Raw genomic sequence first — 144,179 nt, 5'->3', positions numbered from 1 at the left:
ATTGTGTATTTGGATGATATTTTGGTGTTTTCTGATGACTGGGAGTCTCATGTTCTACAGGTCAGGAAGGTGTTTCAAGTCCTGCGGGCCAATTCTCTGTTTGTGAAGGGCTCAAAATGTCTCTTCGGAGTCCAGAAGATTTCTTTTTTGGGGTACATTTTTTCTCCTTCTACTATTGAGATGGATCCCGTCAAGGTTCAGGCGATTTGTGACTGGACACAACCTACATCTGTTAAGAGTCTTCAGAAGTTCTTGGGTTTTGCTAATTTTTATCGTCGGTTCATTACTAATTTTTCCAGTGTTGTTAAACCTTTGACTGATTTGACTAAAAAGGGTGCTGATGTTGCTAATTGGTCTCCTACGGCTGTGGGGGCCTTTCAGGAACTTAAGCGCCGGTTTTCTTCTGCTCCTGTGTTATGTCAACCAGATGTTTCACTTCCTTTTCAGGTTGAGGTTGATGCTTCCGAGATTGGAGCGGGGGCGGTTTTGTCACAGAGAAGTTCCGATGGCTCGGTGATGAAGCCATGTGCGTTCTTTTCTAGAAAATTCTCGCCCGCCGAGCGCAATTATGATGTGGGTAATCGGGAGCTTTTGGCCATGAAGTGGGCATTTGAGGAGTGGCGTCATTGGCTTGAGGGTGCTAGACATCGTGTGGTGGTCTTGACTGATCACAAAAATCTGATTTACCTTGAGTCTGCCAGGCGTCTGAATCCTAGACAGGCTCGTTGGTCGTTGTTTTTTTCTCGTTTCAATTTTGTGGTTTCATACCTGCCAGGTTCAAAGAATGTGAAGGCAGATGCTCTTTCCAGGAGTTTTGTGCCTGACTCTCCTGGAGACTCTGGGCCTACTGGTATCCTTAGGGATGGGGTAATATTGTCCGCCGTCTCCCCAGACTTGCGACGTGCATTGCAGGAGTTTCAGGCGGATAAACCTGATCGTTGTCCACCAGAAAGACTGTTTGTTCCGGATGATTGGTAGAGTCATCTCCGAGGTCCATTCTTCTGTGTTGGCTGGTCATCCTGGAATATTTGGTACTAGAGACTTGGTGGCCAGGTCTTTTTGGTGGCCTTCCTTGTCAAGGGATGTGCGCACCTTTGTGCAGTCTTGTGAAGTGTGTGCTCGGGCTAAGCCTTGCTGTTCTCGGGCCAGTGGGTTGCTGTTATCCTTGCCTATCCCGAAGAGGCCTTGGACGCACATTTCCATGGATTTTATTTCAGATCTCCCTGTCTCACAGAAAATGTCCGTTATCTGGGTTGTGTGTGACGGCTTTTCTAAGATGGTTCATTTGGTACCCTTGCCTAAGTTGCCTTCCTCCTCTGAGTTGATCCCTTTATTTTTTCAGAACGTGGTTCGTTTGCATGGGATTCCGGAGAATATCGTTTCTGACAGGGGATCCCAGTTTGTGTCTAGATTTTGGCGGACGTTTTGTGCTAAGATGGGCATTGATTTGTCTTTCTCGTCTGCATTCCATCCTCAGACGAATGGCCAGACGGAGCGAACTAATCAGACCTTGGAAACTTATTTAAGGTGTTTTGTTTCTGCTGATCAAGATGACTGGGTTGCCTTTTTGCCACTGGCCGAATTTGCCCTTAATAATCGGGCTAGTTCTGCTACTTTGGTTTCTCCTTTCTTTTGTAATTCGGGGTTTCATCCTCGTTTTTCCTCTGGTCAGGTGGAGCCTTCGGATTGTCCTGGAGTGGACGTGGTGGTGGACAGGCTACATCAGATTTGGAATCAGGTGGTGGACAATTTGAAGTTGTCTCAGGAGAAGACTCAGCAGTTTGCTAATCGCCGTCGCCGCGTGGGTCCCCGACTTCTTGTTGGGGACTTGGTGTGGTTGTCTTCTCGTTTTGTCCCTATGAAGGTCTCTTCTCCTAAGTTCAAGCCTCGGTTCATCGGTCCTTATAAGATCTTGGAGATTCTTAACCCTGTATCTTTTCGTTTGGATCTCCCAGCATCGTTTGCTATTCATAATGTGTTCCATCGGTCGTTATTGCGGAGGTATGAGGTGCCCGTTGTTCCTTCGGTTGAGCCTCCTGCTCCGGTGCTGGTGGAGGGAGAATTGGAGTATGTTGTTGAGAAGATCTTGGATTCTCGTGTTTCCAGACGTAAACTCCAGTATTTGGTTAAGTGGAAGGGTTATGGTCAGGAGGATAATTCCTGGGTGGTCGCCTCTGATGTTCATGCGACTGATTTGGTCCGCGCCTTCCATAGAGCTCATCCTGATCGCCCTGGGGGTTCTCGTGAGGGTTCGGTGACCCCTCCTCAAGGGGGGGGTACTGTTGTGGATTCTGTTTTTGGGCTCCCTCTGGTGGTTACAGCTGGTACTGGGTGACTTTGGTGGGTTGCGGTCTCTGGTTTCCACCTGTCCATCAGAGGCTGGGTGTTTCCTATTTAACCTGGCTTTCCTGTCATTCCCTTGCCGGCTATCAATGTATCAGTGTGTCTCTGTTACCTTTGCTACCTGCTCCTAGGCCTTCAAGACAAGCTAAGTCTGGATTTCCCTGTTTCATGTTTGCTTTCATGTTTTTAGTCCAGCTTGCAGATATGTAATTCTCTGCTGCTGGTTGCTCTAGTGGGCTGAAATTACCACTCATGTACCATGAGTTGGCACATGAGTTCAAGTAATTTCAGGATGGTATTTTGAAGGGTTTTAAGCTGACCGCGCAGTTCACCTTTTGTATCCTCTGCTATCTAGCTTAAGCGGGCCTCATTTTGCTGAATCTGTTTTCATAACTACGTTTGTGCCTTCCTCTCATTTCACCGTCATTATATGTGGGGGGCTGCTATTTCTGTGGGAATATTTCTCTGGAGGCAAGATAGGTCTGTGATTCTTCTGATAGGGGTAGCTAGATCTCCGGCTTGCGCGAGACGTCTAGAGTCCCCCCAGGAACGTTCCCCGGCTGCTGTTAGTTGAGTGTTGAGGTTCAGGATCGCGGTCAGCTCAGGTTCCATCACCCTAGAGCTCGTCCTGTTTTTGCCCGTGTTATGTGTTTAATTCCCTGCCATTGGGAACATGACAGAAGGCCTCCAAAAGGATCTAGCCACCAAATCTCTGGTACCAAAGATTCCAGGATGACCAGCCAACACCGAACAATGAACCTCAGAGATAACTCTACTAGTCCATCTATCAGGGACAAACAGCTTCTCCGCTGGGCAACGGTCAGGTCTATCAGCCTGAAACTCCTGCAGCACCCGCCGCAAATCAGGGGAGATGGCAGACAAAATTACCCCCTCTTTGAGAATACCAGCCGGCTCAGGAACTCCCGGAGAATCAGGCACAAAACTCCTTGAAAGGGCATCAGCCTTCACATTCTTAGAACCCGGAAGGTACGAAACCACAAAATTGAAGCGGGAGAAAAACAGCGACCATCGAGCCTGTCTAGGATTCAACCGTTTGTTGGCAGACTCGAGATAAGTCAGATTCTTGTGATCCGTCAAGACCACCACGCGATGCTTGGCTCCTTCAAGCCAATGTCGCCACTCCTCAAACGCCCACTTCATAGCCAACAACTCTCGATTGCCCACATCATAATTGCGCTCAGCAGGTGAAAACTTTCTAGAAAAGAAAGCACATGGTTTCATCACAGAGCCATCAGAACCTCTTTGAGACAAAACAGCCCCTGCTCCAATCTCAGAAGCATCCACCTCGACCTGAAACGGGAGCGAAACATCTGGCTGACACAACACAGGGGCAGAAGAAAAACGATGCTTCAGCTCCTGAAAAGCCTCAACGGCCGCAGAGGACCAATTGACCACATCATGCAGATTATGCAACACCAAAAAGCGAATATCCTCCTGATGTGCAGGAGCCATGCACATGGTCAAGTGAGTCCAGTACTGAGGCTTATTCTTGGCCAAAGGTGTAGCATCAATTCCTCTCAATGGAATAGGATACTGTAAGGGCTCCAAGAAAAAACCACAGCGCCTGTCAAACTCCAAGTCCATCAAATTCAGGGCAGCGCCTGAATCCACAAATGCCATAACAGAATAGGACGACAAAGAGCAAATCAGAGTAACGGACAAAAGAAATTTTGGCTGTACCGTACCAATGGTGACAGACCTGGCGAACCGTTTAGTGCTCTTAGGACAATCAGAGATAGCATGAGTGGAGTCACCACAGTAGAAACACAGCCCATTCTGACGTCTGTACTCTTGCCGTTCAGCTCTGGTCAAGGTCCTGTCACATTGCATAGGCTCAGGCCTCTGCTCAGAAAACACCGCCAAATGGTGCACATTTTTGCGCTCACGTAAGCGTCGATCGATCTGAATGGCCAAGGACATAGACTCATTCAGACCAGCAGGCGTGGGGAATCCCACCATAACATCCTTAAGGGCTTCAGAAAGACCCTTTCTGAAAATTGCCACCAGGGCACATTCATTCCACTGAGTAAGCACAGACCACTTTCTAAACTTCTGACAATATACCTCCGCTTCATCCTGACCCTGACACAAAGCCAGCAAAATTTTCTCTGCCTGATCCACTGAATCTGGTTCATCATAAAGCAATCCAAGCGCCAGAAAAAACTCATCTACATTACGCAATGCAGGATCTCCTGGCGCAAGGGAAAATGCCCAGTCTTGAGGGTCGCCATGCAGCAAAGAAATAATGATTTTTACTTGCTGAATGGGGTCACCAGAGGAGCGGGGTTTCAAAGCAAAAAACAGTCTACAATTATTTTTGAAATTCAGGAACTTAGATCTATCCTACAGTGAGTTGATCCACACAAGAGGACAGACCTTGAATGTCCATATCTACACCTGTGTCCTGAACCACCCAGAGATTTAGGGGAAAAGAGAAACAAAACACGCTGCAGAGGAAAAAAAAAATGGTCTCAGAACTTCTCTTATCCCTCTATTGAGATGCATTAACACTTTACGGGCCAGCTGTACTGTTATGATTGAACTGGTGGTTAGGAGCACTAGAAATGACCAGATGAGCAAACTAGTAATACAGGACGAGCTCTGGGAAGTGGGAGCTCTGCTGACCGCAACCACTAATCCTATCACAACAACTAAAAATAGCCGTGGAGCGTTCCTGACTCTGCCTAGACGCCTCTTCACAGCCTAAGAGCTAACTACCCCTAAAGATAGAAAATACAGCCTACCTTGCCTCAGAGAAATTCCCCAAAGAAATAGGCAGCCCCCCACATATATTGACTGAGTTAAGATGGAAGTCACAAACACAGGAATGAAATAGGTTTCAGCAAACGAGGCCAGACTTAACTAAATAGACTGAGGATAGAAAAGGTATCTTTGTGGTCAGCATAAAAAACTAACAAAAAAACACGCAGAGTGTGCAAAAGAGAGCACCGCACCGACTCACGGCGCGGTGGTGCCACTCTGCATCCCAGAGCTTCCAGCTAACAAGACAAAATCATAATAGCAAGCTGGACAAAAACACAATGGTAACAAATAAGCTAGCAGGGACTTAGCTTTTGCTGAAGTAGACAGGTCATCTGAAAGATCCAAGAAAACTGATCCAGTACTAGGACATTGACAGCTGGCATCAGGTAACGATCTGACTGGAGTTAAATAGAGCAGCCAGCTAAGGCCTAAACGAGATCAGCTGGAGAAGGAACCTCAGAACCAGCAGCTCCACTCACAGCCACCAGAGGGAGTCCATGGACAGAACTCGCCGAAGTACCATTCATAACCACAGGAGGGAGTTCGAGAACAGAATTCACAACACAGCACCATCCCTGATGAAGGAGTCAGTGACTCTGAAACGCGTAGGATTAGTTGGTCTTGTGTGCTACTCGTAGCTCCGCAGCTCAGCAGCTTTGCAGCTGGTCACGTGTACATATCACGTGACTGTGACGTCACGCAAGGTCCTGCACCTTGTCGGCTTCAGCTCTATACACGCGGCCGCCACTGCCTGTGCACGGCAGTTACCAAGCTCTGGGAGAGTACGCTAGTCACCGGCCGGGAAAGCGTCTCCTATACTACTATTTTGCTCTGCAACATATTGGATATTTTTGGAACAGAGATTCAGAGAAGGCTTCAGATACCAACCTTTCAGCGCATGAGTGAAGGACCTTTCTGCATGTCAGCACTAGGACACAGATCTCCTTTTCTTTGATATTAAGGTAAATACATCTTGTTAATCACAGTCCTGTATGGGGAACCTTGTTTTATGACATTTCCCAGTATTTTAACTATTTATGGCTTCATATAGGTGAACTTAGCGCAAATATCACATATTGTTTTCTAATGTGTGTCCGTCTGTGTGGGTGGCTGAGGAGGACCACTGAGTAAGTCCAAAGGATGATCTGAGTGTCGTCTGCATACAGGTGGTACAAGAAGCCATGGGACTTTGATTTGTCCTAGGCCAAGGGTATAGATGGAAAAAAGTAGGGGGCCTAGGACAGAGCCTTGAGGGACTCCAACAGAGAGTGGGCGGGATGATGTAGTGTGGGAGTGGGAAACGCTAAGTGTGTGGTCGGAAAGGTATGAGGCAATCCAGGACAGGGCAAGGTCTTTGATGCCAAGGGAAGAAAGAATCTGTAGCAGTAGGCAGTGGTCGAATGCAGAGAACAGGTCGAGAAGGAGGAGGATGGAGAACTGTCTGCTAGTTTTTGCTGTAAGTCAGTAGTAATTTTGGTCAGGTCAGTTTCAGTGGAGTGGTGGGGGTGGAAGCCAGGTTGCAGGTTGTCAAGGAGAGAGTTAGATGAGAGGTGGGAGGAAGGTTGAGCATGGACTTGCTGCTCAAGGAGTTTTGAAGCAAATGGGAGTAGTGACATTGGGCGATAGCTGGGCATAGCAGTTGAGTCACGGTTAGTTTTTGTTTTTTTTAGGATGGGTGTGATGGTGGCATGTTTGTAGGCAGAGGGGAAGGTACCAGAAGATAGTGATAGGCTAAAGAGATGGGTTAGGGCTGGAATGAGCATGTTAGTAAGGTTGGGGAGCAGGTAGGAAGGGATGAGGTCAAGTGCACAGGTGGTGAATAATGATTTGGAAAGGAGGCGATTAAGCTCTCCTTCAGTGATGTTGGAGAGGGAGGTTATTAGGGGGGGCAGAAGTCTGGTATTTGGGGTGGTGGAACAGTAAAGGTTTGCCTTGTTTGGTCGATCTTGTTTTTAAAGTGGGTGGCAAAGTCCTCGGAAGAGATGAGGGGAGGTGGCAGTGGTGGGCGGAGGAGAGAGTTAAATGTGCTGAACAGTTGTTTTGGGTTGTAGGATAATGAAGATAGAAGGTTTGTGAAATAGGTCTGTTTAGCAGAGGTGAGGGCTAATTTGAAGGCAAGTGTAACTTGTTTGAAAGCAGTGAAGTAGTCTGGCAGGCATGTTTTCTTCCAACGCCGCTCCACGACCCTGGATGCTTGTCGAAGTTTTTTGGTGAGATTATGCCAGAGTTGCCTATTGATTTGTCGCACTTTGCCATGCATGAGAGTGGTGACTGAGTCTATGGCTGATGTGAGGGTGGAGTTCTAGAAAGCGGTGGCGCTGTCTGTGTCGTGGAGTGAAGATATGGAGGACAGGGGTAGAAGAGTGTCTGTGAATGTCTAGGTGTGCGAGGTTTCTGCGAGGATGTGGTAGTGGCTGGACATGGAGAGCGGGTGAAGAGGACAAGGATGAGAAGGTGAGTAGATGGTGGTCAGATAGGGGGGAGAGGTTGTGAGATTAGATAAGGAACAGGCTGGTGAAGATGAGGTCTAGTGTATGTCAGTAGTCTGTGTGGGTGGCTGTGGAGGACCACTGAGTAAGTCCAAAGGATGAAGTAAGGGCCAGGAGCTTGGAGCCTGCTGGCTAGCGGGTGTCAGTAGGGATATTAAAGTCACCCGTTGATGGTGGGGATGTCAGCAGAGAGAAAGTGAAGAAGCCAGGTGGAAAATTGGTCAATGAAGGCAGTGGCTGAGCCCGGTGGTCGGTATATGACAGCCATTTGGAGATTAGAGGGAGAGTAGATGCGGACAGAGTGAACCTCGAAAGAAGGGAGGATAAGGGAGGGTGGGGGTTAGATAGGGTTGAAGGAGCAGTTTTTAGAAAGGAAACCCACTCCTCCGCCATGTATGTTGCCAGAGCGAGGAGTGTGGGTAACGTGGAGGCCACTGTAACTCAGTGCAGCAGGGGAGTCCGTGTCAGGGGGCATGAGCCAGGTCTCAGTGAGGGTCAGGAAGGAAAGGTATGATACATGGAATTAAACTCAGGGAAAGAGCAACAGAAAGAGGAAAGGGAAAGAGATAGTTCAGACGTATTAATAAAGGAGATGGGGAAACTACAGTACCCAGGGAGATTAGCAAAATTAGGATTATTTAGTCTAGAAAAAAGATGACCGAGGGGTGATCTAATAACCATGTATAAGGGGACAATACAAATATCTCTATGAGGATCTGTTTATACCAAGGAAGGTGACGGTCACAAGGGGGCATTCTCTGCGTCTGGCGGAGAGAGAAGGTTTTTCCACCAACATAGGAGAGGATTCTTTACTGTTAGGGCAGTGAGAATCTGGAATTCCTTGCCTGAGGAGGTGGTGATGGCAAACTCAGTCGATGGGTTCAAGAAAGGCCTCAATGTCTTCCTGGAGCGTAACAATATTGAATCTTACAGTTATTAGCTTCTTTAGAAGGATATAGATCTGGGGATTTATTCTGACGGAATATAGGCTGAACTGGGTGGACAAATGTCTTTTTTCGGCCTTGCTAACTATGTTGCTAACTTGGTTACCATAAGTGCTATTCTACACAGGATCTCTGTATATAGTGTCAGTGTACAGGTAATACAGTGACTCACCTACACAGGAGCTCTGTATATATTGTCAATGTACATGTAATATAGTAATCACCAATGACATACATAGGAGTTCTGTATATAGTGTCAGTGTACCGGTAATACAGTGATCACCACTGAGAATATACACAGGAGCTAAGTATATAGTGTCACAGTGACATTATACATAAGAGCTCTGTATATAGTGTTAGTGTACAGGTAATACAGTGATCACCAGTGAAAATATACACAGCTCTGTATATAGTGTCACTGTGACATAAAAAAGGGTTCTGTATATAGTGTCAGTGTACAGGTAATAAAATAATCACCAGTGATATTATACACGAGCTCTGTATATAGTGTCTATGTACAGGTAATAGTGACATTATACACAGGAGCACGGTATACTGAACAAAGTCCTTAATCTTCCCTTTTCTTCCCTTTTCTTCCGGCCGGAAATACGTGAACCGCTGACCCCCGTCACGCGATCGGGGGTCAGCGGTGCATCGGCATGACAACCAGAGGTCACCTTGAGACCTCTATGGTTGTTGATGCAGGATTGCTGTGAGCGCCACCCTGTGGACGGTGCTCATAGAAATGTAGTAATTCTGCTACATAGGGGCAGAAGCATATGGTGAAACGGTGTCGTCGGGGTAGTGACATTTGAGCAAGTCCACTCCATTTAAGCTCCTAGGCACTTTATGTAAGTATTTACAAGGGCATTTACTTTCACTTTTATCCTATTAAGTCAGCGCAATCTCTCTGTTTTAGTATAGTTTTAGTCACAAAAGCCCTGGTATTGTTTGGCACATGCACTTTATATGGGGATCATTGGCTGTACCTACAGTTAAGTCCATATATATTTGGACAGAGACAATATTTTTCTAATTTTGGTTATAGACATTACCACAATGAATTTTAAACAAAACAATTCAGATGCAGTTGAAGTCTAGATTTTCAGCTTTCATTTGAGGGTATCCACATTAAAATTGGATGAAGGGTTTAGGAGTTTCAGCTCCTTAACATGTGCCACCCTGTTTTTAAAGGGACCAAAAGTAATTGGACAGATTAAATAATTTTAAATAAAATGTTCATTTTTAGTACTTGGTTGAAAACCCTTTGTTGGCAATGACTGCCTGAAGTCTTGAACTCATGGACATCACCAGACGCTGTGTTTCCTCCCTTTTGATGCTCGGCCAGGCCTTCACTGCAGTGGTTTTCAGTTGCTGTTTGTTTGTGGGCCTTTCTGTCTGAAGTTTAGTCTTTAACAAGTGAAATGCATGCTCAATTGGGTTGAGATCAGGTGACTGACTTGGCCATTCCAGAATATTCCACTTCTTTGCTTTAATAAACTCCTGGGTTGCTTTGGCTTTATGTTTTGGGTCATTGTCCATCTGTAGTATGAAACGACGACCAATCAGTTTGGCTGCATTTGGCTGGATCTGAGCACACAGTATGTCTCTGAATACCTCAGAATTCATTCGGCTGCTTCTGTCCTGTGTCACATCATCAATAAACACTAGTGACCCAGTGCCACTTGCAGCCATGCATGCCCAAGCCATCACACTGCCTCCGCCGTGTTTTACAGATGATGTGGTATGCTTTGGATCATGAGCTGTACCACGCCTTCGCCATACTTTTCTCTTTCCATCATTCTGGTAGAGGTTGATCTTGGTTTCATCTGTCCAAAGAATGTTCTTCAAGAACTGTGCTGGCTTTTTTAGATTTTTTTTAGCAAAGTCCAGTCTAGCCTTTTTATTCTTGATGCTTATGAGTGGCTTGCACCGTGCAGTGAACCCTCTGTATTTACTTTCATGCAGTCTTCTCTTTATGGTAGATTTGGATATTGATACGCCGACCTCCTGGAGAGTGTTGTTCACTTGGTTGGCTGTTGTGAAGGGGTTTCTCTTCACCATGGAGATAATTCTGCGATCATCCACTACTGTTGTCTTCCGTGGGCGCCAAGGTCTTTTTGCATTGATGAGTTCACCAGTGCTTTTTCTTTCTTTCTCAGGATGTACCAAACTGTAGATTTTGCCACTCCTAATATTGTAGCCATTTCTCGGGTGGGTTTTTTCTGTTTTTGCAGCTTAAGGACGGCTTGTTTCACCTGCATGGAGAGCTCCTTTGACCGCATGTTTACTTCACAGCAAAACCTTCCAAATGCAAGCACCACACCTCAAATCAACTCCAGGCATTTTAACTGCTTAAGGCCGGAGTCACACTACAGCGAGATACGGCCGAGTCTCGCAGGTTAAAAACAAGCTCTGGCATCGGCACTCCAGAGCGGAGCGTGCAGGTCCATGTATTGCTATGCGACCGCACGCTCCGCTCTGGAGTGCCGATGCCAGAGCTTGTTTTTAACCTGCGAGACTCGGCCGTATCTCGCTGTGTGTGATCCCGGCCTAATTGAGAATGACATAACGAAGGGATTGCCCACACCTGTCCATGAAATAGCCTTGGAGTCAATTGTCCAATTACTTTTGGTCCCTTTAAAAACAGGGTGGCACATGTTAAGGAGCTGAAACTCCTAAACCCTTCATCCAATTTTAATGTGGATACCTTCAAATGAAAGCTGAAAGTCTGAACTTCAACTGCATCTGAATTGTTTTGTTTAACCCCTTTCTGACATTAGACGTACTATCCCGTCGAGGTGGGGTGGGCCCCTGTGACCAGCGACGGGATAGTACGTCATGCCCTTTAATGCGACACTGCGACTTAAGTCGCGGTGATCGCATTAAAATTCCGACGCCATCTTACCTTGGGGAAGATGGCCTCGGCATCCTGAGGTATGGCGTCCCTCCCCCCGCCTCCCGATCGCTGTGATTGGCTGTTCAATTCTGAACAGCCAATCACAGCCTTTCTCATTGTTTCAGCCAATCAGCTTGGCTGAAACAGTGAGGTCCCAGGCTAGGATCGAGTACCGATGTACTCGATCCTGGGGCCGGTGCCTGGCAACCCAGGCACCGGCCAAAACCCCCCCGGATTGGCACGATTGACGATCACATCGATCGCGCCAATCGCAGGGCACAGCGGCGGTGTTACTGCGCTGTGCCCTGCCTGAAAATACCTGATCCGGAGCCTTCCTCAGCTGCCCTGCTGCTCCGGATCCTGCAGCTCTGATTGGCGCGATCGACGATCACATCGATCGTGCCAATCGCAGGAAATCTTGGAAATCCATGGAGCCTGTGCCCTGCCTCATCTCCCTGCCACCTCCATTGCCAGCTCCTGCAGCTCTGCCAATCAGGGCACAGCAGCGGTGTGCCCGCGCTGTGCCCTGATGGTGACCTGCCGGTCACCTGCTGGTGACCTGCCTATGATCGGAGCTGTGAGCTCCGATCATAGGCTGGTGCCTAGCAACACCGGCGTCACCAGGGCCTCCTCTGATTGGTGGGATCGATGTGATCATTCGATCCCACCAATGACAAGTCACAGCAGCGGTGTGACCGCTCTGTGACCTGTCTCACCTGTCCCTGACCTGTCTGACCGCTCTTCAGGAATCCTCACACTTGGTGAAGATTCCTGCAGAGCGGTCACGCTGACAGATTCCCTCCTGTGCTGAGACTTGTGGTGCCACAGTACAGTAGCCGGTGACACCACAATTCTTGCTAAAGAAAAAAGAAAGAAGACAGAAGAAAGGAGAGAGACGACAAATGTAAGTGTTCATCCCCGATCCCGGCCCGATCTTACTTCACCCCCCCCTTACCCTTACCCCCCCTTTCCCCTTCCCCCTCCACCCCCACTTTGCGCCGCGTCCGTCCGTGCCCAAATTTAGCAGCCGCCAAGCGTTGATTGGTGACGCAGTTCACCGATCAACACTCGTGCTCGCTTTTCTTTTTCACCCCCCTTAGCGCCGCCGAGCGTTGATTGGTGACGCAGTTCACCGATCAACACTCGTGCTCACTTTTCTTTCCCACATCCCCTTGCGCGCACCCAGCCGCTGCGTCTAAACCCGTGCCTTTCGTTTCTTTTTTTTTTTTTTCCACATCCCCGTCCGCGCACCCCGCCGCTGCGTCTGAACCTGTGCCTTTCGTTTCTTTTTTTTTTTTCCCACATCCCCGTCCGCGCACCCCGCCGCTGCGTCTGAATCTGTGCCTTTCGTTTCTTTTTTTTTTTCCACATCCCCTTGCGCGCACCCCGCCGCTGCGTCTGAACCCGTGCCTTTCGTTTTTTTTTTTTCCACATCCCCGTCCGCGCACCCCGCCGCTGCGTCTGAACCTGTGCCTTTCGTTTCTTTTTTTTTTTTCCACATCCCCGTCCGCGCACCCAGCCGCCGCCGAACTTTGATAAGTGACGCGGTTCACTTATCAGAGCTCTCGTGCCTGCCGCTTTTTTTCCACATCCCCGTTCACACACCCAGCAGCCGCCAAACTTTGATAAGTGATGCAGTTCATTTATCAGAGCTCGGGCCTGCTGTTTTAGACTTTTCCTTTCACAGGTTTTTTTTTTTTTCCCTATTTGCTTTTTTTTCCTTTAGCTTTTTCCTTTCAGAATAGTTTGCACCAAACACTATCCCCCCCCACACGTACACATAGTTACCATTAAATATTACACCCAAGCACCATACTCACAAAAAAAATGTCCTGTTCGTCCCAGCAGCGCTATTCATTGGAGGAGGCATATGCTTTCCTTGCCTCCGACACTGATAGCGAGGGAGAGGATCCCACATTCCTTTACTCTTCAGATTCTTCATCCTCTTCCTCCTCCTCATCTTCCTCCTCGGGTCCTGCGGAACCGCCACGCAGACGCCCCAGGAGAGAAGATCAGGCAGCGCCCACTCCTGAAGATGATCCAGCGCGACCCTCTTCGGACCCCATATGGACCTCGCCCCCCGAAAATTACGAGCCACTGATTCCTGATTTTGTGGCAGAATCAGGAATCAAGTTTGACACCACGGGCCTCACAGAAATAGACTTTTTTAAAGTCTTTTTCTCTGAGGATTTTATTAACCTCATGGTGGAGCAAACTAATTTGTATGCTCGGCAATTTTTGGAGCAAAACCCCGGTTCATCATTTTCTAACTGATCTCCTGTAGATGCAGTTGAAATGATGCAGTTTTGGGGCCTGGTCCTCCACATGGGGATCGTGAAGAAGCCAGAACTTCGGCAATATTGGAGTGTAGATATTTTATATAACACTCCAGTGTTCCGAATGGTCATGGTTCGGACGCGTTTTGAGGCCATCCATAAGTTCCTGCATTACAACGATAATGCACGGTGTCCCGCACGAGATGACCCCAATTTTGACCGTCTGTTCAAAGTTCGGCCGGTCATCGAACACTTCAGCAAAAAATTTGCTGAAGTGTACGTGCCCAAAAGGGACATCTGCGTGGATGAGTCCTTGGTTCATTTTAAGGGGCGGCTCAGATTCCGTCAATACCTGCCCAGCAAAAGGGCCAGGCACGGAATCAAACTCTACAAGCTGTGTGAGAGTACCTCAGGGTACACCTACAGCTTTAGAGTGTACGAAGGGAAGGACAGCAGGATTGAACCACCTGAGTGTCCTTCCATCCTGGGAGTGAGTGGGAAAATTGTGTGGGATTTGGTGCACCCACTGCTGGATAAAGGTTATCACCTCTACACCGATAACTTTTATTCCAGCATACCACTCTACAAATCCCTCTCTGCACGAGGTACCGCAGCCTGCGGTACTGTCCGCAAAAATCAGAGAGGCCTCCCGAAGACGCTACTTGGGCAGATGCTCAGAAAAGGTGAGAGCAAAGCCCAATGTAGCGACCACCTGCTGGTGGTCAAGTACAAGGACAAGAGGGATGTCCTTCTCTTGACCACCATACACGGTGATGGCAGTGCCCTCGGCAGTGTATGGGGTACCTCTACACAGGTCTGCAAACCGGACTATGTACTGGGGTACAACAAAAACATGGGGGGAGTTGATCTCTCCGATCAACTCCTCCAACCGTACAGTGCTTTGAGGAAGGCCAAGGTGTGGTACAAAAAGCTGTCGGTGTACATCGTACAAATGGCAATGCTTAACGCTTTCCTGCTGTCACGATGTGCACGCCACACCGATACGACGTACCTTCAGTTCCAGGAGGTAGTGGTTAAGGCCCTGATGTTGGGCACGAGGGAAGGAGCGGGCCCCAGTACTTCCGGAACTGAGGGTGCTCGTACTGTACCAGGTCAGCATTTTCCGGGGGTGGTCCCACCAACTGATAGAAAAGGTAAGCCGCAACAAAGGTGCCGAGTGTGCTACAAATGAGGAGTAAGCAAGGACACCATCTATCAATGCGACACCTGCCACGACAAACCTGGCCTGTGTATGAAGGACTGCTTCAAATTGTACCACACCTCCATGCACTACTAATTTACTTAATAGGAACCAGTAGATTAGTTCCAAAGAGGGGGCACATCTAAGTAAGTTCCATGGGGGTCTAGGTTCCAAAATGATGTCACTTGTGTCTTTTTTTTTACTGTTTAGGCACATCAGGGGCTCTGCAAACGGAACATGACGCCCTCAGAACCAGTCCATCAAAGTCTGCATTCCAAATCGTCACTACTTCCCTTCTGAGTCCCGAAGTGCCCAAACAGTTTTTTCCCACATATGGGGTACCAGCGTACTCAGAACAAATTGGACAGCAACTTTTGGGGTCCAATTTCTCTTGTTACCCTTGGGAAAATAAAAAATTGGGGACTGAAAGATCATTTTTGTGGGGAAAAAATAGAATTTTTTATTTTCACGCCGGGCGTCATAAACTTTAGTGAAGCACTTGGAGGTTCAAAATTCTCACCACACACCTAGATAAGTTCCTTAGGGGGTCATGTTTCCAAAATGGGGTCACTTGTGGGGAGTTTCTACTGTTTAGGCACATCAGGGGCTCACCAAATGGAACATGATGCCCGCACACAATTCCATCAAAGTCTGCATGCCAAAACGTCACTACTTCCCTTCCGAGCCTCGAAGTGTGCCCAAACAGTAGTTTTCTCCCACATATGGGGTACCAGTGTACTCAGGACAAATTGGACAGCAACTTTTGGGGTCCAATTTCTCTTGTTACCCTTGGGAAAATAAAAAATTGGGGACTGAAAGATCATTTTTGTGGGGAAAAAATAGAATTTTTTATTTTCACGCCGGGCGTCATAAACTTTAGTGATATAGAGAAAATAATGGTATGCACTCTGATCAAAAGTAGTGCGAGGTGCTGGTAAGACAGACCCGAGGGTCCAAAGAGTCATGTAGCCAGGAAATTACCGCACACTCTGATTGGGTATGATGCAAAAAAGTGTTCAATACGTTTATTACAGAAAAAAGATTGCCATGCAGTGAACAAAGATACAATGATATCTGATTCGACCAAACCCAACGTTTCGACCCACAAGGGTCTTATTCATGGGATTACTTGGTTTCCGAAGGTGCGCAAATAGATAAGAAAGCAGGTAGGCAATTTTTTCAGTGTAAGTCCTGTCGCTGTTAAGGCTCGGGGCAGTGGTGCTCCTGTATAGAGTTCAATGTGGTATATAGAGGGAATGGGAGAGTCCAGAATGGATGTATTGTACCTGAGTAGTCCTGGAACCATATAGTAGGTATGATAGATGGTATAGACTGACAAGGCTCCCGGAAAGCTGAATGATCTGGTGCACTAAAATGTAGGAGCGGCACTCCCGTGCCTTGCCCGAGGTGATGTGCTTTTTTCTGTAATAAACGTATTGAACACTTTTTTGCATCATACCCAATCAGAGTGTGCGGTAATTTCCTGGCTACATAAACTTTAGTGAAGCACTTGGAGGTTCAAAATTCTCACCACACACCTAGATAAGTTCCTTAGGGGGTCATGTTTCCAAAATGGGGTCACTTGTGGGGGGTTTCTACTGTTTAGGCACATCAGGGGCTCACCAAATGGAACATGATGCCCGCAGACAATTCCATCAAAGTCTGCATTCCAAAACATCACTACTTCCCTTCCGAGCCCCGAAGTGTGCCCAAACAGTAGTTTTCTCCCACATATGGGGTACCAGTGTACTCAGGACAAATTGGACAACAACTTTTGGGGTCCAATTTCTCCTGTTACCCTTGTGAAAATAAAAAATTGGGGACTGAAAGATCATTTTTGTGGGGAAAAAATAGAATTTTTTATTTTCACGCCGGGCGTCATAAACTTTAGTGAAGCACTTGGAGGTTCAAAATTCTCACCACACACCTAGATAAGTTCCTTAGGGGGTCTAGTTTCCAAAATGGGGTCACTTGTGGGCGGTTTCCACTGTTTAGGCACATCAGGGGCTCGCCAAACATGACATGGCATCCGATCTCAATTCCAGCCAATTTTAGCTTGAAAATGTCAAAGGGCGCTCCTTTCCTTCTGAGCCCTGCCATGCGCCCAAACAGTGGTTCCCCCCCACATATTGGGTGTCAGCGTACTCAGGACAAATTGGACACCAACTTTTGGGGTCCAATTTCTCCTGTTACCCTTGAGAAAATAAAAAATTGGGGACTAAACGATCATGTTTGTGGAAACAATAGGATTTTTTATTTTCACGCCCGGGCGTTATAAACTTTCGTGAAGCACTTGGGGGATAAAAGTGCTCACGACACATCTAGATAAGTTCCTTAGGGAGTCTAGTTTCCAAAATAGTGTCACTTGTAGGGGGTTTCCACTGTTTAAGCACATCAGGGGCACTCCAAACGCGACATGGCGTCCGATCTCAATTCCAGCCAATTTTAGCTTGAAAATGTCAAACGACGCTCCTTTCCTTCTGAGCCCAGCCGTACGCCCAAAAAGTGGTTCCCCCTCACATGTGGGGTATCAGCGTACTCAGGACAAATTGGACAACAACTTTTAAGGTCCATTTTCTCTTTTTACCCTTGGGAAATTAAAAAAATTATTGCTGAAAGATCATTTTTGTGACTAAAAAGTAAAATGTTACTTTTTTCCTTCCATGTTGCTTCTGCTGCTGTGAAACACCTGAAGGGTTAATAAACTTCTTGAATGTGGTTTTGACCACCTTGAGGGGTGCAGTTTTCAGAATGGTGTCACTTTTGGGTATTTTATGCCATATAGACCCCTCAAAATGACTTCAAATGTGAGGTGGTCCCTAAAAAAAATGGTTTTGTAAATTTTGTTGTAAAAATGAGAAATTGCTGTTCAAATTTTAACCCTTATAACTTCCTAGAAAAAAAATTTGTTTCCAAAATTGTGATGTAAAGTAGACATGTGGGAAATGTTACTTATTAAGTATTTTGTGTGACATATCTCTGTGATTTAAGGGCATAAAAATTCAAAGTTGGAAAATTGCGAAATTTTCAAAATTTTCGCCAAATTTCCATTTTTTTCATAAATAAACGCAAGTGATATCGAAGAAATTTTACCACTATCATGAAGTACAATATGTTACAAGAAAACAATCTCAGAATCGCTAAGATCTGTTGAAGCGTTTCGGAGTTATAACCTCATAAAGGGACAGTGGTCAGAATTGTAAAAATTGGCCCGGTCATTAACGTGCAAACCACCCTTGGGGGTGAAGGGGTTAAAATTCATTGTGGTAATGTCTATAACCAAAATTAGAAAAATGTTGTCTCTGTCCAAATATATATGGACTTAACTGTATATACATTAAAAAATGGATTATTAGTGATATATATTGAAACATTACTATACCTATGAGCTTATGTCCATTTGGATTTATTAGATGTATTGACTTGCACTTGTCACTTTTCGTTAATCCTGCTTGAATTTTTACTATTGTTTTAAACATTGGAAATAAATATTGGTTATTTTAAACTATTTAATTTGAATGGATCCTCTTTTCCCTGATTAATTGTTTTTTTGGGGAGGTGTAGACACGATAAAAAGAACGTATCTGCACCAAAATGGTATTAAAAACGTCAGCTCGGCACACAAAAAATAAGCTGTCACCCAACCCAAGATCACGAAAGCTGGAGACGCTATGGGTCTCAGAAAATGGCACAATTTTTTTTCTTTTTTTTAGCAAACTTTGGAATTTTTTTCATCACTTAGATAAAAAAGAAACTAGACATGTTTGGTGTCTATGAACTCGTAATGACCAGGAAAAACATAATGGCAGGTTAGTTTTAATGTTTAGTGAACCTAGCAAAAAAGCCAAACAAAAAACAAGTGTGGGATTGCACTTTTTTTTTTTTGCAATTTCACCGCACTTGGAATTTTTTTCCTGTTTTCGAGTACAAAGCATGCTAAAACCAAGATGTTGTTCAAAAGTACAACTCGTCCTGCAAAAAATAAGCCCTCACATGGCCATATTGATGGAAAAATAAAAAAGTTATAGCTCTGGGAAGGAGGGGAGCGAAAAACGAAAACGCAAAACCAAAAAAAGCTCTGGTCATGAAGGGGTTAATCAAGAAGCACCACTAACCAAACACCATGAAGACCAATGAGGTCTCCAAACAAATCAGGGACAAAATTGTTCAGAAGTGCAAGTCCGGGTTGGGTTATAAAAATAAAAAAATCCCAATCTGATGATTCCCAAGACCACCATCAAATCCATTATCGTCAAATGGAAAGAACATGGTACCACAACAAACCTGCCAAGAGAGGGCCGCCCACCAAAACTGTTAGCAGGGGCAAGGAGGACATTAATCAGAGAGGCAGCACAGAGACCAAAGGTAACCCTGAAGGAGATGCAGAGTTCCCAAGCAGAGACTGGAGTATCTGTCCATACGACCACAATAAGCCGTACACTCCATAGCGGTGGCCTTTATGAAAGAGTGCATGTAGAAAAGCCGCGGAGACACCATCACGTGTTTCTCAATGTTATGAAAGAGTGGGCAGAAAATAGATGGTGCGAAATACAGGGATATTCTTGAGCGAAACCTGTTTGTCTGTCAGTGATCAGAGACTGGGACAGAGATTCACCTTCCAACAAGACAATGACCAAAAGCATACTGCTAAAGCAATACTTAAGTGGTTTAAAGGGAAATGTGTAAATATTTTGGTGTGGCCTAGTCAAAGCCAAGACCTTAATCCAAATGAGAATCTGTGGTCAGACTTGAAGATTGCTGTTCACAAGAGGAAACCATCTAACCTTTATTATTATAGCGCCATTTATTCCATGGCGATTTACATGTGAGGAGGGGTATACATAATAAAAACAGGTACAATAATCTTGAACAATACAAGTCACAACTGGTACAGGAGGAGAGAAGACCCTGCCCGCCAGGGCTCAAAATCTACAAGGGATGGGTGAGGATAGAGCTGGTCGTGCAGTGGTTTGGTCGATCAGTGGTTACTGCAGGTTGTGGGCTTGCCGGAAGAGGTAAGTCTTCTGGTTCTTTTTGAAGGTTTCGATGGTAGGTGAGAGTCTGATATGCTGGGGTAAAGAGTTCCAGAGTAGGGGTGATGCGCGAGAGAAATCTTATATGCGATTGTTGGAAGAGGAGATAACAGCCGAGTAGAGAAGGAGATCTTGTGAGGATCGGAGGTTGCGTGCAGGAAAGTATCGAGAGACGAGGTCAGATGTATGGAGGAGACAAGTTGTGGATGGCTTTGTATGTCATGGTTAGGCTTTTGTACTGGAGTCTCTGGGTAATGGGGAGCCAGTGAAGGGATTGACAGAGGGGAGAGGCAAGGGAATAGCGGGGGGGACAGGTGGATTAGTCGGGCAGCTGAGTTTAGAATAGATTGGAGGGGTGCGAGAGTGTTCGAGGGGAGGCCACAGAGCAGGAGGTTATAGTAGTCGAGGCGGGAGATGATGAGGGCATGGACTAGGGTTTTTGCAGATTCTTGGTTTAGGACTGTACGGATCTGAGAAATATTTTTGCGTTGAAGGAGGCAGGAAGTGGAAAGGGTTTGCATATGCGGTTTGAAGGAGAGATCAGTGTCAAGGATTACCCCGAGACAGCGAGCTTGTGGGACTGGGGAGAGTGGGCAGCTGTTTACTGTAATGGATAGGTTCGTTGGGGGGGTCGCATGAGATGGGGGAAAGACAATGAATTCTGTTTTGTCCATGTTAAGTTTTAGAAATCTAGCGGAGAATAAGGATGAAATAGCGGATAGACATTGAGGGATTCTGGTTAGTAGGGAGGTGATATCTGGTCCAGAGATGTAGATCTGTGTGTCGTCGGCATAGAGATGATACTGAAAACTGTGAGATTCTATGAGCTGTCCCAGGCCCAAAGTGTAAATGGAGAAGAGCAGGGGCCCTAGAACTGAACCTTGCGAAGCTGGATCAGTTTTGCCTTGAGGAATGGGCAAAAATCCCAGTGACATGATGTGGAAACCTCATAGAGACTTCTCTAAAGCGACTTGCAGCTGTAATTATACAAGTATGAGTCTTTAGTATAAGACCTAAATGTAGGCTACTGTAAAAATTGGTAGCTCTTTAGTTATATGGGAAAAAAAAATACATTTAACAAACTGATATAAACAAGTGATCGTTTTCTGCCGAAATGATCCCTTTCCTACATGACCCAGTATATGTAATTTCTTATGGATGAGGTTTCCACTTCTGTGTCTCCCACTTTTTAGGAGTAAGAGGAGCAACATATGCACATAACTCACATAAATGACAGTGGAGAGATATTCAAACATCTGAGCATTTCACAATTCCCGGGCAGGACCACCTCCTCATCTTACCTGTAGTTCATTAGCTACTGGATATAGCATAAATGTCTATGTAATAAACATATGTAATGATATTCTATCTTAAAGGGACCATCTGGGTTACACCGTTGCACTGTATTATGTGTTATGACCCCAATGGCGAGGGTCTCAGAGATATCAGCAAGTCTGCGAAGTACAAAAATCCAGCTCATAGGGCAGTGGTAACTGGGTTGACCATATATCTACTCCTAACGCCAACACTAGAAGTAGCCGGGGAACATGCCTACGTTGGTCGCTAGATGTCTCGCGCCAGCCGGAGGACTAACTACCCCTAGAAGAGGAAAACAAAGACCTCTCTTGCCTCCAGAGAATAGACCCCAAAAGTTGGATACAAGCCCCCCACAAATAATAACGGTGAGGTAAGAGGAAATGACAAACACAGAGATGAACTAGGTTTAGCAAAGAGAGGCCCACTCACTAATAGCAGAATGTAGTAAGATAACTTATATGGTCAACTAAAACCCTAACAAAAATCCACACTGGAGATTCAAGAACCCCCGAACCGTCTAACGGCCCGGGGGGAGAACTCCAGCCTCCCTAGAGCTTCCAGCAAGGATAGGATACAGATTATGTACAAGCTGGACAAAAATGCAAAACAAAAACAATAGCAAAAAGCAAGAAAGCAGACTTAGCTTAATCAAGCAGGAACCAGGATCAGTAGACAAGAGCACTACAGATTAGCTCTGATATCAACGTTGCCAGGCATTGAACTGAAGGTCCAGGGAGCTAATATAGCAACACCCCTGACCTAACGACCCAGGTGAGCATACAAGGGATGAAAGACATACCCAGAGTAAAAACACTAGTAGCCACCAGAGGGAGCCAAAAGGTAAATTCACAACAGTACCCCCCCCTTAGTGAGGGGTCACCGAACCCTCACCAAGACCACCAGGGCGATCAGGATGAGCGGCGTGAAAGGCGCGAACTAAATCGGCCGCATGCACATCAGAGGCGACCACCCAGGAATTATCCTCCTGACCATAGCCCTTCCACTTGACCAGGTACTGAAGCCTCCGCCTGGAGAGACGAGAATCTAAGATCTTCTCCACCACGTACTCCAACTCGCCCTCAACCAACACCGGAGCAGGAGGCTCAGCAGAAGGAACCACAGGCACAACGTACCGCCGCAACAAGGACCTATGAAATACGTTGTGAATGGCAAACGACACCGGAAGATCCAGGCGAAAGGATACAGGATTAAGGATCTCCAATATCTTGTAAGGACCAATGAATCGAGGCTTAAATTTGGGAGAGGAGACCTTCATAGGAACAAATCGAGAAGACAGCCATACCAAATCCCCAACACGAAGTCGGGGACCCACACCGCGGCGGCGATTGGCAAAACGCTGAGCCTTCTCCTGTGACAACTTCAAGTTGTCCACCACATGATTCCAGATCCGCTGCAACCTATCCACCACAGAATCCACTCCAGGACAGTCAGAAGGCTCCACATGTCCCGAGGAAAAACGAGGATTAGTCCATGAGCCAAGAACCAAATTTGACGATATCGGTACCAAGCGGAGTGACTAATTCTCTTTGGTATTTTTAGGTAGATGCATGTCTGTAGTTTATTTTTTGATATGATAGCCCTTACATATACGTAGCTTATTAACCCCTTCAGCCCTAGGCCTATTTGTACCCAAGTGCCTAAGCCAATCTGACCTGTGCCACTTCATGGGCTAATAACTTTGGAACGCTTTCACCTATCCAAGCCATTCTGAGATTGTTTTCTCGTGACATATTGTACTTCACGTCAGTGCTAAATGGGAGTCAATATATTTTACCTTTCTATATAAAAAAATGCTAAATATTCGGAAATTTTGGAAAAATCGGCAATTTTTTAACTTTGAAATTCTCTGCTTTTTACAAAAATACTGATACCCCCCATAATAGTTATTAATTTACACTCCCCACATGTTTACTTCATATTGGCATCATTTTGAAAATGAAACCTTATTGTTTTACGACGTAATAGGGCTTATAGTTTTATGCGCAATTTTTCACATTTACAGCAAAACCCACTTTTCAAAGGACCAAGTCACTTCTGAAGTCACTTTAAGGGGCTTACATAACAGAAACCACCCATAAATTACCCCATTTTGCAAACTACACCCCTCAAGCTGTTCAAAACTCATTTTTAAAAACTGTTAACCCTTTAGGTGTTCCACAGGAATTTTAGCATGAGCCAAGAACCAAATATGACGATATCGGTACCACCCGGAGTGACTAGATGTAGTATTTGTAACAAAATTTAATCCAAGTTATGTAAATACACACTGAACATGTCATGTGCATATATATATATATATATATATATATATATATATATATATATATATATATATATATATATATATGTTACTCCATAATATCTTCAACATCGGACTCTGAATCTGACTGTTGTTCTACTGGCTCGTCTTCAGTACCCTTGTTCTGGCATGTCTGTAATCTGCACATGTCTGTGCACTTCAGGCCATTGCTGAGGCAAGTACACTGAGGAAGTTCACATGACCGCACACACTTGCAGGACAGTAGCTGTATAATAGCTTCTGGTGCTGGTGCCCCTTGCATCCACTTGACAACAAGCTTTCCGTCGTTATCTATCATCCAACCGCAGTCTGTTGGGTTTGCAACCCATGGCTGGCTCTGCAGACTTCTCCTCCAGATCGCAGCCTGGTAGTTTGCACGCAGTGCATGCATGAAAAGGCAGTCCTGGCAAGGAGGGAGTTGACTTGACTCTACCACTCCACGTCTGGCACAGAACAGCTGATAACGGAGCCTGTTTACCTCAGTTGTTTGGGTAGTTGGCAGGTACATGTGGCAGGTGATTTCCTGTAACTTCTCAAAAAGTTCGGTAGACACTTCCCATGAACGACCAACTTCCTGAAAGGCATCCTGGTATGTCTTGTTCATCTTCAACTGCTTGAGTGTCGTCATCTTCCCACGGCCAGCGAATGCACTGACGGTGTCACAGCCTGTAAATGCATGCATACCAATCAATGAATCACATACGCTGCCTCCCAATGTTCGGCTCAGAGTGGTGATATCCAGGAATCTTGTCCGGTTCTGTGTACCGCATTTCTGGAACAGGTGGGATGGGATTTTGTGGCACATGCCCAGACACAGGACCATGACATCAGTATCCTCCGAAGTGATGATGACCGACTTGTAACCAGATTCTGCTGCATGAAGAGCATGGAGAAGGAGGCGTGTGTCTGCTTCTTCTTGATTTGACTTAAGGTCAGCAGCCTCTTCCCACTGTTCTTTGGTGATCTTAAAGCAGAGCTGCTCACATGTGACATACAGCTCCTTCTCCTCAAGCTTCTCCCTGTGGTGTTTCGCCTTCCATTCTTCTACCAGAAACTTTATGAGACTTGCCTTGTTGGAGGAACTACTTAGAAGCTTTTTCCACTGCTGGATGTTGTGCCCATGTTGAATGTTCTTGAAATGGATCCCTGTGCCTTCATATCTGTTGACTCTTTCTGTATCTTTGATGGATGTCTCCTTGTAGACGTCAAAGACAATATCAATGCGCTTGCTCTTAGCACCCTCATGGATAGCGCGACTCATTGCTGTGCCTGCTAGCTGGCCAAATGTTGCATTGTTTCCCTTCAGTTTCTGAACCAGGCTCATCCCATCAATGATGGTTGCAGAGGGCTCGGGGATCACTTCTGCAGGACGAGCATTCCTCTCCAACTCCCTTGCGAGGGCAGCCTTGTTGGTCTTGCGGATAGACCCATCACCATTGGCAAGTGCCCATGGCAATGGACCCAGGGGATGAGTCAAGACATCACTCATTTGTAGCTTTCTGTTCTCAGCTACAAGTATCATCTGGCCAAATAGGTTTCTGTCAGCCTTCAAAATTACCTCCTTGCCAAGACCTTGTCTGCGTGTCTTCATTTGGATGTTAGAGAACGTTTTAAGTTTGTTCTTCGTCATCTTGTCATGAAACAATGTAGTTGGCTTATCGGTACCCAAACGCTCATCCTTGAATGTTTGATATGCATCCTCTCCTATACTGTATGCCCCTTGAAGGTCTTTGGCTACATCTGGTGGTGCTACAGTCGCTGTTGACAAACTGATAAGTTCACCATTATGCTCTTTGTTGAAGGGGTTCACCCAACCTGTCTCCAGCAGTTGAACGAAAGATTGGACATCGGCTTCATCTCTTCTAATCCTAGACACCTGTAGGTCTGAATGGCTGAAGTCAGTATATTGTTGGCCTACCAGGGCCCTCAGCTGCCTCAAGTACATACTGCGGTACTCTGATGTCAGGTAGAACCTGGAAACAGCTCCAACTTTGAGGCTGAAGCCTTTTGTGCCCCCTGGTGTCTGGGTGTCTTTGTTGATTGTCTCTTCAATGGTCTGGTCCACAGGAATTCGTCCAAAAGGATTCTTGCTACCGATCTGGACCGAAAAGCCACCTTGCATGAAGTATTCATTGACCTCTGGGTGTTCTATGGGCAGCCGAGACATTGTGGCATAGTAATAGGTTAGGTATCGGGCATAGTTGACCTTGTCATAGGCAAAACACCATGGTATCATCTGTCGGATTGCTCCTAGGTGAAGCATCCAGTTGCCTTCTCTTGAAGCTCGAACCAGGGCCAGCATGGTCTCGACCATGTCCAAGTATGACATCCAGAATGCTGAGAGTTGTTCATTTCTGAGGGTCTCAAGATAAACTTGAAAGAGCTTCAGGGTAAGTGTGCAAGATTCATTATCCAAGAGCTTTTCGAAGGATCCCTGCGACACACTGATGCGAAAGTTTGTGATGTTCTTCAGTGTTTCATCCAGATGGTGAAGGTCCCTTGCATGGTTTTCTTCTAGCCATGGAAGGAAGTTTTTCCATGCAAGCCTCATAAGTGCTTCATAGACCAGCTTGTGTAGTCTCACTGCTCTGTTGTACCTCCGGCCGTCCATCACTCCAGACACTGATCCTTCAGCGATTACACCGGATTCAACACACAGATCTCTAAGGCCTGCATCCTGAAATCTGTTCCCTATGATAGAGAGGAGATTACAGATTGTGTGGAAGACACCCATTCTAATTATAATGTTCTTGAACTTCTCCTGTTTCCAGATAACCTCGGCAGCTTTGGCATAGAGTGCTTGATCAAACACACACACAATTCTGTTAAGCTTCAGGGTCTGCATGATGGCATGTGTTTGCTCCAAGACTTCATTCACAGTGGACATGGCTGTTGCAGGAGCATTGATAGTGGGCAGGTAGCTTACAGTGTCCTGGGCCACTACAATGTCGCTGCGGATTTTTATGTTGAACCCAGTCCAACTGCTGGTGGTCTGATCCTCATGGTCTGACATTCTAGCCAGAAGCCAGATATGGTTTTTGGTTTTTGAATCCTGGACCTCCTTGGTAGTGTTAACATTCGAAGTCTCAATCCTGGGTGGCTCTCCCCGCTGCCCAACATTGTATATCGGTAGCATTAATTCTGTCAGAGTTATGCTTCTTTTCTTCGACTTGGTTACATCTGGCAGGACTTTCTTTGTCACAGAGCATGCAACATTGGACTGAACAGCAATGCCATTGACTCTATGAGATGTACCTGCTCCACTTAGTGTCTCCTCAAGTCTGTCAATGTTATCCCAGGCCAGGGTTGTGAACACACCTGGGTAGATACTTGCTGGCATTGGGATGTCATCCTTTGAACATTCCAACTTCTGGATACAAAGGGCTGTATCGATCTCCTCAGCCATTGAATATGACACACAGTGGCCAAGACGATTCAGAGTTCGAATCAGTTCTGTATTGCCGGTCAAAGACTTAACTGCAAAGGATAGCAGTACGTGCTTTGGTGGCTTTGTCTTTCCATTGGTAACAGCAAAAACCAAGTCACTGCCGAAGGATGTGGCAAGACGTTGAGCTCTTTCACAGGTAGTTTGGCACTCACAATCTCCTGTAAGCAGGGTTTGCAGGAATTGAGTGACTAATGCAGGAACGACATTCTGATCTGTATTGGGAGGCCATGGCTGACTCACATCTTGCTTCTTGATCTCATTCCTTAGCTGCATTGCTGCTTTGGTTACGATATCTCCAGAGTTAGCAGCTCTTGCTTCTTGCAGATCTTTTGTCATGCTGTGTACTTGCCGGACAAGGTCGTCCATTGATAGGCTACATGGATAGACTAGAAGCTTACCTTTCTCATCTGAGAGAAAGCGGAGTGATTCCCCAATCTCTGTTTCAAGTTTTCGTCGAACATGTTTCTTTGTCGATGGTTTCAGTTGGATGATACCACGGGATATCATTAATCTCTCAAGCCTAGATGTGAGGTTTATCATAGGCAGTACTTCTGGGTTTGGGAACAATTTAGTCCTTATATACAAGAAGAGTTCTTCAAGGGCCTCTTTCTCTGCCTCTTCGTAGCGTACTTCCTCGCTTTCGACCTGATTTTCAGCTGCACTAGACCTACAGGCCACTTGGGAATCATCTTTTGTGAATAGTTTGTAGCACGACTTGTGGTAGTGCCCCTCTGCAGCAACAAGGTCTCTGCTAAGTAAACCAAGTATTCTCTGTGTGCCTTTCCTTATCGCTGCTCTGCGGATCGTCTCATCTGCTCGTAGCTCAACACACTGGACAATTGGCTCCCTTGTTTGTTTTCCTTTTAGGTACTTGCTTGACTTCTCACAGAAGATACATACTTTGGCATACACCCTGCTATCACTGGGGGCACCCCTCGGTAGCTTCCTCATGGAGATTTTGCTTGCTGTTTCGACATTGACACCCTTGCCAAGGATAGAATCCAGTGACTTCTTCATTGTAAAGATACTACGACATTTACGGTGATATTGTATGTGTGGTATTTCTCCTTCTTCAAGGCCCTTAGCTGCTACCAGGACTGATTCATGCTGCCTGATCTCTGCAGCCCTAAGCAATGTTTTCCAGGATGTATGTGTCAGTGTGTGTGCGTGTGTTGGGGCACCTCAGGGTGTCTTCAAATGTGACATAGCCCCCTAGATTTCTTCCAGTAAAATTTGCACTCCAAAAGTCATTTGGCGCTCCTTCCCTTCCGAGGCCTGCCGTTCCCCAATACTGCAGTGTACGACAACATATCGGGTGTTGTTGTGTTCGGGAGAGATTGGTGAACAAATAGTGGGGTGCATTTTTTGCTGGTACACCTCTTAAAAATAAAAAAATGAGCCTAAAATGACACCTTCATGTAAAAAATGCACTTTTTCCATTTTCTCAACCAAGTGTTTCCAACTACTGTGAAACACTGGTTGGGTCAAAGTGGTCACTATACCCCCTAAAAGATTCCTTGGGGGTGTAGTTTCCAAAATAGGGTCACTTTTTGGGGTTTCCACTGTGGGGGTACCTCAGGCAGCCTTCAAATGTGACATGGCCCCCTAGATTTCTTCCAGTGAATCCGCCACCCAAAAACCACATAGCGCTCCTTCCGTGTTGAGCTGTGCTGTGTGCCCATACTTTAGTTTACGAGTACATGTGGGGTGTTTCTATAAACTGCAGAATTAGGGTAACCAAGTTTGGGTTTGCCGTTAACCCTTGCTAGGTTGCAGGTAAAATTGGATTACAATGTAATATCTGGAAAAAAAATGAAATTTTGAAATTTCGCCTTCATTCTGCTAAAATTCCTGTGGAACACCTAAAGGGTTAACAGTTTTTAAAAATGAGTTTTGAACAGCTTGAGGGGTGTAGTTTGCAAAATGGGGTAATTTATGGGTGGTTTCTGTTATGTAAGCCCCTTAAAGTGACTTCAGAAGTGACTTGGTCCTTTGAAAAGTGGGTTTTGCTGTAAATGTGAAAAATTGCGCATAAAACTATAAGCCCTATTACGTCGTAAAACAATAAGGTTTCATTTTCAAAATGATGCCAATATGAAGTAAACATGTGGGGAGTGTAAATTAATAACTATTATGGGGGGTATCAGTATTTTTGTAAAAAGCAGAGAATTTCAAAGTTAAAAAATTGCCGATTTTTCCAAAATTTCCGAATATTTAGCATTTTTTTATATAGAAAGGTAAAATATATTGACTCCCATTTAGCACTGACGTGAAGTACAATATGTCACGAGAAAACAATCTCAGAATGGCTTGGATAGGTGAAAGCGTTCCAAAGTTATTAGCCCATGAAGTGGCACAGGTCAGATTGGCTTAGGCACTTGGGTACAAATAGGCCTAGGGCTGAAGGGGTTAATAAGCTACGTATATGTAAGGGCTATCATATCAAAAAATAAACTACAGACATGCATCTACCTAAAAATACCAAAGAAAATTAGTCACTCCGGGTGGTACCGATATCTGGCCCGGCTCATGGACTAGATGGAAACCGGAGTTGCAGAAAAATGGCGAAACCAAGGTGGCAGAACTAGCCCGATTATTAAGGGCAAATTCAGCCAACGGCAAGAAGGTCACCCAATCATCCTGATCAGAAGAGACAAAACACCTCAAATACGCCTCCAGAGTCTGATTAGTTCGTTCCGTTTGTCCGTTAGTCTGTGGATGAAAAGCGGACGAAAACGACAAATCAATGCCCATCCTACCACAAAAGGATCGCCAGAACCTGGAAACAAACTGGGATCCTCTGTCCGACACAATATTCTCAGGAATGCCGTGCAAACGAACCACGTTCTGGAAGAACACAGGAACCAGATCAGCAGAGGAAGGCAGCTTAGGCAAAGGAACCAGATGAACCATCTTGGAGAAACGATCACATATCACCCAGATGACAGACATGCCTTTAGACACCGGGAGATCCGAAATGAAATCCATAGAGATGTGTGTCCAAGGTCTCTTCGGGACAGGCAAGGGCAAGAGCAACGCGCTGGCACGAGAACAGCAAGGCTTAGCTCGAGCACAAGTACCGCAGGACTGCACAAATGACCGCACATCCCTTGACAAGGAAGGCCACCAAAAGGACCTGGCCACCAGATCTCTGGTGCCAAAAATTCCCGGGTGCCCTGCCAACACTGAGGAATGAACCTCGGAAATGACTCTGCTGGTCCATTTAGCAGGCACAAACAATCTGTCAGGTGGACAAGAGTCAGGCCTACCAGCCTGAAATCTCTGCAACACACGTCGCAGATCTGGAGAAATCGCTGACAAGATAACTCCTTCCTTAAGAATACCCTCAGGTTCAGCGACTCCAGGAGCATCAGGCACAAAGCTCCTAGACAGAGCAACGGCCTTCACATTCTTAGAACCTGGTAAATACGAGACCACAAAGTCAAAACGGGAGAAAAACAATGACCAGCGGGCCTGTCTAGGATTCAGGCGTTTAGCAGACTCGAGATACATCAAATTTTTGTGATCAGTCAAGACCACCACCCGATGCTTAGCACCCTCGAGCCAATGACGCCACTCCTCAAATGCCCACTTCATGGCCAATAACTCCCGATTGCCCACATCATAATTTCGCTCTGCCGGCGAAAACTTCCTAGAGAAAAAGGCACAAGGTCTCATAGTAGAGCAACCAGGGCCTCTCTGCGACAAAACGGCCCCTGCCCCAATCTCCGAAGCATCCACCTCAACCTGAAAGGGAAGTGAGACGTCAGGCTGGCACAAAACAGGCGCCGAAGTAAACCGGCGTTTCAATTCCTGGAAAGCCTCCACGGCAGCAGGAGCCCAGTTAGCTACATCAGAGCCTTTCTTGGTCATATCCGTCAGCGGTTTAACAACGCTAGAGAAATTTGCGATAAAACGACGGTAGAAGTTAGCAAAACCCAAGAACTTCTGAAGACTCTTAACTGACGAGGGTTGAGTCCAATCATGAATAGCTCGGACCTTGACTGGATCCATCTCCACAGCAGAAGGGGAAAAAATGAACCCCAAAAAGGGAACCTTCTGTACACCAAAGAGACACTTTGAGCCTTTTACAACCAAAGAATTTTCACGCAAAATCTCAAAAACCATCCTGACCTGCTCCACATGCGAGTCCCAATCATCAGAGAAAACCAGAATATCATCCAGATAAACAATCAAAAATTTATCCAGATACTTCCGGAAAATGTCATGCATGAAGGACTGAAAAACTGAAGGTGCATTAGAGAGCCCAAATGGCATCACCAAGTACTCAAAATGACCTTCGGGCGTATTGAATGCGGTTTTCCATTCATCGCCCTGCCTAATGCGCACAAGGTTGTACGCACCACGAAGGTCTATCTTGGTGAACCACTTGGCACCTTTAATCCGGGCAAACAAATCTGACAACAACGGCAAAGGATACTGAAATTTGACAGTGATCATATTTAAAAGCCGATAGTCAATACAAGGCCTCAAAGATCCGTCCTTTTTGGCCACAAAAAAGAATCCCGCACCAAGAGGGGAAGAAGAAGGACGGATATGCCCCTTCTCAAGAGACTCCTTGATATATGAACGCATCGCGGTATGTTCAGGTACCGACAGATTAAACAGTCTCCCCTTAGGAAACTTACTGCCAGGGATCAAATCTATTGCACAGTCACATTCCCTATGAGGAGGCAGTGCACTGGACTTAGACTCGCTGAAGACATCCTGATAATCAGACAAATACGCCGGAACTTCCGAAGGCGTAGAAGAAGCAATAGACAAGGGCAGGGAATCTCCATGAATTCCATGGCAGCCCCAACTTGACACTGACATAGCCTTCCAGTCCAAGACTGGATTATGGGTCTGTAACCAAGGCAAACCCAAAACAACCAAATCATGCATTTTATGCAGAACAAGAAAACGTATTACCTCCCGATGTTCGGGAGTCATGCACATGGTAACCTGTGTCCAAAACTGCGGTTTATTTTTTGCCAATGGCGTAGAATCAATACCCCTAAGAAGGATAGGATTTTCCAATGGCTCAAGAACAAATCCGCAGCGCTTGGCAAATGACAGATCCATAAGGCTCAGGGCAGCACCTGAGTCCACAAACGCAATGACAGGATACGATGACAGTGAGCAAATCAAAGTTACAGATAGAATAAATTTAGGTTGCAAATTACCAATGACGACCGGACTAACAACCTTAGTAAGACGTTTAGAGCATGCTGAGATAACATGTGTAGAATCACCACAGTAGTAACACAAGCCATTCTGGCGTCTATGAATTTTCCGCTCATTTCTAGTCAGGATTCTATCACATTGCATTAATTCAGGTGCCTGTTCAGACAACACCATGAGGGAATTTGCGGTTTTGCGCTCCCGCAACCGCCGGTCGATTTGAATAGCCAGGGCCATAGAATCATTCAGACCTGTGGGAATGGGAAAACCCACCATCACATTCTTAATGGCTTTAGAAAGACCATTTCTAAAATTTGCAGCCAATGCACACTCGTTCCACTGGGTCAGCACGGACCATTTCCGAAATTTTTGGCAATACACTTCAGCCTCGTCCTGGCCCTGAGACATAGCCAGCAAGGCTTTTTCTGCCTGAATCTCAAGATTGGGTTCCTCATAAAGCAAACCGAGCGCCAGAAAAAACGCATCAATATCAGCCAATGCCGGATCTCCTGGCGCCAGCGAGAAAGCCCAATCCTGAGGGTCGCCCCGTAAAAAAGAAATAACAATTTTCACTTGCTGAGCGGAGTCTCCAGAGGAACAGGGTCTCAGGGACAAAAACAATTTACAATTGTTCCTGAAATTTCTAAACTTAAATCGGTCTCCGGAAAACAGTTCAGGAATCGGTATCTTAGGTTCTGACATAGGATTTCTGGTAACATAATCTTGTATGCCCTGCACACGAGCAGCAAGCTGGTCCACACTTGTAATCAAGGTCTGGACATTCATGTCTGCAGCAATCACAAGCCACTCAGAGGTAAAGGGGAAAAGAAAAAAAAAAGAGAGAGAAAAAAAAACTCAGAACTTTCTTTCTTATAATCCCGCTTCTGCAATGCATTTAACATTTAATACTGGCCTGGCAAACTGTTATGACCCCAATGGCGAGGGTCTCAGAGATATCAGCAAGTCTGCGAAGTACAAAAATCCAGCTCATAGGGCAGTGGTAACTGGGTTGACCATATATCTACTCCTAACGCCAACACTAGAAGTAGCCGGGGAACATGCCTACGTTGGTCGCTAGATGTCTCGCGCCAGCCGGAGGACTAACTACCCCTAGAAGAGGAAAACAAAGACCTCTCTTGCCTCCAGAGAATAGACCCCAAAAGTTGGATACAAGCCCCCCACAAATAATAACGGTGAGGTAAGAGGAAATGACAAACACAGAGATGAACTAGGTTTAGCAAAGAGAGGCCCACTCACTAATAGCAGAATGTAGTAAGATAACTTATATGGTCAACTAAAACCCTAACAAAAATCCACACTGGAGATTCAAGAACCCCCGAACCGTCTAACGGCCCGGGGGGAGAACTCCAGCCTCCCTAGAGCTTCCAGCAAGGATAGGATACAGATTATGTACAAGCTGGACAAAAATGCAAAACAAAAACAATAGCAAAAAGCAAGAAAGCAGACTTAGCTTAATCAAGCAGGAACCAGGATCAGTAGACAAGAGCACTACAGATTAGCTCTGATATCAACGTTGCCAGGCATTGAACTGAAGGTCCAGGGAGCTAATATAGCAACACCCCTGACCTAACGACCCAGGTGAGCATACAAGGGATGAAAGACATACCCAGAGTAAAAACACTAGTAGCCACCAGAGGGAGCCAAAAGGTAAATTCACAACAATTATGTATGCCTAGTGCAGAGTCTGAGGGGGCGGTCAGTCATGATAGTACTAGGCAAAACAGTGAAGTTTGGCTGATCTACCTCTTATGCCGAGGTCACACTTGCAAGAAAATCACACGAATCTCGCCTCTCAATACCCGGCACTGCCGCTGGCACTCGGACCGCAGTGCTCAGCTGCAGAGAAATACATGCAGCCGCACACTCAGGCCCCAAGTGCCGGGTATTGAGACTCGTGCGAGTTTCTCGCAAGTATGACCCCGGCCTTACAACAGAACTCCATCCACGCAGTGTCCCCCAGAAAGTGCCTGATCTTAGTACGTACCTGTTAGTGCTCTGGTGCTAATGCCATTTTTCCTCTTGAACCCAGAAACTCATCTAAGTAACACACTTGCCAACCTGCCTTATTACCTGCAGCTTTTACATGCTCTGGTGAAACAGAATACTTGGATAAAATTGGGTTCTGATTAGTGGAGTTTTTTTTTTCCTTTATAAGGCCAGGATCACACGTGCGAGAAATACGGCCGAGTCTCGCATGTTAGTACCCGGCATTGCCGCCATCACTCAGGATGCCGACATTGCCGCATGCTCCGCTCCTGAGTGACGGCGGCAATGCCGGGTATTAACATGCGAGACTCGGCCCTATTTCTTGCATGTGTGATCCCGGCCTAACAGTCCCTTGAACCTCCCAGTGACCAGTTGTAAACTATGGAAAAACCTGGCATCAGAAGCTCAATTCCCTGCTGCGCCCGCACAGGAAAAATAAAATATTACATGGTGTCTGATGAAATTGCATATACAGGTTGGCCTCTCCATACACCATCTGTTCTCCGCTCAGACTAAATACAAGAGGTCCTTCATGATGGAAGAACATGGCAAAAAGCAAAATAAAAGACTACTTATCACCATAACAAAATAAAGTTTTAACTGTAGGATAAAACAATTTAATTTGGACATTGAATATACAACATTGCGAAATAGTGTGCATTTAATTGAATTATTTCCACACATGGAGAATGAGATCATAATTTATAGTAATCTCATTTACAAGTATGAGAGCCTTATCCCCCTGAATCCACTAATACATATAAATCTTGTAAGAGGCTAATGTTATGCAGTCACTCTTAACACATCAGCTTCCGTGTGCTTTATAGCCCAGCACGTCCATCTAGTAGGGAGGGTAGGAACGGTCCTCAACCTCCGGTTTCCAACCCAAGCAGTCTGATAGGTCCTCAGCCAGCCAAGGACGGGTCATCTTTAAAACTTTTCAGGAAAGGATTCCATCTCCTCCTTGATCCGTTTCTCTATTAGCAGCATGAGCTGGCTGTCGTTGGTTGGGATGTTGACACTAGCAAACACTTGCTTCTTGGTCTTCTTTGCTATAAAACATTGGTTCAAAATAAAGTATTAGATTCACATGGGACGCTACTTATGTCTGGTCTACAACAACCATAAGCTGCAAAAAAATCCCTTAGAATGTTACCAAGATAAATGACCCTGTTAGTCAGTCACCATTGGGGCACAGTCAGACGGCCGTATAAATCGGACGGAGATCAGAACGCAGTGCATGGACTGGTCGGCAGCTTTTCAGAACCATGCATGGAAATATATGAAGCTGTCACACTCTGGTTGGAGGAGCCACCGGCCAGTCCGAGCACAGCGTTTTGATCTCTGTACGATTTATACGGCCGTGTGACTGCACTCTTACTATCGGACGTAGTATTTTACTCTGTGCACACTGATAAAGAAGTCACTTCATATCCAAGAAAAAGCTTCAAGATGTGGAAGAAATAAGAACGTTAAGAACATCTACTTTATTAAGTTCTGGGAGACTTACAGGGCAAAAGTACAAGCAGAAGTAGCAGCCACCAACGTGGCCGCAGCTATGACGCTGAATGGGGGTGGTCACACTAGTTATATAATACTGCAACAGGCAAATGGCCATCAGCTGCATCTGTACCATAGAGGTAGATCGCTGTTGTGAAACCCAAGAGAAGTCTAAGCCCCTATGAAATATAAAATAAAAAAATAATTAAAAAAAACCTATACTCACCTCCTGTGCTGGCAATATTCCTGCGGTGTCGGCACTCGCTGTCCCCAGGGCTCCTGTGCTGTTGTGACACGTGAGTCCGGCGCCCCATTGCCGCTGGCATCACTGTCCCCACTTTCAGACAAATCGAACATAAAGTTTGGGCTGCAGCTGATCTCTGGCTTCCTCATGTTTGATTTTTCTGAAGGCGGGGGACAAGAACGCCAGCACTGATTGGGTGCCGCTGTCACAACACCGCACGAGAGCCCCAGGGAGAGCGATTGCTGACACCATGGGAATGGCGCCAGCACAAGAGGCGAGTATAGGCTATTTAATTTAACTGAGGCCAAGTATGGGGTATGAGAAGGGGTTGTTCTAGCAGTGGACAACCCCTTTAATAACAATGGAAGTTAACAAAATATTCCCATCTCATACATTTATATTGCACCCAATGGCCATAGAGAAGTGGTCATAATTTGTAGTATTTTGGATGAGGATTCCAACCACTTTCCATCGACAGTGGAGCACGTCAAGGCTCCATTCTTGAGACAGATGTGGGTCTAATTGGTGGGATCCACTTCTACTAAACAATTACAGCATGACCTGTGGATATGATAAAATGTACGATACGGGAATACCTATTTAATGGCTGACCTAATCCAATTTAGGGTCTACATGATATCCATGTAACGTAGGCTCAGTACCAGATGTGAAGGCAGCCTTAGCAAACAAAGTAGGACCTAGGAGAATAGTAAAAGGCACGGAGGAAAACTGTTAAAGGGGTTCTCTGGTAATTGGAAAAAATAAATAAAGTAGCTATTGAACCCGTTCTACGCCCGGGTGGCGAGCATTTACATTGGTATATGGTCTCCATCCTGGTACGTGGTGCTTCCATCCTGCGCTCTAATCTTGTCATGTGCTGCTACCATCTTGCGCCCCCATCCTGTCATGTGCAGCCCCCATCTTGTTTTGTGCACCTCCATCTTGTCATGTGCTACTCTCTTCCTGAGCCCTCATCCTGTCATGTGCTCCCATCCTGCACCCTAATCCTGTCATGTGGTGCTCCTCATCCTGCACCCCCATGCTGTCATGTGCTGCTGCCATCCTGCGCCCCCATCCTGTGATGTGGTGCTCCTCATCCTGCACCCCCATGCTGTCATGTGCTCCTCCTATCCTGCACCCCAATCCTGTCATATGCTGCTCCTCATCCTCCACTCCCATGCTGTCATGTGCTGCTCCCATCCTGCACCATAATTCTGTCATGTGCTGCTCCCATCCTGCACCCCATCCTGTCATGTGCTGCTATCATCCTGCGCCCCCATCCTGTCATGTGCTACTCTCTTCCTGAGCCCTCATTCTGTCATGTGCTCCCATCCTGCACCCCCATGCTGTCATGTGCTGCTCCCATCCTGTGCCCCCATTCTGTCATGTGGTGCTCCCATTCTGCACCCCCATGCCGTCATGTGCTGCTCCCATCCTGCGCCCCCGTTCTGTCATGTGCTGCTCCATCCTGCTCTCCCATGCTGTCATGTGCCGCTCCCATCCAGCGCCCCCATTCTGTAATGTGCTGCTCCCATCTTGCGCCCCCGTACTGTCGTGCTGCTCCAATCCTGCGCCCCCGTTCTGTCATGTGCTGCTCCCATCCTGCGCCCCCATTCTGTCATGAGCTGCTCCCATTCTGCACCCCTTCTGTTATGTGCTGCACCCATCCTTCGCCTCCATTCTGTATTGTGCTGCTCCCATCCTGCCATGTGCTGCTCCCATCCTGCGCCCCGTTATATCATGTGCTCCTCTCAGCCTGCGCCCCAGTTCTGTCATGTGCTTCCATCCTGCGCCCCCATTCTGTAATGTGCTGCTCTCATCCATATGCCCTGTACGCTGCTCCTTAAATGTTGATGGCCCCCATAAGATGCTCCATAGTATATGCGTCGTATGCTGCTCCATAAAAGTTGATGGCCCCCATAAGATGCTCCATAGTATTATATGCTCCATATGCAGCTGCGAGGTAAGAGAGTCTGCTTGCACTGCTGCCGACCCTGTATACCTAATCTAAAAGTGAAGATACCAGGGGTGCCGAGGTAAGAGAGTCTGCTCGCACTGCTGTTCACCCTGTATATCTAATCTAAAAGTGGAGATATCAGGGGTGCCGTGGTAAGAAGAGGCTGCTTGCACTGCTGTCCACCCTGTCTTCTAGTACTAAAGATACCAGCGGTGCCGAGCTAAGAAGAGGCTGCTCACATTGCTGTCCAACCTGTATCCCTGATCTAATACTGAAAATAGCAGCGACATTAAAATAAGAAGAGGCTGTCACAGAACTATTCACTCTGTGTATCAGATCTAATACTGGAGATACCAGGGCTGCTGAGGTAAGAAGAGGCTGCTCACACTGCTGTCCAACTTGTCTATCTCAACTAATACTGTAGACATCATGAGTAGTGATGAGCGAATATACTCGTTACTCAAGATTTCTCGAGCATGCTCGGGTGTCCTCTGAGTATTTTTTAGTGCTCGGAGATTTCGTTTTCCTCTCCTCAGCTGAATGATTTACATCCGTTATCCAGCATAAGTACATGTGGGGGTTACCTGGTTGCTAGGCAATCCCCACATGTAATCAAGCTGGCTAACAGATGTAAATCATTCAGCTGCGGCGCTAAAAACTAAATCTCTGAGTACTTACAAATACTCGGAGGACACCCGAGCGTGCTCAGGAAATCTTGAGTAACGAGTATATTCGCTCATCACTAATCATGAGTGCTGTGGTGGTAAGAAGAGGATTCTCACACTGCTGTCCGCCCTGTCTATTTTATCCAATTCAGGAGATATCAAAGATGCTGTGGCGACAAGCAGTTGCTCACATTGTTTTCCACTCCCCTGTCCTTCTGATCTAATACTGGAGATACCTGCAGTATTAAACTCTCATACCAAGTTTAAGAACGTGTATAACATTCAAAACGCGCCATGTTTCCCCCCTTTTTTCCTGCCATGGATTTTAGCTCTATATAATACCAAATATGTATCTGGATACTTACATGTTTTTAAGCTTTTTTTTTTAAATAAAGAAACTATAATTTTTATTGGAAATTGACACCATATGAGCTGGATCTTCCTCCTCTTTCTCCCATGTCTTTTGTACACAGTTATAGTATAAAGCATACAGTCGCATGTAAAAGTTTGGACGCCCCAGGTCAAAATTACTGTTACTGTGAACAGTTAAGCAAGTTGAAGATGAAATGACCTCTAAAAAGCCTAAAGTTAAAAAGATTTACATTTTAGGCAAAAAAATCTTAATATTTTAAAAAATGCAAAAATGAAAATTGACCAATGCAAAAGTTTGGGAACCCTGCACGGTGTTATGTTTGGATCAAGAACTTATTGAAATTTCATTGAATCCATTCTTCCCTTCCCAGTGCCATTAGCTGAAACACAACCCCAAAGCATGATTGATCCACCCCCATGCTTAATGGTTGGAGAGATGTTCTTTTCCTGAAATTCTGTGCCCTTTTTTCTCCACACATACCTTTGATTATTGAGGTAAAATAATTATATTTCAACCTCATCGGTCTACAGGACTTGTTTCCAAAATGCATCAGGTTTGTTTTTTCTACTTTCACACATCAGTTTGTTTTTTTTTCCGGCAAGTTTTTTAAAAAAACAGTGACGGAACCGACCCAAAAACGTGTGAAACGGAGATGTGAAAAGATAAGGCTACTTTCACACTAGCGTTGTTCGGCGGACATCACAAAGCGTCGTTTTGTGAAAAAAACGCATCCTGCAAATTCTCCCGCAGGATGCGTTTTTTTCCCATAGACTTGTATTGGCGACGCATCGCGACGGATTGACACGCGTTGTGTGCGTCGTGCAACGGATGCGTCGGAATTTGGCGACACGTCGTCTGGAAAAAACGTTGATTGTAACGTTTTTTTGTCTCCGCCTAAAAAACGTGTCGCGACGCATCCTGCGGCATGCGTCGTTCGCTACAATGGAAGCCTATGGACGCAGGATCCGTCGAGGCACGTCGTACGACGCAATGCAGCGCTGCAATACGTTTTTTTACACTGAGCATGCTCAGAAGCAGGATTTTGTAGCAAATTCACCAGACACCCCCAAATCTATATAAACCTGGCCTGGTCCTTCAACCCCACATATGCCAGCAAGAAGACAAAGAGAGAAGACTGCCAGCAAGACTCCGGCCTGCCAGCTAGACTCCGGCCTGCCAGCTAGACTCCGGCCTGCCAGCTAGACTCCGGCCTGCCAGCTAGACTCCGGCCTGCCAGCTAGACTCCGGCCTGCCAGCTAGACTCCGGCCTGCCAGCTAGACTCCGGCCACACCCAGACTCCAGCCACCATAGAGCCAGTGTGAGTATTGCCATTTTTGTGTGCGTCTGTGTGCATGTGTCTGCATGTCTGTGTGTGTGTGTGTGCGCGCATTTGTGTCTGTATGACGTACTGACTACAGCAAGAGCTTAAAACATGAATATAACCAGAGGCCTGCCATCGTCCTGCAACAGCCAGTGTCCTGCTAGAGTCCAGATCCACCCTGAGGCCTGCCACTGTGAAGACATCCAGCTCCAGTCGGAGGACTGCCAGCTTTTTTTACGTGTGTATGTGTTCATGTGTGTGTGCGTCTTGTGTTTGGGTCCGCCTGTGTGCTTTTGTGCATCTGTGTGTGTTTGCATAGCCTGTGTGCTTTTGTGTGTGTGCATCTGTGTATTTGCGTACGGCTGTGTGTTTTTGTATGTATGCCTGCACCTTATGCCTGCGCCAATGTTATGCCTCTGCCTGTGTTATGCTTGTGTTATGCCAGCGCCTGTGTGCTTCTGTGCGCGTGCATGCATCTGTGTGCTTTCAGGCATGCTTGTGTGCGCCTTGGTGATTGCATGTGCATGCGTCCATGCCTTTTGGTTGATTCACGTTTTCTGATGTATTTACCAAGTATAGTGGTCTGTGCAGCATGTGGTTTCAATGTGTGAGCGTGTGTCTTGTGTGTTTTTTTTTCTCTTTAAAATTGTTGTTTTTTTAAAAAAAAAATCTGATGTATTTACCAACTAAAGTGGTCTGTGCAGCATGTGGTTTCAATGTGTGAGCGTGTGTCTTGCGTGTTTTTTTTTCTCTTTAAAATTGTTGTTTTGTTTTTTTTATTACTGTTGAAACCATTCCCAGTTGATGTACCGTATATACTCGAGTATAAGCCGACCCGAGTATAAGCCGACCCCCCTAATTTTGCCACAAAAAACTGGGAAAACTTATTGACTCGAGTATAAGCCTAGGGTGGAAAATGCAGCAGCTACCGGTGAATTTCAAAAATAAAAATAGATGCTCCATACCATTCATTATTGCCCCATAGATGCTCCATATAAAGCTGTGCCATATATAATGCTCCATACCATTGATTATTGCCCCATATATTATCCATATATAGCTGTGCCATATAGAATGCTCTGCACCGTTCATTATGGCCCCATAGATGCTCCATATAAAGCTGTGCCACATATACATTGCTCTGCACCGTTCATTATGGCCCTATAGATGCTCCATATAAAGCTGTGCCATATATGCTCTGCACCGTTCATTATGGCCCCATAGATGCTCCACATAAAGCTGTGCCATATATGCTCTGCACCGTTCATTATGGCCCTATAGATGCTCCACATAAAGCTGTGCCATATATGCTCTGCACCGTTCATTATGGCCCTATAGATGCTCCATATAAAGCTGTGCCCTATATGCTCTGCACCGTTCAGTTTGGCCCCATAGATGCTCCTTATAAAGCTGTGCCATATATGCTCTGCACCGTTCATTATGGCCCCATAGATGCTCCTTATAAAGCTGTGCCCTATATGCTCTGCACCGTTCATTATGGCCCTATAGATGCTCCACATAAAGCTGTGCCATATATGCTCTGCACCGTTCATTATGGCCCCATAGATGCTCCTTATAAAGCTGTGCCCTATATGCTCTGCACCGTTCATTATGGCCCTATAGATGCTCCACATAAAGCTGTGCCCTATATGCTCTGCACCGTTCATTATGGCCCCATAGATGCTCCTTATAAAGCTGTGCCATATATGCTCTGCACCGTTCATTATGGCCCCATAGATGCTCCTTATAAAGCTGTGCCATATATGCTCTGCACCGTTCATTATGGCCCCATAGATGCTCCTTATAAAGCTGTGCCCTATATGCTCTGCACCGTTCATTATGGCCCTATAGATGCTCCACATAAAGCTGTGCCATATATGCTCTGCACCGTTCATTATGGCCCCATAGATGCTCATTATAAAGCTGTGCCCTATATGCTCTGCACCGTTCATTATGGCCCCATAGATGCTCCTTATAAATCTGTGCCCTATATGCTCTGCACCGTTCAGTTTGGCCCCATAGATGCTCATTATAAATCTGTGCCCTATATGCTCTGCACTGTTCAGTATGGCCCCATAGATGCTCATTATAAAGCTGCCCCATATGGAATGCTCTGCAGCGTTCAGTTTGGCCCCATAGACGCTCCACATAAATCTGTGCCATATATAACGCTGCTGCTGCTGCAATAAAAAAAAAAAAAACACATACTCACCTCTCTTGCTTGCAGCTCCTCAGCATCCCGTCCCGGCGTCTCTCCGCACTGACTGATCAGGCAGAGCGCGCCGCGCACACTATATGCGTCATCGCGCCCTCTGACCTGCACAGTCAGAGCGGAGAGACGCCGGGAAGACAGCGGCGCCCGGCGTGTGGAACGAGGACAGGTAAATATGCGATACTTACCTGCTCCCGGTGTCCCGCTCCTTCCCCCGGACAGCTGGTCTCCGGGTGCCGCAGCCTCTTCCTCTATCAGCAGCCGGTCACCGGCACCGCTGGTTAGAGAAATGAATAGCGGCTCCACCCCTATGGGAGTGGAGTACATATTCATAAGTTTAATGAGCGGTCCCACGTGACCGCTGTACAGGGGAAGAGCTGCGGCACCCGGAGACAGTGTGACGGGCAGGGGGAGCGTCAGGATCGCCGGGACTAGGTAAGTATGCCTCAGCGCCCTCTCCCCCTCACCCGCCGACCCTGCCACAGACCGTGACTCGAGTATAAGCCGAGAGGGGCACTTTCAGCCCAAAAATTTGGGCTGAAAATCTCGGCTTATACTCGAGTATATACGGTACTTGTATTTAAAATAAAGAGCATTTTAGCTCCTAATTGTTATGTTTAAAAAAAAAAAAAAAAAAAAAAAAAAAGAAATTAATAAAATGTTTAATAAAAAATGTGCGCAGTATCATTTCAGAAAGGAAAATTTAAAACTGGTGTATGTACAAATGCTAACACATGCAATACAGAGTTGGTTGAGGGTTTATTTTTTAATAAAGGTAATATTTTAAAGGGTTTTTTTTGGGAGGGGGGAATTTTTCAAGGGATATTTGAAAATCAAATATGTGGTAAATATATTTTAACATGGTGGGTTGACAGTTCAATTTTTTTTTTTTTTTGTGGGTGGAAATGGTTAGGTGCATCGGGTGTATTTGTTTTTGGGTTTGGGTGTTGCCCTGCATGAACATTGCTCACATCATTTAGCAGGGTGGTTATCGTTAAACATTACCTAGTTCGGGGGTTGTGTCTAACTATAAATTCTTTATACCTACACATCCACCAGGGACCAAAGACCACCCAGGCACCACAGCCACCTTGCCAGCCACAAGGAACCACAGGCCACCTTTACCAGGGACCACAGCCACGTGCACACACAGCAAGGCAATTTCCAGATGTAAGTTTTGAAGACCCTAAATCTGCCAATACAATGTGTATAGCAGATTGCAAGTGTCTTTTTACTTACAGAGCCACCAGGAAGCCAACCACCTCTGGCCACCAGGAACCACAGGCCACCTTTGCCAGGGACCACAGCAAGAATGTCCTCTTCTGATAGCCCTCCTCCAGAGAGACAGCGTGTAGCGGTCAGTTAAAAATGTTTTCAATTTTTTTGGGTGTTAGTTAAAATTTCTGTTAATCACTATATGCATTATGTTTTCACAGGAAGCTGAAGCAGCCGAGGGGCTCTCAGAAGGGGACGAGATGGGTGGAGAAATGCCAGGAGCGGGCGCACAGAGTGTAAGTTGTGTCGAAACAGTTGCTTCACACATCACAGTGCACCCAACACAAAACAGATCATCATACATCACTGTACACATACAACATATGCCTATATAAAAGATAACTATTTTTCTTTTGTTTTAGTCTGCTGCACATTCAGGCCAACGCCAGGAGGATCCTCCCAGCCGCTTCCGGAGTCGACGTGGTGGCCGCCGCCGCGGTCAGCCAGCAGTGAGTTTTGTTTTTTTTTTGTTTGTTTTTTTTTTCGCTGTAGTTTTTGGTTTCAGTGTATTAATTTTGTTTTGTTTTGTTTTCTTTTCAGTCTTCACAGCGTGCTCCCGTCTCGGATGTTGAGGACATCACCGGCATTGATGTAGAGCAACTCATCGAGGAGGTGCGCGAGCGGGAGCCGCTGTGGAATATGGGTCACCGCTGGCATTCAGACACACGTCACCCGTCGGCTCTGGGAGGAAGTAAGCCAGAACGTATTGCGGAGTTGGGAGGACCTTGATCCAAGGCAGCAGAGTCAAGAATGTAAGTATTCACTTATCAGTTATGTTTTGAACTGAATGGAATGTGTTTTAATAACACTTGCTTTTATTCTTGTCTTTACAGGTGAAAGGGTTAGGAAGCGGTGGCAGTCACTCAGAGATCGCTTCAAGAGGGAGTTTAACCAGGAGATGCAGGCCCCGAGTGGCTCATCAGGACGGCGAAAGCACCAATATAAATATAGCCGTGCCCTGTCGTTCCTCAGACAAAGTATGCTGAATAGAATGTAAGTATTCAACAGCCCATTCAATTACCAATTTTACCTTTATAACTTGTTTTGGTTTCAGTCAGGGCTTTTCCCCTATCAATATATTAATATTAACCTTCTCTAGTCATCGGGCGCCTGCATCTACCTTGGACCCCTCTGGAGCAATCTCTCAGGAGTCCGCCACTGAGGGCCACGTCGGTAGACCCCACCCCTCCGACCCCTTGTCTGACCCTTCCGGTACCTCTGCCCCATCCACCTCCACAAGCACTGGAGCAGCATTGCAGCCCTCGTTACTTGAATCTGCTGGTAAAGACGTAGCGTTCCCTTCACCACACCCCTCTGATCCTGCCACCTCTAGACCACCATTAGGTTCGTGGCGGCAGCGACAGAGGGGTCCGGAAAGGAGCTATGCTCCTGAGTTCTTGCATCTGAATGCAGCCTTCCAAAGCTCTTTCAAAATTTTGGGAGAGCAAGTGACTGCTGGTTTCAACATGGTGCAAGCACGCATCAGTGAAAACAGCAGTCGCTTGGATAGGCTGCATTCAGATGCAAGTCAAGCTCCAAGCAACCTTTTCTTTCAATCTATGCTCAGGAGCATGGAAAAGCTTAGTCTTGACGAGCAGATGCAGGTAATGCACGACTGCCATGCTGCTCTACTGCGGGTCAAGTCAAAATACAAAACTCCCACACCTCCCCACACAGCCACTACTACTTTCCCACCCCAGTCCCAATTCCCACCCCAGTCCCAATTCCCACTCCAGGCCCAATACCAAGCACAGGCCCAATTCCCACCCCAGGCCCAATACCAAACACAGTCCCAATTCCCACCTCAGGCCCAATACCCAACACAGTCCCAATTCCCACCCCAGGCCCAATACCCAACACAGTCCCAATTCCCATCCAGGCCCCAAATCCAAGTGTCTTCCCCAATGTTTTCTTCCTTGTCCACCTTACCTTCCCCATTTAGTATTCCACCTACCCCAACAACACCCACCCCTGCTCAGCCTCCTGTTTCCCCCCCCCCTTCCACTACACCCCAACCCAGTAGGCTTTCCCCACCTATTGACATGGTCCAACCTTCCAGCCCCTCCGCTACTATCTCCACCCCACACTTTACGGATTTATAATATGTTGTATGCTGTTATTGTACCCAAAAAAAAGTTTTCAAAAAATATTTACCCCCAAAAAAAAGTTTACAAAAAAAAGGTTACTTAAAATAAAAAGTTTAACAAAAAAAAAAAAAAGGTGACCAATGAAAAACGTTTACCAAAACAAAACAAAAAAAATATTTACCAAAAATGTTTTTTTTATAAAAATAATGATCACAAATTTTGTATTGTGATATGTCAAATAAAATTTGGTTTGGTTTAAAAAGAATTTCTTTGTGAAGTGCATTCATTTAAGTATGCTAACTAAATGTACAAAACCATTACAAAACACACGTTAGAAGGTACAACATTTGGTTTATTACCCAAAATATACCACAGTTTTGGAAACTAATTATTAAAAGTTGGTGTCAATAAAAAAAACTTTTTACACAAACATTAATCAACAAAACATGAAAAAAGATGTCACACAATGTTATCTTGCCATGGCACCCTGCCCACAGGTGAAACAAAATACTCAGCAAAGTGGTCCCTCATTCTGGAAACAGAACCGGCGGAACGTACAGAGCTGCTGCGGTAATCCCACAGGGTGGTCTCCAAGTCCTCATCTTCCACGGAAACAAGCTCCTTGGAAAGAACATAGTTATGTAGGACCACGCAGGCCTTCACAACCTCATCCACGGTTTGTGTGTGAAGTTTGATGGCGGTGAGAAGGACGCGCCACTTGGCAGTGAGAATGCCAAATGCACATTCAACAACTCTTCTTGCTCTTGTTAATCGGTAATTGAACACTCTTTTTGTTCTGGTTAAGTCTCTGCTTGAATACGGTTTGAGGAGATGTGGGGACAACTGAAAGGCCTCATCACCCACACAAACATACGGCATAGGTGGTCCAGTTGTTCCCGGGAGTGCTCTTCCTGATGGAAAGTCATACATGTCTGCATACAAACAACGGCCCATTGGTGAATTTTTGAATACTTGGGAGTCGTTGGACCGGCCATAGGCTCCAATGTCCACAGCCAGAAATTTGCAGTTGGCGTCTGCAATGGCCATGAGTACGATAGAAAAGTACTTCTTGTAGTTGAAGAACTCTGAGCCTGATCCTGCCGGTTTGGCTATGCGGATGTCTTTCCCATCTACTGCACCCAAGCAGTTTGGGAAATGGAACAGTTTCTCAAACAGTTCTGAACTCTGCAGCCAGATGTCCCTTGTCGGTTGTGGCATGTACTCCGTGTGCAAGGTATCCCATATAGCGCAGCAGGTGCCTTTTACAATTCCGGAAATAGTTGAAACTCCTAGCCGGAACTGGTAGTGTAGTGACGTAAGGGATTCACCTGTAGCCAAGAAGCTGTGGAAAAAAAAAAAAAGTTATTAAAAATTGCAAAGACCCACATAACATTTTTAAACAATTTACACAAATGTTACATTTTTTTTTTTTTTTAAAGTTTAAAAAAATGGCACTGCGTATTTTTTTGTCTGTTGTAGTGCACATTAAAAACAGCATTTTTCCATCTGTGCATTCTTATGCAGCAGGTGTTAAAAAATTATTATTGGCCACAAACAATAAAAAAATTAACATGCTCCTGAAAATGCAACGCAGTGTTTCAGCGCAGTATTTTGTGGAGCATGTTCACTGCTGATGTGAAGGTTTAAATATGAACAATGAGTTAAAAAAAAAAAAAAAAAAAAAAAAAAAAAAGAGCTTACCGCAGGGTCACCATCAGCCGCTCCGCCGGTGAAATGGCAAGCCTCGTGCGTGTGTCCTGCCTTTGGATGACATCCCCAACTTGTTCCAGCAACAAATCAAAATGCTCCTGCCTCATCCGAAGATAATTAAAAAATGTCTCCGGGTTCTGGCGCAACTCCATGTACAGAGTAGAATATACACCCCGGGTCATCCGCGGTGCATTAATGGGATGAATCCATAGTCTGCGACGTCGAGGTTGAAGCATCCTCTGTCTTTCTGCTGCCGCCTCCTTCTCCCGAACCATTATATCCAGGCGATTTGTCTCGAAAATCACACCGGTAACAACATTTGCAGTCCTCACAAGTACTTGCTCCATCGCTGCCACTTTCTCTAATAAACCCTTTCAAAGATAGGCTGTAAAAACATTCAATATATAGTTTTCCATATTTTACAGTAGCCAATCACATAAGCAGACTACCATTTTTAGGCAGGGAAAACGGATCTGTCATAAAAACGGAAGAAACAGATAGTAAAAACGGACACAACGGATGAAACGGATCCAGTTTTTCGACGGAACCGTCTAGCGGATCTACGACGGATCCGTCGAAATACTGTATGCGTTGCGAGCGTTTTTTCACTATTTGTGACGCATCCGTCGATGCGTCGCGCCGATGCTTTGAGACGTCCGCAGAAAAACGCTAGTGTGAAAGTAGCCTAAATCCGATTTTCCATGAGTGCGATTTTTTTATTTTATTTTTTTATTTTTTGCAGGTTTCTCTGAACAGTGGAACGATGTACCACAACTCCAGTCTGCTAAATCTTTCTGAACGTCTTTTGCAGTCAAGCAGGGGTTTTGATTTGCCTCTCTAGCAATCCTACGACCAGCTCTCACTGAATTTTTGCTTTGTCTTCTGACCTTTTCTTGACCATCACTGTTACTGCTAACTGCCATTTCTTAATTACATTTCAAACGGAGAAAAGGGCAACTTGTATTTTCTTATAGCCTGCTCCTGCTTTGTGGGCCTCTACCATTTTCAGAGTGCTTAGAAAAATGCATGGCTGTCGTTTTTAGGAGAAGGCATCATCTACATCAATTACAGCAGGAGGATAGCTATCAGCAGCAGGGAGGAGAGATGGAGACCGCAGAAACCACGCCGATCAGACCAGACTAAGGCTACTTTCACATTGGCGTCGTGCACTGCACGTCGCAATGCGACGTACCGACGCATACTGTGGAAGCGCCGCACAACGGGGGCAGCGGATGCTGTCTTTCAACGCATCCGCTGCCCCATTGTGAGGTGCGGGGAGGAGGGGGCGGAGTTCCGGCTGCGCATGCGCGGTCGGAAATGGCGGACACGACGCACCAAAAAAGTTACATGCAACGTTTTTTTGTGGCGACGGTCCGACGCAACAGTCGCACGACGGTTGCGACGTGTGGCAATGCGTCGCAACCGTCGCACGACGGTTGCGACGTGTGGCAATGCGTCGCACTGCGTCGCTAATGCAAGTCAATAAAGAAAAAACGCATCCTGCAAGCACTTTTGCAGGATGCGTTTTTTCTACAAAACGACGCATAGCGACGCAGTGCACGACGCTAGTGTGAAAGTAGCCTAACAGGATTAATGTTTAGCGTGGGAGAATTTCAAAAGAAAGGGCAATGGCAAAAAGTAAACAATGTAATAGATGTTCTCTCTAGCTGACAATCTTAAAGATTTGACAATTCCACATAGGCTGGACTAAAAGCAGATAAAAGGCTAAAAAAAGTGTTTGGAAATTGGTAAAAAAAAAAAAAAAAAACAACAAGAGACTCTTACCTAATCTCTGTGCAAAAGAACCAGAAGTTGTATCAGATTTATCCCCAAGAATCAGAGAAGACAAAGGCATGGAATCCTACAATTAAAGAGTGCAAGAAAAATTATTAGACCAGAGCTACCATCACGTATAATACAGAGAAATCATGCAGGTTGGCTTACATTACAGAATGCACTGGGACAACAGAAGAGAAGACTGAAAGGTTTCGGGAGTGACGGTAGGCACGTGTGTACAATTTATACATGCACATTCTGAAACTAAAAACACAAAAATTGTCCATCATCTGAAATACACAGCAGAAAATGGATTTCTCCATGATAAATGGGAACCAGGCTACATCTCCTGTGCACAAATTCCACATTTGGCAAACATAACCAGGGGCGTAACTACCACGGTCGCAGCGGTCGCCGCTGCGACCAGGCCTGGCAGGTCAGGGGTCCGGAAAGTTAGAGGCACCCGACTTTCCCCGCCGCATTGAACTATTCCGGCGTCTATGACGCGGATACAGTTCAAAGCAACAGGGCCGGCGTTAGGGGCAGGCAGCTGCCTAGGGCCCCTGCTCCCCCAGGGGCACCCAGCTAGCGGCACATCATGCAGCTGCTATGGGGCCCAGTGAGGCAGGGGGCCCGCCTACCGCCAGTAGGAGTGTGTTTTTTTGTTTTGTTTTTTTATTACTATAAGGGTATGTGCACACGTCCGGATTTCTTGCAGAAATTTCCTGAAGAAAACCGGAAATTTTCTGCAAGAAATCCTCTTTTTTTTTGCGTTTTTTTTTCCGTTTTTTTCGCGTTTTTTTTAGCATTCTGCAAGCGTAATTAGCTTGCAGAATGCTAAAGTTTTCCAAGCGATCTGTAGCATCGCTTGGAAAACTGACTGACAGGTTGGTTACACTTGTCAAACATAGCATTTGACAAGTGTGACCAACTTGTTACTATAGATGCTGCCTATGCAGCATCTATAGTAAAAGATAGAATGTTTAAAAATAATAAAAAAAATAAAAAAAATGCTTATACTCACCCAGACGATCTCCTCAGCGGCGTCCGTTCCTCTTCCTATAGCTGGTGTGTGCGCGCAGGACCTTCCATGACGTCGCGGTCATGTGAGCGGTCACGTGAGCGGTTACGTGACCGCTCACGACCAATCACAAGACAGTGACGTCAACACAGGTCCTTCACCGCACACCAGCTATGAGAACCGAAGCGGCAGCATGCAGCGGTGAGGCGGGAACACTGCGGGGTACATCGAAGGTGAGTATAGGACTATTTTTTATTTTAATACTTTTATTTTTGGCCAATTATATGGTGCCCAGTGCGTGGAGGAGAGTCTCCTCTCCTCCACCCTGGGTACCAACCGCATATAATCTGCTTACTTCCCGCATGGTGTGCACAGCCCCGTGCGGGAAGTAAGCAGATCAATGGACTCCTAGGTGTGCGGAATCCCCGCAATTCCGCATTTTTAATGAACATGTTGCTTTTTTTTTCCGCGATGCGATTTTTTTGCGGAAAAAATCGCAACATTTGCACAAAAAATGCGGAATACACTGTAAATAATAGGAGGCATATGTTAGCGTTTTTTTCACGTTTTTATCGCGGTTTTATAGCGCACATAGCCTAACTATGAGTACTGGACTGTGGGGCCATTGGCCATTCTCGGGGGGGTAATATGCGGGCTCTGCTATATACTACACGGGCTGCGCTATATACTACAAGGGCTGCGCTATATACTACGCGGGCTGTGTTATATACTATGAGGGTATATTATATTCTATGGCGGCGGCTGTTATATACTATGTGGCTGTGTTATATACTATGGGGGGGTACATTATATTCTATTAGGGAGGCTGTGGTATATTCTATGGGGGGCTACATTATATACTATGGGAGGTGGGCTGTATTATATTCTATGGGGGCTACATTATATACTATGGGGGGCTGTATTAGATTTTATGAGGGAGGATTGCACCATACTCTTTGATGGGGCTACAATATATTCTATGGGAAGGTGGGCTGTATTATATTCTATGATGGGCTACATTACATTCTATGGGGGACTGTATTATGTTTATTATTCTATGAGGGGTGATTGCATCATACTATATGAGTGGGGCTGCATTATAATCTATGGGGGGTTACATTATACTCTGTGGGGTGGCTGCATTATACTATATGTGGGCTGCATTATACTGTATCGAGGACTATGGGGAATACATTATATTATATGAAGAACTATGGGGTGCATTATATTATGGGAAGTGAATTGTACGACATGGATGACGATGGCGGTGCATTATACTAAATGGAGGACTATAGGGAGAGTATTGTACTATATGGATGACTATGAACTGTGCAATATATTATATAGAGGACTATGGGGGTGCATTATATTATAGGGAGGACTATGGGGGTGCATTATACTTCTTATATGGATCCCCATGACTTCTACTTAAGCCCCTGAGGAGTATAATGGTTTTTCTTTTATACATTAAATAACAACGGCAGTACGGGGGACAAATATATACCAGGATGGGGCACCAGATAGTTACGCCACTGAGGTCACACTATACAACTTGGCAATAAAGCTATAGTGTGCAAAATGAATAGGGAAAATGTGAGTTTGGGTGGAAAATATTTTGGCATGGTGGGGGAAGGGCCCCATTTGAAAGTTCGCACCGGGGCCCATAATTTTGTAGTTACGCCACTGAACGTAACCCAATATATAGTATGGAGGCTAGATTAAAATATGTCCCTGAACCAACCCTGGGAATATGATACATGTCCATAAAAATGTGGGCTCTTTTCACATATAGAAAAATGCTCTGAAACATCCATTGTAGACATTTTGTATTCTTTTCTAATATCTGGATACCAAGCAGGGCTACCACCATGCTTCCACTGTTGCTTTAACCAGTAGATGCCAGTTAATGCTATGGTCTAGTATAGTAAACCGTTCTTGTTACACAAATACAATACTAATGCAAACCAGCAGATGGCGCCATCAAATACAGGTTTTTCTGTACCTTGGTACATGTCATTAATATATTGCTTGCGTATACAGTAGAGGAGTACAGGATCAGAAACACATGCTATATAGTCAAATATATATGTTTCTGTCCCAAGTGTTTCCAGTGTACAAGATCCCATAGATATCAGTTTTCAAGTCTTCTTTTTGTCCAATTCTTTGTATGATTCAAAACAATTGTATCCACTGGGGCTTAGTACTGGTCGAAAAGAGTCTATGTTTTGCTTCAAGAGACATTCCAGTTTTAAGTTGCAATATTATTAATTACTGTAATACATTATGGGATGCAGACAGAGGTGCAGGTTTTGCCGTTTATATTCAGTCATTACCTCCCACCAAAACCAATTTTTTTTTTACTTTTGCTTCTTTTCTGCCTGTTGTCCAAGAGCCATAACTTTTTTTTATTTTACTATCAACATATTCAAGACGAGATATAGTTTTAAATGTTGCCACTTATTGTACTAAAAAAAAATGTTATTAGTGGGGTATACCGTAGTAGAGAAAAAAACATACGTAACTTGTGGGGTATAATACAGCAATAAACATATTCCCTTCACTGTTCAAATTTCATTTTTACGTTACATTTAATTCGCTGCACAGTAAAAATAAAAAATTAAAAAAAATAAAAAATAGATGACGATTTTTCGATACCAAATTTTTATTCTTTACCACTTTAGAAAAAAAAAACGACAACTGTAAAAATTGCAAATTTGATGTGTCATTCTGAGATCCATAACTTTTTTATTTCTCCATTGGTTTCTCTCTGAGGGTTCTTTTTTTTCTTTAATAGGACAGTTGTAGTTTTCATTGGAAACATTTTTAATTTTGGGTTACGCAAGACTTTTTGATTGTTCTTCCATTTTTTGGAGAGACAAGGTGACCATGTTACCGTGCAGGAAAAATAAAATGATATTTTAAAATTTAAACTTTTACAAAGTTTATTTTATACAATTTTTATTATTATTTCAAGAATGGGAAAAGGAAGAAATTGTTTAGTTTTTAATGATAAAGTGGTATTCGGGACTTTAACATTGATGGCCTATCCTTAGACAGTCTTTGGGGCTGTTCACATGCCTGTGTATTTTTGCCAACCAAGCAGTCTACCCAAAAACACGGAGATAAGTTACATTTTGATCGAATCATGAATCAAACTAGCCAATGCAAACCTGTGAGTCCGTTAAAGAAAAATATAAATAAACAATACAGAATCGGACAATCAACATTCAGATGCCCTTGATGTCCTGTCCCATTTTCAGGTTTGGTTGATACAAGTCTGAGAACACTTCTACACAAAAAAACTGATACAAAAAAAATGACAAACCAAAAATTCATGAAAATTTGATCCAAAACACAGATGAAAAAAAATGGTGTGTGATTATAGCTACAGGAAAAATCAGCAATGTCTAAATGAGGTCTGATGCCAGGTTTAGCTAGCCATTATCAGCAGCACTTACAAAGTAATTTTGCGACTAGTGAAGCGCCTTAGTGTTCTCACCCACTACAATGCCCCCGCTTTCATGGCCCCCATTAAAGTATGCCAATAAAAAGCTTCCCCCAAAACACAGTATGAAACCCCCCCACAATAAATTCCTTCTCACACACAGTATGACGTCCTCAATGCATATAAGGCCCCCCACAGTCCCACAACACAGTATAACCCCCCAACACACAGATGATGGCCCCTAAAACTCCCCACACTTTGAGTCCTCATCCCCCTATAAACAACAAGATGGCCCCACAATATATATCCCCGAACACAGTATATCTCCACAAAAGTAGTCATTTATTGACTGAAGCTTGAAGTAGGGAGGTCATGTCGCCATCAGACTGACGTGAGAATCATAGCAAAGGGATCTGACGGCTCCCTGTTCCATCATTGCGTACAGCTGTATCTACAACAGAATGCAGATACTGTTGAAAGGAAGATATCAGGGCAGGTATAGGGGCCTGGTGTTGGCACCAAAGCAGGACAACTCCCTTCTGATTCACGGACTCCATAGCGGCTGCCTGGACTGCCGATGTTGGCAGTATACCACTGCTATTACAATTTTTACAACTAATTTTTCTCCCACAGACCATCGTGTGGAAAATTGTTCATGTGTACGTGCACATGGGCCAACATTGCTCTGTGTGCCATCCACTGCCCCCATAGACAGCACATTGACCAAAAATACATTCATCTAAACATAGCCTAAGGAAGGAATAGCACTCGATCAGGTTGTCTTCTGCGAAAGCCCACAGTGGTAAGGAACAGCTAGTTGTGTGTTCATACACACTGTGTGCCGTCTATCTGTCAGAACGATTCTTTGCCTCATCCTTAGAACCCTTTTTGTCCACTTGTCATTTGCTTCCAGAGGATCCCCATTCTCTGGGTGTTGTTCCTCGATCACATCATTTTTGGCTTAGCTTGGACACGGTTTTACGAGGTTGGTAGTTTCTGAAAGATTGGCCTCCATCTAATCTAAGGGCTCATGCAGATGTCAATGGATCTGTGATCAAGGACTGGCCGAGCGTGACAGCCTAATGGAAATACATGAACTTGTCACGCTCCAGTCGGGAGAACCGTGGCCAGTCCATGCATTGTGGTCCATGATCAGACCGAGATCCAGAGACGGCTGCATGAGCTCGAACACTGATGATTATGCCGTGTTTGAGGTCGGTCATATAACTCAATATTCACTCTCACCAATCCACAAAATCCGCATAAATCCACAGCAATTCCAGATTGTGGGCAAGTACCCTTAAACATTTTGCATGGTTTGCTTTCTACAGCCTGTGTGTTGCATTGCCGATTGCAGGCAGCACGTACCCCTGAATTACAGTACGTGCACAAGACATTTATTCAGGCAGGAGAACTCTCAAAGATTTTCCTCAAGATGAAGACACTTCTGGAAACTCCTTTTCTCTGACATTTCATAATCATGAAGTCTTTTTTTTTTTAAGGAGTTTGGGCTTTCCTGGAGGACTTCTGCAACCGCTGACAGTCTTTTTGAGCTTTTTTCTATTGTGCTTAGTGGCGTCTTTTTTTTACAAGTGTTTTCCAGACCTTTTTCTAATGCCATTCAACAAGGAATAAATTACTAACATTTTTTTTAAAATTTTTGTTTTAAACCAAAACCGCTGGCGAAGCTTTGACAAAGATGACCAGGTGTCTTATGAGCCCTCCTGCTGACTTGTCTGGTAAAGTATAGAGCGTCTTCAGAGCGAACGGCGCCTGATGAATAGTCAGCTCACCCCTTAAAAGAGAACCTGTCACCCCCAAAATCGAGGGTGAGCTAAGCCCACCGGCATCAGGGGCTTATCTACAGCATTCTGTAATGCTGTAGATAAGCCCCCCGATGTCACCTGAAAGAGAAGAAAAAGAGGTTATATTATACTCACCTGGGCGGGTGGTCCAATCCGGTGGGCGTCGCGGTCCGGTCCGGGGGCCTCCCATCTTCATAGGATGACGTCCTCTTCTTGTCTTCACGCTGCGGCTCCGGCGCAGGCGTACTTTGTCTGCCCTGTTGAGGGCAAAGCAAAGTACTGCAGTGCGCAGGCGCCAGGAAAGGTGAGAGAGGCCCGGCGCCTGCGCACTGCAGTACTTTGCTCTGCCCTCAACAGGGCAGACAAAGTACGCCTGCGCCGGAGCGTGAAGACCACAAGAGGAAGTCATCTGATGAAGATGGGAGGCCCCGGACCAGACCGCGACGCCCATTGGACCGGGACCGCCCCTGGGTGAGTATAATATAACCTCGTTTTCTTATCTTTTAGGATACATTGGGGGCTTATCTACAGCATTCCAGAATGCTGTAGATAAGCCCCTGAGGCCGGTGGGCTTAGCTCACCCTCGATTTCCTCGATTTTGGTAGTGACAGGTTCCCTTTAACTGCTTGGCATCTTTGGAAACCGGAGGCTGTTAAAAGACACTCAACAGACTGAGCATGTGCAGAACATGTCATTATTACTTATGCTTATGTTCAGTCTTTTAGTTAGTGCCTGAAGCAAATATTGTGTACGCAAACCATTAAAGGGGTGGCCCACCACCTATGAAGCCTTTATCAATATCTCCATTTAAGCCCTAATCACTGTCATTAGTTTTATTAGTAAATTCCCTACACTTCTCGCTATCCAGCTATTTCCTGTGGTTTTTTTTTTTTTTTTTACTGTGGATAGGACCGCCCTCACCTCGCTGCAGTGTCTATTTCTCCTCCTGAAAAAGAATGTCAATGGGGGCTGCGCTGTAGTCACTAACCACAGCTATGGTCACCGCCGTCCCCTGATGACATGCTGCGTCCGTAGAGGGGATCGAGAAGTGACAACATCTTCAGTCGCTGCCATCTTTTATACTTTCTGCTTCTAACACCACAATCTCTTTCCTTGAACCTAATTGTCATCAGTTGGTAAAGAGAGAAGCAGTGTTACAGCAGCGCCACCCCTAATGACAATTTGTTTGAGAGCTGTGAGGCTGTGCTGCTGTCACTCACACTGCTTCTATCACCGACCCCTGATAACTGCCAGATTCAGGGACAAAAACTGAAGTGTTAGAAACAGTGACTGACGGCGGTAATTGAAGATGGGATCACTTCTTGATCATCTCAACTGAACCGGGATCAGGGGATGGCGGTGACAATAGCTGTGGCAAGTGACTGCAGTGCCGCCAACTGATGACGTCCTGTTCCAGGAGGGTACAATAGACACTGTGGGGAGTGAGTGCAGCCCCAGCTTCAAGTAACATCTCATTTGAGACTCCTCTCTCAAACAAAACATTACGGGAAGCAAAGTAAAAAAAAAAACATATACAGGAATAAACAGGATAGGGAGAAGTGTAAGGAATTACATAATAAAGAAATTATAAAAGTGGTTATGGCTTACAAATCTATATATAATTGTCTAAGGGGTACTTCCGTCTGTGTTTGTCTGTAACAGAAATCCTGGCCGCGAATTGGCCCCACCTTCTCCCCTCTAGTCAGTGCCCCCTCCATACTCCCTTCCAGTCAGTGCCCACATAGTGTTTTAGCAGTCCGTTAAACAGAGTGTGTTACACCGTGGCATAACGCGGTGTAACAGTCCGTTAATGCCGCTATTAACCCTAGAAGTGTGACCAACTTTTTACTACTGATGCTGCCTATGCACCATCAATAGTAAAAACATGTTAAAAATAATAAAATTAAAAAATCATTATATTCTCACCTTTTGACGTCCGTTATATACTACGTGAGCTGTGCTATATACTACGTGGGCTGTGCTATATACTATGTGGGCTGTGCTATATACTACGTGGACTGTGCTATATACGTGGGCTGTGTTATATGCTACGTGGGCTGTGTTATATGCTACGTGGGCTGTGTTATATGCTACGTGGGCTGTGTTATATGCTACGTGGGCTGTGTTATATGCTACGTGGGCTGTGTTATATGCTACGTGGGCTGTGTTATATGCTACGTGGGCTGTGTTATATGCTACGTGGGCTGTGTTATATGCTACGTGGGCTGTGTTATATGCTACGTGGGCTGTGTTATATGCTACGTGGGCTGTGTTATATGCTACGTGGGCTGTGTTATATGCTACGTGGGCTGTGCTATATGCTATGTGGGCTGTGCTATATACTACGTGGACTGTGCTATATACTACGTGGACTGTGCTATATACGTGGGCTGTGTTATATGCTACGTGGGCTGTGTTATATGCTACGTGGGCTGTGTTATATGCTACGTGGGCTGTGTTATATGCTACGTGCGCTGTGTTATATGCTACGTGGGCTGTGTTATATGCTACGTGGGCTGTGTTATATGCTACGTGCGCTGTGAGACTTTTGCCCGGGGCCCTCAAAAACCTGGAGCTCGCCCTGGCTTCACTGATTGGTCACGCCTGGCCGGCCACGAACAATCAGCGACAGGCGCAGTCCGGCTGCAAATTGACGCGGGATTTGAACCACACTTCGCTAATTGGTCGTGCCCGGCCGGCCGAATCCTGTGTATTCATTGCATTATTCTGAAATCTTCATAAATAAACTACATACAGATTCTAGAATACCCGATGTGTTAGAATCGGGCCACCATCTAGTAGCTATTTATAAAGGGCTTTCTAGGTATCGGACCACCCTCAATCAATGGGCTCTTCTGAAGGACTGACAGGAGAAATTATAACTCTGTCTTTGTCTTTTAAGGCCACGGACCGCATCAACATAGAAATTGCAGTGATATAAGGAACCTATAAAAGCCAAAGAGTGCAACATTTATAACAAAACCGAACAGCAAAAATAATTTAGCCCAAAATACGTGTATTTACGTTAAAAAAAAAAGAAACATTGTCCCCAAAAGGTGGCCCAGCCCTCCCACGAGGTGCCTCATCGGCAGAGGGGGCGGGTTCTGTGTACACTGCACACATAGGACTGCTCACAGAACGGACACTCACAAATCTGCTGCACATGGCCACCGCCAGATTACACAGCCTGGCCGAGACCCCGACCCACAGGAAGAAGCAGTCCTGCAGGCTCATCACGTGGAAGTGGACGAGCCGGTCACAGATCTTCTCGCTGAAGTTGTGGATAGTGATGGGCCGCTGTGACAGCTCCATGGTTTCCATGCTTCCCTCTGGAGTCTGGCCGGTACCCGGCTTCCGGTGACGTCACCGGGTCGTGTGTCCCCGTATGTGTGACACTTCCGCCCAAAACAAATATGGCCGCTGAGGGCGAGGAAGTGCCCGGGATGTTATAGTGTACAGGTACGGTGTGCGCGCCGAGCTGTCCTATGGAGTCACCTCAGGAATATCCGGTGCCTGCTGCTCCCCGCACACAGGAGCCGTTATAGCTCATCTCTGAGGGCCAGTCACAGGCCGCCATTTATGTGTAGGAGAAAACCGCGGGCATTCGGTGCCGGGTTTTGAGCCTATACCTCTTTAGCTGGCCTTTTTTCAGTGATTTGAACTGTTTAGCTTGTAGTAAGATGCCAGAATAAACTCCCATGTAGAGTATGTTGGGGCGTGTAAGACGCCAAGAGCCCGAAATACTCCGTGAGGTAAAAGAAACCTTATCAGTAAGGAAGGCGGCATCACTCGTAGCGAGTCTCGTGTTTCTCTTATCTCCCAAAGCCCCAAGTCAGGCTTTGTTCACACGTTGTGTTTTGCAGATTTTCAGCTGCGTTTCACAGACTTCTCTCATGTACACCTTGATTTTTTTTCCCCTGATTGTTTTGTCAGAGAGCTGCATTTTTGCAAAATACATGTCACTTCTTTCAGCGTTCTTCTCCCATTGAAAGCAATGGGTAGAGCAAAAAAACTCTGCAAACACAGGTGTCTAGTTGTATTTTTGATGAAAAAACCTGATAAAGTAGATTTTTTTTTTCTTGCACTAATCTTTATCAGCATGCACCAAAAACGCAGCAAAAACTGAGCCATACCTGCTTTTTGTAAGCAGCTTAAATTTTGCATTAGAAAAAAACCACAGCAAAAATGCGATGTGTGACCCTAGCCTAAGGGAGGTTTAATATGTGCAGGTTTATCTAATTTTATGACTCTTTTTTTGCATACAATGGGCCCGGTTCATGAAGGTGTTCTTCCCCCAAATATTGGAGTAACACACCTTCGGATGTCAATTCAGAAAAAGGGGGAGGGGGAAGGGTTGAAGCTTGACACGCCGAGACATACATCTGAGAGCCGTTGCAAGTACAGGTCCTTCTCAAAAAATTAGCATATAGTGTTAAATTTCATTATTTACCATAATGTAATGATTACAATTAAACTTTCATATATTATAGATTCATTATCCACCAACTGAAATTTGTCAGGTCTTTTATTGTTTTAATACTGATGATTTTGGCATACAACTCCTGATAACCCAAAAAACCTGTCTCAATAAATTAGCATATTTCACCCGACCAATCAAATAAAAGTGTTTTTTAATACCAAACAAAAAAACCATCAAATAATAATGTTCAGTTATGCACTCAATACTTGGTCGGGAATCCTTTGGCAGAAATGACTGCTTCAATGCGGCGTGGCATGGAGGCAATCAGCCTGTGACACTGCTGAGATGTTATGGAGGCCCAGGATGCTTCAATAGCGGCCTTAAGCTCATCCAGAGTGTTGGGTCTTGCGTCTCTCAACTTTCTCTTCACAATATCCCACAGATTCTCTATGGGGTTCAGGTCAGGAGAGTTGGCAGGCCAATTGAGCACAGTAATACCATGGTCAGTAAACCATTTACCAGTGGTTTTGGCACTGTGAGTAGGTGCCAGGTCGTGCTGGAAAATGAAATCTTCATCTCCATAAAGCATTTCAGCCGATGGAATCATGAAGTGCTCCAAAATCTCCTGATAGCTAGCTGCATTGACCCTGCCCTTGATGAAACACAGTGGACCAACACCAGCAGCTGACATGGCACCCCACACCATCACTGACTGTGGGTACTTGACACTGGACTTCAGGCATTTTGGCATTTCCTTCTCCCCAGTCTTCCTCCAGACTCTGGCACCTTGATTTCCGAATGACATGCAAAATTTGCTTTCATCAGAAAAAAGTACTTGGGACCACTTAGCAACAGTCCAGTGCTGCTTCTCTGTAGCCCAAAAAGTGGCTTTACCTGGGGAATGCGGCACCTGTAGCCCATTTCCTGCACACGCCTGTGCACGGTGGCTCTGGATGTTTCCACACCAGACTCAGTCCACAATCTTCCTCAGGGTCCGGTCACCTCTTCTCGTTGTACAGCGTTTTCTGCCACATTGTTTCCTTCCAACAGACTTACCATTGAGGTGCCTTGATACAGCACTCTGGGAACAGCCTATTTGTTGAGAAATTTCTTTCTGGGTCTTACCCTCTTGCTTGAGGGTGTCAATGATGGCCTTCTTGACATCTGTCAGGTCGCTAGTCTTACCCATGATGGGGGTTTTGAGTAATGAACCAGGCAGGGAGTTTTTAAAAGCCTCAGGTATCTTTTGCATGTGTTTAGAGTTAATTAGTTGATTCAGAAGATTAGGGTAATAGGTCATTTAGAGAACCTTTTCTTGATATGCTAATTTATTGAGACAGGTTTTTTGGGTTATCAGGAGTTGTATGCCAAAATTATCAGTATTAAAACAATAAAAGACCTGACAAATTTCAGTTGGTGGATAATGAATCTATAATATATGAAAGTTTAATTGTAATCATTACATTATGGTAAATAATGAAATTTAACACTATATGCTAATTTTTTGAGAAGGACCTGTAAATGTAACTGGTGGGTGCCGTACCTGGTGGGTGCCGTACCTGCTGGTGATTTTCAGCTGAAGTAGAAGAGAGGAGAAATGGGGATATTCAGCACGTCCATCCAGTGTAAGTAAAATAACCAAAATTTATTAGAACATTTTAAAAAACAATTTAAAAAAAAGAGAGAAGAACCCTCTTTGCCTGACGCGTTTCTGGCGCACCACAGCGCCCTTAGTCATAGGAACTAATACAACATGGATAAACAGGTTTATATATGACAGGGAACCAATCACAGACATAGCAATCAATTACATTGGAAAAGGCTGCAGCTTGACTCACATAACAGAACTTTCTTATTTTTCTCCAAATATATTGAAAATACATGAATATATGTTTTAAATATCCACAAAATCTGGGTTTTTAAAAAAAAATTGGTATGGGATATTTGTGGATGATATTTTGCTAATTTGGCAGGGGGATGTGACTAAATTTTCTGACAATCAGAAATCAGTGCAATCTGCGTTTCACCAGCGGCATTCCTGTGGATGAAGTTTCATTCTTGGATGTACTCCTTACAGGCAGTAACACAACACAGAGGGTTAACACCTCACTCTATAGAAAAGACAATTCTGGTAATACGATCCTAATGTCTTCCAGCGCACACCCTCGTCACACCATTTATGCCATTCCTAGGGGTCAGCTCACTAGAGCAAGAAGAATTTGCTCCAGTGAAGAAAATTTCCATAAGGAGAGTCGCATTATTTCTAATAGATTACTTGATAGAGGATATAAACAATCTAACATAAAGCATGCATTCAGACAAGTTTCTAAAATTCCACGTGCCAATTTATTGTATTCTGAAAATGAGAATGCAAGTGCCGCTCCTGAAACGCAGATCACCTTTTCTACTGCTTACAGCAGTCAGTATAACAAAATCAGACAGATCATTCTCAAATATCTTCCTGTAGTCAATCAAGATAGATCCTTGTGCACAATTCTCCAAAACGGATGCAGAGTAGTGGCCAAAAGAGGTTGCACACTGGGGAATGTTTGATCTCCCAGTATGGTGCGCCCGGAAAAAAACTCCCACATCATGGCTATCAGTGAAGGGTTTCTTTAAATGTTCTGGTAATAGATGCAATGTCTGCCAATTTGCAGACAACAAAAGAACTTCTTTTTTCTCGAATCACAATGTTACTTATAATATAAAATCATTTATCAATTGTGACTCTGATCATGTCATATACTGCATAAAATGTAAAGCTTGCAATATTTGCTATATAGGTTATACCACAAGGAAAATTTAAAAAAACAGATTTTGTGGATATTTAAAACATATATTCATGTATTTTCAATATATTTGGAGAAAAATAAGATAAAGTTCTGTTATGCGAGTCTAGCTGCAGCCTTTTCCAATGTAATTGATTGCTATGTCTGTGATTGGTTCCCTGTCATATATAAACCTGTTTATCCATGTTGTATTAGTTCCTATGACTAAGGGCGCTGTGGTGCGCCAGAAACGCGTCAGGCAAAGAGGGTTCTTCTCTCTTTTTTTAAAATTGTTTTTTAAAATGTTCTAATAAATTTTGGTTATTTTACTTACACTGGATGGACGTGTTGAATATCCCCATTTCTCCTCTCTTCACCTTCGGATGTCAGTCAGTGAAAAACTCCATGTTAACATCACTTTTTTTGCCATTGTTTTCCCGTTGAAAAACACTTGTAAAAAAAAAAACCTGAAAACTGCAGGGTTTTTTGTCCAAATGAAGGGAACTTTCATTGGTTTTCCCAATATAATCTAAGGCCACCACTGTTACTGCCTCTTACAGCAGTGTAGTAACCCGGACATAAGCCCCCATTCCTTGTGTGTATCACAAAAAAATCCTTTTCTAATCTTGCAAGTGGCGCGGTCCGGTCCGGTGGGCTTTGCTGGTCCTGCTTGGCGGCCCCACAATCGCTTTCGGGTGCAGGGCTCGCATGTGGTAACAGCCACACGTGAGTCCCGGGAACCCAAGTGCAGACACCGCTGGAACGGTGCCGGCCAGGAGATGCGTTTAGGTTCCCAAACATGGGGAATGAGGAGGGCTTGTCCTACTAGTAAACAACTCCTTTAAGACGCTGAAGAATATTCATTAATATGAGACGACGTTCCCCTGGCAAAGAATTGAATGTTATTTCCTGTTACCATGGTAACTGTTAGTTTTATGCATTTTTTTATATATATATATCTCTAGGTAATTGAACAGCAGAAATGGCGGGATATCATTCCTTAATCGGTTACCCCTGGATCATTGACTGCATTGATAAATATGACCGTGCAGTTGTTAAGCAAAAGCCGGTCCCCGGTCAGATAGTGGAGGTAGGTTGTGTAAGATTTCATTCCAAATGACTCTGACTTGTAGCACAAGTAATGGTCTATGTATATGTACATTCTCCTACTTGACCCTCCTCTGTGTTGGTGTCATATAACATGGCATACTACAACAAGGCTTAGCTGTTCTTGTTCGTTTTTTTTTTTGGGGTGGGGGGGGGTGGAGTTAGCTATAATTCAGGTATTTCAGTAATGTTTTATACAACTTCATAAATTGGAGTAAAAGTAACTCTTCTACATCGTCTCGATGTATGGTAATGAACCAGGACTGGTACGGAGAGGCATTGACTAGTCCAGGTTCAGTAGCTACAGTCGTGCCCCCTGGACTTGATTGACAGTCCTTGCACTGTTGGATTCTTCACATTTTTAGCCCCTCGTGGCTTTTGCATTTCCCGGTCACAGCTCTGCTTTGCACTGGAAGTGTCGGAAGAAGCATAGATTGTGAAGACACGGCTCATTAGCATATAGCAAGCTGATATGTCTCGGTTGATTTTACCCAAATACATGCAGCTTTATAAAATAAGAATCAGTACTGACATTTCTGAAGAAAGATCTAAAAAGCTGTGGGAGCAGTTTAAAAGTGTTCCATGAGTGACCAGATCCCTTTAAATCTATTTTGGAAGTTACTAAAAGTGTAGCATTCAGTCCCTGTATCTAAGACTGTGTGCATACCAAATCTAAGCCATTGTTGTACCATTCTTTGCAAACATTCCTATATTACTTGCTATAATTCACCATCTTTTGCTTTAGTTCCTGAGGATGCCAGATCGCTCAGTCTATTCAGAAGCGTGCCAGTATCCAGAAGCTGTCATCAATATTTCTGACCAGAAGTACTACATCAGAGCAGTCATCACCAAGGAAGCACAGGAGAAACTAGAAAGGTCGGGAGACTCCCACTATCGTTGTTTTCCCCTTTTTGAAGGGTTCCTTATACAAACGGGCTCTTTGTGAGTGGGAGCTGCTGCAGCGAACCGCTCTAGTTTTGTCTTCTCTAATCATGGGTGACTGGCTCTCATCATTGCAGAAGTTGCTTCTGGGCAGATTTCAGAGCTCTGTTTTAATTCATGGGGAGGGTCCGGAGTCAGAGACTTCCTCTATGACATCTGTTATTTTTATAGTTTTATGCAAATTAAACATAAACCTTGTGTAATGAAAAACTTTGTAGCTGTCAAAGCTTTCATTTGCAAGATATCCTTGCTGTTACTGAATACTAACCGTGTCTCCAAGTGAGACGTTAAAGACTTGTTAGTGTTTCTCCATTCCTCCCCACATTAAATATGGCAGCACATTTCTGTTGTGTAGTTACTGTACTTCATGGCTTCCGTTCTGTGTCCACTGCTTCTGTCCCTGAGATCAGTGTCTCATCTTCCCCTCCATACTTGTCACTGCAGATGCACGGGGTTGGGGGGGGGGCTCTGTGATACGGCTAAACCTTTACTTGCCATTGAAGTGGGCTGGACCAGGTGTGATGATGATGGTAATGTGCCCCATTGGCTGCAGGACGCAGGCAGGGGAGGTGTGGTTCAGACTATGCATATACTCCTCATACCTCCTGCAGTAGCCACTAGCCTTTTGTAGATGAAGCTGGGACCCCAATCTTTGTCTGGTTTTGCTTCCACTGCCTGAGCTCCACTTTAGTTATAGTGACTTCACTCTACTGAAATCCGCACCATGAGCATTTACAATTCTCATACAAGACCATTAATAAGCTATGCACCTGATTGATTAAAGGTACCGTCACACTCAGCGACGCTGCAGCGATATAGACAACGAGCCGATCGCTGGAGCGTCGCTGTTTAGGTCGCTGTAGAGATGTCAAACACAGCAGCTCCAGAACGATGCAGGAGCGATCCTGTGACATAAGGGCTACTCACTTATCGTTTTCACAGGTCGTTAGCTCCATGTAAAACATTGCTGGCATCGTTGCTTTTGCTGTCATACACGCCGATCTGACGACCAAATAAAGTTCTGGACTTCTAGCTCCGACCAGCGATATCACAGCAGGATGCAGATCGCTGCTGCGTGTCAAACACAACGAGATCGCTATCCAGGACGCTGCAACGTCACGGATCGTTGTCGTTCTCGTTGGAAAGTTGTTTAGTGTGAAGGTACCTTTAGGCATGGGGTTCACCCTTCTAATTTTACCAGCTCATCCTATTAGTCTCATGCTGATGTACATTGTGCCTGGGTAAACAATGAAGAGGACAATTCTTGAAAGGGTGCTGATCGACTTCCCACCAATCAAACTTTACATTGTTATTGTCAAAAGATAAAATTATCCCCAATCCATCCCAGCAGTTAAGGTACCGTCACATTAAGCGACGCTGCAGCGATATCGACAACGATGCCGATCGCTGCAGCGTCGTTGTGTGGTCGCTGGAGAGCTGTCACAGACAGCTCTCCAGCGACCAACGATGCCGAAGTCCCCGGGTAACCAGGGTAAACATCGGGTTACTAAGCGCAGGGCCGCGCTTAGTAACCCGATGTTTACCCTGGCTACCAAAAAAAAACAAACACTACATACTTACATTCCGGTGTGTGTCGCGTCCCCCGGCGTCCTCTTCCCTGCACTGTGTAACCGCCGGCCCTAACAGCAGAGCGGTGACGTCACCGCTGTGCTTTGCTTTACGGCCGGCACTGACACATTCAGTGCAGGAAGCTCTGAGCAGCAGCGCAGACGCCGGGGGACGTGACAGACATCAGAGGGTGAGTATGTACTGTTTTTTTTTTTTTTTACTTTTACAATGGTAACCAGGGTAAATATCGGGTTACTAAGCGTGGCCCTGCGCTTAGTAACCCGATATTTACCCTGGTTACCATTGTAAAACATTGCAGGCATCGTTGCTTTTGCTGTCAAACACAACGATACACGCCGATCTGACAACCAAATAAAGTTCTGGACTTTCAGCAACGACCAGCGATATCACAGCGGGATCCTGATCGCTGCTGCGTGTCAAACACAACGATATCGCTATCCAGGACGCTGCAACGTCATAACTGTTCTCGCTGCAAAGTCGCTTAGTGTGAAGGTACCTTTAGACCCTAGCCATCCAAAGACTGCAGCTCTGCGGGCCGATCTTGAGTGGAGTGGATTGTGACATACTTGAGCTCCACTCTATTTACAATGGAACTGCCAGAAAGAGCCGAGTACCACGCTCGATGTTTGTCTAGCAGTCCCTCAGACATTGAATGGAGCAGAGGTCGAGCACCACTGCTTCATTCAAAGTGAGGTTGTAGAGGCGCAATCTCGGGATCACTGAGGGTCCAACTGCTGGGACGGATAGGGGATAACTTTATCAGGTACTAATCAGACCCTACCTATAATACAGTGTGAGTCTCAGTATATTTAGGACAGGGCAGGAACATCCTTCTGCAATATTGCAGGTCACAGTGGAGTTTGCACAAGGGTGCCGTTGCCTGTTAGTAATAGTACGAAGAGAAATATTAACTACTGAATAAAAGTAGGGTTCATTTTAGGTTTACCGTTACTTCTTTACTTCCTGACTGTCCATATACTATAAACGGTCTATGTGCTTTGATTACAGTAATAGGAAGTGCCGGCTGCGCGCGCTCCTCTGGACCTACTGAATTTAGGGAGGGAGCAGCAATTGCTGTGTCACAGGAGACCTCATCAGTTCTGCTGTATAGCCAGAAGGCTGAATATGCCCTGATACCGGTGCAAAATTTATTAGCCCCAGTTAAAGGGGAAATTGAGTAAAAAAAAAAATATTTAAAAGTTGATATTTTGGCAACAGTCTTTTATGACCTTTTGGAGGGGCACAATGAGTGAAATAAATGATAAAGAAGGAAAAAAACATAATAGTAAAACAGAGCCACTGTCAATCCATATAATCCATATCCTGTTACTAACCCTGCCCCTATAAAAAAAAAAATAAGTGTCCGATATATAAAAATAGTTGTTGCCAGAAAAGAAAAAATTTAGAAAATGTTTCTATGTGGTCATTAAAAAAGTGATAAAACAGGCATGCATTTCCTTTATTTTCTCACTGAAAATAGTGTATGAACAAGAGAGCATGAGATTAACATAAAAATTATTCTCCAAGTAATTATAAAAAATGGTTAGATATAAATGATGTGTCCTTGAACTTTGTTAAAGACTATGTTCTCCTTTTCAATGCCCCAACGTGTAACTGCGTACTTACAGTATATTTGAGGTCCTTTTATTGAGCTTTTATTAAACCGGTGATTTTGTTTGTTAAATGCCTGACAACTATTTTCCATTGTTAGTGAAGATGAACACTTTTCATTAGCGAATATCAAGAACAAGATCATCATTTTGAAAAAATTCAGTGTGTGTTTCGCTGCAGTGGAAGATCTGGTAAGTGCGCGCTTAGATTTATATCACCCCTTTTATACAAGGGGTTATTACGTCTTATTCTATGAATGCTATTTTTATTTAATAAAAAAAAGTTATCCCTCATTTTATATGTCTGTTTTCTTTACAGTGTTAAACATTCTTTTTATTATTTCTGCTATTGTAAAGTAATACATGTAGTTGTATGCACTGATGTTCTATTCCACCTTGCATAATCTTATATAATTATGATTATCAGTGCACGGTCAGAAGTAGGATGTCAGTGTGAAAGCTATATCCCCAATTTTTTTATTTACCATGTTCACCATATGGTAAAATTGATCTAGCATTATGATTCTCCAGGTAACTACGAGTACACAAATACCAGACATGTACAGTTGTTTGTTTGTTTTTTCTTTAAAGGGAACCTGCCAGCAGGATTGTGCTCAGCAACCTACTTATAGTGTCACGTTGGCGCTGTTATACTAATTAAAATGTTACCTTGGTTGATGAAATCCATCTTGTGGCTGTTGTTTAATCTATATTTGTAGTTTTCAGTTAATGAGATTCTTGTGTATCGGGGTAGGTGGGGTCTTCATGTGGTGCTCTGCTTACATATGCATCTGTATGGCTTATGATAGGTCACTGATCCCTCAGTGACCTGCCCCCTATTTTACATACTGCATATAATGGTGTTGGCTTAGAAAAAAATATATATATCCAGCAAAATGACGGCGGCACCTGCACATTAGCATCTGTCTCTTACTGATTGATGCTACTGCACAAGTGCTGGCGCCACTTTGCTGCAGCCAAATTTTTTTTTTTCCTCCCTCAAAATGGCAGTGGCACTAGATGCTACTGCACATGCGCCGGCACCATTTTGCTGGAGGGGAATAAAAACATTGGCTGCAACAAAATGGTGCCAGCAGTGGTGCTTGTGCAGTAGCATCTATCAGTAAGAGATGCTACTGCGCAGGCACTATTTTGCTGAATGTAAAGGGTTTTTTTCTAAGCCAACAATATTATATCCAGTACTAGATGGTGGCCCGATTCTAACGCATCGGGTATTCTAGAATATGCATGTCCACGTAGTATATTGCCCAGTTACGTAGTATATTGCCCAGTTACGTAGTATATTGCCCAGTTACGTAGTATATTGCCCAGTTACGTAGTATATTGCCCAGTTACGTAGTATATTGCCCAGTTACGTAGTATATTGCCCAGTTACGTAGTATATTGCCCAGTTACGTAGTATATTGCCCAGTTACGTAGTATATTGCCCAGTTACGTAGTATACTGCCCAGTTACGTAGTATATTGCCCAGTTACGTAGTATATTGCCCAGTTACGTAGTATATTGCCCAGTTACGTAGTATATTGCCCAGTTACGTAGCATATTGCCCAGTTACGTAGTATATTGCCCAGTTACGTAGTATATTGCCCAGCCACGTAGCATATTGCCCAGTTACGTAGCATATTGCCCAGTTACGTAGCATATTGCCCAGAGCCACGTAGTATATTGCCCAGAGCCACGTAGTATATTGCCCAGAGCCACGTAGTATATTGCCCAGAGCCACGTAGTATATTGCCCAGCCACGTAGTATATTGCCCAGTTACGTAGTATATTGCCCAGTTACGTAGTATATTGCCCAGTTACGTAGTATATTGCCCAGTTACGTAGTATATTGCCCAGTTACGTAGTATATTGCCCAGTTACGTAGTATATTGCCCAGTTACGTAGTATATTGCCCAGTTACGTAGTATATTGCCCAGTTACGTAGTATATTGCCCAGTTACGTAGTATACTGCCCAGTTACGTAGTATATTGGCCAGTTACGTAGTATATTGCCCAGTTACGTAGTATATTGCCCAGTTACGTAGTATATTGCCCAGTTACGTAGTATATTGCCCAGTTACGTAGCATATTGCCCAGTTACGTAGTATATTGCCCAGTTACGTAGTATATTGCCCAGCCACGTAGCATATTGCCCAGTTACGTAGCATATTGCCCAGTTACGTAGCATATTGCCCAGAGCCACGTAGTATATTGCCCAGAGCCACGTAGTATATTGCCCAGAGCCACGTAGTATATTGCCCAGAGCCACGTAGTATATTGCCCAGCCACGTAGTATATTGCCCAGCCACGTAGTATATTGCCCAGCCACGTAGTATATTGCCCAGCCACGTAGTATATTGCCCAGCCACGTAGTATATTGCCCAGCCACGTAGTATATTGCCCAGCCACGTAGTATATTGCCCAGCCACGTATGTCACAGGTTAAAAAATAAACATACTCACCTTCCGAGGGTACCCTTGTAGTTCTGTCGCCTGTGTGCGGTGCAGGCAGCAGCTTCCGGTCCCAGGGTGTGATGATGTCGCTCTCGCGCAGGCGCGCAGGGCCTGCGATGACGTCGCGGTCACATGACCGTGACGTCATGGCAGGTTCTTCTTGCGCAGGCCATGACCATCCTTAGCACCGGAACCTGCCGCTTGCATGGACCGGTCACCGGAGCGTCGCGAGGAGCAGGAAAGACGGCGGAAGGCGAGTATGTAATGATTTTTTTATTATTATTATTATTTTTAACATTAGATGTTTTTACAATTGATGCCGCATAGGCAGCATCAATAGTAAATACTTGGTCACACAGGGTTAATAGCGGTGGTAACGGAGTGAGTTACCCGCAGCATAACGCGGTCCTTTACCGCTGTGTGAGCGGTGACTGCAGGGAGTATGAAGCGGGCGCCGTGCACTGACTGCAGGGGAGTAGGGAGGGACTAATCGGACTGTGGCCCTCGCTGATTGGTCGCGGCAGCCATGACAGGCAGCTGGCGAGACCAATCAGCGACTTGGATTCCATGACAGACAGAGGCTGCGACCAATGAATATCTGTGACAGACAGAAAGACGGAAGAAGTACCCTTAGACAATTATATAGTAGATGTAAAATAGGGGGCAGTTCAGTGAAGGATCAGTGACCTGTCATAAGACCAGAAGGATGCATATGTAAGCAGAGCACCACATAAAGACCCCCCACAGGCCGTCCCGAAGCATCAGAATCTCATTAATTGGAAATAAAGATCAAACACCAACCACCAGACTGATTTCATCAACCAATCAGTATAACTGTGCCGACCCGTCGTCAGATCCCCGTTCTTCAGCCCTGCTATGTGTAACAGAAATGCTCATCTGCTATAAGGGCTGGCCCCGGGCGCGGTGCTCATAGCAGATTTGCAATGGCAAGCAATAGGGTCTCCTGCAGACCCCCTGTTGTCATGCCAAATAATCAGCGCTGCGTGATCACGTGACAGGTGTGCCGATTGGCAGGGTTTGTGATGTACCTTTGACGTCATCATGTTAAATGCTGCTTTCAAAGATTGACAGCGGTATTTATCATGTTAACAGCCGCAGGTCGATTGCAATTCCACCCGGGGCTGATATGGGCACATGTTAGCTGATCATATCAGCTGAAATGTTCTATAAAACATGCGGGCTCAGCACCGGAGCCTGCATGAAAGGGGAGATACATGACCTATGATGTAACTGTTGCTGACAGGCTTATTGTGGATTGCGAAAGAGAAAGGGGTCTTATTATGACTGCAAATATACAATTCGCCTATAAGCGGTCATGTGACTGCCGCTGGAACAGTGAAATCCTGTGTTTACATTACACTTTGTTAGGATTCCCACAATTATCATCACTTTATAATTGGTTCTGAAAAGCCTTTTAACCCCTTCACCCCCAAGGGTGGTTTGCACGTTATGGACCGGGCCAATTTTTACAATTCTGACCACTGTCCCTTTATGAGGTTATAACTCTGGAACGCTTCAACGGATCCTGGTGATTCTGACATTGTTTTCTCGTGACATATTGTACTTCATGATAGTGGTAAAATTTCTTTGATATTACCTGCGTTTATTTGTGAAAAAAATGGAAATTTGGCGAAAATTTTGAAAATTTCGCAATTTTCCAAATTTGAATTTTTATGCAATTAAATCACAGTGATATGTCACACAAAATACTTAATAAGTAACATTTCATACTTTACATCAGCACCATTTTGGAACCAAAATTTTTTTTTGTTAGGGAGTTATAAGGGTTAAAAGTTGGCCAGCAATTTCTCATTTTTACAACACCATTTTTTTTAGGGACCACATCTCATTTGAAGTCATTTTGAGGGGTCTATATGATAGAAAATACCCAAGTGTGACACCATTCTAAAAACTGCACCCCTCAAGGTGCTCAAAACCACATTCAAAAAGTTTATTAACCCTTCAGGTGTTTCACAGGAATTTTTGGAATGTTTAAATAAAAATGAACATTTAACTTTTTTTCACACAAAATTTACTTCAGCTCCAATTTGTTTTATTTTACCAAGGGTAACAGGAGAAAATGGACCCCAAAAGATGTTATACAATTTGTCCTGAGTACGCCGATACCCCATATGTAGGGGTAAACCACTGTTTGGGCGCATGACAGAGCTCGGAAGCGAAGGAGCGCCATTTGACTTTTCAATGCAAAATTGACTGGAATTGAGATGGAACCTCATGTCGCGTTTGGAGAGCCACTGATGTGCCTAAACATTAAAACCCCCCACAAGTGACACCATTTTGGAAAGTAGACCCCCTAAGGAACTTATCTAGATGTGTTGTGAGCACTTTGACCCACCAAGTGCTTCACAGAAGTTTATAATGCAGAACCGTAAAAATAAAAAATCATATTTTTTCACAAAAATGATTTTTCGCCCCCAATTTTTTATTTTCCCAAGGGTAAAAGAAAAAATTGGACCCCAAAAGTTGTTGTACAATTTGTCCTGAGTACGCTGATACCCCATATGTGGGGGTAAACCACTGTTTGGGCGCATGGGAGAGCTCGGAAGGGAAGGAGCGCCGTTTGACTTTTCACTGCAAAATTGACAGGAATTGAGATGGGACGCCATGTTGCGTTTCGAGAGCCACTGATGTGCCTAAACATTGAAACCCCCCACAAGTGACACCATTTTGGAAAGTAGACCCCTTAAGGAACTTATCTAGATGTGTGGTGAGCACTTTGACCCACCAAGTGCTTCACAGAAGTTTATAATGCAGAACTGTAAAAATAAAAAATCATATTTTTTCACAAAAATGATCTTTTCGCCCCCAATTTTTTATTTTCCAAAGGGTAAGAGAAGAAATTGAACCCCAAAAGTTGTTGTACAATTTGTCCTGAGTACGCTGATACCCCATATGTGGGGGTAAACCACTGTTTGGGCGCATGGGAGAGCTCGGAAGGGAAGGAGCGCCGTTTGACTTTTCACTGCAAAATTGACAGGAATTGAGATGGGACGCCATGTTGCGTTTGGAGAGCCACTGATGTGCCTAAACATTGAAACCCCCCCACAAGTGACACCATTTTGGAAAGTAGACCCCCTAAGGAACTTATCTAGAGGTGTGGTGAGCACTTTGACCCACCAAGTGCTTCACAGAAGTTTATAATGCAGAGCCGTAAAAATAAAACAAAAATTTTTTCCCACAAAAATTATTTTTTAGCCCCCAGTTTTGTATTTTCCCGAGGGTAACAGGAGAAATTGGACCCCAAAAGTTGTTGTCAATTTGTCCTAAGTACGCTGATACCCCATATGTGGGGGGGAACTACCGTTTGGGCGCATGGGAGGGCTCGGAAGGGATGGAGCGCCATTTGGAATGCAGACTTAGATGGAATGGTCTGCAGGCGTCACATTGCGTTTGCAGAGCCCCTAATGTACCTAAACAGTAAAACCCCCCCACAAGTGACACCATTTTGGAAAGTAGACCCCCTAAGGAACTCATCTAGATGTGTTGTGAGAGCTTTGAACCCCCAAGTGTTTCACTACAGTTTATAACACAGAGCCGTGCAAATAAAAAATATTTTTTTTCCACAAAAATTATTTTTTAGCCCCCAGTTTTGTATTTTTCCAAGGGTAACAGGAGAAATTGGACCCTATATATTGTTGTCCAATTTGTCCTGAGTACGCTGATACCTGATATCTGGGGGGAAACCACCGTTTGAGCGCATGGCAGAGCTCGGAAGGGAAGGATCATCATTTGCAATGCAGACTTAGATGGATTGGTCTGCAGGCGTCACATTGCATTTGCAGAGCCCCTAATGTACCTAAACAGTAGAAACCCCCCACAAGTGACCCAATATTGGAAACTAGACCCCCCAAGGAACTTATCTAGTTGTGTTGTGAGAACTTTGAAACCCCAAGTGTTTCACTACAGTTTATAACGCAGAGCCGTGAAGATAAAAAAATAAAAAATTTGCCCCCAAAATTATTTTTTAGCCCCCAGTTTTGTATTTTCCCAATGGTAACAGGAAAAATTGGACCCCAAAAGTTGTTTTCCAATTTGTCTTGAGTACGCTGATACCCCATATGTGGGGGGGAACCACCGTTTGGGCGCATGGGAGGGCTCGGAAGGGAAGGAGCGCCATTTGGAATGCAGACTTAGATGGAATGGTCTGCAGGCGTCACATTGCGTTTGCAGAGCCCCTAATGTACCTAAACAGTAGAAACCCCCCACAAGTGACACCATTTTGGAAAGTAGACCCCCTAAGGAACTCATCTAGATGAGTTGTGAGAGCTTTGAACCCCCAAGTGTTTCACTACAGTTTATAACGCAGAGCCATGCAAATAAAAAAAAATTTTTTCCACAAAAATTATTTTTTAGCCCCTAGTTTTGTATTTTCCCAAGGGTAACAGGAGAAATTGGACCCCAAAAGTTGTTCTCCAATGTGTTCCGAGTACGCTGATACCCCATATGTTGGGGTAAACCCCTGTTTGGGCGCACGGGAGAGCTTGGAAGGGAAGAAGCACTGTTTTACTTTTTCAACGCAGAATTGGCTGGAATTGAAATCGGACGCCATGTCACGTTTGGAGAGCCCCTGATGTGCCTAAACAGTGGAAACCCCCCAATTATAACTGAAACCCTAATCCAAACACACCCCTAACCCTAATCCCAACGGTAACCCTAACCACACCTCTAACCCAGACACACCCCTAACCCTAATCCCAACCCTATTCCCAACCGTAAATGTAATCCAAACCCTAACTTTAGCCCCAACCCTAACTGTAGCCTTAACCCTAGCCCTAACCCTAATGGGAAAATGGAAATAAATACATTTTTTAAATTTTTTTAATTTTTCCCTAACTAAGAGGGTGATGAAGGGGGGTTTGATTTACTTTTATAGCGGGTTATTTAGCGGATTTTTATGATTGACAGCTGTCACACACTGGAAGACGCTTTTTATTGCAAAAAATATTTTTTGCGTTACCACATTTTGAGAGCTATAATTTTTCCATATTTGAAACCACAGAGTCATGTGAGGTCTTGTTTTTTGTGGGACGAGTTGACGTTTTTATTGGTAACATGTTCGGGCACGGGAGATTTTTTTGATCGCTTTTTATTCCGATTTTTGTGAGGCAGAATGACCAAAAACCAGCTATTCGTGAATTTCTTTTGGGGGAGGCGTTTATACCGTTCCACGTTTGGTAAAATTGATAAAGCAGTTTTATTCTTCGGGTCAGTACGATTACAGCGATACCTCATTTATATAAATTTTTTTATGTTTTGGCGCTTTTATACGCTAAAAGCTATTTTATAGAAAAAATAATTATTTTGGCATCGCTTTATTCTGAGGACTAACTTTTTTAATTTTTTCGCTGATGATGGTGTATAGCGGCTCGTTTTTTGCGGGACAAGATGACGTTTTCAGCGGTACCATGGTTATTTATGTCAGTCTTTTTGATCGCGTGTTATTCCACTTTTTGTTTGGCGGTATGAGAATAAAGCGTTGTTTTTTTGCCTCGTTTTTTTTTTTTTTTTACGGTGTTCACTGAAGGGGTTAACTAGTGATATAGTTTTATAGGTGGGGTCGTTACGGACGCAGCAATACTAAATATGTGTACTTTTATTGTTTGATTTTTTTTTTATTTAGATAAAGAAATGTATTTATGGGAATAATTTTTTTTATTTATTTATTTATTTAGGAATTTTATTTTTATTTTTTTTCACACATGTGGACATTTTTTTTAAAACTTTTTTACTTTGTCCCAGGGGGGGACATTACAGATCGGTGATTTGACAGTGTGCATAGCACTCTGTCAAATCGGTGATCTCGCTTAGTGTGCAGCAAGCGCCTGCACTGAGCAGGCACTCGGTAAGCCACCTCCCTCCCTGCAGGACCCGGATGCCGCGGCCATCTTGGATCCGGGACCTGCAGCGAGGAAGGAGGTAGGAGACCCTCGGAGCAATGCGATCACATCGCGTTGCTCCGGGGGTCTCAGGGAAGCCCACAGGGAGCCCTCTCCCTGCGCGATGCTTCCCTATACCGCCGGCACACCGCGATCATGTTTGATCGCGGTGTACCGGGGGTTAATGTGCCGGGGGCGGTCCGTGACCGCTCCTGGCACATAGTGCCGGATGTCAGCTGCGATAGTCAGCTGACACCCGGCCGCGCTCCCCCCGTGAGCGCGGCCGATCGTACTGGACGTACTATTCCGTCCTTGGGAAGTAGGGCCCACCCCACATGGACGGAATAGTACGTCTAATGACAGAAAGGGGTTAAATAAAGAAGTAAATCACTAATCGTGTACGAGGAAAGATGTGGGCTCCGCATAAAGTCGGGGACACAACATATGACGTGCTCTGCTACTGTGTGCACACCTAGACTAATCATTTCTATTATTTGCTATTCATTTTCATCCTTTCTGATTTTCCATCTATTTTTTTTTTTTTTTTTTATTTTTTAAATAGAGCAGATGTGAATTTTACCTCACCGTTCAGCATTTCAGTGTACTACCCATGGAGACAAACACAGTGGACATATTAAACTGGTAAGTAGTTTGCTTAGGCATACTGTATACTGTCTATACCTAACTTTTCAAACTTTGACAAATATAAGTATAAAGTTAAATACTGTAGCTCTGTATAAAAGTAAAATGAGAAATTATGTTGCTGGCACTGTATGTCGCCTCAGTCACGTTCCTTCCCAGTAGTGATTCCCACCACAGTTAATTTACGGACGTGGACTGCCCTTACATCACGCCACTCTGAGGAAATCCCATGCCTGCGTGCTGACAGCCTACTTCCCAAACATGCACATTGAAGATATGTGTATGGCTTGCTTTTGAGCAAAATTAATCTGGGGGCGTACACCCAGCTTCAGTGCATATGTCTGGGGGGCTGTTTCCCCGAGCATGCTCAGGTGGTCTCCAAGTATTTGGATGTGCTTGGAGATTTAGTTTTCGTCGCTGTAGCTGCATAATTTGCGGCTGCTAGACAGGCTGAATACATGTGGGAATTCCCTAACAAACAGGCAATCCCCACATGTATTCAAGCTGTGTAGCAGCTGCAAATCATGCAGCTGCGGCGACGAAAACTAAATCTCCGAGCACGCCCAAGATACTCGGAGATCACCCGAGCATGCTCAGGAAAATCCGAGCAACGAGTACACTCGCTCATCACTAATCACTACATTTTAGGTGGTAACAACGGTCAGACTCCTGCTGCTCACTCATTCATAGTGCATGCTGCCAGTGTGATGAATGAGACAACCCTTTTAAAGGGAACCTGTCGGCAGGTTTGGCCGATAGGAGTTGCAGACACCACCTTTCAGGCCTGATATACAGCTTTCTATAATGATGTATACCTCCCCCCAACACGACCTGAAAGAGAAGAAAAATAACTTACTCTGTCGCCTCATTGGGGGACACAGGACCATGGGTGTTATGCTGCTGTCCACTAGGAGGCGACACTATGCATAATCTGAAAAAGATTAACCATGGCTCCTCCTCTGCACTATACACCCCTGGACGGCGTCAGCCTTCTCCAGTTTTTGCTTAGTGTCGCATAGGAAAAGTGGGTCTCCTGTGAGACTCCCGGCATGGCTCCTTCCTCGGCCCCCTATCACGGGGTGCCCGGTTGAAGTAGAGATGGCTATTCCCCATGCCGCTCCTTCCCCAGTCCCTCGGGTGCTGGTTCGAAGTCGAGACTTCCCCAATTCCTTTTGGTTTCTGGGTTGAGGTCGAGGCGAGGATAAAGCCCCCTGAAGGTGACAACAGCACCCTCCCTAATCCCCCTCTGGGGGCATTAGGTTGAGACGCCTCAGGTAGGGCCTGTACAGGCAGCATTCTACAGCTCCCAGCAATGGGCCAGCACACTGCGCCTGCATCCAGGGACCCCAGCCCAGCTGCGGGCTCCTGTCGGGGCCGGGGGGAGTGCAAGCAGGCATGGCACATACAGACACAGGGCTCCCTGCGCTCCTGTCTCTGCGGCAGCACCAGCTCTATACTGCGTCAGGGGGACCCGTCACAGGGCCCCCGCTTACAGCCCCACCGCTATCCTGCCTTTAAATCCGGGGGGGTCCGGTTCAGATCCTACCAAAACCCCAGAAAACCCCCCCCCCCAGGAAGGGCACGTTTTTACACAGCTTTGCCACCTTTTTCTCAGCCCTCCGCCCCCTGTGGATCTTCGGCGCTGGACCTAGGGGCATACTGGTGGGGTAAGAGCACAGCTGGGTTGTTTTACTCAGGCTGTGAATCCATATTACCTATAAGGCTCCCCTATAGGTTTCTCTACCCCTGTAACGTCCTCTGCAGCCAGCCCTTCTGCACTCTGTGCACTATGCCGGGCTCAAGGTCCAAGAGAACCAGGCAGGACTGCTATTATGCATTCTGTACAGCCTGCAGGACTGCTCTCCCCAGTGGCAGCACGTAACGCGCTGCCAGGACTGCATCTAGACTACTGCGTCAGAGCCCCAAGAAGCCCCTGCCAATGCCTCGGTGTCTAATGCCATGTCGGAATGGGTCACTGAGAGGTCGCAATCTATGACGCAGTCTATAGATAACCAAACCTCCACATTGCTTCGGGCGCTGCAGAGTCAAGTCTCGGCTATGACCGCTACCCAGCAAAGGGAGAGCTTGACTCAGGAACAGAACAACCTGGCACATCCACGTCTAGGTCAGGACGCAAGCGGACCCATAGGTCAAGTCCATCTGCGTCATCCCATAGCACACGGTCATCCCCTTCTAGGGAGAGACACCGTAGTTCCAAGCCATCTAGACAGTCCCCTTCCAGGGTCAGACAATGCAGATCTCCGCAGTCCCCGACCAGAGAAGGCCTCCTCCCCAGCTCACCCAGCAGGGGACGCCTCAGTAATACACAGGATTCGGAAGGCATCTGCGACTCCGACTCAGACAGGGAAACGGAGGGGTCCCTGATCCCAATCCCCCCTAGCAATACAGCGCTAGTCGAGGACATAATCTCTTCCATCCATCGGGTGCTGGACATTTCTAACCTGCCACCAGAGGATTTCATTTGAAGGACCTCTGAAGCCTCCTAAGGTTTTCTCTAACCACCCAGAGTTTAAAGCGATCCTTATAGAGCAGCTCTCACAGCCTGAGAAAAAATTCGCTAATCGCAAATATCTGGAGGCAAGGTACCCTTTCCCACAGAAGGACACCAAGGAATGGACAGATCCACCTGAAGTGGACCCCCCAGTCTCTAGACTAGCAGCACAGACTCTCCTTTCACTGCCAGATAGCTCAACCCTCAGGGACGCAGTAGACCGGCAGTTAGAACGCATGGCTCGTTCAATTTTTGAGGTGGCAGGGGCCTCCCTGGCTCCTGCGTTCGCTTCAGTTTGGGCTGCCAAGGCCATACTGGCTTGGGCCAAAAAGTTACAAGCTGGCCTCCAAGCATCTGCTCCTGAGCTGTCGGATCAAGTGGTTCAAATAGCAGTTGTAGCAGATTACATGCTTCATGCAGCTCTGGATTCAGCAAGGGGTGTAGCGGGGATAGCATCAAACGCCACACGATTCGGCGTATCCTCTGGCTGCGGAATGGAAAGCGGACGCAGCCTCAAAGAAGTCCCTCACGCACCTCCCGTATCTCAGTGGGTGACATTTCGGTGAAAAGTTGGACACAATGATATGCAACGCCACCGGGGGGGAAGAGTACCTCTCTCCCTCAACTGAAACCTATACGCACTTACAAGAAGTGTAACAGAACCGATTCCGATCCTTTCGGAATTCCTCGGGCTGGTCCGTCTCGCGTCCAGCACAAAATCGTAACCGTTCCCCACACAGGGACAACTCATGGTCGACGCAAAGGTCGGACAAGACCTGGCAGTTAAAAGCAGGCCAGGCAAAGCCCAAAGGAGGTAAACCTCAGATTTGTTTTCCTCCTCATGACTCACGGACCCCGGAAGACATCCCACCCGTAGGCGGCCGACTTTGCTCTTCCAGCAAGTCTGGATGCCTACTACAGAAGACAGGTGGGTCAGGGAACTGGTGTCTTCCGGATACAAAATAGAGTTCAACCTCCAATCCACCGAACCGAGTCTTCCTCTCTGTTCCCCCAAAACCGCCAGCCAAGACTCGTGCCTTCCACCAAGCAGTTCCCTCGCTTCTTCAAGCAGGAGTCTTAGTACCGGTTCCCATGGCCGGGCGCTTCCGAAGGTTCTACTCCAATCTATTCGTAGTCCCCAAGAAAGGAGGCAGCGTACGGCCCATACTGGACCTAAAACAACTCAACAAATATGTACGGGTTCGTCACTTCCGCTGGAGTCCCCTTCGGTCCATCATTGGAGAATATCTCGCCTTCATAGAAATACAAGACGCATACCTGATTATACCGATTGCACCTGCTTGTCAGTTTTCTCAGGTTTGCAATCGACCAGTACCACTACCAGTTCGTGGCTCTTCCGTTCGGACTCGCCACGGCTCCCAGAGTGTTTACCAAGGTCATGGCAGCCACCATGGACGTCCTGCACTCCAGAGGCTTAGTAATCGTTCCATACCTGGATGATCTACTCATCAAGGCTCCTACCTTCATGCACTGCGAGCTCAGCGTCTCAATCACAATCGACACTGAGTCGCATGGGCTGGTTAGTCAACCTACAAAGTTCATCACCAACCCTGAGTCAGTCTCTGACCTTCCTGGGAATGCTATACAACACCTCCAGTGGTCTAGTGCTCTTTCCCAGGGACAAGGCACTGGCTCTCCGCCTAGGAGTTCGCATCCTCCTCCGCAAACCCCCTCAATCTCTGCGGTTTGCCATGAGTCCTCGGCAGGATGGGGGCAACAATAGAAGCGGTCCCAATTTGGCCCAGTTTCACCTCAGGCCTCTCCAGCTAGCCATTCTCAAGTCCTGGGACAGGAATCCCTTTCTCTTTCGACAGGGAGTTCCGGCTAACGTCGTCAACCAAGAGGTCCCTGCACTGGTGGCTCAAGCTAACCTCGCTAGCAAAGGGGAAATCCTTTCTCACAGGTCATTGGAAGGTTCTGACCACCGATGCGAGCCTGATGGGTTGGGGTGCAGTGCACCTACACTACAGGGCACAGGGCAAGTGGTCCCCAGTGGAAGCGACCATGCCCATCAACATCCTGGAAATTCGTGCCATCCTCCTGGCATTGAGGGCCTTCCATCACTTACTGGCAGCCTCTCACATCAGAATACAATCGGACAATGCCACCACTGTGGCATATGTGAATCACCAAGGGGGGACCCGCAGTACCCAGGCGATGCGAGAAGTGTCACACATCCTCCACTGGGTGGAGGACACAGGCTCGGTTCTCTCGGCGGTCCACATTCCGGGTGTGGACAACTGGGAAGCAGACTTCCTCAGACGACAAGGAATAGATTCGGGAGAGTGGTCTCTCCATCCCGAAATTTTTCGTTAGATCTGCCATCGCTGGGGGACCCCAGATGTGGACCTAATGGCATCCCACTTCAATGCCAAGGTCTCCAACTTCATGGCCAGAACACACGATCCGCGGTCGCTCGGAGCAGACGCTCTGGTTCAGGACTGGACCCAGCTCCAGCCTCTGTACATTTTTCCACCTCTCCCCTTGTTATCCAGAGTGGTGAGGAAGATCAAGCAGTTCCAACCATCTTAATCGCACCGGTCTGGCCCAGTCGTACATGGTACGCCGACGTCGTACAACTTTCAGCAGACGCCCCCTGGCGCCTCCCCGACCGCCCGGATCTTCTATCGCAAGGCCCGATCTACCACCAGAACTCAGGGGCTCTCAATTTGACGGCATGGCCCTTGAAACCTGGGTTCTAACCCAGGCAGGGCTCTCGACGGATGTCATTAGGACCATGATCAGGGCACGGAAGCCAGCCTCTGCCAAGATCTATGACCGTACCTGGAAAGTTCTCTTTACCTGGTGCGAATCTCGCAGCCAGACCCCATTCCCTTCTTCCCTCCCCGAACTACCTGGTTTTTCCAGGACGTCCCTCCTGACAGCACCCTGGAGGACGTCCTCCTCCTCCTTGCTGGGACAGGAAACACACGGGAGTTCAAATATCCGGTTCCACCCCTCAATCCTCAGTGTTTTTCCTGTCCCTGCATGGAGGGACACACGAAGAGGAGCAGCAAAGAAGGCCTCTAAGGCCTCAATTGCACGTTGGATCACAGCCGTGATCTCAGAAGCTTATCAGTCAGAAGGTATGTCCCCTCCAGTGGGCTTAAAAGCCCATTCTACTCGGGGGGTGTCGGCCTCCTGGGCGGAGCATGCAGGAGCTTCAGTAGATCAGATCTGTAAGGCAGAAACATGGGCCAGGCCTGACACCTTCTGTAAACATTATAAGCTTGATGTTATGTCCGGCCAGCACACGGCTTTTGGGAGGAAAGTCCTCCAAGCGGTAATCCCACCCTAAGGAGGGGCTTTGGTACTCTCCAGGGTGCTGTCAGGAGGGACGTCCTGGAAAATAGGTATTAGACCTACCGGTAATTATGTTTCCAGGAGTCCATACTGACAGCACCGGTACTTCCCCCCCATTCTGGCTGTAAATTCAGGTATTCAGTTTATGTGCCTATATACTATTTTGTAACATGATTTGTTCATTAAAATGTTTTATTTGCATCATTCCATGAGTTGGTTCTTGTTACAACACTGAGGATTGAGGGGTGGAACCGGATATTTGAACTCTCGTGTGTTTCCTGTCCCAGCAAGGAGGAGGAGGACGTCCTCCAGGGTGCTGTCAGTATGGACTCCTGGAAACATAATTACCGGTAGGTCTAATACCTATTTTTCTCCAATCGGGTCTGGAGGCCAGGCTGTCCCTGGGCTCGCCTAAGAGCCAGGTGTCCACCCTCTCAGTGCTTTTTTTCAAAGGCGCATTGCTACCAAGCTGCGAGTAAAGACTTTTCTTCAGGGGGTTTCCCGATTGGTTCCCCCCTACAGACGACCACTAGAAACGTGGGACCTCAACCCTGGTCCTGACAGCATTGCAGGAACCACCCTTCGAACCCCTTAAGGAGGTCCCGCTCCGCCTTCTCTCCCAGAAGGTGTTTTTTTTCCTAGTGGCAATCACCTCGCTACGCAGGGTGTCTGAACTGACAGCACTCTCCTGCAGACGGCCCTTCCTGGGTTTTTTCACCAGGACAAGGTAGTTCTCCATACGTTCCCATCCTTCCTTCCGAAGGTTGTGTCCAACTTCCACCTCAATGAGGAAATTTCTCTGCCTTCCCTTTGTCCGGTTCATAGAGTGGAGAAGGCTCTGCATGTGCTTGACCTTGTCTGGGCATTGCGTATATATGTCTAGGACTGCGTCCTTCCGGAGGTCTGATCCCTTTTCCTTCTTCCGGAAGGCGGCCGCAAGGGTCTGCCAGCTTCCAAAGCTACCCTTGCCAGGTAGATCACATCCACCATACAAGAGGCCTACCGCCTTAAGAATTCTCCTCTTCCAGCCGGTATTACGGCACACTCTACACGTGCGGTAGGGGCCTCCTGGGCCATTCGGCTCCAGGCTTCGGCACAACAAGTGTGTAATGCGGCCACTTGGACTAGCCCACACTCGTTTACTAAACACTACAGGGTTCATACCCAGTCCTCAGCGGAAGCGAGCCTGGGTAGATTTGTTCTGCAGGCGGCGGTGCCCCAAGTATAGGGGCCTGTCTGCACAATATTCGTCCATTGCCTCCCACCCAGGGACTGCTTTGGGACGTCCCATGGTCCTGTGTCCCCCAATGAGGCGACAGAGTAAAGGAGATTTTTGTGTACTCACTGTAAAATCTCTTTCTCTTAGCCTCTAATTGGGGGACACAGCTCCCACCCTGTTGCCCTTTTCGGGCCGTTGTTACTGTTGAGTTCTCATATTGTTCTTTGAGCTCGTACATAGTGGCCTTCTTATAGGCATGTCTATGTCATTCATGTTACGTCATCCTACTGCTTTTGCACAAAACTGGAGAAGGCTGACGCCGTCCAGGGGTGTATACTGCAGAGGAGGAGCCACGGTTAATCTTTTTCAGATTATGCATAGTGTCGCCTCCTAGTGGACAGCAGCAAAACACCCATGGTCCTGTGTCCCCCAATTAGAGGCTAAGAGAAAGAGATTTTACGGTGAGTACACAAAAATCTCCTTTTTATTATTCTCGCTTGCGGGACGGTCCGGTCCAAGGGGTGTCACTCTTAGTCCGGTGCCTTCCATCTTCTTGCAATGCCACCCTCCTTCTTGGTTCATCTATGTGATGCATCCCGGTGTCATCCACAGAAGTCTCCTCAGCATTGCGCTCCTGCGCAGGTGTACTTCTCTTCGCTTTAATTTACTTTAAGGCCACGTTCACACTTTGCGGCGTCCCTCTGCGGGTTCTCCCGCAGCAGAATTGATAAATCTGCAGGGCAAAACCGCTGCGGTTATCCCTGCAGATTTATCGCGGTTTGTTCCGCGGTTTCCGCTGCGGGATTACTCCTATACTATTGATGCTGCATATGCAGCAATATGCAGCATCAATAGTAATGTTAAAAATAATAAAAATTGGTTATACTCACCCTCCGATGTCCGGATCTCCTCGGCGTTGCACGCGGCGCTCCAGTTCCAAAGATGCTGTGCCGAGAAGGACCTTCGTGACGTCACGGTCATATGACCCGGGCGTCATCACGGTTATGTGACCGCGACGTCACCGCAGGTCCTGTTCGCACAGCAACTCTGACCGGCCGGCCGGGTGCAGCGCTGAGAGGTGAGTATAACATGATTTTTTATTTTTATTCTTTTTTTTACCCCAAATATGGTTCCCAGGGCCTGGAGGAGAGTCTCCTCTCCTCCACCCCGGGTACCACCTGCACATTAACCGCATACTTCCCGCAACGTGGGCACAGCCCCATGCGGGAAGTAAGCGGTTCAATGCATTCCTATGGGTGCAGAATCGCAGCGATTCTGCACAAAGAAGTGACATGCTGCGGGTTTTAAACCGCTGCGTTTCTGCGCGGTTTTTCCCGCAGCATGTGCACAGCGGTTTGCGGTTTCCATAGGGTTTACATGTAAATGGAAACGCTATGGAAACTGCTGCGGACCCGCAGCATCAAAATCGCCGCGGTTCCGTGGTAAAAACCGCAAAGTGTGAACATGGCCTAATATTATTAGATAATTTTTAACTTCAATATCATAATATCATCCAATAAAAAAAATTATGAAACGTTATATGTTTTTCAGTAACATGGAGCCTGGAGTGAGGAAGAAAATGAAGGAATTGTGGCAGTAAGACTCAATTTTTATTTCACATCCTCAAACTGGACATATACTGTAGACAAGGCAGTGGCTGCATCTTATAGCGGCAAAATCTGCTGACAGGTTCCCTTTAAATTATTTTTGTAAGCGGACTTTTTTTTCCTTTTTAAGTCTCCTTAGGGGATAGTCTGGGAGGCCTTCAGTAGGCTCTCCGTTGCCTTGGTAACCCATGAATACCAGGAAATCTTGTCACTTGGGCTGGGAGCTGGTGCTGCGGGCACTGGTGAGTGATCCATTTAAGTGCCGCTGACAGAGATCAGAGCTCAGCTCCGTCCACTGTTGTTAGACAGGTGCTGGCTTCGTAACACAGCCTGCATCATGTGGAGAGAGCTCAACTCCTGAGCTCCTTTCAGCGTGGTCATAGTGATACATCTATATGTGCTAGAGGGCTAATGACTTCAACCTAAGAGCATGTAAACTTTTATAACTTCAATTTTTTCAGAATTATAGTAAAAGCGTGACAATGCCATAGTTTGTGGCCACAATTTGAGTTACAATTTTGTGGTACATACTGCAGGCTCGGACGCGCTGACTTAATTGACCTACAACTTTTTTTTTTTTTCTTTCAGAAACTATATGACTGAACTTGAATTGAATGAAACAGACATGAACTTATCAGGTCAGTATCATCCTACAGTGTATTCCCTGGCAGATATGTGTAATATTATAGAATGGTTACCCTATATCTGCAGCTTTTTAGGAGGTCGGACTACATCTCTTTGTAATTAGGGACATTTATTAAAGATTCTTGGATATCCCCTGTGGGAACGGTAATGGAAAAGTAATAGGAGTGTCACCTAGATTTTTGAGGTGTCCCAGAAAAGTCTGGTTCACGTGTGTGTTTTTTTGTAAAAGATAAATATTCTCTTGTTTGTTTTTAAACTAAATATTTATCAGAAACTGCAGCTTTATCCAATGAGATATGAATAAGAAATAGCTAAAAACATTCCTAACATTTGACATCAGAGGAAAACTCAGTTTCTGTATTTTGGGGGCAATGTCTTCTTAACAATTGGTAAAGGAGCCATGATACCGGTCTCATCACTATTGTTTGCTTCCTGTATATGTGCTATAAGATTCCCCTAGGTTTACCGTTCTAATTACAGGCTTTTTTTTTAGCTGATGAAGCTACAGTGATTTTATGTTTACGCAGTATTCTCTTTAATATGTTATCCTTTTCATCACATATCATGCATTTGCTAAAAACAACACATTTTTAGGCTGTAGTTTTGTAATTGTTTTTTTTAGGCTGCAGAATCTGTCATCTGTCCAAAAAAAAATCCACTGTATGCAAGTTATTACATGTCATTAGGGTCCCATGAATGTCAAACAGAATGTTAGGCTGTGTGCACACGTTGCAGATTTGGTGCGTTTGTTCCTTGCAGATCTTCCAGATAAACCTGAAGCAATCCTGATGCCAGCAGAGTGAATGAGAAACCTGAAGTGTCATGCACACATTGCTTATTTGTGACTTGCTGATTTGGTGCAGAAAATAATCTGCAGTATGTAAATTCTTTGTGGCTTTTTGCCCTGTGTTTGACACCATTAACTTCACTCAAATCAGTCAAAAACACAGTAGCATTTTTCCTGCCAAGAGCTGCAGAAATGGTGCAGAAATTTTACTCAACGCGTGCACATACTCAAGTGATCCTGACGAATTCATGCTGCCTGAACCATTAGCAGAGTGAATATGACTCCAGTATTGCTGCCACGTATATTTTACACTGAAATGCTGCAGTGTTTTAGAGAAAGTATGATTTTAATGGGCAACTGAGGATGACTCTCCATTTGCACTAGTTGACTAGTTCCAGGTCCGCTCTTAAAAAGTAGTAGTTTGTGTTCCATTTATTTTGAAAATGGAAAAAATGATTTCATGTACGGAAAATAGTGGATGAGTCATTGTTCTTTGCTTTATTTTTTATGATAAATATAGTATTAAACAGGTTGTTCAGGACTTTTATACTGATTAACTAGCAATGCAATCAGTATTCGATTAGTGGGGACCAGGCATCTATCCGATAAGCAGCTTGCAGCTACCATGAGGCAGGATGTGCATAGCATAAAGGGCTAGAGCAACACCTCTCCTACACTGTAGTGACCGGTACTGCTACTTGGCTGTCATTGTTTTCAATAGGAGCTGAGCTGTATTACAGCCACTACACCGTGTATGAAATTCAATATTTAAGGCCTGGATAACAGCATTTAAGATTAATTTTCACTCATGGGTGAATTTTGTGCTGCCCTCCCTTTTTTTAATTATTTGATGGCTTTCAGTTTCTGCTGATTTTTTTCTTTTATCAGATGTTTCTCTGACCCAGTTACTGATGATTGCAAGTGAAGAGAAGTTCAGTGCTTTGAAATCCATAGCCGAGCAATGTCTGGAGCTCAACCCATCTGTAATCCAAGATGTTCCACAGCAGGGCAAGAATTTTTGGAGCATACAGAAAAACAGAAACCAGGTATTGTTGTTAATATGGAGAGTTTTTCTATAATTCCTAAATTTTATCCGTACATACAGTACAGACCAAAAGTTTGGACACACCTTCTCATTTAAAGATTTTTCTGAATTTTTATGACTATGAAAATTGTACATTCACACTGAAGGCATCAAAACTATGAATTAACACATGTTGAATTATATACTTAACAAAAAAGTGTGAAACAACTGAAATTATGTTTTATATTCTAGGTTCTTCAAAGTAGCCACCTTTTGCTTTGATGACTGCTTTGCATACTCTTGGCATTCTCTTGATGAGCTTCAAGAGGTAGTCACCGGGAATGGTTTTCACTTCACAGGTGTGCCCTGTCAGGTTTAATAAGTGGGATTTCTTGCCTTGTCTTGGGACCATCAGTTGTGTTGTGCAGAAGTCTGGTGGATACACAGCTGATAGTTCTACTGAATAGACTGTTAGGATTTGTATTATGGCAAGAAAAAGGCAGCCAAGTAAAGAAAAACGAGTGGCCATCATTACTTTAACAAATGAAGGTCAGTCAGTCCGAAAAATTGGGCAAACTTTGAAAGTGTCCCCAAGTGCAGTGGCAAAAACCATCAAGCGCTACAAAGAAACTGGCTCACATGAGGACCGCCCCAGGAAAGGAAGACCAAGAGTCACCTCTGCTTCTGAGGATAAGTTTATCCGAGTCACCAGCCTCAGAAATCGCAGGTTAACAGCAGCTCAGATTAGAGACCAGGTCAATGCCGCACAGAGTTCTAGCCGCAGACACATCTCTACAACAACTGTTAAGAGGAGACTTTGTGCAGCAGGCCTTCATGGTAAAATAGCTGCTAGGAAACCACTGCTAAGGACAGGCAACAAGCAGAAGAGACTTGTTTGGGTTAAAGAACACAAGGAATGGACATTAGACCAGTGGAAATCTGTGCTTTGGTCTGATGAGTCCAAATTTGAGATCCTTGGTTCCAACTACCGTATCTTTGTGCGACGTAGAAAAGGTGAATGGATGGACTCTACATGCCTGGTTCCCACCGTGAAGCATGGAGGAGGAGGTGTGAGGGTGCTTTGCTGGTGACACTGTTGGGGATTTATTCAAAACTGAAGGCATACTGAACCAGCATGGCTACCACAGCATCTTGCAGCGTCATGCTATTCCGTTTGTGTTTAGTTGGACCATCATTTATGTTTCAGCAGGACAATGACCACAAACACACCTCCAGGCTGTGTAAGGGCTATTTGACCAAGATGGAGAGTGATGGGGTGCTACGCCAGATGACCTGGCCTCCACAGTCACCAGACCTGAACCCAATCGAGATGGTTTGGGGTGAGCTGGACCTCAGAGTGAAGGCAAAAGGGCCAATAAGTGCTAAGCATCTCTGGGAACTCCTTCAAGATTGTTGGAAGACCATTCCCGGTGACTACCTCTTGAAGCTCATCAAGAGAATGCCAAGAGTGTGCAAAGCAGTCATCAAAGCAAAAGGTGGCTACTTTGAAGAACCTAGAATACAAGACATATTTTCAGTTGTTTCACACTTTTTTGTTAAGTATATTATTCCACACTAGATGGTGGCCCGATTCTAACGCATCGGGTATTCTAGAATATGTATGCGTAGTGTATTGCGCAGCCCACGCAGTACATTGCGCAGCCCACGCAGTACATTGCGCAGCCCGCGCAGTACATTGCGCAGCCCGCGCAGTACATTGCGCAGCCCGCGCAGTACATTGCGCAGCCAACGCAGTACATTGCGCAGCCCACGCAGTACATTGCGCAGCCCACGCAGTACATTGCGCAGCCCACGCAGTACATTGCGCAGCCCACGCAGTACATTGCGCAGCCCACGCAGTACATTGCGCAGCCCACGCAGTACATTGCGCAGCCCACGCAGTACATTGCGCAGCCCACGTAGTACATTGCGCAGCCCACGTAGTACATTGCGCAGCCCACGTAGTACATTGCGCAGCCCACGTAGTACATTGCGCAGCCCACGTAGTACATTGCGCAGCCCACGTAGTACATTGCGCAGCCCACGTAGTACATTGCGCAGCCCACGTAGTACATTGCGCAGCCCACGTAGTACATTGCGCAGTCCACGTAGTATATTGCGCAGTCCACGTAGTATATTGCACAGCCCACGCAGTATATTGCCCAGCCTACGTTGTATATTGCGCAGCCCACGCAGTATATTGCCCAGCCTACGTTGTATATTGCGCAGCCCACGTTGTATATTGCGCAGCCCATATAGTATACTGCGCAGCCCACGTTGTATATTGCGCAGCCCATATAGTATATTGCGCAGCCCACGTATTATACTGCGCAGCCCACGTTGTATATTGCGCAGGCCACATTGTATATTGCGCAGCCCACGTATACAGCAATGTGGGCATGATATCCCTGTTAAAAAAAAGAATTAAAATAAAAAATAGTTATATACTCACCTTCCTTTGGCGCCTGGATCCAGGAAGCGGTTACCGACGCTTGGGATCCACTGAAGCTCCGTCGAGCCACTGGCGCCGGCCGCCATCTTCCTTTCCCAGGATGCATTGCGAAATTATCCAAAAGACTTAGCGGTCTCGCAAGATCGCTAAGTCTTCTGGGTAATTTTGCAATACATCGCCGGGAACGGAAGATGGCGGCCAGCGGCTCGGCGAACTACGGAGGGTGAGTATAGCAGGTTTTTTGTTTTTTTATTATTTTTAACATTACATTTTTTTACTATTGATGCCGAATAGGCTGCATCAATAGTAAAAAATTGGGGACACACAGGGTTAATAGCAGCGGTTACGGAGTGCGTTACCCTCAGCATAACGCGGTCCGTTACCTCCGGCATTAACCCTGTGTGAGCGGTGACCGGACAGCGTATGCGGGCGCCGGGCAGTGAGTGCGGAGAGTAAGGAGCGGCTATTTTCTTCCGAACTGTGCGCGTCGCTGATTGGTCGTGGGCGTTTTGCCACGACCAATCAGCGACTTGGATTCCATGACAGACAGAGGCCGCGACCAATGAATATCCGTGACAGAAAGACAGACAGATGGAAGTGGCCCTTAGACAATTATATAGTAGATGTGTTAATTCATAGTTTTGATGCCTTCAGTGTGAATGTACAATTTTTAGCGGCAGGCTCTGGCTGTATGGCTAGTGTCACCCATCTTGTATGGAGAAGCTCCTGAACCCACTCCATACACCCACACCCAACATGTGATGTACAAGTTTGGCATATCTGAGAAAATAAATATGTTTGTAGAGATTAAATAAAAAAGTTTGAGTGGAGCAATTTTAAGATATCTTCACATGTTGCGTTTTTTTGCAGCATTTTTTTTTTAAATGCAAATTTTACCTGCGTTTTACAGTACCAGCAAAGTATGAGGTTTCAGAAGTCTCATGCACACAGCTTGGTTTTTTTTTTCTGACTTTTGTCAGAGCTGCGTTTTTGCAAAATGCAGCATGTCGCTGTTGTCTTTTTTCAGCGTTTTTCACTCATTGCTAGTGCAAAAAAACTTGCAAAAACACATATCAGGTTTTGGTGCCAAAAACTGATGAAGTTGAATTAGATATATTTTTATATTTTATGCACTAGACTTTATCAGCAATCACAGGCGACAAATGTACCCTAACAAATATGTTGCAAAAACCTAAACAAAACCTACTTTTGTACGTTGCTGGGGAAAAAAAAAAAACACTTCAAAATCGAAACGTGTGAACATAGCCTTAAAGTGATTATCAATCCATGTTGTGCATGCCTATGGACAGCAATATCACAGTGCTAAAAAAAAAAATGTAAGCCTAAGAGCAGCAAACCACCAACCCACATTGTGTGAGGATGGCTTTTATACAGGACAGTGATTTTCTGTTGCTCCATATGTATCTGATGCATCTTCATTCACCTGAATAAACGCTATAAACACCCCACATGATGGACCCCTAATCAAGATTTCTCCAAATTTTAAGACCTCATGTGGCACAGTTCAATCTAAAATCTATCTCGCATGTATACATTCTGACTTACAAGTATTGATAAAGATTCTCCCAAGGGCAACTTTGCAATGTATTTATATATTTTGTACTTTTTTAGGAGAATGCCGAACAATTTGTTATCCCTTTAGATTTGCTTCTTATTCCTCCACATGAGGAAGCCATTCTGGAACAGTTGACAGGTATGTAATACACATGGCCCAGCATCACTGTGTTAAAACTTAAATCAAGTGTTTATAATTATGATATTTATCAAAGCTGCTTTGTCCAAATACTTTTTAGCCTGTGAAAATGGAGGAGTTATGTAAAATATGGCTGCAATTTCTGAACAGTTTTTATTTTAAACCTTTAACGAAGTTAACCCCTTAGTGACAGCCAATACGTCTTTTAACTGACCTGAGATGTAAGAGAATAGCCTCCACATACAGGTGACAATCCAGCAGCTGTCGGCTGTACACTATAGCTGACAACTTCCTGCATCAGCCACGATCAGTGTTGGCACCATACATATCTGTTTAACCCCTTAGATGCTGCTGTCAATAGTGACTACATAATTATAAACGGTTAACAGAGTGTGGAGGCTCCCTCTTTATCCCCATTGGCACCCTAGGATCATGATTGTGTGGTCCTGATGTTTGCCGTGGCGGTTCACGGCCAAATAACGGCCTTAGAGTTTGCCAGCTACAGGGGCCTGTTTAAAAGTCAGCGACATTTAGGTGGTAAAAATACATTTTCATTTCTATCATGCCACGTATTAATTCCTGAAAAGCACCTGAAGGGTTAATAAACTACCTGACAGCATTTTTCAGGGTGTCAGGGGTGTTTTTAAAATGGTATCACTTTTGGGGTTTTTCCAATATATGGGACCCCTAAAGTCCCTTCAAACCTGGATAGGTCCCAAAAAAATAAATTTTGTAAATTTCCATGATAAAATGAAAAATTGCTGCTACATTTTAAACCTAAAATGCTAATAAAATAACATTTTACAAATGGTGCTGATTGAAAACAGACATGTGGGAAATATTACTTATTTATGTTTTTCTGTGGTATGACTATCTAGATTAATGGGATAATCATTCACAGTTTGAAAATTGCAAATTGTTTTACATTTTTGTCAAATTTCTGATATTTTTTTTTTAGAACAAAAAAAAAACACAAAACCTGTCGACCTAAATTTACCATTATCATAAAGTATGTGTCACAAAAAAATTCTCAATCACTGGCATTTGTTGAAGCATTCCAGGCCTTCAGCCTTTCTTGCTTTTTTTGCCTGAGCTTCCTCCTCAGAAAGTACTTGCTAGTGTTTGGACTCCATCGTTATTGAACGAATAAGGTTGTAAACAAAAATATTGGCAGTTTTATTTTTTTCATTTTATTGCAGTATTAACTGATAAAGAGATGTATTTATTGTTCAATAAATTCTCTGTAAACCCCTTTTGTTTCTCTTAAAGTGTGTAGTATTTCTTTACATTGGTCCATGCTTTTTTTTTTTTTTTATTCTGTATTGTTTATGTTGTTGTTGGTGCCGGAGTTTGTGGGGTCTTAGATATATCTTCCTCCCCTTCCTGCTTTCCTCACTTATATTTGGTATTTTCAGTGTTTATTTTTTTTCACAGCATTTTTTTCTTGCCTGGTCAATAAAATGGAACCCGTCCTGCAAAACAAAAAAAAAATACCTTGTACTATACCTCCCCTACAGGACGTCTTGGTCCGGCGCCTCCTCCTCTTGTGACGCTGTCCTCCTTCTCTGCTTCATGTGGATGACGCATCGTACGTCATCCACACAGTGTCCCCAATCGCTCTCCTGTGCAGGCGCACTTCTTTCTGCCCTGCTGAGGTCAGATCAAAAGTATTGGCACTCTTTGGCCTTTCCCCACGCATGCGCTGAACAGTACTTTATCCTATGTATTCCATTGGACAGGAGTACGTATAAGTCATACATACCCTCCGTTCCTGGCTCAGAAAACGGTGAATCCCTGCAGCTCACAGTGCACACAGAGTGACTGGCGACTAATCTATTTGGACTGAACAACCCTTTTAGTCTCTTTTTATGAAATCCAAAATATATACCCTACTTCCATCTCCAGTAATTTGCCGGAGGCAGTCTAAAAATTGTTCTGTCATAATATTGTCAATTATTATTTTATGGGACTATCTAATTTAGAAACCTTTCAACCTTCCCCAATCATTTGATTCATCCAAGTCTTATGTTTTCAACTTTTTTTTTGCCTCTAAACCTTTTTTTTTTTGTCCTGGATACTGGTGTATTCTGTATGACTATTCTATTTGACCAGGATATTATATCTAGGTCATTAATATAGTTGTTGGGGCTATACACCTCCATTCTGCTAGTTCCCCTTACTTATTCATGCACTAATGTGAAGAATTGTTAAAGTATTTTGGTGGTATCTGCTAATAATATACAATGCTTTTAATATACATTTTGAATTAAAGGAGTTGTATCTTCAGGCGTGCATCGGTTCCAGCCCCCTGCTTCGCGGTGCGGCTGGCTTGAGTGTGGGAAGGGCCATGTTCATGAAGATCAATTGTTTGGAATGAGGAATGGTCACACTGCTGGTCCAAACTGTGCTCTCTCTGGATGCTAGCAGAGTTGGCTTTACATCAGAAGGTTGGGAGAAGGGCAGAAGGATTGATGATGGCCGGGTATAGCAATCCAGCCAGCTTCGGGCTGTATAGCATAAAGCCTGTTCATGTCGTGTTCCTTGCCTAGCTAACCGACCAGACTTGGAATGCAGGACATAACCTGGGCAATGACCTGTTCACCACAAAATAAAAATCCCTCTATCCTTGAGAACGGAGAGGATTTTTAATAACAAGTTACGGTAATTGCAAGGAAAAATGTTACTTGTTTTTCCCCATTTATATATTTGAGACAACCCCTTTAAAGCTCTTTCTATATAATATTTTAAGGATTTTAACTTTTTTTTTTCGATTTAGTTGGTATATTATTGAGCAATTAGTACCGTAAGGGCCAAATCTCCTATATATGTTATCATGTTATTGAAGTCTTGGTGCTCAAATAACAAATGTTCCTTTTCCTCAGAGTGCAGGTCTGAAGATCCGTGCACCAGTGAACCTGCGGACTCTTCTGAAAGAGATAATTCTTGTAAGTGTCTAATGTCCAAGAACTCTAATATTCTAATTTAGTGTATGTCTCTTGGGCTGTGTGCACAGTAGGGTAATTAGAGTGTTTATTGACAACGGTCACAATTACATAGCAAGTCTCTTAATAAACTCTTCACATTGCATATATTATTGTCTGCATGCCACTAGACTTTTTAGCAAGCATGCATGTACCTGGGCATAGGTCACATTAGGATGGCTAGAGGAAAAATAAAATACTGGCCTCACTGGCCTCCATCAACAACATTTTCATTGTTTATTAAGAGTTTAAGGCCATGTTCACACTTTGCGGGTTTTATCGCGGACCCGCAGCGTTTCTGCAGCTGCGGGTCCACTGCAGTTTCCATTGCGTTTACATTTACATGTAAACCCTATGGAAACCGCAATCCACTGTGCAAATGCTGCGGGACAAACCGCGCAGAAACGCAGCGGTTTACATTCTGCAGCATGTCACTTCTTTGTGCAGAATCGCTGCGATTCTGCACCCATAGGAATGCATTGATCCGCTAACTTCCCGCATGGGGCTGTGCGCACGATGCGGGAAGTAAGCGGATAATGTGCAGATGGTACCCGGGGCGGAGGAGAGGAGACTCTCCTCCAGGCCCTGGGAACCATATTTGTGTAAAAAAAAAAGAAATAAAATAAAAAATAATGATATACTCACCTCTCAGCGCTGCACGCGGCCGTCCGGTCGCTGGGTTGCTGTGCGAGCAGGACCCTACGGTGACGTCGCGGTCACATGACCGTGACGTCACGAAGGTCCTTCTCGCACAGCATCTTTGGAACCGGACCGCCACATGCAGCGCCGAGGAGATCGGGACGTCAGAGGGTGAGTATAAACCATTTTTTATTATTTTTAACATTACTATTGATGCTGCATATTGCTGCATATGCAGCATCAATAGTATAGGAGTAAACCCGCAGCGGAAACCGCATAACAAACCGCGATAAATCTGCAGGGATAACCGCAGCGGTTTTGCCCTGCAGATTTATCAAATCCGCTGCGGGAGAACCCGCAGAGACCCTTCCTACGTGTGCACATAGCCTAAAATGTTTTCTTGTTCAAATACTTTTTGCATTTTTTTTTATTTATTTTTTTTTAGTAATACATGGGGCCTAATTTTTATTTTCAGACTCATTAACGCATTATGAGTATGGAAATGCATGTTTGGTCATAAAAAATGTGAAATAAAAGGACTTCTGAAACATAAATTTTGAAATTTGTTGTCCCTCTACGAAACATTTATACATGTTGTATGTGCTGCACACTTTTTTTTTTTTTTTTTTTGTTAGCCGGGCTAGTAAATGATTTGGATTGACAGTGGCTGTTTTTTTTTTGTTTTTTTTTTTATTATTTATCTTCCTGCTTTTTGCTTTTAATTTATTTCACACATTGTGTCCCCCATAAGGTCATAAAAGACCTTTTGGTGGGCATTTCATCATTTAAATACTTACATTTTTTTGTGTTTTTACTTGTAACTGCTGCTGGTATAATAGCCTCCATTCAGTCTCCTGGCTGCAGAACTGACTGTTTTTTCTAGGACTCCATACCTTCATCTAGCGATCACAAGACCGCTGTGTTAGGAGTAGAAAGCGTCGTCAGTGCTACCTAATTACTGTATACATATCACTTATTCAGCACTGTGTATACAGCAATGGAGAAGGCAGAAATGGTAAAAAAGTCTCTGCCTTCTGTATGGGGAGCCTGGCTGTGTCTGACAGACAGCTTCCCACTTCCACAGCTGTACAATCTTCTGTAACTTCTATACTATGCAGTGACGTTTTAGAACGTCACTGCAGAGTATAATGCAGACCGCCTGGACCTTTACAGTTTATTGGCCATTTAGAAATATGGTAGTAAATATTGGGAAACGTGAATTTTCAATGGTGTTTCCATTTAAAGGGAATCTGTCACTTCATTTTTCGGATATAAGCTGCGGCGACCGTTATTAGGGGCTTATCTACAGCATTCTATAATGCTGTAGATAAGCCCCCAATGTAACCTGAAAGATAAGAAAAACAAGTTCGATTATACTCACCCAGGGGCGGTCTGGGTCCGATGGGCGTCGCAGGTCCGGGTCCGGCGCCTCCCATCTTCATACGATGACGTCCTCTTCCCTGCTTCTGTCGCGGCTCTGGCGCAGACGTACTGATTTGCCCTGTTGAGGGCAGAGTAGGCTCCTTTCACACTAGCATCGGGCACTGCACGTCGCAATGCGTCGTTGTGGAGAAAAAACGCATCCTGCAAAGTTGCCCGCAGGATGCGTTTTTTCTCCATAGACTTTTATTAGCGACGCAGTGCCACACGTCGCAATCGTCGTGCGACGGTTGCGTCGTGTTTTGGCGGACCGCCGCCACAAAAAAAGTTACATGTAACTCCGCCCCCTCCTCCCCGGACCTTGCAATGGGGCAGCAGAAGCGTCGTAATACTGCTTACGCTGCCCACGTCGGGCATTTCTTTCACAGCATGCGTCGGTACGTCGGGCCAACGCACTGCGACGGGCCCGTACTGACGCTAGTGTGAAAGCAGCCGTAAAGTACTGCAGTGCGCAGGTGCCGGGCCTCTCTGATCTTTCCCGACACCTGCGCACTGCAGTACTTTGCTCTGCCCTCAACAGGGCAGAGAATTACACCTGCACAGGAGCCGCAACAGAAGCAAGGAAGAGGACGGCATCACATGAAGATGGGAGGCGCCGGACCCGGACCTGCGACGCCCATCGGACCATCCCTGGGTGAATATAATCTAACTTGTTTTTCTTATCTTTCAGGTTACATCGGGGGCTTATCTGCAGCATTACAGAATGCTGTAGATAAGCCCCTAGTGGCGGTGGCCGCAACTTATATCTGAAAAATAAGGTGACAGATTCCCTTTAAGTATGTGCCATATAGTGTGTTCCAGATTTACAAGTCATTTTACGTATTTAGGTATGATTTGGTGTTGAATAGTGATATGGGACTAATGCACAGGGCTTTTCATATATACTTTTTGCTTGTGCAGTAGAGATTTGTTTGTCTTGTGCTTTTAAAAAAACACCGTGCAGAATACCAAACCCCTGGGATCCTTTTATTCACTTTGGGATCGGCATAGTTATAAACAGAATTTATTTATTTTTCTGTATCTAAGTAACTAGTAAACTTGCAGGTAGCCAAACATGTGCAGTGCATAATAATTTTTTATTTTGGGAAAATGGTATTTTTTCAGTATCAGTCTACTGTTCTCAGTGCTCACGGGCACTTTAAGATAGGTGAGGGTTTCAGCGCTTCAATACCTTTACCAACCAAAACTCAAGACTTGTCTCTAAATTTGCAATGTGTGCCCTTTTTAAGTTTTGTCAGCTAATTTCTGTTCTTCCGTCGTTGATCACATTATTCTAGCACAACCATACAGTACAGCGCCATCTACACCTTATGAGGAATTTTATGAAGAAGAGCCAATCAGTCAATCTCAAAATCCCTGGAACAAGCTCCAGTCCCTCTGCGTCAGCATTGCTACGAGTTCTGGTGAGGTATGATAGTGTGAGAAAATCCCTTAATGAAATAAAAGTCCAGAAGAAACCATAGTGTTTTTATTAATTGAGATATATATTAGTGGTAAGCACCGTACAATAAAATATGGCAGATATGACACTAATTAGGGGACAGCAATGTCATTATTTGTAGCTGAAACACTACAAGGAAATAATTGTCTTGCTGCACTGGCAAAACAGCACTGATTCCCGGATATGTAATTTTTATTGCTTCATTAAGGGGGACACAGGTATAATAATAATAATAATAATAATAATAATTTTTATTTATATAGCGCCAACATATTCCGCAGCACTTTACAATTAAGCGGGGACATGTACAAACAATAAATTCAATACAGGTTAAGACAATTTAAACAGTGACATTAGGAGTGAGGTCCCTGCTCGCAAGCTTACAATCTACAAGGAAAAGGGGGGGACACAATAGGTGAAAAGTGCTTGTTATTTCAGGTCTGGCAATTATAATACATAGGGATTTTCATACAAAGCTGCATGATCCGGTCATCAGCCCGTGTGTTTAAGTGCAATAGTCAAGTATCAAGTGCAGTTATCGTGTGCATGGAGGGTGTGGAGACAGATGAATAGTAGGGTGCAGATTCAGAGTAATATTTGGAAGGAGGGAACAGGGCAAAGTTAGTTTACTGAGTAGTTGGTGTGGTAGGCTTGTTTGAATAGATGGGTTTTTAAAGCTCGCTTGAATAGGTCGGGGCTAGGTATCAGTCTGATCGTCTGGGGAAGTGCATTCCAGAGAGCTGGCGCAGCACGAGAGAAGTCTTGGAGACGGAGGTGTGAGGTTCGGATTATGGGGGATGCTAGTCTTAGGTCGTTTGTAGAACGGAGGGCACGTGTAGGGCGATAGACAGAGATGAGAGAGGAGATATAAGGTGATGCAGAACTGTGGAGAGCTTTGTGGGTGAGAGAGATGAGTTTATACTGGACCCTGTAGCGAATGGGTAGCCAGTGTAATGACTGGCACAAGATGGAGGCATCAGTGAAGCGGCTGGACAGAAATATAACTCTGGCTGCAGCATTCAAGATGGATTGGAGAGGAGAAAGTTTGGTAAGGTAAACATGGGTGTTTGCTGCCATCGTTAGGATGCTGACTCTAGGCCCAAAAAAAAAGTTAGCAGTTGTCCTAGTGGACCCAGACTGGCACAGAAGAACCTGGTATGCAGAGTTAGTCAACCTACTCGCAGATGTACCCTGGAAACTCCCAGACCGACCAGACGTACTCTCTCAGGGTTATCTCTTCCACAAGAATTCTTCTTGGTCTCTCAATTTAATGGCATGGGTATTGAAGCCACAGTCCTGAGGGATCCAGGCTTCTCATCCGAGGTCATACAGACCATGATCAGGACGAGGAAACCCTTGTCTTCACGCATTTATCATCGGACCTGGAAGGCCTTTCATCGCTGGTGTGAAGACAGCCACACAACTCCCATGTCTTTTTCCCTTTCATCCATCCTGACATTCTTACAATCATGGCTAGAGTCCGGTTTGTCTCGTAGTACCTTCAAGGGTCAGGTCTCAGCTCTCTCGGTTCTGTTTCAGTGGAATTTGATCTCTCGTCCCCAGGTCAAGACCTTACTTCAGGGAGTAGCCCACCTAGTGCCACAATATCCTCCCCCGTCGAGTTGTTGGACCATAGCCTTGTTTTAAGTTTTCTTCAGGGAACCCATTCAGGACATCGCATCTTCCCTTCTCTCCTGGAAGGTTGCCTTTTTGGTTGCAATCACTTCCATCAGATAGGTCTCAGAATTAAAAGCTCTCTTGCCGTTCCCCCTTTCTCGTCCTCCACCAGGACAAAGTGGTTGTTCAACCAATTCCTTTTTAATTTAGTCTCCCTGTTCCATATTAACGAGGATATTGTTCTGTCGTCATTCTGCTCATCTCCTGTCTATCCCCTGGAAAGGTCTCTTCACAAGCTGGACCAAGTCAGAGCATTACATCTCTGCCACTCAATGACAGCATCCATCAGACGTTCAGATGCCTTGTCATTCCTGAGGGTCACCGTAAAGTACTCCCTGCTTTCAAGTCTACTATTGCCAGCTGGATCCGCTTGGCTGTACTTAGGCTTATTGCTTTAGGGATACACCAACCCCTCTGGGAGTGAGGGCCCACGCCACCCGTTCGGTGGGGACTTCTGGACCGTTTGCCACCAGGCTTCTGCAAACCGGATTTGCAAGGCCGCTATCTGATCATCCCTTCATGCATTTGCAAGATTCTACAGGGTACATACCAATGCCTCGGCTGATGCTGGCCTAGATTGAAAGATGCTGCAAGCAGCAGTTGCCTGGCCTGATTTGAGCAAGATATTCTTTTCCCTCCCGTGGGGACTGCTTTAGGACGTCCCATGGTTACCTGTGTCCTCCAATAAAGCGATAAAGAAAAAGGATTTTTGGTACTCGCCATAAAATCTTTTTTGAAGCCTTCATTGGGGGGACACAGCACCCCCCTTTTTTATGCCTCTGTTGGGCCTATGTATAGGTCTTTTGTTGTTGCGTCTCCTAATGCTTTTTCACTAACTGACAAGCTTTATGCTAGTAGGTGGGTGTACCCTGCTGAGGAGGAGCTAACTTTTTTTGACTAGTGTCAGCCTCCTAGGGACCGCAGCATACATGCATGGTTACCTGTGTCCCCGAATGAAGGCTCCAAGAGAGATTTTACGATGAGTACAAAAAACCTTTCTGAACTAAGTGGCACTCTTTACAGTTAGCGCTTTAGGAGCCTGGGTCAGAAGCATTTAGGAGTCTTTTTGAGGTTTTTTTTTTAACCACTCGAGGCTTCAAAAACTGTGAAGCGGTCCAAATAAGTAACCTGACCATTCCCCAGGCTGCTTCTATTTGAAGTCATTCAGTAGTTTATCAATACATTAAGATTAAAATACCACAAAAACAACATAGAAACTTCAGGAAAAACATTACCAGCATATTTTGCTTTAAAAACAAAATGTTGTTTGTACATACCCTAGGGGTGCCTAAAACTAGTACTCATAATTCTCAAATCTTAGTGTGTAGGCATATTACAGTGCCTTGCGAAAGTATTCGGCCCCCTGGAACTTTTCAACCTTTTCCCACATATCATGCTTCAAACATAAAAATACCAATGTAAATTTTTGGTGAAGAATCAACAAGTGGAACACAATTGTGAAGTGGAACGAAATTTATTGGTTATTTTAAATTTTTGTGGAAATTCAAAAACTGAAAAGTGGGGTGTGCAATGTTATTCGGCCCCCTTACTTTCAGTGTAGCAAACTCACTCCAGAAGTTCATTGTGGAACTCTGAATGATCCAATGTTGTCCTAAATGCCTAATGATGATAAATATAATCCACCAGTGTGTAATCAAGTCTCTGTATTAATGCACCTGGTCTGTGATAGTCTCAGGGTTCTGATTAAAGCACAGAAAGCATCATGAAGACCAAGGAACACAACAGGCAGGTCCGTGATACTGTTGTCGAGACCGCAACTTCTCATAAGATTTTGCAATGTATTACTAGGATGTAACGCTAGTTGCCGGGAGCATCTGTGACACTGCGCGGGAATGCCGGTAGGTGAGAATATTGTGGGGTATTTTTTTTTTTGTTGTTTTTTATATTATATCTTGTTACGATTGATGCTGCATAGGCAGCATCAATAGTAAAAAGAGAGCGAAATTCTTCCACGCATGCTCAGTTTGAAAAGACGGGACCCGTCGCTGAATTCCTGCTTTTCACAGTCAGCGACTGATTTTCCGACGTGCAGAAAAAATGTTCCTCTGAACACTTTCTCTGCCCGACGGACCGTTTTTTTACGCAGGATCCAGTGCACGACGGATGAAACGGATGGCCATCCGTCGCTAATACAAGTCTATGAGAAAATGCAGGATCCTGCAAATTTTTTTGCAGGATCCTGCATTCTCAAAAATCGACGGATTGTGACGTGAGCTGAAAGACGGAAATGTGAAAGAGGCCTAAATCATCCAGTGAATAAGGTGGTGCATGAATTCTAGAAAGGTGCAAATTTTTTTTAGGAAAAATCTAAAGAGATTTTTTTTTTTTTAGTTTATGAAAAAAACAACCCTATTACTACATAAGTCATGACCAAAAGTGTTGGCTCCCTTGAAATTGTTCCAGAAAATGAAAATTTATTGCAATTACACAAGTTTTGTTACACACGTTTATCCTCCTTGTATATTGGAACAACACAAAAAAAACTGAGAAAAAAAAGCAAATTGGACATAATCACACACACAACCCCAAAAATGCACCAGTCAATATTGTTGGCACCCTCAACTTGATATTTGGTTGCACACCCTTTGGAATGAATAACTGCAATCAATTACGTCCTATAACGATCAACAAGCTTCTCACACTTCTAAACTGGAACTTTGGACCACTCATCACTTTATGGGTGCTTCTTCAAGTATGTTTGGTGTCACTGTACTGCTGGAAGAGCCATGACCTAGGATGCAAACACAGATTTCTGACATTGGGCACTACATTGTGACCCAAAATACTTTGATAAAGGCATCGTGAAATTTGAAGATTAACACTGTCAAGACACCCAGTGCCAGAGGGAGCAAAACAACCCCAAAATCTCCACAATATTTGACTGTAGGTACTGTGTGCTTTTCCTCATTCCTTTTTTGGTAAAAAGTAGAATGATGTTCTTTACCATAAAGCTCTATCTTGGTCTCATCTGTCCATAAGATGCTTTCCTAGAAGGATTTTGATTTACTCCCGTTTATTTTGGCAAACTGCAGTTGGGTCCTCCTGTGTTTCCTGCCATGGCATTTCATTCAAATGTCGACAGATACACCCTGAGCCTGCAGGACCGCTTGAATTTCTTTGGAACTTGATTAGGGATGGTTATCCACCATCCAGACTATCCTGCGTTGCAACCTTTCAATGCTTCTCTGCCATCCACGTCCAGGGAGATTAGCTACTCTGCCATGGTTGTAAACTTCTTGATTATGTTGCGCACCATGGACCAAGTAACATCAAGATCTCTGGAGGTGGACTTGTAACTTTGTTGATATTGTTCAACAATTTTGGTTCTTAAATCTTCACAGTTGTCTTCTCTTTCTGTTCTCCATGCCTAGTGTGGCACGCACAGACACACAGCAATGATTGAGTCACTTTCTCCCCGTTCTATCTGTTCAGGTGTGATTTTCATATTGCCCACACCTGTTACTTGACACAGGTGCGTTTGAACAAGCATCACACGCTTTAAACAAAGTTGTTTACCCACAATTTTGGAATGTGTGAACAATTTTGTTCTTCCCATTTTTGGAGTTTTGTGTGAAGTTATGTCCAATTTGCCTTTTTTTCAAATTTTTTTGTGTTGCTCCACTACACGCAAAGGAAATAGGTGTATAACAAAACATGTAATTGCAATAATTTACTAAAATAAATAGTTCATTTTCTGGAATAATTTCAAGGGTGGCAACACTTTTTGCCATGACTGTATATCTATTGGAAGCCTAAGAATGATCTTCTATCCGAACAGTACAATGGAACATATTACTTTTTTGTTTCAATAGATTTTTATTTATATTTCCAAAAAGAAAAAAAAACAAAACCCTTTTTTTTTTTTTTTTTAACAATAACAAGCTGTGTATGTAGCATATTACTTCTATCTAAGGATCTTCTCTTAATAAAATTTGCTGTTGTCCGTCTTACCCTTACCCTGCCTATCACTCCCATTGCAATAAATGTCTTAAAGGGAACCTGTCACCACGTTTTTGGAAGATGGGATAAAAATAGCGTTAAATAGGGGCAGAGGTGGGCGTTACATTAGTGTGTGTGTTATGCGTTTATTACCCACCTAAGTTGCCGAAATAACTTTGCAAAGTCTCCGTTTTCGCCTGTCAATCAGGCTGGTCAGGTCACATGGGCGTGGTGTCTTCACCCAGATTTGGCGTAGTTTTCCGTTGGTGGCGTAGTGGTGTGCGCATGCCCAAAGTCCGGAATCCTCTTCCAGGGGATTTAAAATAGCGCGGTGTTCGTTATTGCATTGGTGATCGGTGGGCGCGGCCATCTTCCTTTGGCCGCGCGTGCGCAGAAGCGGCGCTCTGCTGGCCGCGGCTTCAGGAAAATGGCCGCGGGATGCCGCGCGTGCGCAGATGGATATCGCGGCGGCCATTTTCCTGAAGCCGCGGCCAGCAGAGCGCCGCTTCTGCGCACGCGCGGCCAAAGGAAGATGGCCGCGCCCACCGATCACCAATGCAATAACGAACACCGCGCTATTTTAAATCCCCTGGAAGAGGATTCCGGACTTTGGGCATGCGCACACCACTACGCCACCAACGGAAAACTACGCCAAATCTGGGGGAAGACAACGCCCATGCGACCTGACCAGCCTGATTGACAGGCGAAAACGGAGACTTTGCAAAGTTATTTCGGCAACTTAGGTGGGTAATAAACGCATAACACACACACTAATGTAACGCCCACCTCTGCCCCTATTTAACGCTATTTTTATCCCATCTTCCAAAAACGTGGTGACAGGTTCCCTTTAAGTATAGCAAACATTACTATTTTTTATTCTTGTGTCCATATATAATGTGTCAATACATGCTTTTACTAGCAGTAACTTTTGTATTTGCTTTTTTAGATTCCCAGCCAAAGTGTTCATCTTCTGTTTCTCAGAAGAGCAGGGAAAATGATGCTGGATCAGACCCGGACAGTAGCACTCCCGATATATTCACACCTCATGCAGATGTATCCATTGGTGAATCCTCTGATGGCAAGAGTGGGATTTCTCCCTTGATGTTTTCCGAACATTCTTCCAACCCAGAACAGCCCAGTACAAGTAGACCTCAGACTGACAGTGCCAACAATAATGCAAGCCCTAACTGCAAACAAGGAGGAAGTGTACACTCTAGTGCTGTCTCTCTCAACTTAATACCACTTACTCAAGACTCATTCAAAGATTCACTACAGAGAAGTTTGTCAACAGGCAGTGAAGTTCAGATAAGTCCAATTAAGTCTATGTCAGAAAATAAAAGCAGCTCTGCCTCTAAAAGAGACCGCTCATTCCTATGTAATGAGAGCAACAGAGGGAAAAGCTGTTCCCCGGGCACACGGAGACCCTCAAAGAGGAAGCATACTTCTGGGGATCCTGAGAGCACACGGTCAGACTTGGCACGACAGGATCATTCACGTATAGAAAAGCCAGATTGTGTGACTACTACTGTGCTGTCTTGTGACGAAAGTGACACAGTGTCTGATAATGAGGATGGTGTTAAGTTCACTGAAGTCAGACACCAGATAGGAAAAAAAGAGGCAGCAAGCCCTGATGGAGATATCAAGCAAAATAACAAGAAGTCTGAACAACATGTTAAATCACGTAATACACGATACGATAAACTTAGCAGTAAGAGAATAAAAGCACATAAACCCCGTTTACTCTTTGTGGCCAATCCAACAATCCATGTATCTAAAGATTCTACGAATGGGCTTGCATCAAATAAAGATCTCGTACAGGAAGCACCATCTAATGCAATGCATGGATCGTCATCTTCTTTCCAGGTCAAAGAGAAAAACCCAGTCTCTGCCATGGAAATAGGAAGGACAAAATTGGTGAGGAATGTTTCTACTAATTGTTGCTATAGCTACATATTCACAATGATATGCATTCAATTTCTCATATTTGGCCATAGTCTTAAAGACTTTGCAAATGTGATATGGATCCCATACATCCTCTTCTGGTCATACAAGCATGTGATCGCTGCAGCCAATCACTGGACACTGCAATGACTCGTTGTTCATGGCTATGCTTTGCAATTGGCTGAAGTGGTCACATGCTTGTCCCCCTTGGAAGAGGAAAAACGCAAACTGTTCAATCTAAGCAGAAATATGAGTAGCAGTGGGCATCGGTAATGATATCATCCCATGCTCACTTGCAGCTGTCAATGAGTCTATGCAGCCAGTACTGACACTCAGACCTTTTTTTCATTTATAAGAGGCCTGGAGGTTTCATGGTTCTTCATAAAACTATTGCCTGCAAAAAGTTTGTTCCAGTGATTTGCAGGGATGGAAAGGTTGTTGACTGTTTCCAGTTTGTGAAATGAACTGCTTTTGCAGGTCTGGACGAAATTAATAAAGCAAAACCAAAGGAATGAGCTGGAACACATGTTGGTATAAGTGAAATGTGTATGTGCACATTCACACTGGCCATTTATAAACATAACCTAGGATAAAAACAAATGGGCAAATACCCTGCAGTAAGGACTTAGTAATAGTACATGTAGATAACGTAGGGTACTTAGATGAGAATATTTTGATTTACAAAGTGTAAAGGCCATCCCACCCTCACAAGGTGTTCCCACTTATGATGGTTCCTAAGGCTACTTTCACACATCAGGTTTTTGCTTTTTTTTCCCCATAGCCTTGTATTCGTGCCAGATTGCGCCGGATGACCTTGCGTTTCATCCGGTTTTCGTCGAATCCGGCAAATCTGCCGTTTCTGGAAAAACGTCCATAGATTTAGCTTGTGGTGTAATCCCAATAATTGTATGTATAGGCGTAAAGGATTAAAATATAACTTTTACTAAATGCTCTAAAACCAATAGTCACAAAAAAGTGCAAGGTGCATAACACAGACAAACATACAACATACGTGGATTGCGCTATGGATCCATATTAGAAACCAATTACTGCATATATATAAATTCCTGGTCGCTAATGGAAATATTGCACAATGAGTACCTTAATACTTGTATAACTTCCGTCATATACCACTCCAAATACTAGGTGTGGGTAACAAATCTAGCGCAATAACCACCAAAGTTCCACACACCTCACTCTCATCAGGGGATACCGTTGGGGTTATCACATAACTGCCATCCAGCCGACGCTGTATTTGTATTGTCCCCTTATATGATTTTACATGGTTATTAGATTGTTTCTCAGTCATCCATTTTTCTAGAAGAAATAATTCTAATTTTGCTAATCTCTCTGGGTTTTGGCAGAAAAAAATGCAGCAAAACCTGATACCTGTGTTTTTTCACCACCCATTCATTTCAATGAATGAAAAACGCTGAAAAAAGATACCAAAAATGTGGGAAAAAGTGAAATGCTCCATTTGTGCAAAAAAAACATGCAAAGCACAAAATCCTGTTGACAAAAAAACAAGGTGTGTGCATGAGATTTCTGAAATCTCATAGACTCTGCTGGTACTGTAAAAAGCAGCTGAAACTTTGCATTAAAAAACGCTGTAAAAACACCTAGTGTGAACTTTGCATAAAACTGATTAGACAAGATTGATTTCTTCTCCAGGTATCATTTTAATCAGCGCAAACCTGACAATGTCTGTGGTTTAGATAGCAAAATCCTGCTGACAGGTTCACTTTAGCCCCTTAACGACTGCCGGTATGCCTTTTAACGGCGGTAGTTAAGGGTACTTAAACCACAGTGCTGTTAATTAATGGCGCTGTGGAAAAAGTGTATAGCGCCCCCTTGATCGACAGTAATTAACCGTATACCGGCGATCGCAAAAAAAAAACGCGATTTGTCTTTTAATTTCTTTGTCCTCCGATGTGATCGCACATCAGAGGGCAGAGAAATAGGGTCCCCAATCCCTCCCTGCTACCTCCCGGTGCTCCTCGGCCCTCGTGCTTTCCCCCATGGGCGCCACCATCTTCTCTCGGGAAAAAAATTGCGGGCACATGCGCAGCGTGACCGCCGGAACTGCCAGCCAGCGCCCGGCAGATCTCGGCGTCTCGGCTGCCGTGGGTAGCCAAGACCCCAAAGAACATGATTCGGGTCGGTTTTTACCGATCCCTGTTTTGCAATCACCATTACTGTGTAACGGCAGCCGCAAAAAAAAAAGTCCGATGTGCCATTTAATTTCTCTCTCCTCTGATGTGATCGCACATCAGAGCAGAGAGAACTAGAGCTCCCAATTTCTCCCCCTCGGTACCTCCGTTGTCCCTAGGTTTGGGATTAGGGTTAAGTTTGAGCTTAGGGTTATGGTTAGGGTTGGGATTAGGGTTAAGGGTGTATTGGGATTAGGGTTATGGTTAAGGGGTTCATAGTGCTCACCACACATTTAGATAAGCTCCTTGGTGGGATCTAGTTTCCAAAATGGGGTTACTTGTGGGGTGTTTCTACTGTTTAGGCACATCAGGGGCTCTGCAAAGGCAACATGATGCCCGCAGATCATTCTATCAAAGTCTGCACTCCAAAATGGCGCTCCTTCCCTTCCAAGCTCTGCCATGCGCTCAAACAGTGGTCAGCCCCCCCCACACACGCATATGGGGTATCCGTGTACTCAGGACAAATTGCATAATAAGTTTTGGGGTCCAATTTCTCCTGTTACCCTTGTGAAAGTAAAAATTTGGGGGTCATTTTTGTGGAAAAAATGATTTTTTATTTTCACAGCTCTGTTATTCACTTCTGTGAAGCACTTGGGGGTTCAAAGTGCTCACCACACATCTAGGAAAGCTCCCTAAGGGGTCTAGTTTCCAAAATGGTGTCACTTGTGGGGGGTTTCTACTGTTTAGGCACATCAGGGGCTCTCCAAATGCGACATGGTGTCCGATCTCAATTCTAGCCAATTCTGCATTGAAGGCCATTGATATAGTCAAACAGCATCCCTTCTCTTCCAAGCTCTGCTGTGCACCCAAACAGTGGTTTACCCCCACATACGGGGTACTGACGTATTCAGGAGAAATAGCACAACACATTTTGTGGTTCATTTTCTCTTTTTATACTTGTGAAAATAAGAAAAAATTGGTTCTGAAGTAAAATGTTTGTAAAAAAAAGTTAAATGTTCATTCTTTCCTTCCACATTGTTTCATTTGCTGTGAAGCACGTCAAGGGTTAATAAACTTCTTGAATGTGGTTTTGAGCACCTTGAGGGGTGTAGTTTTTAGAATGGTGTCACTTTTGGGTATTTTCTGCCATATAGACCCCTCAAAGTGACTTTAAATGTTATATGGTCCCTAAAAAAAAAATGGTTTTGTAAATTTTGTTGTAAAAATGAGAAATCGCTGGTCAGCTTTTAACCCTTATAACTTCCTAACAAAAAAAAATTTGTTTCCAAAATTTTGCTGATGTAAAGTAGACATGTGGGAAATGTTATTTATTAACTATTTTGTGTGACATCTCTCTGATTTAAGGGCATAAAAATTCCAATGTTTGAAAATAGCAAAATTTTCGCCATATTTCCATTTTTTCATAAATAAACGCGTGTAATATCGAAGAAATGTTACCACTAACATAAAGTACAATATGTCAAGAAAAAAGTCTCAGAATTAGCGGGATCCGTTAAAGCGTTCCAGAGTTATAACCTCATAAAGTGGCAGAGGTCAGAATTGTAAAAATTGGCCCGGTCATTAAGCTGCAAATTGGCCCTGTCACTAAGGGGTTAATATACTCTGTATACGCTAAGATATATACAAACATTGAATATAAGAAACTTATACTGCATTACTGCTATATTAACTACTATACTTCTAAAATTAAGGTACATTCATGTGTGCCCATCAGCCATGACAAGGTGACATTTTTCTGGCAGGACCAAAACTTGCTAGGTGTCTGCCTCTGTTTTTGACTGAACACCCCTTCCTTAAGCCTGAGGCTGTTTTAATTAGTGCTGGATCCTACCCGCACTTTAAAGGGAACCTGTCACCCCCCCAGGGCCTATTAAGGTAAAAGCCACCTTCAGCAGCTCTAAGGCTGCACTCTGTGAAGGTGGCTCTTATGTTGATTATCCCTAGGAAAGCTGAAATAATCACTTTTATAAATTTCGCGCCATACCTCTATTGAGTCAGGGAGGTATGATTTCTCCCTGACTCAAGCACCTCGCAGTTGTCCATCATCCCACCGGGCGCCGCCTCCTCTCTGTCTTGTGCCATCACCCGTGCCTGCGCTCTGCAGTTATTTATCGGACATGCATCATGCACTCTGCCCTGGAACTTACAATAAGTGATGTAAGTAGATCGCGCCTGCGCACAGCGAAGGCCCCAGATCCCGTCCCGCAGTGTGTTATGATGTATTCACACTGTGGGGCTGGGAATCTGGTGCTGTGCGCAGGCGCGATCTACTTACAAACTCCTGAAAGTACAGGAAGAACGAACTTAAAAATGTCCTAGTGGCTCGTGTAAAAATAGCAAGATTACTAATTTTGTTTTTTTTTTAATAAAGATCGTGAATATAGAAAAAAATCAAGATTTTGGCATAACTTATAAGAGCAAAGTTAGCCAAATAATATATCTGGCGCATCTGTTTAGTCTAAAGTCCCTCCATACACCTTAAATCAATCAGCCGGCTGCTATCTTACCAACTCTCCCATAAGCAGTGTTCTCTATAGCCTCTTTCAGAAATCCTTGGCAGCAGCTTATCTCTGAAAAGCAAAAGGATTGGCCGCAGGGCTGTGGAGTTGGAGTCGGTATAAAATGGACCGACTCACAAAATATATATTAAATTGGGTACAATAGTGCAATTCAGGATGTGCTGAATATTGTTTCATAAGAATTTGGGAAAGTTATGAAATGTCCTATAAATGTCTGTTCTGTTCCTGATCTAAGGATCTGGGCTTTTAGTTGAGATGAATCTTTGCTGCACTTTATGTACATGATCAGTAGTGAGACAGTACAGGGGAGTTGGAGTCAGAGAAATTAATGAGTTGGAGGTTTGACTTACTGACTCCACAGCCCTGATTGGCAGTCTGAAATCGGACATGTCAGATCCTGCTCTTCCCTGATATGATGAGTTGGGATCCCCATACACAATAGACTGTTGACCGAATCCGTCTAATGTGTATGGAGGACTTCAGTTTACACTATCCATAAAACCACATCAACCACTGACACGTTTGCCATATTTTAAGACAGTCTTGTCTTCACTTTTTAAAACGTATGATTAGTAAACCAGCCCCAATAACTTATGAGGCGCTACAGGTATACCCCAATAACGTGTTTATAGTTGGTGACTAGTGATGAGCGAATACAATCGTTACTCGAGATTTCCCGAGCTCGCTCGGGTGTCCTCCGAGTATTTTTTAGTGCTCGGAGATTGTTTTTTTTCGCCGCAGCTGAATGATTTACAGCTACTAGCCTGCTTGATTACATGTGGGAATTCCCTAGCAACCAGGCAACCCCCACATGTACTTAGCCTGGATCATAACTGTAAATCATTCACCTGAGGCGATTGAAAACTAAATCTCCGAGCACTAAAATATACTCGGAGGACACCCGAGCGTGCTCGGGAAATCTCGAGTAACGAGTATATTCGCTCATCACTATTGGTGACTAATAGTTTTTCGTATACAAATCTATAGTAACTGGTGTGTCTGCAGACATCTAGCAAAGAAAAAACACTATTGATCTACCCAGCCCTCGATGCTCTCGTAAAATCTAGTCTAAGAAGGTTTTCCCACCTCTGTAGACATCTTTCAAGATCTACTTTTATCTTAAATGATCTACATTGCTGTTTTTTACCTAGTTAATCTAACAGCTCATAGGATTCATCAATTACCTATCTGGTGTTAATGATTAAACTTTCATCTAAGGGTACTGTCACACAGTGCCATTTTCATCGCTACGACGGCACGATCTGTGACGTCGCAGCGTCGTATGATTATCGCTCCAGCGTCGTAGACTGCGGTCACACTTTGCAATCACGGCGCTGGAGCGATGCCGAAGTCCCCGGGTAACCAGGGTAAACATCGGGTTACTAAGCGCAGGGCCGCGCTTAGTAACCCGATGTTTACCCTGGTTACCAGCGTAAACGTAAAAAAAACAAACAGTACATACTTACATTCCGGTGTCTGTCCCCCGGCGTTCTGCTTCTCTCCACTGTGTAAGCACCATAGCCGGAAAGCAGAGCGGTGACGTCACCGCTGTGCTCGCTTTCCGGCCGGCAGGCGCTCACAGTGCAGAGAAGCTGAGACGCCGGAGGACAGACACCGGAATGTGAGTATGTACTGTTTGTTTTTTTTACGTTTACGCTGGTAACCAGGGTAAACATTGGGTTACTAAGCGCGGCCCTGCGCTTAGTTACCCGATGTTTACCCTGGTTACAAGCGAACACATCGCTGGATCGGTGTCACACACACCGATCCAACGATGACAGCGGGAGATCCAGCGACGAAAGAAAGTTCCAAACGATCTGCTACGACGTACGATTCTCAGCAGGGTCCCTGATCGCTGCTGCGTGTCAGACACTGCGATATCGTAACGATATCGCTAGAACGTCACGAATCGTACCGTAGTAGCGATGAAAATGGCACTGTGTGACAGTACCCTTAGTTTACAGAAAATTGTCTAGAATTGTTGCAGCAAGCCATTACTGGAGAAGAGTTAGGCTGTGTGCACACTTTGCTTTTTTGCTACACAGATTTATCACAAACCTGAAGGGTTTCCTGATGCCGGCAAAGTGAATGAGAATCCTGAAGTCTCATGCACACGTTGCTCATTTGTGACTTACAGATTTAGTGCAGATTCAAATCTACAGCATGTCCATTTTTGTAGCATTTTTGCACTCATTGACTTCAATGAAGTCAGTCAAAAACACAGGTCTAAAAATGATTGCAGATTGGCTGAGTTTTTGCAGCATTTTTACTCTAGGAAACACAGGGGTGTTACTAAAAGGAAAGGATATAATGTCAAGAGGAGGAAGTGGAAACTCCACAGTTTTCTGTGCAAGGGCTCATACTAACTTGCGTGAAATACGGCCGAGTCTCGCAGGTTAAAACCTTGTTTTGCCGCCGGCACTCCAGAGCAGAGCGTGCGGCTGCACAGCAATACATGGAGCTGCACGCTCCGCTCCCAAGTGCCGGCCTTACTTCACGCAAGTGAGTATGAGCCTTAAAGGTGAGTATACACACACACACACATATAATTATATCTGCCAGGGATGTATATATTAGCACAATTTTATAATCTGCCGTGAGGTTTTGCAACTATATATATCTGCCAGATAGATTATATATCTACCCGTGTGTGTATATATGTGTGTGTGTGTGTGTGTGTGTGTGTGTGTATATGTATATATATATATATATATATATATATATATATATATATATATATATAATAAACACACACACACACACACACACACTGCTCAAAAAAATAACAGGAACACTTACACACAGAATATAACTCCAAGTAAATCAAACTTCTGTGAAATCAAACTGTCCACTTAGGAAGCAACACTGTTTGACAATCAATTTCACACGCTGTTGTGCAAATGGAATAGACAACAGATGGAAATTATTGGCAATTATCAAGACACACTCAATAAAGGAGTGGTTCTGCAGGTGGGGACCACATACCACATCTCCGTACCAATGCTTTCTGGCTGATGTTTTGGTCACTTTTGAAAGTTGGTTGTGCTTTCACACTCGTGGTAGCATGAGATGGACTCTACAACCCACACAAGTGGCTCAGGTAGTGCAGCTCATCCAGGATAGCACATCAATGTGAGCTGTGGCAAGAAGGTTTGCTGTGTCTGTCAGCGTAGTGTCCAAACGCTGGAGACGCTACCAGGAGACAGGCCAGTACACCAGGAGATGTGGAGGGGCTGTAGGAGGGCAATAACCCAGCAGCATGACCACTACTTCACTGCCAGTGCCCTGCAAAATGACCTCCAGCAGACCACAAATGTGCATGTGTCTGTTAGAAACCGACTCCATGAGGATGCCTTGAGTGCCCGACATCCGCAGATGGGGGTTGTGCTCTCAGCCCAACACCGTGCAGGATGCTTGGCATTTGCCACGGAACACTAGGATTGGATTGTCTGGAGACACCGTGGAGAGCAATCTGCTGTCTGCAACATCCTTCAGCATTTCTTTGGAGGGCCGCACAGCCCTCCATGTGCTCGCCAGAGGTAGCCTGACTGTCATTAGGTACCGAGATGAGATCCTCAGACCCTTTGTGAGACCATATGCTGTTGCAGTTGGCCCTGGGTTCCTCCTAATGCAGGACAATGCCAGACCTCATGTGGCTGGAGTGTGTCCGCAGTTCCTGCAAGATGAAGGCATTGAAGCTATGGACTGGCCCGCCTGTTCCCCAGACCTGAATCCGATTGCACACATCTGGGACATCATATCTCACATCATCCACCGTCACGCTGCACCACAGACTGTCCAAGAGTTGGCAGATGCTTTAGTCCAGGTCTGGGAGAAAATCCCTCAGGAGACCATCCGCCGCCTCATCACGAGAATGCCCAGGCATTGTAGGGAGATCATACAGGCACGTGGAGGCCACACACACTACTGAGCATTATTTCCTTGTCTTGAGGCATTTCCACTGAAGTTGGATCAGCCTGGAACTTCATTTTCAACTTTGATTTTGAGCATCATTCTAACTGTAGACCTTTGTGGGATATTAGTTGTGATTTATGTTTGATTATTTTTAGGTTTTATTGCTCTCAACACATTCCACTATGTAATGAATAAAGATTTAAAACTGGAATATTTCATTCAGTGATATCTAGAATGTGGGATTTTAGTGTTCCCTTTATAATTTTGATATATATATAATTTTATATTTTTTTACTGAAGGGGTTAACTAGTGTGACACTTATAGATCGGATTGTTCCGGACGCAGTGATACCTCTGTATGCTGTAGGCAAGCCCCTAATGGCGGTGGCCGCAGCTTATATACGAAAAAGTAGGTGACAGATTCCCTTTAAACTCTAGCCGATCAACAGACCAGTAGCCAATCAGTCCTTTAACACCGCAGTTCAGGTGGTGTAAACCCACCCTTGTATATTCACACAAAGCTGAAAACCTGTACAAGAAAAGAATTTATTGATGGCAGAAGTATTGTTTGTCGACCAGTGCATATACTTTTGGCTATACTTTTGGCTTTTTTTAACATATTTTTCGTGGTTGGTCTGTGAGTCAGTTCACCATTCATATGTCTGCCAGGACCTGTTACCTGGTTTCGGTTGTCATTGATGGGATGAAAATCTTTAATTCAGAGAAAATCCCTTTTCAACTACACTCGCTGACAGAAGTTATGTTGCTTATCCATGTTATGTAAATAAAAGCTTATAACCTGACATTAAATTCATCCATTGGTTGTATAAATTATTCTTTTGAAAGCTGAAACCCTCCAAAATGTGGTTTAGGTTAAGAAAATAAATTGGCATCAATGCGGAAATATTGATCAGTTAATGGACACCGAATGGTCAGATTTTGGCAAGACAAAAGTTTTGTTGCCTGGCCATATAATACACTCAATCCTAGTTTACATCCTCACCTGTGCTCAGTAAATGATCAGTAACATGCCAAAAATCCACCCTGTGACCAAAGCCTGGATTATCAAGAGGCCGAAGACCAGATCCACTGCAGAGGTGGCTGGCACCTTTAATGTGTCTCAGCGTCAAGTACAAAGAATTAAAAAAATGATTTAAAGAGACTGGAGATGTGTTTGACAAGCCCGGGTCCGGCAGACCTCGCAAGACAACTGCTCAGGAGGAACGTTTGTTGGTTAGAAAATCCAAAGCAAGCCCCTCTTTCACTGCAGCAGAGCTCCAACAGGCCTGGTCACCTCAAGTCCCTGTGTCAACTAGAACAGTTTGTAGGATTCTGTCTCGAAATGGCCTCCATGGTCGAATCAGTGCCCAGAAGCAAGCACTGAACAAAAATGCAAATAAAAAAACGTGTGGCATTTTCAAAGTCCCACAGCCTGCTAAACAGATGCTGGAAAAGCGGCAGAAGGTGGATTTCTCTGATGAATGCTTAGTAGAATTACACCACAGCCGCCGCAAATACTGCAGGAGACCTACTGGAGCCCGTATGGATCCAAAATACACCCAGAAAACAGTTAAATTTGGTGGTGGAAAGATCATGGTCTGGGGTTACATTCAGTATGGGGGTGTGCGAAACATTTGCAAGGTGGAAGGCAATATCAATATCATGAAGTATTAGCTACCTCTTATATTCCAAATCATAAAAGGGGTCAAAATCTGCAGCACGATGGTGCTCCATCTCATACATCCATCTGTACAACAAAGTTCCTCCAGGCAAAAAAGATCAAGGTGCTCAAGGGCTGGCCAGCCCAGTCACCAGACATGAACATCATTGAGCATGTTTGGTGTAGGAGGAAAAAGGAACTTGGAAGACAAAACCAAAGAATCTAGATGAACTCTGGGAGGCATGTAAGACTGCATTCTTTGCTATTCCTGATGACTTTGTTAATAAATTGTATGAATCATTGTTGAACCGCATGGATGCAGTCCTTCAAGCTCATGGAAGTCACACAAAATATTAAATATGACTCTTAATAGCACCACAACTTCATTCACCAATGTTATGCAACATATATTTGTATTTAAGTTAATTATTTGTTTGAATATCACATTACTTTCTGTGGGTGACACAATTTTTGTCTTTCCAAAATCTGACCATTCTGTGTCCATTAAGTGATTAATATTTCTGCATTGATGCCAATTTATTTTCATAACCTAAACCACATTTCGGAGGGTTTCAGCTTTCAAAAGAATAATTTATACAACCAATGGATGAATTTAACATCAGGTTATAAGCTTTTATTTACATAACATGGATACGTGGCATGACGTATGCAAGTCTTTCAGTAGAAAATAAGTATCTGCCAGCATCTGTCACACCTGCTTGACAATGGATGGCACCCATGGTCCACAGAAAATGGTCTAAATTGCCTTTTCAGGGTTTAAAATGTTTAGTGTATGGCCAGATTGCTGCATTTGAAAAAGGAACTTTAATGTTAATAAATATGTATTTATATAAATAAGTTAAAATATTAGTAAAATATGATAGTGATTAATTTCTTTTTCCACAGGTCCATCGAGATGGTACACCCTTTCAGTATAAGTACAAGTCGCCTTCTGAAGACCTCTGTGCCCAAGTAAAAGCTATACAGTGAGTTATACGTGAATAAATAAACCGACAAGATAAAGATAAGCTTGTGACACTTGTACACAAAAAGCTTCAGCTTTACAACACATACTATAATAATATTGAGGTACAGTGGGGATTCTTATTTTCTAAAATCCATCAAAAGAATTTTTCTTTTTTAATAGTAAGCAACTCTTTACAACTGCACATTAGGTCACCAGTAGCAGCTTCTCCAAAGCAGCAATTTCTTGTATTCTACTTGCAGTTTCTTTGTTGATGCAAATTTTGGAATAAAATAAAAGTTAAAGGGGTTGTCTCCCAATTGCTGTTGGCTTGAGACAGTCACCAATTCCATGTAAATAAGTGGTGGTCGATCATGCACACATCCACTCCATTCATTCTTAAAGTGAAACTGACAGCTGATCCATGCTGCTTCATTCACGGGCAACATGTATCAGGCACTGGCTGTATGATCTCAGCCAGGTATGTTTGACTCTGAAACTGCTGTGCTTCAGAGAAAAATATACTTTACTTTAAAAGCCATTGGGAACTGAGCAGCGCCGGAGACTAATAGGACAGGCGGGTCCCAACTACTTCTCCCCACCCACTGCCCTGGACTGACAGGTCTCTGCTTACATATGCATGTAGTCAGAGACCTGCGGATTTTAAAACCTGTTTCTCTGAAACGCCACAGTGTTTTGTAGTCAGATTTATCTGGCTAAGATCATATAGCCAGTGCCTGATAAATGCTGTCTGTCGGTCAGGAATGTGAAAGCTGTCAAGTTCACTTTCAGTGAACCACCGGAGATAGCCAAGTGCAGTGTTTAGCTATTCTTCAGCACTTCTACTAAGAATGAATGGAGAGGATTTGCACTTGATCGACCACCTCTTCGGAGCCCTGGTTCTCAGGATTGGTGGGGGTCCCAGCGGTCATTGGGAAGCTACCCTCTGTCCTGTGGATAGCGGATACCTTCCAAACTTAAGACAATCTCTCTAACTGTTGCTAGATTACCATTCTGGATTTTCAGACAGACATAAAAAAACATAAATTGTTCTTTTGAAAGTAGAAAAGAAAATCATCTAATAATACTAAAGTTCTCCAATTTTTATTAAATCATCCCAAGCAGGATCCAAGTGACAAAAAATAAACACTACTTTCGTAAGGATATAATTTCTGCACCACCTTTGCCATGTTCCTGTGTTTGTGAGCACCACAGAATTTGAGGTGGACGTGCTCATATGTGACCACCACTCTACTTAAATGCGACCGAAATTTCCTTAGTTCTGAAGATCAAATGACTAATTTACCAATGTATCCTATACAAATTGTGAACCATGGCTACCAATCAGCAGTTTTTTCCACCATTTTTCAGATACCGTACAGTATGTCTATTTTTTTCATCTGAACAATATAAATGATTGAAATACAAGAGCGTTTCAGAGAAAAACATACCTGGCTAGGAGGATAAGTGAAATACAAGAGATTTTCAGAGAAAAACATACCTGGCTAGGAGGATAAGTGAAATACAAGAGCTTTTCAGAGAAAAACATACCTGGCTAGGAGGATAAGTGAATTTTAGGTGATTCAGCATTTGGCAGCCCCGCTCTTACAGCTGTCATACACATTAGACTAAAGTTAGCCAAATCCGCAGATAGGATTGGCTGACAACCTTAGATGATAAGCAGGCCTCAACAGATGATGATAAAGAAGAAAAGGATATGGCCATTTGGATTTTCAATGGATAATACTATATTTTATTTTTTTTTAACGTACAGAAATGAATGTTCACAGCCACATATAAAATGGACACATGGGTGGCACATAAATGGATGAAAATGGTTTTCTGGATGAAGCGCTGATGATTTTTTATATGCTCATCTGACACTGTCCTATAGCTGAGCTTGAGAGGGAGGACTAATATGGCAGATAAGGGGACCTTCAGCAAGCTGCTAGCTGCCACAGTAACACATTGGTTCCCTGCAGTTCTATTCATGCAACTCTAAACTATGGATACATCTCCAGTTGCCTCTGCTAAGAAAAAAAAATACGCCTAATAAGTTATAGTGTGTAACTTTGTTTTCTTTATTTCATCCAGGATTCCGGCGGAGTTGTGTGAATGGGCTGCAAAGATGCTGTCAGAAGACCAAGAAAAAGTTCTGTAAAATGCTGTCTTTCACAGCTTGTTCTTATTGTTTATTAAATGTGCAGTAAACAGAAGTCTGCTGCTACACTGTGACAAGTGGCACTGCCAATGATTGCTAGGTGTTGCTGCTACATCGCATCGCTACCCCCTATTGCAACCGCGACAGGTTGTAAAAAAAAGTACAGAATTTTACATTTTTGCGACTTGCTTGTCACAGTATCTTCAGGGTTGCAATGTGACCCCATTCATATGTTTTTTGAGCTTCGATCTCGTGTCGCAACTGAAGTTGCCTTTTGACCCAGTTTAAACCTGATAATCAGTCAGTCATTTCCCTGGCAATTATTTCACTCTACTTTTAAGGTGCATCCACACTTGGGATCTTGAGGCACAACTGCAGACAAAGCTGCACATCTTATATGTGGGTTTTGAATATGATTTGCTGCAGTTTTTGCCATATTCTTTGCAAAGAATAAAAATCCATGGACAAAATCTTCAAAATAAGTAACGTTTAGCACTGCATGTGTATTTCAGCTCCGAAATGTTTTTCTTATGCGTTAATGACATTCAGTAAGTTTTCAACCATTTTGCTGTAATCTGTTAAGGATTCTGCAATTCTGAATTAAAAATGTACATAACTATCATTCCATGCTCCTATTGTTCTTGTATGTGCATGATATTTGTGTGCAATAAGCAAAAAACCCATTTCCAATCAGCTTTTACTTAACCCTTTTAATTTAAAGGCATGCAACACTATGGGACCAATGCATCAAATCTCTCATGCCAGAAAAGCTTTGCAGAGTCGCAAAATTTAGGCACAACTCTGAGTCGCACCGAAATTTTGAGACTGTTGGCGCCAGATTAGCTCAGGTCCACCTAAATGGGCGGAGATGGGATGGGGCATTGTGGCCGCCGGTCGTCAGATTCAAGATTCATGTGATTTAAATGGCCACATTTATTACCGGAAATGTGTTTAAGGACAAGAATCCACATCAGTCGCACATGACAAAGGTGTGAAAGCGCTCGTTATTCATTTGCATTCAGGTAACTTGTCCTTCATTTGCATACCTTTAATTAAGAAAAGCCTAATCTACATTACACCAGGTGAATTGTACCTGACAATGGCAATTTTTAAGTGGCTTCCTTTCTGTGTGTCCATATTTACATATATATTGCTAAACAAAAGAAAAAACCAACGACCAGAAAAACTCCCAGGTGTAGTTTAAATAATCAAAATTACATTTATTAGATACTCAAGTACAGATAACATAAAACAGGAAAGGAAGGGGTTACACCCACTAGCACATGCCAGAAGTTAGGAAACTCACAAGACATAGGATGTATCCATCATAAAGGCTCTCAGGGACGAGCATAATAATAAAGTATGACCATACATATATTGCACATTTCCCATATAGCCTACGGTATTCAGAACCCTAGCTCTAAAATATCCATCACAAAATAGAGGCAAGAAACATTACCCATAATGAGCCAGGAATATGTCTGAGCGTCCTCCCTGACGCGCGTTTCGGCGATGTAGCCTTTCTCAAGGGGTAAAGGAGGAAGGGGAATACACGTATAAAAAGCCCCAGAGACCAATCAGAAAGCCCTACACTAATGAGCAAACAATTATGGGCGTGAGGAAGCTTACCGCTACAACGGCAGCATAACGTGGAGTCAGCTGGTGTATTTCTATGCAGAAAATCGCAGCCACTTCCTGTGACGCACGCGCTGTCATGGTGACAGGACGCTCGGCGGCGTCATGTGTCACGTGATGCCATGAACCATGGCAACCACCATAACACAGACGCCGCAAGCCGACGGACGAGCCGGGACCATGGCGCGCATGCGTACTGTGGCTAAAGGTACGGTAACCCTTTATTCAAAGATACACATTATTCCAATATTTTATAGCAAATCTAATAGAAACCCGGATGTATAATATAATAGATGATAAATAAGAACCAGATCATAACATTAGAGTAACATAACATTTAGATACAACTAATTAACATACATTATTGTAAATAAAACCACATATGATCACAAGGAAAATGTCATGCCGCGCTGTATTGACATAATGCTCTGCACAGTATACCCCGGAAAATGTATAATTTAAATATCCAATATCAGCAGTATCCACCATACATCATAAGATATATAGTAAGCGACCAAGCAACTTCTCAACGCCTTATATCCATAGATGTTGAAGTTTAATAATGTCCATGCATGCCCATAGCAAGTTAGGCGATTCTTCACAAGATGATATTGATTGGTGGGACTAAGAATATAAAAACAAACAAAAATAAGTATAAAAACAAAAGGCATGTGCAAATATTTACCAACGGTATTTTATAAGAATGGTACAAAGCTAATATTCTCATTTAACCCTTTTGGGTGGACAGTATCTAATGTCCAGATCCACCTGGTTTCTCGCTGTGCCAATCTGGAACTTATTTTCCCGCCACGAATCCCCGGGTCAACCATGTCGATCCCCCTAACTTTAAGTGCGGAACTGTCAAAGTTGTGGTAAAGTTTAAAACGGCGGGGTAACGTACGAAGTGTGGATACGTCATCATGGCCGGCGGCCGCCTCAATCCCAAGAACGTGTTCACGTACACGTACTTTAAGTTGACGTGTAGTGAGACCTACGTATATGAGATCGTACGGGCACGTAGCAAAGTAAATCACATTTCTGGTAGTACATGTGATATGCTTCCTAATTTCGTATGTCCTCGATCCAGAGGAGTTGGTAAATGTGTTGGTGCGCTCCACATTAGGGCAGGCGACACACCAGCCACAAGGCACGCATCCACACCTCGGACCCACGCCATCAATAAATCTGTCCAGAACCACCCTGATAATGGCTCCTGACAAGACAGTCCCTCAAGTTTTTTGAACGTCGAATAGTTACACTAGGTTTCTCTGGGAGGATCTATTTAAGAATAGAATCTGTTTGTAGAATGGGCCACGCTTTTCGGAGACATTCTTTCATGCGGGAAAATTGGGCATGATAGTTGGTTACAAAACGTATTTTATTTGAAGTATTCTTCCGACCATCCCGGGCATAGAGAAGAGAGTGTCTTGTGGAATATTTAGCCCTATGGTAAGCCCGTTTAATAGTACGTCTCCCATACCCCCGCTCATAGAATCTCTCACGTAAATCTCTAGCCTTCATTTCAAAATCCTCATCATTGGAACAGATCCTTCGCAACCGAAGGAACTGTCCAATGGGGATGGAGTCTATCATATATTTAGGGTGGGCAGAAGAGACGTGAAGCAGACTGTTGGTGGAGGTTTCTTTTCTATAGTCGTTTGTAGAACATTGTTCCCATCTCTCCACACAGTCACATCCAAAAAGTTAATCCTGTCTCTATCACTCTGATAATCACAAGGATATTTTGATCATTTCAATTTAATGATTTAACAAATTCCTGTAACATTACAGAGTGTCCCTGCCAGATCAAGAATATGTCGTCAATGTACCGCATCCAAATGGGAATGCGGTCTATCGACGACTGATCTGACAGGGAGAGGTCCTTCTCCCACAGCCCCAGGAACAGGTTAGCATACGCCGGTGCAAAAGAAGCACCCATGACGGTGCCCTGGAGCTGTAGGTAGTAGGACCCCTTGAATGTGAAGAAATTATGAGTCAGGAAAAACTCAAGGAGTTCAAGAATGAGGCGGATGATACCACTAGGTAGATTAGACATTTCTAGATAATATTTGGTTGCTAATAGACCGTCTTTGTGTCTTATACTGGTATACAGGGATTCTATGTCTCCTGGATCCATCAACATGTCACTCCCTATATGGAGACCATCCACCCTCTTCAAGAACTCACCCGTGTCAAGTAAGAAGGAAGGGAGACTCTCCACTAGAGGTTGTCATGCAGCGCTCGCCCCCGGCTTCTGCAGCTCGCCGGGTGCGCGCGCACGGCGCATTCAGCTCTGCGCGTGCGCACATCTGATTCCTCTGTTGGCACTCCTTCCTGTCCTCTCCGTCATCCTGGAGGACTGTAACCCGGAAGTAGCTCTCATGCTGGTATATAAGCTGCTTCCTGCTGCTCCTCTGTGCCTGATGATCATTTGTGTTTACAAGTGCTTCTGGTCACCTGTGGTCTCTGTGCATTCCTAGCTTTCTGACCTTGGGACTCCTCCTTCCTCTGCAGTACCTGCCTGATTTTCCTGTGTTCCTGCTTTGTTCCTTCAGTTCCTGTTTCTGTGCGGTACCTGCCCGGCTCCTTTACCATTTCCTTGCTCCCGTCAGCCTCTGTGTCTCCATATTGTCTCGTCAGCCTCCGTGTCTCTGTAGTATTCCCATCTTCTCCCTCGTCTCAGTAGTTCCTTGCCATTCCCTCTGTTTCCTCCGCTGTTTCCTTCGGTCCCTGTGTTCCTGCAGTGTACCCTTCTTATCTCAGTCGACCCTCCAGCTTCCGTGGCGATAGTCCCTCACGGGCCTGCCCCTAACGCTCCCTGTATAGGGGGCGGTCCACCTGGTCAGCTCGTCCGAGAGGGGTTCGTCGTCACGGTCCAGTGGGTCCACTCTCCGTTGTCCCTGTTTGAATCCACTCTCTCAAATGGATCTGCACTCGGATGACATCTGAGTGCAGCCCGATTCTTACAGCATCACAGAGGTTTCAACTTAGAATCAATCCAACGATTGGTATTCTCCAAGAAATTCCCCGGCCCAGAAATGATCGGACGTCCCAGAGGACTCTCCCGGTTTTTGTGTATTTTGGGTAACAGGTACATGGTAGATACCATGGGTTCCTGTACTTGTAGTGCCAAAGCCAGCTCCTTGGTAATAATACCTTCACTCATCGCAGTGTCCAAGATTTTCAATAATTGTCCGGTGAAAGATGATAGGGGGTTAAATGTGAGGCGCTTGTAACAGGTTCTATTGTTCAATTGCCTAAATGCCTCCTTTTCATAAAGTGCTGTAGGCCAAATTACAATATTTCCCCCTTTATCGGCGGGCTTTAGCACTACATCTGGAAGAGTCCTCAGGATGTCCAATCTAGCACGCTCATCTCTGCTCAGGTTGTCGCGGACAACCCCCCGAGGAATGTGCAGGAAATCCTCAGAGACAACCCGAACAAAGAGATCAATGCTAGGGCAGCTGGCAAACAAAGGGAACCTCTTGGATTTAGTCCTAATTGAAGGAGGAATCTTACCTCCTTCGCCTGACTGTTGTTCAGAATATAGGTCCTCCAAATCCTGGAGAGCTAGTTGTTCTTCCTCTGTGGGGAACAAAGTATGTAGATGAGGGTCAAAGAAATATCTCTTGCAAACAAGTGAAGATCCTTGATTGCAGAAAAGGTGTCAAAGTTGGATTTAGGTGAAAAGGTGAGGCTTTTGCTAAGTAGTGACAAGTCACCATCTGTGAGTAAATGTGAGCTCAAATTAATTACCTTTTTATTTGCATTCTTGCGATCCGGTGACTTATGTTGTGTTCATCTATATGGATGGAAATTCACATCTCTCACACGGTTAAACCGAGAACCAGATCTAGTCACAGATGAAGCAGACCAATCGGAGGAATCACTCATACTTGACAGTGAATTAACCGACGGGGCACGAGATGTCCGCGGGTTCTGTATATTCGGTTTCCTCCAATGGTATACATTTTTAGTAGCAAAGTCTTTAACGTCCATCTGCAGTTTGACACCCTGCGTCTCATGGATCTTCTTGACACATAAGTCAAGGTTTTTCTCAATTTGTAATTCAAAAGAAGCCAGCTTATCAGGTGGACAACTGCTCTTTATATTTCTTTGAGCCTCATCTATAGATAAATCGAAATTATTGATTTTCTTAGTGTCCAAATCCACCAACAGTTGCATGAATGTAAAAGAGCACAGGCTACACGCCTCCTCCCACCGTGTAACAAACTCCTCATCTTCTACGGGAAATGCAGGAATAGCACAAACTCTCAAACCACGGGGTATAAGTTTGCGGGAAATATACTTTTCCAAAAAGGCACGGTTCCACCATAGTTTTGTACGTTGTATCAACATCTTTTCAATTTCAAGGGCTTGATTGTCCCAAGTACAATCAACCGATGGTTGAGGTTCATCCCCTCCTGTTCCAAATACCTGATCAATAGTACCAAGCCAAGCTCTATCCTTAGCACGGAAGTCCATCATCATGAAAGAAATAGAACCTGTGTATAACACAGTAAATATGAAGTCAAAACACCTCATGAAAGCAAAAGAATCACACTAATAGTTTCAGTCAAATTAAATATATATAAATATATATAATGTGATACCATAGATCATATGGACCTAGTACGGGAAACTAACTGCAGCGATACAGACAACGATGCCGATCGCTGCAGCGTCGCTGTTTAGTCGTTGTGTGGTCGCTGGAGAGCTGTCACACAGACGGCTCTCCAGCGACCAACGATGCCGGTCAACGGGTAACCAGGGTAAACATCGGGTTACTAAGCGCAGGGCCGCGCTTAGTAACCCGATGTTTACCCTGGTTACCATTGTAAAAGTAAAAAAAAAAAACACATACTCACATTCCGGTGCCCGGCGTCCGCTTCCCTGCACTCCTCCTGCATCCTGTGTCAGCGCCGAACATCTCCGGCATCTCCCACAGAGCAGAGCGGTGACGTCACCGCTCTGCTTTACGGCCGGCACTTACACAGGATGCAGGAGGAGTGCAGGGAAGCGGACGCCGGGCACCGGAATGTGAGTTTTTTGGGGTTTTTTTACTTTTACAATGGTAACCAGGGTAAACATCGGGTTACTAAGCGCGGCCCTGCGCTTAGTAACCCGATGTTTACCCTGGTTACCAGTGAAGACATCGCTGGATCGGTGTCACACACACCGATTCAGCGATGTCAGCGGGTGATCCAGCGACGAAATAAAGTTCTGGACTTTCAGCAACGACCAGCGATCTCACAACGGGATCCTGATCGCTGCTGCCTGTAAAACACAACGATATCGCTAGCCAGGACGCTGCAACGTCACGGATCTCTAGCGAAATTGTTTAGTGTGAAGGTACCTTTAATCGCAACAAACCATACTAAACAAAAGAAAAAACAAACGACCAAAAAAACTCCCAGGTGTAGTTTAAATAATCAAAATTACATTTATTAGATACTCAGGTACAGAAGATGATATATATTGCTGCATAAATTATATACTTTGTGTAGATTATCCCCTTCCTAGAGATACATTCCCTCTGCACCACTATGGTTCTTCAGTTTTCCTTGTCTTTACTATTCGTCTACCTGGACCATATTGTTGATATTATATCAGAAATATACCCTGCGGCTACATCACATTACTTATCTGAATTTAAGAGATACCTACCTGAATACCCTAAAGGGTTGTTATCCTTGTATGATCTGTCCCCTGATAATTACTTAGTATTTTACTTTCTCCATAGCGACATTATGAAAAAGACTGGGGAGGAGTCGAAACATTCAAATACAGTTTGTCGCTCATTCCTGCACTTTTAAAATGTCTGTACATACGTCTGATTTTTCTACACATGAAATAAAAAATGTTGCATGTTGAAAGAAGTGTTCAGTGAATTGCTATCTAAGTTCCAGAAATTATACATCCCACTTCACCTGCTCCACAAACTACTCAACTGAGTGCATTCCAATTTCTCTTCCATGTGCATCTTTGACTCTCACAATACACTGAGTGCCCCAATAACAATAATGCTTCTTAACCCCTTTACTACCTTTGACTTATCCATACGTCCAGCTTCCCTGGTACTTACCGAACTAGAACGTATGATATGTCATATGTCACGTTTATGCGCACAGCCTCGGGTGGCAGACGATTCTGACAGCTCACACCCAGCACTATGTGCATGAGAGGTGCCCCCACCGCTCCAGACACTTTAACCCCCTAAGTACTGCAATTGATATCGGTGGCAGTATTTTGCAGGGAAGCAGAAGGAGGGAGAGCCCCCTCTACTCTTCCATCGGCGCCCCGCAACATCATCACCAGGGGTCGATTGTTGCCATGGTGTAGCAATTTTATCAGTGCAGTGCTAACAGTTTGTAAAGCTTACAAAGCTTTACAAGCGATTATACTGCAAAAAGTGAAAGCCCCATAGTGGGACAAAGTTAAAAAAATCACAAAATAATGAAAACAATTGTGTGTGTATATACAGTGCCTTGCGAAAGTATTCGGCCCCCTGGAACTTTTCAACCTTTTCTCACATATCATGCTTCAAACATAAAGATACCAAATGTACATTTTTGGTTTAGAATCAACAACAAGTGGAACACAATTGTGAAGTTGAACGAAATGTATTGGTTATTTTAAATTTTTGTGAAAATTCAAAAACTGAAAAGTGGGGCGTGCAATATTATTCGGCCCCTTTAACTTAATACTTTGCTGCGCCACGTTTTGCTGCGATTACAGCAGCAAGTCGCTTGGGGTATGTCTCTTATCAGTTTTGTACATCGAGAGACTGAAATTCTTGCCCATTCTTCCATGGCAAACAGCTCGAGCTCAGTGAGGTTTGATGGAGATCGTTTGTGAACAGCAGTTTTCAGCTCCTTCCACAGATTCTCGATTGGATTGAGGTATGGACTTTGACTTGGCAATTCTAACACCTGGATACGTTTATTTGTGAACCATTCCATTTTAGATTTTGCTTTATGTTTGGGATCATTGTCTTGTTGGAAGACAAATCTCCGTCCCAGTCTCAGGTCTTTTGCAGACTCCAACGGGTTTTCTTAAAGAATGTCCTGTATTTGGCTCCATCCATCTTCCCATCAATTTTAACCATCTTCCCTGTCCCTGCTGAAGAAAAGCAGGCCCAAACTATGATGCTGCCACCACCATGTTTGACAGTGGGGATGGTGTGTTCAGGGTGATGAGCTGTGTCGCCTTTACGCCAAACATATCGTTTGGCATTGTTGCCAAAAAGTTCAATTTTGGTATCATCTGACCAGAGCACCTTCTTCCACATGTTTGGTGTGTCTCCCAGGTGGCTTGTTGCCAACTTTAAACAACACTTTTTATGTATATTTTTGAGAAATGGCTTTATTCTTGCCACTCTTCCATAAAGCCCAGATTTGTGCAGTGTACGACTTGATTGTTGTCCTATGGACAGACTGTCCGACCTCAGCTGTAAATCTCTGCAGTTCATCCAGAGTGATCATGGGCCTCTTGGCTGCATCTCTGATCAGTCTTCTCCTTGTTTAAGATGAAAGTTTAGAGGGACGGCCGGGTCTTGGTAGATTTGCAGTGGTATGATACTCCTTCCATTTCAGTATGATCATTTGCTCAGTGCTCCTTGGGATGTTTAAAGTTTTGGAAATCATTTTGTATCCATATCCGGCTTTAAACTTCTCCACAACAGTATCACGGACCTGCCTGTTGTGTTCCTTGGTCTTCATGATGCTCTCTGTGCGTCAATCAGAACACTGAGACTATCACAGAGCAGGTGCATTTATACGGAGACTTGATTACACACAGGTGGATTATATTTATCATCATTAGGCATTTAGGAAAACATTGGATCATTCAGAGATCCACAATGAACTTCTGGAGTGAGTTTGCTGCACTGAAAGTAAAGGGGCCGAATAATATTGCACGCCCCACTTTTCAGTTTTTGAATTTCCACAAAAATTTAAAATAACCAATAAATTTGGTTCAACTTCACAATTGTGTTCCACTTGTTGTTGATTCTTCACCAAAAATGTACATTTGGCATCTTTGTTTGAAGCATGATATGTGGGAAAAGGTTGAAAAGTTCCAGGGGGCCAAATACTTTCTCAAGGCACTGTATATTTATAGCCACATGCTATGCAGTTTGCAAACCAAGACTGAAACACCCAACCCTTTTGCTGCTAAGTTATTGAATGGGATCTGTGGCCATGGGCCACATGTAAGACCCTGCCTGGAAGGAGCGAACTGCTCCACTGCCATCCTCTAGTTCGCTCCAAAAATAAACGCCCATGCCAGGTTTTCTTAAATCTGCCTTGGGTACATAGTTTACCCAACACCAAAATTACTTTCATTTTGCACTGCAATCACAGCTTTATCTGTGACTGCAATGCACTCCAGCGGTCTTAATACGCTTCTATACGCATCCTGGGGGACACATAGCAACCCTTGCATATGACACCTGCCACTGTCTCACAATATATACAGAACAAACCAAAAGTTTGGACACACCTTCTCATTTAAAGATTTTTCTGTATTTTCATGACTATGAAAATTGTACATTCACACTGAAGGCATCAAAACTATGAATTAACATATGTGGAATTATATACTTAATTTCAGTTGTTTCACACTTTTTTGTTATGTCTTATATTCTAGGTTCTTCAAAGTTGCCACCTTTTGCTTTGATGACTGCTATGCACACTCTTGGCATTCTCTTAATGAGCTTCAACAGGTAGTCACCGGGAATGGTTTTCAATTCACAGGTGTGCCCTGTCACGTTTAATAAGTGGGATTTCTTGCCTTATAAATGGGGTTGGGACCATCAGTTGTGTTGTGCAGAAGTCTGGTGGATACACAGCTGATAGTCCTACTGAATAGCCTGTTAGAATTTGTATTATGGCAACAAAAAAGCAGCTAAGTAAAGAAAAATAAGTGGCCATCATTACTTTAAGAAATTAAGGTCAGTAAGTCCAAAAAATTGGGCAAACTTTGAAAGTGTCCCCAAGTGCAGTGGCAAAAACCATCAAGCGTTACAAAGAAACTGGCTCACATGAGGACCGCCCCAGGAAAGGAAGACCAAGAGTCACCTCTGCTTCTGAGGATAACTTTATCCGAGTCACCAGCCTCAGAAATCGCAGGTTAACAGCAGCTCAGATTAGAGACCAGGTCAATGCCACACAGAGTTCTAGCAGCAGACACATCTCTGCAGCAACTGTTAAGAGGAGACTTTGTGCAGCAGGCCTTCATGGTAAAATAGCTGCTGGGAAACCACTGCTAAGGACAGGCAACAAGCAGAAGAGACTTGTTTGGGCTAAAGAACACAAGGAATGGACATTAGACCAGTGGAAATCTGTGCTTTGGTCTGATGAGTCCAAATTTGAGATCTTTCGTTCCAACCACCGTGTCTTTGTGCGACGTAGAAAAGGTGAACGGATGGACTCTACTTGCCTGGTTCCCACCGTGAAGCATGGAGGAGGAGGTGGTGTGGGGGTGCTTTGCTGGTGACACTGTTGGGGATTTATTCAAAATTGAAGGCATACTGAACCAGCATGGCTACCACAGCATCTTGCAGCGGCATGCTATTCCATCCGGTTTGCGTTTAGCTGGAGCATCATTTATTTTTCAACAGGACAATGACCCCAAACACACCTCCAGGCTGTGTAAGGGTTATTTGACCAAGAAGGAGAGTGATGGGGTGCCACGCCAGATGACCTGGCCTCCATAGTCACCAGACCTGAACTCAATCGAGATGAGTTGGACTGCAGAATGAAGGCAAAAGAGCCAAGTGCTAAGCATCTCTGGGAACTCTTTCATGATTGTTGGAAGACCATTCCCGGTGACTACCTATTGAAGCTCATCAAGAGAATGCCAAGAGTGTGCAAAGCAGTCATCAAAGCAAAAGGTGGCAAGTTTGAAGAACCTAGAATATTAGACATAATTTCAGTTGTTTCACACTTTTTTGTTAAGTAAATAATTCCACGTGTTAATTCATAGTTTTGATGCCTTCAGTGTGAACATACAATTTTCATAGTCATGAAAATACAGAAAAATCTTTAAATGAGAAGGTGTGTCCAAACTTTATACAGAGATTGGGCATTTTAACATGAAGGACCTTCTGATCATGATGTGATAAACCACGCAGGCGTAATACACCCCTTTTTCTAAGGATAAATACTAAACCTGTTTGCACAGACCAGGCTCTGGTGCCCTGGGTCACCATAACGTCAATATATGCGCACTAGTGTCAGAATGTGTCATAGATTCATTTCCGGTTATCCGGCGACGCTGTGGTGAATGCACGTGTACTCCATGCGGTAAGGTCAACAGCTGTTGAGACTTAATAATTGTTGTATAAATATGGTTAAGATTCAAGGAACCCACTACTCTCACTTGCCCCTGATGAAGTCACAATAGTGACGATACGCGTCGGGCTTGCAGGAGCCGGTTTAGTCCTGCACCACTTTGATTGTAGATAATGCATGAGGTTTTGTGAGCTGGCCTGATTTGGTGTTGGTACCCGATTGGTAATGTATTTCTAGAAATATAATCTACTTGCCATATGGTTTATGAAACTCTGTATTGGATATCCATCTTGTTATATACTGTATAAGTCTGAATATTTTTATATATATCCCCAATTGTTCCATATGTGTATGTTTTTTTAATATTGCATTTGGTGCCAATCTCCATAATTTTGAATCAGCCAGGTATACCATCCTACTCTTTGGGGAGAATTTTCATTCCAAAAGTACTTATTTTGATTACGTCACAGAGTTTCTCACCACATATTGTATTGAACATTTCATGTATGACCTCTTGGTGTTATTAGGATAACCGTTGCTCCTGTATGCGTTGGCTACACATGTTGTAACTCCTTTTTTTTGTATTTTAAATGTTTTTATACTTGTTGTGGGTTTGTGTACTAATAAAATTTGTTACATTGATTAAGGTGATCCCTGCTTTTTTGTATGTCTTCTTGTCTTTGGTTGGTACTGTTCTATGTTTAGACATACTGCAGGTGGATCCCTTCTATATTTAAAATTAATTTATTTGATGGTGCCCTTCTTTTTTATAATGTACAGCAGTGTGCTTCTTGGACCTTTCCCGGCGCCTGCGCACTGCAGTACTTTGCTCTGCCCTCAATAAAAGTAAAAGATAAAGTACGCCTGCGCAGGAGCCGTGACAGGAAACAAGGAAGAGGACGTTATTGCATGAAGATGGGAGGCCCCGGACCGCAACGCCCATCGGACCGCACCGGACCGCCTCCCCCAGGTGAGTATAATCTAACTTGATTTTCTTATCTTTCAGGTTACATCGGGGGCTTATTTACAGCATTACAGAATGCTGTAGGTAAGCCCCTAAAGGCGGTGGCCACAGCTTGTGTACGAAAAAGTAGGTGACAGATTCCCTTTAAAGATGGTGACAGTTTATGGCGGATGCCTCAGCTGAATCTGTAAGATTCGCAGCGAGGAGCATTGTACTATCTAACTCCGCACAACGGACCATCTGGCTCAAAACATGGTCAGGGGATAGCCATTCAAAAAGCAAATTTTGTTCAATTCCATTTTCTGGCACGCACGTTAGAGAGGGCCTCTGACAATAAAAAAAAGGGTTCCCGGAGGAAAAACAAGGAGATACCATTCCTTTCGTAAGGCACTTGTCCCATATCAATTCCATGAATGGGCTTACAAGGGGAAAGGGAAGACTGGAAGGTGGAATTACCCCAAAGGAGGTAGATGTAAATCCCCCCAGTTTTCTTCTAGCCCATTGGGAAGACCCTGATGCCAAAAAGGTGGGGGGGACTGCAGGGTTTCCTGACTCAGTGGCAGACCATCACAAACAACCGATGGATTCTGTGGACCATAAGGGAAGGTTACCAGATAGTTTTCCCATCCTCCCCTCAACAGTTTAGAATCCTCAAACCTCAATCCCTTTCTGCGTTAAAAAGTATCTGGGGGTATATCAGAGATCTCCAAAGATCAGGGGAAATCAGTCCAGTGCCTCTTACAGAATTAGGTCAGGGTCACTATTTTACCCTTTTTTCCATAAGAAAGCCTTCAGGCAAATACTGCACCATTGTGAACTTAAAACCAATAAATGGGTCAGATACAGAAGGGTCAAAATGGAGACAGTAAGATCATGTATCCCCCTAATAGGGAAATAGTCAGCTATGTGTACACTAGGCTTAAGGGACGCCTATTATCATGTGCCCATCCACCCCAACCGCCAGCAGTTCCTGAGGTTTGCGTTAGAACATCAGCGGTTAGTCCATCACTTCCAGTTCAGGCGTTTACCGTTTCGCCTTTCCTCGTATCCTTACAAAGGTAATGACGAAGGTGGCAGCATTCCTGAGGAAGAAAAGAATTATCTTAATTCACTATCTGGACAACATCCTGCTGGTAGCAGACTCATCCATCCTCCTCAAGCAGCAGCTTGCCCAGACAATCGATACTCTAAGGCTCTAGGTTGGCGTATCAACTGGGAAAAGTCCGATTTAAGACCAGATACTCAGAAGGTGTTTCTAGGACTCCTCGATTCACATTGCAGGATATCTTTCCTGCTCGCCAGATGGAAGTCGATAACAGAATCCGGAACTTCCAGAGGTAGAGGATAATCACCATCAGATACGCCATGAGTATGTTAGGCCTAATGACATCCAGTATCCATCAGGGCTATACAGAAGGATTCCCTGTCATGGTGGATGTCTCGGAGAAGACTTCAGCAAGGAGTGCCATGGGATTTGTTCCCTTTCAACAGTATTACCACCGAAGCCAGGCAGGCTGGGGAGCAGAAGTGGAACGTCGATACCTTCAGAGTACATGGGCCTTGGAAGACCAAGGAAGGTCATCCAACTACAGGGAGTTAAAAGCAGTATGGTAGACTCTGCAACGATGTCCTGGTACAAACAGTAATATCAAGATCTTTCAGACAATATGACAGCGGTGTCCTTCCTGCGTCATCAGGGAGGTACGAAGTGCTAGCTCCTGGCAGGGCAAATATTCCAATGGTTAGAGAGGACATCTCAAGGGCTCTGAGAACACAGTGGCAGACTTTCTCAGCAGGAAAAGACTTTGGGCCTCCAAGTGGGAACTGAATCAGGATGTTTTTCTCCAGCTAACCCAGAGATGGGGGGGTTCCAAGCACAGACCTGTTCGCAATGCGGAAGAATGCAAAGGTAGCGAGATTCTTTTCCATAAACCCAGGGGACAACCCAGAAGGGGTATATGCCTTATCCCAAAATTAGGAAGTGGATCTTCTCCATGCATTCCCCCCATTCCTGCTTATATCAAGAGTCCTAAGGAAGATTCAACAACAACAAGAAAACAGTGATATTGCTGGCTCCCCTCCTTTGGGCCAAGAGAAATTGGTTCCTGTTATGCCACATGGCCCTAGAGGGTCTACCGGACAGATATTACCTGCTGTCTCAGGGTCCCCTTCTACATCAGGACACCTGCTTTCTACAACTAGCAGCCTGGATCCTGAGAGGCAGATCCTAACCTCCGAGGGGCCTTCATAGAAAGTAATAACAACTATGCAAGCAAGCAGGAAACCGGTAACCTCAGCCATCTATTCCAAAGTCTGGAAAAAGTTCTGCTCATTTATTGGAGAATCCAGTAAGGAGTCATCATGTCCGAAGATAATGGAGTTCCTCCAGACAGGATTCAATATGGGTTTGACACTCAGCACATTAAAGGTTCAGATCTTGGCCCTTAGCGCATTTCTAGACTACACTCTAGCAGAGCACCCATGGGTTACGAGATTTGTGAGAGCCATTGCCAGGTTGGATTCCGATTTCGGCGTCGTGACGGAACCGGCGTAAAATGTGAAAAACTGATGAAACTGATCCGGTTTTCCACCGGATCCGACTAACGGAACCGGTGAAAAAATGGATCCGTTTCATCAGCTTTGCATCAGTTTCTTCCATTTTGTTATCCGTTTTTTGACGGATCCGGTTTTTAAAAATGCCCCCGGGAGGCTTTCAAATGTGATTGGCTACTGAAAACCTATATATACAGTGTTCCTTCAGCCCATCTGTGACAGGTTGTAGAGGAGCAAGTGATTGGAGATCAAGATGGAAGGCGTTATTGCGAATATTCTGAAGATCAACGTGGATTTTACTGTGGAGGCAAATGGTTTGAGAGCGATTTGTTCTGGAGAAGGAGCGAGAGAGACAGCAGTGCATCATGAGTCAGCGGCGACGGCAATTATGGATCCATCCCATCACAACACAGAGAATGACGTGGGGAGTCTTTTCAACTTTATACATGGAGCTACGAGGAGACCGAGAGAAGTTTTTCAGCTATGTGCGGATGAAAGCTGAGAACTTCAATCTATTGGTGGACCGAATTGGACATCTCATCCGAAGGAGTGACATGTATTGCCGATTCTCCATTTCACCGGCGGAGCATCTTATGGTCACTCTTCGGTAAGCCATTTTTATTGTTTCTCCTCCTGTTAAAGCACACTTACAACTTTAATGTTGTTGCTGGTAGTTTTTATGATTTTTTTTTATTGTATTTCCTACAGTTAAAGCTGACCTATAACTGTAATGTTATTGATGGTATTTTGTAATAATTTTTGCCTTGCTTTTATTCACAGATTCCTTGCAACTGGAGAATCCATTTTGTCACTACATTTTCAATTTCGGCTTGGAATTTCCACCATATCGGGAATTGTAAAGCACACCTGCCGTGCATTTTGGGACTCTTTGCACAGCGAATTTATGGTTGGTTGGAAATAGCCGAAAAACTCCACCAAGTTTGTCAGTTTCCCAACTGCTTGAGTGCAGTGGACGGGAAACATATTCGCATCATGAAACCGGCCGGATCTGGATCGGAATATTTTAACTATAAAAAATATTTCTCCATTGTGCTGATGGCCATCGCCAACGCGGAATACAAATTTATAGCGGTGGATATAGGGGCGTATGGCCGCTCCAATGATTCCCAAGTTTTCAAATTGTCTGCAATGGGGCGTCATCTCTATGGAAACACCTTCCAATTCCCCCCCCAAGACCACTGCCTCACCTCTGGGCCACCAATGCCATTTGTTTGTGTTGGGGATGAAGCCTTCCAACTATCGGAGCACCTGCTGAAACCCTACTCCAGTAGTGGATTGACGCAAACTAAAAGAATTTTTAATTACCGCCTCACATGAGCACGGAGAATGGTGGAGTGCGCTTTTGGGATTCTGACGGCCGAATGGTGAGTTCTATTGACCGCTATCAACTTGAAGACTGACACTGTTGACGAGGTGGTGAAAGCTTGTGTAGTCCTGCACAATTTTGTGATATGCAAGGAACATATTTCCATTGAAGAACACTCTGAAGAAACCACCTTGGCTGATTATCGGAACATTTCGTATAGAAGTTCTGTGTCCGTTTCCAGAATGAGGGACAAATTTGCAGAATACTTTATTTCACCTGTAGGAAGAGTAGACTGGCAGGATGAGAGAGTTTGAAAAATTTGTCTTGGACCTTGTAACCAAAAGTTTTTTACCTTATTTTACCCAAGTTGTGTACCTGTTTGGGTTTTACCTAAAGTATTTAACCTTTACCCACAGTATTTAACCTGGTTTTACCCATCATATTTTACCTTATAAATAAATGAAAGACAAGATTTATAACCAATAAACTGTTTTATTAACAAATTATTAAACAAAAACAATATTATAAGTTTAAATAGTGTGGGGTGGAGATAATGCTGGAGGGGCTGTCAGATTGGGACACTTCAACATTGGGAGTGTGGAGAGAGGAATGTGATGGTGGTGGTGAAGGATCAGTAGGTAAAACAGGTGAAGGGGTGGAGAAAGACCGGGTGGACATAAAACCGGGAGTAGTATAGGGAATTTGGATGGTTGGAGGGGTGGAGTGAATGGATTGGGAGGCAAAAGAGGTGGTGGCTGGAGAAGAGGGTTGTGTTTGGGGCATGATGGGTGAAGGAGACTGGTGGTAGTGGGCAGGGAGTGGAGGCACGGATGATGTTGGTGGGAACTGGTACGAGGCAGGATGCTGGCACAGGGCAGGATGTTGGTAGTGGCTGGGAGGGACAGTGGCTGGAGGGGGGGGCAGGTGGAGTGGCTTGGGAGGTAATAAGCGCTAGAGCAGACTGGCACGATTGCATTACTTGCATCTGCTAATCAGGAGATAGCTTATCCATGCGCTCGAGTACCAACAGGAAAAATGTGTGGTTTGGAGATTTACTTGCATCTGAATGAATCCTATCCAGGCGTGTGTGCAACTCAAAAATACTGTTGCTGAGCAAATTAAATCCTGCGGTCATTTGCTCAGACAACAATTTGAGACAGTTCTGGAAGGCTGCATTCAGATGCAAGAACTCGGGTGCATAGCTCTTTTCCTGACCCCTCTGGTGCTGCCTCCCAGAACCCACAGGTGTTCTACAGGTGTCAGCATCAGAGGGGGTGGGGTAAAGGAAAAGCTATATCCTCACCGGCAGATTCATGCAACGCAGGCTTCCAGGATGCTCCAGCACTGGTGGATGGGACCGAGGGATCAGATGTGAGGGAAGGCTGGGAAGGTGCAGATGTGCCAGGACTGTCGAAGTGCCCCTCAGCGGCGGACTCCTGAGGGATCGCCCCAGAAGGGTTCAACACTGCAGGCTCCCGAGTGCTGCCGACGATGCTGTAGAACAAATAGAAAAAAATGTATAATATATTGATATTGCTTGGCCCTGGCTGAAACCCAGAAAAAAGTGTTAGACATGTAAACATTTTTAATTAAATGGAGTGGGTAATATTTACCTTCGGCTCACCATCGTTGACCGGAGGAACGACAGGGCTTGGGCATATTTACATCTGCTCCTGCGTCCTCCAGATCCACTCGGGGCCCGCATCTTTGTTGAAATCCTTCTTGAAGCGATCCCTGATCGACCGCCACCGCTTGCAATTCTCTCGCCTGAAAAGTGAAAGCACAAATTGGTTAGTGTACAACACTTTACATCCAGCATTTAAGTTGTAAAGCGCTGCGGAATATATTGGCGCTATATAAATAAAAATTATTATTATTATTATCCAGCTACATAACTGAACTGTGTATACTTACGTGCTTGATTCTGGGCCCAAACATCGAGGTCCTCAAGAGTTCTCCACAAGTTGTTGGCATACTTGCTCCCAGAGCCGACGGGTCACAACTGTATCGGCGTGGCGGTGGTCACCCATGTTGCACAGCGGCTCCCTCTTTCGGATCAGATCGATGAGAAGCTCGATATTTAGCCCCACCTCCTCACCGTCCGAGTCAGGAGCACGCTGTGAAGCCTGTTAAAAAAGACAAAAAACAAAGAGATTAGACTCAAAACAACATAAAGTTTAAAAAAAAGTGCTTACCCGATGACGACCGCCCTGACTCTCACGCCGACGACCATGGGAGCCGCTTTGAGGACCACTGGATCGAGCACCAGAATCAGAAGACTATAAGAAAAAAAAATATTAAAAATTATGTGCTTGGATGTAGGCTTATGTGTTGTGTGCTGTGTGATGTCTATAATGATCACTTTGTATGTGTTGTGTGCAGTGTTATGTCTGTAATTATCTGTTTTTTCATGCGTAGTGTGAGGATGTGGTTCTGCGATGCATGCAAGAAACTTACCAATTGCGAGCCCACTCTTATCTCTCCACCCCTTCGGTCTTCTTTTGGAAGCACCTCTTCTAATATTGCAGCTTCCTGTTATATAAAAATTATAGATTGATACAGAGGTGTATCTAGGGTTTCTGGCACCCGGGGCAAGAATTCATTTTGGCGCCCCCCCTTCCCAAGGACTTATGCGATTTGCAGACTTAGTCATGTACCCAAGAGCCGCTCTCCCTAACGCTCTCAATATTCAGTGAAAAACTGAGAGAAGCAGAAGAGAAGCTCGTTGTCACAGGACCATAAGTATGAAAATCACATATGAGTGAAGTGTCCATGTGACGACTACTGGAACCTGCAGAGCAGAATCCTGACATCGCAGGCTTCTGAATTCTCACAACTAATGCATTGCACACTTTTAGGATTCTCCCTGCCCGGTGGACAGTGATTTGTATACTTCACCACACTCCGACTAGACGTGCCCGGCCTCGCTCAGTTCATTTTTTATAGAGTGAGGCCACACATGTCTAGTCAGCACGTGACCACATGTATGTAAATCGCCAGCACAACAGATTCCTGACAGCGTGCAGTGCGCATTGTGAGAATTCAGAAGTCTGCAGCCACAAAGAATGACTGCAGGCTCATTACAAACCAGGACATCCCCTTTAATGCTCCTAACATAAATAAAAACATGAGTTAGTATCACAAATAACATTTACATCCAGGTACCTTATAGATGTAGTCTCTGGAGTCGTTCTCCTTTTCTTCATCTTGTCCAGACCCCATGATGAGTTTTCTCATCCACAGCCGTCTCTGCAGACTTCCATCTTCTCTGCTCTTTTGCAGAAAATCTCCACACGATGCCCTTAAAGATATAAGTGTCATTATAATGCTCCTGAATAAAACATTGCCCCTCACTATATTGTCTGCACAAAATATGACCCCCACACTGTCCCTCTTATGGTACATGCTCTTCACACTGACCTCTCCATTCCATACCGGCCCCCTCTTCACACTGTCCTCTCATACTGTGTCCCCCTATAAGGCTCAGTATTTATACTGTACTCTCATCACACTCCCCCTCCTTGGTATACTGTCCCCTCCTGGCTGTGCCCTTACACTGTCCCTCCATGCTACGCCCCCACTACTCAGTTTCTATTTTGTGCCCGCATACTGTCTCGCCACACTATTCCCCTCCCTCCTCATACATTCTCCTCTCACATCCCTCTGTTCACCATATGGTCTCCTCATATATTTACCCCCTCACTTTCTACACTGCCTGCTCACCTGACTCCCCATACTGTGTCTGCACACATCCCATCACCCTCACTCCCCGAACTCTGTCCACATACATTTTTCACATCGCTACTCATACTGTGTCCACATACATTCCCCCGTTCGCTCCCCATACTGTCTGCACCCATCCCCCATACTGTTTCCTCAGATATGTGTCATGATTCTCAATGGCGAGAGAACATAGCCCAGCATATATGAGAACTAGCTCTTGGAAGATGGAAACTATACTGACCATGAACTAAACCTGCCGCACAACTAGAAGTGGCCGGGTAGCATGCCTACGTTTTTTAACCCTAGATGCCCAGCGCCAGCCGGAGAACTACCTAATCCTAGCAGAGGAAAAGACAGTCCTGGCTCACCTCTAGAGAAATTTTCCCAAAAGGCAGACAGAGGCCCCCACATATATTGGCAGTGATTTGAGATGAAATGACAAACGTAGTATGAAAATAGGTTTAGCAAAATCGAGGTCCGCTTTCTAGATAGCAGGAAGACAGAAAGGACACTTTCATGGTCAGCAGAAAACCCTATCAAAACACCATCCAGAAATTCCTTTAAGACTCTAGCATTAACTCATAACACCAGAGTGGCAATTTCCGATCACAAGAGCTTTCCAGACACAGTAACGAAACAGCAGCTGTGAACAGGAACAAAATGCAAAAACACAAAAGGACAAAAGTCCAACTTAGCTGGGAGTTGTCTAGTAGCAGGAACAAGCACAGAAGGCTTCTGATTACATTGTTGACCGGCAAGAAACTGACAGAGGAGCAAGGTTATATAGCGACTCCCACATCCTGATAGGAGCAGGTGAACAGAGGGGATGATGCACACAAGTTCAATTCCACAAGTGGCCACCGGGGGAGCCCAGAATCCAATTTCACAACAGTACCCCCCCCTCAAGGAGGGGGCACCGAACCCTCACCAGAACCACCAGGGCGATCAGGATGAGCCCTATGAAAGGCACGGACAAGATCGGAGGCATGAACATCAGAGGCAGTGACCCAAGAATTATCCTCCTGACCGTATCCCTTCCACTTGACCAGATACTGGAGTCTCCGTCTGGAAACACGAGAGTCTAAGATCTTTTCCACAACGTACTCCAACTCACCCTCAACCAACACCGGAGCAGGAGGCTCAACGGAAGGCACAACCGGTACCTCATACCTGCGCAACAATGACCGATGAAAAACATTATGAATCGAAAAGGATGCAGGGAGGTCCAAACGGAAGGACACAGGGTTAAGAATCTCCAATATCTTGTACGGGCCGATGAACCGAGGCTTAAACTTAGGAGAAGAAACCCTCATAGGGACAAAACGAGAAGACAACCACACCAAGTCCCCAACACAAAGCCGAGGACCAACACGACGACGGCGGTTGGCAAAAAGCTGAGTCTTCTCCTGGGACAACTTCAAATTGTCCACCACCTGCCCCCAAATCTGATGCAACCTCTCCACCACAGCATCCACTCCAGGACAATCCGAAGATTCCACTTGACCGGAGGAAAATCGAGGATGAAACCCCAAATTACAGAAAAACGGGGACACCAAGGTGGCAGAGCTGGCCCGATTATTGAGGGCGAACTCCGCCAAAGGCAAAAAAGCAACCCAATCATCCTGATCCGCAGACACAAAACACCTCAAATATGTCTCCAAGGTCTGATTAGTCCGCTCGGTCTGGCCATTAGTCTGAGGATGGAAAGCAGACGAAAAAGACAAATCTATGCCCATCCTAGCACAGAATGCCCGCCAAAATCTAGACACGAATTGGGTCCCTCTGTCAGAAACGATATTCTCAGGAATACCATGCAAACGAACAACATTTTGAAAAAACAGAGGAACCAACTCGGAAGAAGAAGGCAACTTAGGCAAGGGAACCAGATGGACCATCTTAGAGAAACGGTCACACACCACCCAGATGACAGACATCTTCTGAGAAACAGGCAGATCCGAAATAAAATCCATCGAGATGTGCGTCCAAGGCCTCTTCGGGATAGGCAAGGGCAACAACAATCCACTAGCCCGAGAACAACAAGGCTTGGCCCGAGCACAAACGTCACAAGACTGCACAAAGCCTCGCACATCTCGTGACAGGGAAGGCCACCAGAAGGACCTTGCCACCAAATCCCTGGTACCAAAGATTCCAGGATGACCTGCCAACGCAGAAGAATGAACCTCAGAGATGACTCTACTGGTCCAATCATCAGGAACAAACAGTCTACCAGGTGGGCAACGATCAGGTCTATCCGCCTGAAACTCCTGCAAGGCCCGCCGCAGGTCTGGAGAAACGGCAGACAATATCACTCCATCTTTAAGGATACCTGTGGGCTCAGAATTACCAGGGGAGTCAGGCTCAAAACTCCTAGAAAGGGCATCCGCCTTAACATTCTTAGAACCCGGTAGGTACGACACCACAAAATTAAACCGAGAGAAAAACAACGACCAGCGCGCCTGTCTAGGATTCAGGCGCCTGGCAGACTCAAGGTAAATTAAATTTTTGTGGTCAGTCAATACCACCACCTGATGTCTGGCCCCCTCAAGCCAGTGACGCCACTCCTCAAAAGCCCACTTCATGGCCAAAAGCTCCCGATTCCCAATATCATAATTCCGCTCGGCGGGCGAAAATTTACGGGAAAAAAAAGCACAAGGTCTCATCACGGAGCAGTCGGAACTTCTCTGCGACAACACCGCCCCAGCTCCGATTTCAGAAGCGTCGACCTCAACCTGAAAAGGAAGAGCAACATCAGGCTGACGCAACACTGGGGCGGAAGAAAAGCGGCGCTTGAGCTCCCGAAAGGCCTCCACAGCATCAGGGGACCAATCAGCAACATCAGCACCCTTCTTAGTCAAATCAGTCAATGGTTTTACAACATCAGAAAACCCAGCAATAAATCGACGATAAAAGTTAGCAAAGCCCAAAAATTTCTGAAGACTCTTAAGAGAAGAGGGTTGCGTCCAATCACCAATAGCCTGAACCTTGACAGGATCCATCTCGATGGAAGAGGGGGAAAAAATGTATCCCAAGAAAGAAATCTTTTGAACCCCAAAAACACACTTAGAACCCTTCACACACAAGAAATTAGACCGCAAAACCTGAAAAACCCTCCTGACCTGCTGGACATGAGAGTCCCAGTCATCCGAAAAAATCAGAATATCATCCAGATACACAATCATAAATTTATCCAAATAATCGCGGAAAATGTCATGCATAAAGGACTGGAAGACTGAAGGGGCATTGGAAAGACCAAAAGGCATCACCAAATACTCAAAATGGCCCTCGGGCGTATTAAATGCGGTTTTCCACTCATCCCCCTGCTTGATTCGCACCAAATTATACGCCCCACGGAGATCAATCTTAGAGAACCACTTGGCCCCCTTTATACGAGCAAACAAATCAGTAAGCAGTGGTAACGGATATTGATATTTAACCGTGATTTTATTCAAAAGTCGATAATCAATACACGGCCTCAAAGAGCCGTCTTTCTTAGACACAAAGAAAAAAACGGCTCCTAAGGGAGATGACGAAGGACGAATATGTCCCTTTTCCAAGGACTCCTTTATATATTCTCGCATAGCAGCGTGTTCAGGCACAGACAGATTAAATAAACGACCCTTAGGGTATTTACTACCCGGAATCAAGTCTATGGCACAATCGCACTCCCGGTGCGGAGGTAGTGAACCAACCTTGGGTTCTTCAAAAACGTCACGAAAGTCAGACAAGAATTCAGGAATCTCAGAGGGAATAGATGATGAAATGGAAACCAAAGGTACGTCCCCATGAGTTCCTTTACATCCCCAGCTTAACACAGACATAGCTCTCCAGTCGAGGACTGG

The 144,179-nt window shown here is 44.7% G+C and overlaps 2 protein-coding genes and 1 long non-coding RNA gene across 8 annotated transcripts; 1 reads left to right on the top strand and 2 right to left on the bottom strand.

The window, feature by feature from the left end:
* Positions 1 to 34,846: 34,846 nt before the first annotated feature.
* On the bottom strand, positions 34,847 to 58,960 carry PSMG4 (proteasome assembly chaperone 4). Its single transcript, XM_077269800.1, has 3 exons — positions 58,788 to 58,960; positions 49,376 to 49,451; positions 34,847 to 35,297 (listed from the first exon to the last, which is right to left on the bottom strand). The coding sequence occupies exons 1-3, from the start codon at positions 58,956 to 58,958 to the stop codon at positions 35,176 to 35,178; spliced, it is 369 nt and encodes a 122-aa protein (XP_077125915.1). The 5' UTR covers positions 58,959 to 58,960; the 3' UTR covers positions 34,847 to 35,175.
* A 4-nt stretch (positions 58,961 to 58,964) lies between these two features.
* Positions 58,965 to 120,464, top strand: ACD (ACD shelterin complex subunit and telomerase recruitment factor). Of its 6 annotated transcripts, none has more exons than XM_077269793.1 (14): positions 58,965 to 59,096; positions 63,791 to 63,915; positions 64,678 to 64,808; positions 68,176 to 68,266; positions 77,011 to 77,090; positions 85,697 to 85,741; positions 86,341 to 86,390; positions 88,073 to 88,230; positions 92,293 to 92,374; positions 95,257 to 95,319; positions 98,712 to 98,837; positions 105,459 to 106,426; positions 117,625 to 117,704; positions 119,777 to 120,464. In XM_077269793.1, the coding sequence occupies exons 2-14, from the start codon at positions 63,808 to 63,810 to the stop codon at positions 119,841 to 119,843; spliced, it is 2,049 nt and encodes a 682-aa protein (XP_077125908.1). In that variant the 5' UTR covers positions 58,965 to 59,096; positions 63,791 to 63,807; the 3' UTR covers positions 119,844 to 120,464. The 6 variants fall into 6 exon arrangements, with proteins under 6 accessions (XP_077125908.1, XP_077125910.1, XP_077125909.1 ...); XM_077269794.1 differs by lacking the exon at positions 58,965 to 59,096 and adding an exon at positions 59,252 to 59,389; XM_077269795.1 differs by lacking the exon at positions 98,712 to 98,837.
* A 16,649-nt stretch (positions 120,465 to 137,113) lies between these two features.
* On the bottom strand, positions 137,114 to 138,880 carry LOC143781143 (uncharacterized). Its single transcript, XR_013216587.1, has 3 exons — positions 138,532 to 138,880; positions 138,231 to 138,384; positions 137,114 to 138,111 (listed from the first exon to the last, which is right to left on the bottom strand). It is a non-coding gene; the product is annotated as an uncharacterized LOC143781143 (long non-coding RNA).
* Positions 138,881 to 144,179: the final 5,299 nt, after the last annotated feature.

The sequence above is a fragment of the Ranitomeya variabilis genome, chromosome 6 (assembly GCF_051348905.1).
Source record: "Ranitomeya variabilis isolate aRanVar5 chromosome 6, aRanVar5.hap1, whole genome shotgun sequence".
Taxonomy (NCBI): domain Eukaryota; kingdom Metazoa; phylum Chordata; class Amphibia; order Anura; family Dendrobatidae; genus Ranitomeya; species Ranitomeya variabilis.
This window is presented reverse-complemented; position numbering and strand designations above follow the sequence as displayed.

Bases quoted from the DNA above. Each gene is read 5' to 3' on its own strand.
- PSMG4 (XM_077269800.1), bottom strand. From the start codon at position 58,958: ATGGAAACCATGGAGCTGTCACAGCGGCCCATCACTATCCACAACTTC. The intron at 49,452-58,787 runs GTGAGTGTCCGT...CTTTAATTGTAG, and splicing joins TGGCCATGTGCAGCAGATTT to GATTCCATGCCTTTGTCTTC. The intron at 35,298-49,375 runs GTAAGAGTCTCT...AATGTTTTATAG, and splicing joins TTCTTTTGCACAGAGATTAG to CAAAGAAGACCAAGAAGCAA.
- ACD (XM_077269793.1), top strand. From the start codon at position 63,808: ATGGCGGGATATCATTCCTTAATCGGTTACCCCTGGATCATTGACTGC. The intron at 64,809-68,175 runs GTCGGGAGACTC...TTCCATTGTTAG, and splicing joins GCACAGGAGAAACTAGAAAG to TGAAGATGAACACTTTTCAT. The intron at 92,375-95,256 runs GTATGTAATACA...CCTTTTCCTCAG, and splicing joins CATTCTGGAACAGTTGACAG to AGTGCAGGTCTGAAGATCCG.